This window comes from Garra rufa, chromosome 1, assembly GCF_049309525.1.
Source record: "Garra rufa chromosome 1, GarRuf1.0, whole genome shotgun sequence".
In the NCBI taxonomy this organism is placed as follows: domain Eukaryota; kingdom Metazoa; phylum Chordata; class Actinopteri; order Cypriniformes; family Cyprinidae; genus Garra; species Garra rufa.
Genome location: NC_133361.1, coordinates 72163865 through 72302130, shown reverse-complemented (window position 1 = coordinate 72302130; position 138266 = coordinate 72163865). Strand labels below are relative to the sequence as shown.

General features: G+C 45.8%; 1 long non-coding RNA gene, 41 other non-coding genes and 7 pseudogenes across 42 annotated transcripts; all 49 read left to right on the top strand.

Moving 5' to 3' along the window:
* Positions 1-34323: 34323 nt before the first annotated feature.
* LOC141347197 (U2 spliceosomal RNA) lies at positions 34324-34514 on the top strand. Its single transcript, XR_012357320.1, has one exon. It is a non-coding gene; the product is annotated as a U2 spliceosomal RNA (small nuclear RNA).
* A 366-nt stretch (positions 34515-34880) lies between these two features.
* LOC141347004 (U1 spliceosomal RNA) lies at positions 34881-35044 on the top strand. Its single transcript, XR_012357288.1, has one exon. It is a non-coding gene; the product is annotated as a U1 spliceosomal RNA (small nuclear RNA).
* Positions 35045-41525: 6481 nt separating this feature from the next.
* Positions 41526-41697, top strand: LOC141347256 (U2 spliceosomal RNA; annotated as a pseudogene).
* Positions 41698-42063: 366 nt separating this feature from the next.
* Positions 42064-42227, top strand: LOC141346996 (U1 spliceosomal RNA). The gene has a single exon (XR_012357285.1). It is a non-coding gene; the product is annotated as a U1 spliceosomal RNA (small nuclear RNA).
* A 951-nt stretch (positions 42228-43178) lies between these two features.
* On the top strand, positions 43179-43369 carry LOC141347190 (U2 spliceosomal RNA). The gene has a single exon (XR_012357319.1). It is a non-coding gene; the product is annotated as a U2 spliceosomal RNA (small nuclear RNA).
* A 366-nt stretch (positions 43370-43735) lies between these two features.
* On the top strand, positions 43736-43899 carry LOC141346989 (U1 spliceosomal RNA). Its single transcript, XR_012357283.1, has one exon. It is a non-coding gene; the product is annotated as a U1 spliceosomal RNA (small nuclear RNA).
* Positions 43900-44852: 953 nt separating this feature from the next.
* LOC141347183 (U2 spliceosomal RNA) lies at positions 44853-45043 on the top strand. The gene has a single exon (XR_012357318.1). It is a non-coding gene; the product is annotated as a U2 spliceosomal RNA (small nuclear RNA).
* A 366-nt stretch (positions 45044-45409) lies between these two features.
* Positions 45410-45573, top strand: LOC141346981 (U1 spliceosomal RNA). The gene has a single exon (XR_012357282.1). It is a non-coding gene; the product is annotated as a U1 spliceosomal RNA (small nuclear RNA).
* A 951-nt stretch (positions 45574-46524) lies between these two features.
* On the top strand, positions 46525-46715 carry LOC141347175 (U2 spliceosomal RNA). Its single transcript, XR_012357317.1, has one exon. It is a non-coding gene; the product is annotated as a U2 spliceosomal RNA (small nuclear RNA).
* A 366-nt stretch (positions 46716-47081) lies between these two features.
* LOC141346973 (U1 spliceosomal RNA) lies at positions 47082-47245 on the top strand. Its single transcript, XR_012357280.1, has one exon. It is a non-coding gene; the product is annotated as a U1 spliceosomal RNA (small nuclear RNA).
* A 951-nt stretch (positions 47246-48196) lies between these two features.
* Positions 48197-48387, top strand: LOC141347169 (U2 spliceosomal RNA). The gene has a single exon (XR_012357316.1). It is a non-coding gene; the product is annotated as a U2 spliceosomal RNA (small nuclear RNA).
* Positions 48388-48753: 366 nt separating this feature from the next.
* On the top strand, positions 48754-48917 carry LOC141346967 (U1 spliceosomal RNA). Its single transcript, XR_012357279.1, has one exon. It is a non-coding gene; the product is annotated as a U1 spliceosomal RNA (small nuclear RNA).
* Positions 48918-49870: 953 nt separating this feature from the next.
* Positions 49871-50061, top strand: LOC141347163 (U2 spliceosomal RNA). Its single transcript, XR_012357315.1, has one exon. It is a non-coding gene; the product is annotated as a U2 spliceosomal RNA (small nuclear RNA).
* Positions 50062-50427: 366 nt separating this feature from the next.
* On the top strand, positions 50428-50591 carry LOC141346961 (U1 spliceosomal RNA). The gene has a single exon (XR_012357278.1). It is a non-coding gene; the product is annotated as a U1 spliceosomal RNA (small nuclear RNA).
* Positions 50592-51542: 951 nt separating this feature from the next.
* On the top strand, positions 51543-51733 carry LOC141347156 (U2 spliceosomal RNA). The gene has a single exon (XR_012357314.1). It is a non-coding gene; the product is annotated as a U2 spliceosomal RNA (small nuclear RNA).
* A 366-nt stretch (positions 51734-52099) lies between these two features.
* On the top strand, positions 52100-52263 carry LOC141346953 (U1 spliceosomal RNA). Its single transcript, XR_012357277.1, has one exon. It is a non-coding gene; the product is annotated as a U1 spliceosomal RNA (small nuclear RNA).
* A 953-nt stretch (positions 52264-53216) lies between these two features.
* On the top strand, positions 53217-53407 carry LOC141347204 (U2 spliceosomal RNA). Its single transcript, XR_012357321.1, has one exon. It is a non-coding gene; the product is annotated as a U2 spliceosomal RNA (small nuclear RNA).
* A 366-nt stretch (positions 53408-53773) lies between these two features.
* On the top strand, positions 53774-53937 carry LOC141346948 (U1 spliceosomal RNA). The gene has a single exon (XR_012357276.1). It is a non-coding gene; the product is annotated as a U1 spliceosomal RNA (small nuclear RNA).
* Positions 53938-54888: 951 nt separating this feature from the next.
* Positions 54889-55079, top strand: LOC141347147 (U2 spliceosomal RNA). The gene has a single exon (XR_012357311.1). It is a non-coding gene; the product is annotated as a U2 spliceosomal RNA (small nuclear RNA).
* Positions 55080-55445: 366 nt separating this feature from the next.
* Positions 55446-55609, top strand: LOC141346937 (U1 spliceosomal RNA). Its single transcript, XR_012357274.1, has one exon. It is a non-coding gene; the product is annotated as a U1 spliceosomal RNA (small nuclear RNA).
* Positions 55610-56562: 953 nt separating this feature from the next.
* LOC141347140 (U2 spliceosomal RNA) lies at positions 56563-56753 on the top strand. Its single transcript, XR_012357310.1, has one exon. It is a non-coding gene; the product is annotated as a U2 spliceosomal RNA (small nuclear RNA).
* A 366-nt stretch (positions 56754-57119) lies between these two features.
* On the top strand, positions 57120-57283 carry LOC141346930 (U1 spliceosomal RNA). Its single transcript, XR_012357273.1, has one exon. It is a non-coding gene; the product is annotated as a U1 spliceosomal RNA (small nuclear RNA).
* A 953-nt stretch (positions 57284-58236) lies between these two features.
* On the top strand, positions 58237-58427 carry LOC141347136 (U2 spliceosomal RNA). The gene has a single exon (XR_012357309.1). It is a non-coding gene; the product is annotated as a U2 spliceosomal RNA (small nuclear RNA).
* A 366-nt stretch (positions 58428-58793) lies between these two features.
* On the top strand, positions 58794-58957 carry LOC141346923 (U1 spliceosomal RNA). Its single transcript, XR_012357272.1, has one exon. It is a non-coding gene; the product is annotated as a U1 spliceosomal RNA (small nuclear RNA).
* A 6479-nt stretch (positions 58958-65436) lies between these two features.
* On the top strand, positions 65437-65608 carry LOC141347252 (U2 spliceosomal RNA; annotated as a pseudogene).
* A 366-nt stretch (positions 65609-65974) lies between these two features.
* Positions 65975-66138, top strand: LOC141346917 (U1 spliceosomal RNA). Its single transcript, XR_012357271.1, has one exon. It is a non-coding gene; the product is annotated as a U1 spliceosomal RNA (small nuclear RNA).
* Positions 66139-67097: 959 nt separating this feature from the next.
* LOC141347109 (U2 spliceosomal RNA) lies at positions 67098-67288 on the top strand. The gene has a single exon (XR_012357305.1). It is a non-coding gene; the product is annotated as a U2 spliceosomal RNA (small nuclear RNA).
* A 368-nt stretch (positions 67289-67656) lies between these two features.
* On the top strand, positions 67657-67820 carry LOC141347033 (U1 spliceosomal RNA). Its single transcript, XR_012357293.1, has one exon. It is a non-coding gene; the product is annotated as a U1 spliceosomal RNA (small nuclear RNA).
* A 6497-nt stretch (positions 67821-74317) lies between these two features.
* LOC141347245 (U2 spliceosomal RNA) lies at positions 74318-74489 on the top strand (annotated as a pseudogene).
* Positions 74490-74857: 368 nt separating this feature from the next.
* Positions 74858-75021, top strand: LOC141346913 (U1 spliceosomal RNA). The gene has a single exon (XR_012357270.1). It is a non-coding gene; the product is annotated as a U1 spliceosomal RNA (small nuclear RNA).
* A 969-nt stretch (positions 75022-75990) lies between these two features.
* LOC141347131 (U2 spliceosomal RNA) lies at positions 75991-76181 on the top strand. Its single transcript, XR_012357308.1, has one exon. It is a non-coding gene; the product is annotated as a U2 spliceosomal RNA (small nuclear RNA).
* Positions 76182-76549: 368 nt separating this feature from the next.
* On the top strand, positions 76550-76713 carry LOC141347068 (U1 spliceosomal RNA). The gene has a single exon (XR_012357298.1). It is a non-coding gene; the product is annotated as a U1 spliceosomal RNA (small nuclear RNA).
* A 959-nt stretch (positions 76714-77672) lies between these two features.
* Positions 77673-77863, top strand: LOC141347103 (U2 spliceosomal RNA). Its single transcript, XR_012357304.1, has one exon. It is a non-coding gene; the product is annotated as a U2 spliceosomal RNA (small nuclear RNA).
* Positions 77864-78231: 368 nt separating this feature from the next.
* Positions 78232-78395, top strand: LOC141347028 (U1 spliceosomal RNA). Its single transcript, XR_012357292.1, has one exon. It is a non-coding gene; the product is annotated as a U1 spliceosomal RNA (small nuclear RNA).
* Positions 78396-84890: 6495 nt separating this feature from the next.
* Positions 84891-85062, top strand: LOC141347239 (U2 spliceosomal RNA; annotated as a pseudogene).
* A 368-nt stretch (positions 85063-85430) lies between these two features.
* Positions 85431-85594, top strand: LOC141346899 (U1 spliceosomal RNA). The gene has a single exon (XR_012357268.1). It is a non-coding gene; the product is annotated as a U1 spliceosomal RNA (small nuclear RNA).
* Positions 85595-86559: 965 nt separating this feature from the next.
* On the top strand, positions 86560-86750 carry LOC141347124 (U2 spliceosomal RNA). The gene has a single exon (XR_012357307.1). It is a non-coding gene; the product is annotated as a U2 spliceosomal RNA (small nuclear RNA).
* A 368-nt stretch (positions 86751-87118) lies between these two features.
* LOC141347061 (U1 spliceosomal RNA) lies at positions 87119-87282 on the top strand. The gene has a single exon (XR_012357297.1). It is a non-coding gene; the product is annotated as a U1 spliceosomal RNA (small nuclear RNA).
* A 959-nt stretch (positions 87283-88241) lies between these two features.
* On the top strand, positions 88242-88432 carry LOC141347097 (U2 spliceosomal RNA). Its single transcript, XR_012357303.1, has one exon. It is a non-coding gene; the product is annotated as a U2 spliceosomal RNA (small nuclear RNA).
* A 368-nt stretch (positions 88433-88800) lies between these two features.
* On the top strand, positions 88801-88964 carry LOC141347022 (U1 spliceosomal RNA). Its single transcript, XR_012357291.1, has one exon. It is a non-coding gene; the product is annotated as a U1 spliceosomal RNA (small nuclear RNA).
* Positions 88965-89923: 959 nt separating this feature from the next.
* On the top strand, positions 89924-90114 carry LOC141347116 (U2 spliceosomal RNA). Its single transcript, XR_012357306.1, has one exon. It is a non-coding gene; the product is annotated as a U2 spliceosomal RNA (small nuclear RNA).
* A 368-nt stretch (positions 90115-90482) lies between these two features.
* Positions 90483-90646, top strand: LOC141347055 (U1 spliceosomal RNA). The gene has a single exon (XR_012357296.1). It is a non-coding gene; the product is annotated as a U1 spliceosomal RNA (small nuclear RNA).
* Positions 90647-97127: 6481 nt separating this feature from the next.
* On the top strand, positions 97128-97299 carry LOC141347232 (U2 spliceosomal RNA; annotated as a pseudogene).
* A 368-nt stretch (positions 97300-97667) lies between these two features.
* On the top strand, positions 97668-97831 carry LOC141347009 (U1 spliceosomal RNA). The gene has a single exon (XR_012357289.1). It is a non-coding gene; the product is annotated as a U1 spliceosomal RNA (small nuclear RNA).
* Positions 97832-104322: 6491 nt separating this feature from the next.
* Positions 104323-104494, top strand: LOC141347217 (U2 spliceosomal RNA; annotated as a pseudogene).
* A 368-nt stretch (positions 104495-104862) lies between these two features.
* On the top strand, positions 104863-105026 carry LOC141346892 (U1 spliceosomal RNA). Its single transcript, XR_012357267.1, has one exon. It is a non-coding gene; the product is annotated as a U1 spliceosomal RNA (small nuclear RNA).
* An 8207-nt stretch (positions 105027-113233) lies between these two features.
* On the top strand, positions 113234-115304 carry LOC141339294 (uncharacterized). Its single transcript, XR_012355928.1, has 2 exons — positions 113234-114154; positions 114269-115304. It is a non-coding gene; the product is annotated as an uncharacterized lncRNA (long non-coding RNA).
* An 11877-nt stretch (positions 115305-127181) lies between these two features.
* LOC141347211 (U2 spliceosomal RNA) lies at positions 127182-127353 on the top strand (annotated as a pseudogene).
* A 360-nt stretch (positions 127354-127713) lies between these two features.
* On the top strand, positions 127714-127877 carry LOC141346884 (U1 spliceosomal RNA). The gene has a single exon (XR_012357266.1). It is a non-coding gene; the product is annotated as a U1 spliceosomal RNA (small nuclear RNA).
* Positions 127878-138266: the final 10389 nt, after the last annotated feature.

The following is a 138266-nucleotide window of genomic DNA, read 5'->3' as shown; positions in this document are numbered from 1 at the left end:
AGAGTGTATCCTAATGGCAATCCAGAAGCCGCTGTTAAGATGTATGCGATGCTCGACGACCAGAGCAATAGGTCACTAGTAAGATCAGAGTTTTTTGAGCTTTTTTGCATAAACAGTCAGGCTTCCCCTTATCTTCTGAAAACCTGCGCTGGAACTATCGAAGCTTCTGGAAGGAAGGCTGATGGATTTCAGATAGAGCCCGTTAAAGGTGATGTTAGATTGACATTACCTACTCTAATTGAGTGCAATCACATTCCAAATAACAGGGCAGAAATACCCACCCCAGAGGTTGCTCGAATCCATCCTCATCTTGAAAAAATAGCCTCTGAGATTCCAAAAATGGATAACAACGCCCAGATCCTCATGCTGTTGGGTCGTGATGCCCTGAGAGTCCATAAAGTAAGACGCCAGATAAATGGGCCTCATAATGCTCCTTTTGCGATTAAATCAGATTTAGGCTGGCTCATAGTTGGAGATGTATGCTTGGGTAATTCTCACAGGCCAACTGTGTTGAGTTACAAGACACATGTGCTGGACAATGGCAGAACCTCTTACTTTTCCCCATGTCAAAATCACATCAAAGTAAAAGACAGCTTCAATCTCACAGCTGAAGCACAAGGAATTCCTCATGTCTACAAGGAGGCATGTACAAACAAGGAAAATCACCTTGGCTGTTCAGTGTTCCAGCACACAAGGGACGACAACAAGCCCGCTTTATCTGTTGAAGATTGTCTCTTTATGGAGATTATGGACAACGAGTTTTTCAGAGATGACGACAATAGTTGGGTGGGTCCTCTTCCTTTCAGATACCCAAGACCATCACTTCCCAATAACAGGGAGCAGGCTGTCACCCGGCTCTATTCTCTCTGTCGTACTCTGCTGAAGAAACCAGAGATGAAACGGCAATTCACAGATTTTATGCAAAGGTTGTTTGAAAACGATCATGCCGAGCATGCCCCTCTTCTAAGTGGTGATCAGGAACGATGGTATTTACCATTCTTCGGGGTTTATCATCCCAAAAAAACCCAACCAAATTAGAGTGGTGTTTGACTCCAGTGCACAATATCAGGGTCTCTCACTGAACAGCGTTCTTTTGACAGGACCAGATTTAAACAACAACTTGTTAGGTGTCCTGATTCGATTCAGAAAGGAGCCTGTTGCTGTGACCGTCGATATTAAGCAGATGTTCCACTGTTTCACAGTGAAAGAAGATCACAGAGATTATTTGAGGTTCCTTTGGTTCCGTGATAATGATCTCGACAAGGATGTAATCGAATGCAGGATGAAAGTCCATGTATTCGGAAATAGTCCCTCCCCAGCAGTGGCAATCTACGGACTTCGCCGGGCTGCCAAAGAAGGAGAGCCTGTGCATGGAACTGACACATACAACTTTGTGAGGAGAGATTTCTATGTGGATGACGGTCTGAGATCATTCCCAACTGCCTTTGAAGCTATTGATCTTCTTCAGAGGACGCAAGCGTCTTTGGCAGAATCAAATCTAAGGCTTCACAAGATTATGTCAAACTGTCCGGTGGTGTTGGCAGCCTTTCCATCTGAAGACTGTGCAGAAGGTGTCAAAGATCTCGATTTAAAAGATGAAACCATCCCTGCTCAACGTAGTCTTGGCTTAAGCTGGAATATAGCTGCAGACACTTTTACATTCCACTCACCAGATAATAGCAAACCTCTGACTCGTCGTGGAATTCTCTCCACTGTTAACAGCTTGTATGACCCTTTAGGCTTTGCAGCACCTGTCACGATTCAGGGAAGATTTCTTTTGAGAGAGTTGTCAAAAGGAATAGATGGCTGGGATGAACCCCTCTCAGAAGAGAAATGCAGAGAGTGGGAAATGTGGAGGAATTCACTACAAGACCTGGAAAGAATTCATGTTCAAAGGACATACAGCCCGAAGTCACTCTCAAAGGCAAAATCTACAGAGCTGTGCATATTTTCAGATGCCTCCTTCAAGGCTATTGGAGCAGTAGCATACCTCAAGACTATCCATGAAGATGGACAGATTAACGTTGGTTTCGTTTTGGGTAAAGCTAAGCTGACACCTCCAGATGAGCCTACTATCCCTAGATTAGAGCTGTGCGCAGCTGTGTTGGTTGTTGAGCTCTCAGATTTAATCTTGGATGAGATTGATTTCAAACCAGACTCTGTAAAGTTTTTCTGCGACAGCAAGGTTGTGTTGGGTTACATACACAATGAAGGTAGGAGGTTTTACGTGTATGTCCATAATCGTGTCCAAAGAATCAGGCAGTCTTCGAAGGCTGAGCAATGGCATTATGTGCCTACCGAACAAAATCTGGCTGACTGTGCTTCTAGGTCTGTCCCAGCCTCTCTCCTTGCGAACTCCATGTGGCTATCAGGACCAGACTTTCTTTATAAATCTGCATCAAGCAACCTAACCTTGCAAGAGGCCTTTGAGCTGGTGAATCCAGAGACAGATTCTGAAGTTCGTCCTTTACTTCAAGTGAACACTGTTGCCACACGCGTAACTGAGAAACCACTTAAACCAGAACGGTTTGAACGTTTTTCTATGTGGAAATCTCTGTTGAGAGCAGTGACGTCCTTGATCCATACGGCACGTTCCTTTTGTTCTGTGTCTAGAGGACAAACATGTAAACATATAGGCTGGCATAAATGTGATCAACCCAACTCTCTGGATGAGTTGGTCCAGGCCAAAAGGGTCATCCTTCTCTCAGTCCAAAAGTCTGTCTATCCTGAAGAGTATAGTGCTCTCATGAGACATGCTGAAATCTCACAGAGCAGTCCCTTAATCAAGTTAAATCCTGTTCTGGGCGAAGATGGACTAATCAGAGTTGGTGGCCGTCTGACACATGCACCTGTGGTTAGTGAAGAGAGAAATCCTATTGTTTTACCTGGACGACATCATATCTCCACCTTACTGATTCGTCACTTCCATGAGCAGGTGAAGCACCAGGGCCGCCTTCTCACAGAAGGAGCTTTGCGCACCGCAGGATTCTGGCTAATTAATGGGAAAAGATCTATTAGCAGTGTCATACATAAGTGTGTTCTATGTAGAAAGCTGCGAGGGAATACAGAAACGCAAAAAATGGCTGACCTTCCAGTGGAGCGTCTCAGTCCATCCCCACCTTTCACTTATGTTGGTCTGGATGTATTTGGTCCTTTCTCAGTCTCAGCGCGGCGCACAAGAGGAGGGCACGCAGAAAGCAAACGCTGGGGAATTCTCTTTACTTGTATGTCCACACGAGCGGTTCACATAGAGATAATTGAATCCCTTGACACTTCCAGCTGTATTATTCAAAATATTTTTATTGATTTTCAATTTTCCAACAATCACAACCAACATATACAACATTGTTCTTAACTCACATATTTCACGCCAAAACACGAAACACAACTACAAACACATATACACCCACATCAGGGAGAGAAAATAATAAAAATAAATAAATAAATAAATAATAATAAAAAAAAAAAGAATAATAAAAAAAAAAAAAAAAAAAAAAAAAAAAAAAAAGGGGGGGGGGGGGGGTTAAGTCAATTCTGATCAATTATGGAAAAGTAGCCCATGATGACTCAATGTAAGATAAGAAGGGCTGCCAGACCCTATAGAACTTTCCAGAGGAGCCTCGAATAGTATACTTAAGATGCTCAAGTTTAAGATAAGACATCACCTCTAAAACCCAGTGTTTGTGAGATGGTGGCCTCGCCTTTTTCCAACTCAGAAGAATCAGGCGTCTAGCCAACAATGAGGAAAAGGCAATCATTTCTATCTGATTGGCTGATAAGTGTGTTTCTTCCGGCACTACACCGAAAATGGAAGTCAAGGGATTAGGGTCTATATCTTTATTAAATATAGATGAAAATGTTCTGAAGATGTCTATCCAAAAGCTTTTTAATCTGGGGCATCCCCAGAACATATGACTTAGGTCTGCTGGTTCCAAACCACATCTGGGGCAAGATGAGTCTGACCCCGGATACATTTTAGCCAGCTTGCTCCTAGACAAATGGAGCCTATGAAGCACCTTGAACTGTAAAAGTCCGTGTCTGATACATACAGAAGATGAGTGTATCAATTCTATTGCACACTGCCAGGCTGTATCTGATATCTCTATTCCCAGTTCCTCCTTCCATTGCCTCCTTATATGATCTAGAGATGGGGAGGCGGTTCTTTGAATAATCTCGTATAGAGTAGACATCATGCCCCTTTGAAAAGGGTCCATATTTAACAACTCATCTATCCAGCCCCCTTCTGGTTGGCTCAAGGAAGGAGAGAAGTGTTTTTTAATGAAGCTACGGACCTGTAAGTACCTAAAAAAATTAGACTGAGGGATCTCAAAGTCCGTTCTTAGCTGTTGAAATGAAACAAATATACCATCTTTAAAAAGGTCCTTAACACAAATAATTCCGTTTCTGGACCACAATTGAAATGCTGAATCTATAAGAGAAGGTGGAAACAAGGGATTCAACAGGATAGGAGCAGAAGGCAACGCTTGTTTACTATTGAAGTGAAGTCTGAACTGTGACCATATTCTGAGTGATCCACAGATAATTGGGTTATTCGTAGAATAGTGTTTGCTCACTGGGATTGGAGCACATAGCAGTGAACGTAAAGACACTGGATTACATGCATGTTGCTCCATCAGTAACCAAAGTGGAGATTCATCACTTGACATATCAGAAAGCCAGAATGTCAGTTTGTGCAGGTTGGCTGCCCAGTAGTAATATAAAAAATTTGGCATTGCCAATCCACCCTCTTCCTTCTTTCTTTCCAGATATTCTTTTCTTATACGAGGAATTTTCTTATCCCAAAGAAAAATGGAAATACAATTATTCAGATCCTTGAAAAATGATTTGGGAATAAAAACAGGCACAGCCTGAAATAAAAACAAGAATCTTGGTAGTATTGTCATTTTAATTGAGTTAATCTTCCCAGCCAAAGACAAAGGAAGGGTTGACCATCGTACCACGTCTCGCTTGGCTTTGTCCAGTGCTGTTTTGAAATTACTATTAAACAAATCCTTATATCTGCGTGTTACACTCACACCTAGATAGAGAAATTTATCGAAGCTTACTGAAAATGGAAAGGATTGGAAAGACATTTGTTGTGCACTTTCATTGATAGGGAAAAGAAGACTCTTTGCTACATTAATTTTGTATCCCGAAATATTTCCAAAATCTGAAATAATTGTAAGGGCCTTTGGTATAGAGGAATCTGGGTTAGACAGGAAGAGGAGTAGATCGTCTGCATAAAGCAACAATTTATGCTCATGTCCCTCCCTGAATATTCCGGGCAAGTCACCTGTGTTTCTTAACAGGATTGCGAGAGGCTCGATGGCAATATCAAAAAGCAAGGGGGACAGAGGGCAACCCTGCCTTGTCCCCCTAGAGAGTGGAAAGCACTTAGAAATTATGTTACTTGTTCGAATGGATGCTTGAGGCCTAGTATACAGAATTTTAATCCAAGAACAGAACACAGGGCCAAAGCCAAACTTTCTAAGTGTTGCGAGTAGATACCTATATTCAATCCTATCAAATGCTTTGTGGGCATCTAAGGATATTAAGATCTCTGGATTAATATTATTTTTGGGTGAGTAGATTACATTAAATAAGCGACGAAGATTGTAAGATAACTGCCTCCCAGCAATAAAACCAGTTTGATCTGGATGAATTATTTTCCTCATGACTGGCTCAATTCTGATTGCCAGCACTTTAGCTAGGATTTTATAATCACAGCAAAGTAAGCTGATCGGGCGATAAGATTCACACTTTAACGGATCCTTATCCTTTTTAAGAAGGACCGATATAACCGCCTGTGTCATGGATGGGGGGAGAGCATTTGAAACAAGGGCCTCCTCAAATACCTTACACAACAGAGGTGCTAATTTGGTAGAAAACTTCTTGTAAAACTCGGCTGGATAGCCGTCGGGGCCTGGCGCTTTTCCAGATTTTAATTTCTTAATTGCACTATCAATCTCAAAAATTGTTATATTGCCTTCTAAAGTACATTTATCTGAATCCCCGAGGGATGGAATTTCTAAGTTACTATAAAAATCCTCTATTCGTTCAGAATCGCTCACCTCAGAACTGTAAAGATTTTCGTAAAAAGATTTAAACTGGTCATTAATTTCCTGTTGATCAGTAATAATGTTGCCATCACTGTTTCTTATTTCAGTTATAAAACCCGCTGCTGCAGATTGTTTCAATTGATAACACAAAAACCTGCCGGCTCGTTCGCCATGTTCATAGTGAGTCTGGCGTGACCTCAAGTGAAGATCTTCTGCATGCTGACTGGACAGAGAATCAAATTCAGCTTGAAGCAGGAGTCTTTCTTTGTGCAGTTCTATGGAAGGCGACGTTGACTGCAGATGATCAATCGTATTTATTTTATTCATGATTTCTGTAATCCGTTTTGATTTATTTTTATTTGCACTTGCTTGATATGAAATAATTTGTCCCCTCAAATACGCCTTCAAAGTATCCCATAAAATGCTATAACTTATTTCTGGGGATTCATTTGTATCAAGAAAGAAATCAATTTGAGCATCTATGAATTTTACAAAATCGTCATCTGCCAAGAGTCTTGAGTTAAAACGCCATATACGTTTGGGGAGAACATTACCTGGGAAACAAAGCTTTAGTGATACTGGACTATGGTCTGAAATAACAATGCTGCCATACTCCACTTGCGACATTAAGGGGAGTAACTTTCTGTCCAGGAGAAAATAGTCAATCCTGGAATAAGTTTGATGTACTGGTGAATAAAAGGAAAACTGCTTGGATGATGGATACTTAAACCTCCAGGGGTCACTTACACCATATGTCTGGAGAAAGGAATTGATACACTGTGCTGACTTACTTCCTGTAATAGTTGTAGAACTAGAGCGGTCCAAAACTGGGTGTAGAACACAATTTAAATCACCTCCTAAAATTAAATTATATGTGTCTAAGCTAGGCAAAAGTGAAAAGAAGTCACTGAAAAATTGTACATTGTCCCAATTAGGTGCGTAAACATTGGCCAGGACCACGGGCATGTTAAAAAGTTTACCCTGAATTATTACATACCTGCCATTTTTATCCATCACAGTTGTCTCCTTAACAAACTGCACATTCTTATGTATAAGCACGGCAACTCCCCTGCTTTTACTATTAAAATTAGAATGGAATATCTGTGTAAAGCCTCTTCTGTGAAGTTTAGGATGGTCTTTGTTCAGCAGATGAGTCTCTTGCAAATACACTATATCGGATTTTAATTTATTAAGATGTGTGAAAACCTGATTTCTCTTTACTGGGTGATTTAGCCCCCGCACATTCCAACTGACAAGGCTCGTCTCTGCTCCACCTATGTTACTGAAGGTCATCGCAAATACTTCTCAGCTGTACTACCATAGGGCCTCTTCGATGAGAGAATGAAGAGAGAAGAAGAGAGGAGAAAAAGAAAAAAGAAAAAAAAAAAAAAAAAGGGGGGGGGAGGGGGGTGTAAGATACATGAACTTAACATTTATGAACACACACAGGGTATGACAACTAACAATACAAAAGCAACATAATATTAACTCCTTGCATATGAGCCCGCAAGCTCTTCCAGCTATTTCCACTCCTTAATAGCTTACCATGTGAGCCCTCACTTGGAACACATGTTATAGAGCTCTTGCAATTATTCAGCAACAAAGCTGCCCCAGAACTGGCGCAAACTAAACCTAAGAAATAATAATAATGAACATATTACAATGATGATCAAAAGAAGAACAGGGGAATCACATTATACTAAGTTAAACGTCATTCATACCAAACTTTCTTATTCAGTCTTTAGTAGCCTAGTGGCTGAAGATTACTGTCCATCTGCTGACCATTACCCAAGTGCTGAAATTAGGTGTTACCATAACAAAAATAATACGCAGACATTTAACTTAAATTTGAAGTCAGAGATTATGACAAACTTACATAATGTGATCCTGAATTTACACTACATACTCATCGTCCTGCTGCTCGACCAATCGCTAGCCGCTGGTATGTACGCGATCGTCACTTATCTTTGCACTTAAGGTACTTCAGGATGAAGTCTTTAGCTTTCACCGCGTCCTTGAAGCTGTTTTCCCGTCCGTCCTGTGTCGTGATTCGCAAGATCGCAGGGTATCTCAGTCCGAAACGAACCCCCTCACAACTGCGAAGTAAACTCCTTGCCTCGTTGAAAGCTGCTCGCTGCTTGCTCACTGCCTGGGTGAAGTCGGGAAGGATCCGTATTCGATCCCCGTGGGTTGTGGTGATTATCTTCATTTCTATGGCTTTTTTCAAGATGTCCTCTTTTTCAGAGAAATAATGACATCTCACCACAAAGGCGCGCGGCGGTTCGTTGTCGTTAATTGGTTTGCTGCGAAGAGTGCGATGAGCCCGGTCCAAAAGTGGAGCCTTCTCAAGGTTCAGGGCATCTTTCAGGAGGCCAGCTACAAACTCAGATATACGTTCACCGTGCTCTCGCCCCTCTTTAACTCCCGTAATGCGAAGATTTGAACGGCGAGACCTCGCCTCGAGATCTTCACTCCGTTCTCTCAGCATGGCCAGCTCCTTTTTCATGGCATTAAACTCCTTTTCCAATGTAGTGATAGAGTCCGAATAGCCTCCCAAGGCAGACTCCAGTCCGGTCACCCGCTCCTCCGCTGCTTCCACTCTGGCATTAACGTGCTCAATGGCGCTGCGTAGCTCGGTTCGGAGCTGATCAATTTGACTGCAAAGCTCATTCGATTGAGCAGCGGCCTTTTCTTCTATTTTTGAAATCAAATCCTCTTTTAATGAATTAATTGCTTGAAGAACCGCGCTGTTGTCACTCGCTGGGACCGTTTCTTTCTTCGAAGCCGAATTCAGTTCGGAGCTAGCATTAGCATGATGGCTAGCAGTTTCTACATCTCTGCGGCTACTCCGACTCTTGTTCATCTTGCTTCAAAAAGTCAATCTTTGTTCGAAACAGCAGGACTCCGACTATTAGGCACTTAATATCCAATAAAGGCCGATTTAGCAAGATAATGTTGATGATTAAGAGCGATATAAACGAAATTTTAAGTTCCTCGTGAGGAGCTCAGCAACTCTACGTCTTTACATGGCGCCGCTCCAACCGGACTCCCACTTCCAGCTGTATAAATGCAATGCGGAGATTCTTCGCCATTAGAGGGCCTGTGAAACAATTCCGATCAGACTGTGGAACTAACTTTGTTGCTGCAAGCAAAGAACTGGGGTTCTCCAAAATGGCGAAGGACCCAGAGATGCAAAAATATCTCACCAACTGCTCTTGCTCATGGGAATTCAATCCACCCCATGCTTCACACATGGGGGGAGCTTGGGAACGTTTGATAGGTGTAGTGAGGAGGATTTTGGATTCAATGTTGATGCAATATGGTTCTCGTCCCCTTTCACATGAGGTACTATGCACGTTCATGGCAGAAATTTCTGCAATACTTAATGCAAGGCCCTTAGTTCCAATCTCTTCAGACCCTGACTCACCTCTTATACTGACCCCTGCCATGCTCTTGACCCAGAAGGTTGGTGTTCCTCCATCTCCTGGAAACTTCTCAGGTGATGGCATGTTCAGACAACAGTGGAAGCAGGTGCAGTGTCTCGCTGACAATTTTTGGTACCGCTGAAGACGTGAATATCTTCCAACACTTCAAAATCGCCGCAAGTGGAATAGTACTCAACCAGACATCCAAGAAGGAGATCTTGTACTTTTAAAGGACAACCAGAGCCCTCGTAACAACTGGCCTATGGCTCTTGTGTCCAAAGTTTTTCCAAGTGCTGATGGGCGAGTACGCAAACTTCAGGTGAAAGTTTCTAAAAGTGGATCTGGAAAGGATACAACGTATCTCAGACCAATTACGGAGGTCGTTCTTCTGTTGGCTAAGGAGAGCTAAATTGAGAGTTAAATGAGACATCCTTAGAATGTCTGGCGGGGAGTGTTCTGCTCCAAGTTTATTATTATGAGTTACTTTGGCGACACCTAGAGGCAGTTCTACAAAAAGCGAGTTCAAAGTGGATCACATTACTCACGCAGACATTTATTCCTCGATCTTTGGATGCCATCCTTTGTTTTGTTTGTAAAAGCATCATCTGTAAGTTAATTCTAAGTTACATAATACTTGATTATATATGTGATAAGTTTCAAATAACTTTCAAAGCTTTCAGTTTATGTGATTCTAGTAATAGCCTTTAGCTGTTAGCCTAGCCTTTATTGGATATGGTGATGATTTCATTATACTCTGATAAAACAACTATACGAGTTAATATCTGTATTCATTGCTATTTTTAGTTATTTGATCATCTTATTTTTGCAAATTGATAACATCAGTATATCTGAGCATATGTAGACATATAAGTATCACAGCTATGTATATGCATAATCTTTAGTTATTGTATGATTATTTTGATTATTGTTTGTATGTTGTTTTTCTACAGTTTTACTCTTAATCCATAATGTACACCTCGCTGGCATCTTATTAAACGAGAAACTAAGATGAATCCTGACTCTTCGATACTTTATGGGTGGAGTTTGGCTGACTGTTGAATTGCATTCATACATGCGACGAGAACAGTACACACTTATTGAAGTGTTTAATTAGTAAACAGCCGTGATGGTGAAAACTTTGTATGATGTTGCTTTACTAACTGTATTTTAAATATAAAAACTTTTCATTCAGAATTTTTACCTCAGCATGCTGAGTTTTTTTGTGTTACGCTTTTTTATTTCTCCTGGAGAGGCATGCATGAGCCTCGCCTCAGCAGCGCAACCTTTTACTTTTTACTTTACTTTTTACTTAAATGTCTTAATTGAACTATGGCCTAATCCTGGCGTAGTCTACGCCCTCTCTGTGAAACCAGGTCTATATGTAATATAATCAGAATAATACTTTTTGTTGGTGATTACATAGTTATTTTTGTTTATTGATATTTTAATCAGGTTACTCTGGCGTTAATGAAGCGTAAATGTCAAGCGCTGGAGTCTATGTGCTGGGGCTCAGCCCTGGCCCAATTTAAACCCTGGCTAAGACCTAGAATCTGCTCCACCTAAATTTATGGTCAGAAGCTACTGGTCAGTGTTATTGAGTAAGACGACAAGAAGGCAAAATGAACCCCCCCCCCCCACTCCTTATTCTTTTTTCTTGACCATACGCACCACAAAATGTAATCTTATGTTTTTTGATAAATGACTACCTGACTTTTAATTTTGTCATTTCATTTGAATATGAATGTGTGAAATTTAGTCAGTCAGGTTTAAAATAGTGATCTATGACCTTGTATTCTGCTGAAAATGAAAGTTAACTTAACGTCTATTTGTTAATGAGGGATTTGTGGACACTTTCATGTTTTTCATTTTAAATCATAGTTTTTATATAGTTATTAGACCTTTGGGGTCAGAATTGCTTTTTTAATATAAATTACTTTTAATTTATTCTTTTTTTGTAATTGTTTATTTACTGTAAAACAAAGCCAGAAACAAAACTATATACAAGCCAGGGTTTGCCTTAAAAAATGGGGGGACATACCACAAATATCCACACCTCAAGTACCAGCTTTTAAAGATTACTTTCTTGGCTGCAGTTAGTGCTGTGTGAAATACTCTACGCTGATAAGCATTCATATTAAGATCAGAATCATCATTCAGCAAACAAATATTGGGATGTTTAACAATAGCCCTCTCATATATTTCTGTAACAATTAGAAAAACCTTATCCCAAAATTTACTAATGAGAGGACACTCAAAGAACTTGTGCATATAAGTCCCCACAGTATTTGTATTACACAATATACAAAAAGGAGAAGGCAAATGCTTCATTCTATGTAACACATACTGAGTTGCATAGGTCTTGTGAATCAATTTAAAGTGTATAAGTTGATGGGCAGGATTCTTGGACATTGCTGGAATACTTTCCCATATCCAGTCCCAGTTAGGTTTGTAGGGAGCCAGTTCCTTTTCCCATATTGTAGTGATGGGAAATGCACCGGAGCCATGATTAAGCAGAATGTTGTAAATGAATGACACTGCTCCACGTGTCTGAGAAAAATTCACACAGTCCATCAGTGGATGAGCATCCAGGTTACAGTTCCACGGTACTCCATGTGCTCGCATTGCACTTCTCAACCTCAAGTACAAAAAGTATGAATGTCCAGGAAGATTATAACATTCTTTCAAGTCCTGAAAGGACCTTAGACCCTGATCATTAAGAATGTCACCCAAAACAAATACAACTTGATCAGACCACGGCTTGAAAACAAAGTTTTTTTTTTCCCAGATTGAATATTATGATGATTCCAAATTGGAGACTCTTTTGTAAATTTGCTAGAACATCCCATAAATTTGCAGACATCGTACCAGATTTTGAGAGAGTTATTCACAATTTGATTGTCAAATTTTAAAGCTTTCTTAGATAAACCAGTAAATAACATATCTTGTAGTCTATGTGGAACTACAGTAGATGCTTCTATGTTACGCCAAGCAATCTCAGAGTTTACTTCCAACCAGGTCTTAAAAAAGCGTAGCCGACATGCCCAGAAATACAGTTGAAAATTAGGGAATGCCAAACCTCCTTCGGAAGGACTTCTCTGTTATATTTTAAGTTTAATTCTTGGGCGTTTGTTGTTCCAAATAAATTTAGTAATAATGGAGTTAATTTCTTTAAAAAAAGTTTTATAGGGAGAAAGAGGAATCATGGAAAATAAAAACAAAAGTCTAGGAAGCACATTCATTTTAATGATTGCGATCCTACCTTGCAAAGAAAGCAACAGCGCATCCCATCTCTCTAGATTTCGTCTAATATTATTTATTAAGGGACTATCATTTTACTTGACCACAGCCTGAAGTGAGGGAAGGATCTGAATTCCTAAATACGTGAATTCCTTCCTGACTGGAATTAAGGAGGACACAGATGCATTATCGCACGATGCAGACAATGGCATTAGTACTGATTTATCCCAATTAATTTTATAACCACTCACGTTACTAAAATCGTTGAATAAATACAGCAAATACAGCAAAATGTCGTCAGCAAAAAGAGAAATATGGTGTTTGAAATTGTTTATAGTGATAGGGGAAATTACACGGTCCTGACGAATTGGCTGTGATAGAGGCTCTAACGAGAGGGCAAACAACAAAGGTGGCCCTGTCTTTTACCTCTGCCCATCGAAAAAGCACTTGAGCAACTCATCCCTGTTGACACCTGTGCCAAAGAATTAGTATAGAGAGTTTGTACCATATGTATAAAATTAGGACCAAAACCAAGACACATTAAAACCGACCAAAGATATGTCCACTCAACTCGATCAAAGGCTTTCTCTGCATCTAGCGAGAGAATAGCATGTTGATTGTTAGTCGGACTGGGCGCATCTATAATATTCAGAAGACGTCGAACATTACCCATAGCACAGCGTCCCTTAAGAAATTCTGTTTGACATTTACATTTATTTATTTAGCAGACACTTTTATCCAAAGCGACTTACAATTGGGAATACAACAAGTGATTCATCCTAAGGAGGCAGATCAACATAGGAAGTGCTCAAAAATACCATATATCTCAGGCATTGCTAGATGAGTGCTGGATAGAAAGGGAAGATCAAAAAAGATTTTTTTTTTTTTATTGAGTCAAATAGTGTCGAAAAAGATGGGTTTTCAGCAGACGCTTGAAAGCTATTAAGGAGTGTGCATTCTGGATAGGGGTGGGTAGATCATTCCACCAGACAGGAACGTTGAATGAGAATGTTCTGGAAAGTGATTTCATGCCTCTCTGTGGTGGTACAATGTGGTGTCTTTCACTAGAGGATCTCAGACTTCTGGAGGGAGTGTAGATGCGTAGTAGTGAATGGAGGTAGGCAGGTGATGAGCCGGTGGCTGTCCTATATGCCAGCATCAGTGTCTTGAATTTGATGCGAGCTGTAACCGGTAGCCAGTGTAGTGATATGAAGAGAGGTGTGACATTGGCCTTTTTGGGCTCATTGAAGACCAGCCGTGCTGCCGCATTCTGAATCATTTGTAGAGGCCTGATTGTACATGCTGGAAGACCAGCTAAAAGAGCATTGCAGTAGTCCAGCCTGGAAATGACCAGGGCCTGGACGAGGAGTTGTGCAGCATGGTCTGTTAGGAAGGGCCTGATCTTTCTGATGTTGTGCAGTGCAAACCTGCAAGATCGAGCAGTTTTAGCTATGTGGTCTTTAAAAGTCAATTGGTCATCAAAGATTACTCCAAGATTTCTGGCTGAAGTCAATGGGGTAATTGTCGATGAACCTAACTGGATGGAGAAGTCATGTTGTAAAGTTGGAGTGGCAGGAAAGACAAGGAGCTCGGTCTTTGCTAGACTGAGCTGGAGATGGTGTTCCTTCATCCATGCAGAGATATCCGCCAGACAGCCTGAGATCCTTGCAGCTACTGATGGATCTTCTGGTTTGAATGAAAGATAGAGCTGTGTGTCATCAGCATAGCAATGGTAGGAGAAGCCATGTGCCTGTATGATGGGGCCCAGAGATGTAGTGTATATGGAGAAGAGGAGGGGGTCCAAGAACTGATCCCTGAGGAACCCCAGTGACTAGTTGATGAGTTTTGGATACCTCCCCTCCCCAGGCCACTCTGAAAGACCTACCAGAGAGGTAGGATTCGAACCGGCGAAGTGAAGTCCCTGTGATGCCCAGCGTTGGTGGACAGGAGGATCTGATGATTCACCGTGTCAAAAGCTGCAGATAGATCCAGCAAAATGAGTACTGATGATTTGGAATCAGCTTTAGCAGTCCGCAAGCCTTCAGTGACAGACAGTAGAGCAGTCTCAGTTGAATGGCCACTCCTGAAACCTGACTGGTTAGCATCCAATAGATTGTTCTGTGAGAGAAATAAAGAAAGCTGGTTGAAAACAGCTCTTTCCAATGTCTTTGCTATGAATGGAAGGAGAGAGACAGGTCTGTAGTTGTCGATGAGTGAAGTGTTCAGTGTAGGTTTTTTGAGCAGTAGGGTTACCCGGGCCTGCTTAAACGTAGTGGGGAAAGTGCCTGTGAGAAGAGATGTGTTGATGATGTGTGTAAGCGCCGGTAGGATTGTGGGAGAGATTTCTTGGAGAAGGTGTGAGGGGATAGGATCTAAAAGACATGTCGTTGGATGGCTGGAGAGGAGTAGTTTGGCTACTTCTGCCTCAGAGTAAGGACAGAAGGAGAAGAGGGGAGTTCCAGTCGTGGGTGTGGTCAACTGTAGTTCCTGTATGTTTGGAGCTGAGAACTTATTACTGATAGATGTAGTTTTGTCTGTAAAAAATGTGGCAAAGTCATCAGCTGTTATAGAAGTTGTGGGAGGTGGTGGAGGGGGGCAAAGCAGTGAATTAAAAGTTTTGAAAAGGTTGCGTGCATCCGGAGCATTGTTGATCTTGTTGTGGAAGTATGAAGATTTGGGAGTATGTACTTGGGAAGAGAAGGATGAGAGCAGAGACCGATACATACTCAGGTCAGATGGATCCTGAGATTTGTGCCATTTTCTCTCGGCTGCCCTAAGTTTGGACCAATGCTCTCGGAGAACATCGGATAACCAAGGGTTTGAAGGAGCAGCCCGTGCTGGCCTGGAGGAGAGAGGGCATATATCGTCTAGACAAGAGGTTAGAGTGGAGCACAAGGTGTCGATTGCTGCATTAGTATCCAGGGTTGGAGAGGGAAGGGAGGAAGATACTAAGGAAGAAAGGTGGGAGGGTGAGAGAGAGCGTAGGTTTCGTCTAAAAGTAACAGGTAGAGGTGTTGGGGGAGCACAAGTAGCAAGATGTAGGTTAAGGGTAATGAAGAAGTGGTCAGAGATGTGTAGGGGTTTGACTACAATGTTATCTGAAATACAATTTCGTGTGTAAATGAGATCAAGTTGGTTGCCAGATTCATGAGTGTATGTAGTGATGATGCGTTTTAGATCAAATGAAGCTAGGAGTGAATGGAAGTCTGCAGCATAGGGCTTGTCAAGGTGAATGTTGAAGTCCCCAAAGACTAAAAGTGGAGTGCCATCCTCTGGAAAAGAGGAAAGCAGTCCATCCAGCTCTTCTAAGAAGACGCCAAGTTGACTAGGTGGGCGGTAAATTACCACAACATGGATTTTGATAGGAGATATGATAGTGATTGTATGTGATTCAAATGAGTTATAGTTGCATAGAGGAGAATGGGTTGAGTATTTCCAGTTGTCAGAAATAAGAAGTCCCGTACCCCCACCCCTTCCAGTCTGACGAGGGGTGTGAGAGAAGGAGAATTTATTAGATAGAGCGGCTGGGGTTGCAGAGTCTTCTGGACGTATCCAGGTCTCAGTCAAACCTAGGATGCTCAGGCCAGATTGCAAAGAAAATGCCGAAATGAAGTCAGCTTTGTTGACAGCTGACTGACAGTTCCAAAGACCAACCGTGAAAGAGAAAGGTTCAGTGGAAGAGGTGTCGATAGGACGCAGGTTGGAAATATTGCGTCGACGTGTGCGTGTGATGTTAGTGCGGTGTGTGGAGAGCACCGGAATGAATTGGAAACACAAGATAGAGGAGGACAGAAAGAAGAGTGAAATAAAGGAAAGCAGTACTTAAGTGCGTTGTCGGTTTCGTTGCTCGGTGAAGTCGCTCAGGAAGGGAGCGATATCACAAACAAAAGTTTCCCTTGGCCATCGGCTCAGTATTTCAATTTGAATAAGAGCAATCAAAACTACTATTTAGAACGAAATCACCAGGAAACAAATAAACAGAAACAAATACTCTCTAGCAGCAACAAAATGCAAGTCAAAACGAATAAGTCAATAAATAGAAAACAAGGACGTGTTTATCTAGCAGCAACAAATGCAACAACCGCCTATTTAAAATACAGAATTTAAGTAGTCACTTACGCGCTGTCGTCCTGTCCGCGTCCTGTCCGCGCCAGAGGACTGCAACCTACTATAAGATCACTTATCTTATAGTAGGTTGCAGATCCAAGTTAAAAGTGTCCACCGGTGTATATACAGTCCATGAAAGTGATAATCCAAAAGGTGAGAAACTGGAATGGTAAATCCATAAAATAACTCCACACTCCAGTGTTTGGTCAATGACCCAGATTGTTTGCCATGCTCTCTCCTCTATACTGTTCAGTTCCTGATTCCTGTCATGTGACTGATCACATGACAGGCAGACCCATACTCATTTAAAGACATACACACATTAAAATGGTTAAGAGGAATAAAATGGCTAAGACAACATATAAAACCCTTAAAACTCAAATATATAGATATAAAACCATCTTAATATATATTGAGCGATACAAAATGTGTCCTTGTGTGACAGTTTCACAAATGTAGTCACATTAAAACAGATTCATCTGAAAAGAAAATTATTCTATGACATATACAGGAATATGATTTATTGAAGATATATAATAATAGCAATTTAACAACTTTAAGATGTCTGAAATGCACATCTACCCCCATTAATCACAAAAAGTATTCAATATAACAATTTGCAAGTGTATCTGTTTATTTCCTATAATAATATATTGGCTGAACATCTGGACATTTTAATCTTATTAGTAAATAGCAAATCTTATAAGTTAAGTAAATTGCACATTGTTCAGTTAGGCATTTTTTCCAACTTTGTTTTTCCATTTGTTCCTCTTTTAATAAAATCTTTAAAACTCTGTTAATGGGTTTCCCCAATGTTCCAGAATGTATAATTCTCTGCTTTAAAATTGTCAATTCAAATAAGCAAATAACTACTAGTCAGACGTTCGAATTTTGAAATGCATATATACGTCCAAGTGAGGTTGCGGTCAGATGTTCAGAAACTGTACCGGATTTGTTCGTAGACATAGGCTACATATATGATTTTGGAAGGACCTACGCAATATAGACACAGTGGTGTATTGGTGCCTGGAGTGGACGTAGCATCTGGGTATGCAGGGCATGCAGGTGCATATGGGCCCGGGCAGATTGGGGGCCCACCGAGCCAATAGGGAACTTTTATTTGAAACGAGGGAACGAATAAAGACTTGCACAGGCCCAGTCCTGGCTCGAGATGCTCAGGCCTAAGCCTTGCCCTTATCCGACAACTTATCAGAACATAGCCTGTGTTGCAGCCATTAAAATAGTTCAGTTTTGGATTAGTTTCTTTATTAAGTTAATTTAGAAATATGTTTGGAACACTTTTTTGTTGCATTTTTTTCTTAATAACAGTGGAAACATAAAATATGCCAACATTTTTGCTCATAAATGTAAGAGTAATACATCATTCGTAACTGCAAAAGGTCTACTTTTATTTATGTGCCCTCACAGTATCAACAAAACATTACGCTTTCGTAAAATAGCTGAAGAAAACAAACATGCGCTTTCTGCCGTCTCTGTCTTGAGGAGGGGCGCTTCACAAAAATTATCAGAAACTCAGCAAAAATTCACCTCACAGACATGATAAATATATCTATATAATGCTTTAAATTACTACTTCAAAACAAAATTATTAATGTAATAAAATCATGTTATATTGCATAAAGTTGGTGAAAATATTCTGCCTACTCTGCCCCCCCCCCCCCCCCAAAAGGTCTGTGGCATCCAACATGTCTTCATATTTAACATGAAAAACAGCAATAAAAACATAGGCTTCAACTCAGTTAACTGGCCGTTTTATGAGAGAATTTTTTTTTTGGTTTACATGCTGCTTGATCTGAGGTGCATATAGTTATCTCACTAATTAAAGAGTGTAAAAACACATTTATTGTTTGTATTTTTTAATAAAAATTTACACACAGCAAAAAGCCCAGTGTTAAACGAACTCTCCTGGGAATTTATTTTGAGTCCATACTCAAAAGTGTTAAAATGAACACCGAAGCAGTGTTAAAGTTAATGAGGTAATAAGTGATTAATTGAGTGATGATTGACCATTATTGAAGACACCTGATGTTAATAAGCAGAATCACCAAAGGAAAAGCAAATCAAATTTTGTAAGTCACATTATAGTGGTCAGTGTTTGTTTAGTTGGGCTCTTGGCCCACTTGGCTCTTATTATTTAAAATTTCGTCAGAGCGACGAGCGAATCCACTTGGCTCTGCGACAAACCGTTTGGGAGTTACAAGCGATGCCATACTCTCCATCTCTGCAGAGCCACCGCCCAGCGACGTTGCAGGCAGGGGTGGGTACTGCCATCGTATTTCAGGGCTCTGTTTCCGGCTTCCTCCCTGCCACCTCACAGTGTCATCGCTTTTCGGCCTTTCGGCTAAGATCAAGTGTCGTGGCAATGGAAACACCGAGAGGAGATGTGTCTTTGCTGGCCATGATGGTGAGGCTGAAAAATTCTTTAAGGATTTGAGTGCTTCAGGTTGCTATCTGGTCTGTGAAGGAAAATTTCAGGAGGGAATTTGTAGTTGTAGACATTTTGAAAGGAGTTTTTAATGTGGTAGCCTCATCATGTTCTGTCTGTAGGATTTTACAACGTTAGGATTCATGTACACAGCGAAATCCCTGGTATTAATTTAACACTCCCAGTGTTAATTGTGGACTCATATATACACTGGCTTCGGTGTTAAAGTTAACACTAAAGCAGTGTTAAAGTTAATGAGATAATTAGGTGATTAACGAAGTGATGATTGATCATTATTGAAGACACCTGATGTTAATAAGCAGAATCACCAAAGGAGAAAACCAACATTTTTAAGCAACCATTAGAGTGGTCAATGTTTGCATTAGTTGGGCTCTTAAATCTTTAATACTAGATTTTGTTTGTTGCTGTGTTTGATTTAAAACAGCCAGACATAAGCTCATGTCATCAGGTGATGATTATGTTTAAACATATTCATTGTTTGACATGAATCACCAACTGTCTAATCTGTTAGTTTTTTGTTTTGTTTATTGTTATACCCTTGACAATCCACAGAAGATCAAACACTTCCTATACTTTTTGGAAAGATTATTTTACAATCTGTTTTAGAAAAGTATGTTATATTGGCACACATAGACATCAAGAACCAGCCCATGAATCTCAACAATGGTGACAAATGGCATATTCAGATAAACAGATCAACTCTGAACTCTCAGAATTTATTCATGCCGCAATGCATGATGGGAGTCATGGATGAGTTCTGATTGGCTACAACACGCTTTTTGATGGTCATCGTTGTTGTGATGCTCACGCTGATTCTTCATGTCTGTGTGTCTAAATTAAAATAAACTCCTTTTTGATCATCTGCCTGATTATGCCAAACCTGATTGCTCTTTTGTTCACAGTTTCTTGTAGTCTGTAAGGAAACCCTATGGCAAATACTTAAGTCACTATATGATGATTATGTCGAACACAATCAATGCCACCTTATGACTTTTGCTCTTGGCTTGTCTGGCTGTTATAACTCAGTAATTGCAGCCAAACAAGCCCTAATATTGAAGATTTAAGGGTCAAGAGCCCAACTAATGCAAACATTGACCGCTATAATGGTTGCTTAAAAATGTTGGTTTTCTCCTTTGGTGATTCTGCTTATTAACATCAGGTGTCTTCAATAATGATCAATCATCACTTCGTTAATCACCTAATTATCTCATTAACTTTAACACTGCTTCAGTGTTAACTTCAACACTGCTTTAGTGTTAACTTTAACACCGAAGCCAGTGTATATATGAGTCCACAATTAACACTGGGAGTGTTAAATTAACACCGGGGATTTTGCTGTGTACCTTACTTTCTTCAAACTGACTGACTGTGCAGGCTTTTTAGAGTCTTGGGGCAGTAAAAAAGACAAGCTCTTGGAAGGACTTTGTTTGCACCCACTGTATGTTCAGGATTTCCTTCCTCTCACAATCCATCTTTACAATCCGTTCGTTGAGGATGGTGAGGTGGGGACCTTTCTCGAGAGGCACTGTGAGGCTGTGAAAGAAGGTGAGCATTGATTTGGGATCTGGACCGGGAAGAGGCGGTTTTTCGTGAAGCTCCAGGTGGATTCATCAGTCCCTGGAAGCCTAGTTCACCTGCCGGAGTCCTTTTCCATTTGACCTAACAGGGGCTTTCTTTATTACCCTGGGCAGCCCATGTATTGCAGGAGATGTGGAGGAGAACGACATGTTAAAACAGACTGTGAAGGTCAACATTGTCACTTTTTTGGGGTGGCAGACCACATTGCTTCGGCCTGCCCAGCACCAAAGCTCTGTAGTCTTTGTGGCAAGCCCGATCATCCTTACCGTACCTGCCCGTCAAGAAGCAAGTCATATGCAAGCATTTTGATGGAAGGAGATGATGTGCATGCAGACCTGGATGCCATTCTCAGTCTACCAGCAGAGGGGGAGAGGCAGCTTGGACAAACGTCAGGTTCAGATGATCAAGAGAGTAAGAGAGTATCAAGTCAGAAGTGCACTGGTGTGAAGGAGCAAACGGATGGAGCTGCGGGCAATCTGATAAATTTGTCCCTGGATGAAAAAGTGACTAAGGAAGGGGGTGGGAACAGCAGCTTATTCTGTATTCGGGATGGACAGATCTGGACTTCACAGAGGTTCTTTCTGGTGTGTTGAAAGGGGATGAGGAGCAGGCCGTCTCGGAGCCTGCAAGTGGACCAACCCACCAGTGAGAGGGAGTTCATAGTGGATCAAAAATGGAGATGGTAGCAAAGTTTGTTTCTGGGTCTAGCTGTCGCAGAGCCTGGAGTGATGCTAGTTACTCTATAATGGGGAAATATGCAAGTACAGCAAATTGGAGAACTCTGCGAGTCAGAAGTCTGTGGGGCAAGATTGTAAGGGGGTGGCGTGCTTTGAAGACAAGAAGAAAGAGGAAGGGGAGACAAGCGCTGGGTGGGGGGACAGCATGGATGAAGAAGAGGGAGGGGAAGAAATTATACCGGAATCAGGGGAATGAACTGAGGTGGATTTTAAAGAGGGTAAAGGGAGGAAGGAAGGAGATAATGTGAAAAAATTGATGGATATGATGAGTAAGGGGGTAAATGGGATGGGGAAGAATTATGGGTGATAAAGGCTTGTTTTTGGTGAAGGTTTAAACTTTTTTATGGGACAAATAAGAGTGGCAACGTTTAATGTAAGAGGACTGAAAAGGGCAGAACGCTGGACAGCTGTTTTCTTTTTTGTTAGAGATTTGTATTATGAGTTTTTTTTTTTACAAGAATTTGTTTCTTTAACCCACTTGGAGAATTAAAGATTTGGAGATGTTTTCAAAGGGATGGACCTTGGGACCTTCTTTTGGGGAGTGAGGAATGTGAGGGTATTGGTTTTATAGCAATTTATTTTATTCATGGGACTTTGTGATTGAGTCTGCCATTGTTGTCATCCCAGGGAGGGTATTGGTTGTGGACGTGAGATGGAGGGGGATAGCTTTTCGTTTTGTAAATGTTTATGCCCCAAGTAAATTGGGTGATAGAGAGGGGTTTTTGGATAGTTTGAAAGCAATTTTGTACACAGATAGACTGCTAGTCCTGGGAGGGGATTTGAATGTGTCTTTCGATAATCCTTCTGGAAAGGGAAGATCAAAAAAGAAAGGAGAATATATATATTTTTCAGCAGTCGCTTGAAAGCATCAGTGTCTTGAATTTGATGCGAGCTGCAACCGGTAGCCAGTGCAGGGATATAAAGAGAGGTGTGACATGGGTCCTTTTGGGCTTATTGAAGACCAGTCGTGCTGCCGCATTCTGAATCATTTGAAGAGGTCGGATTGTGCATGTTGGTAGACTGGCCAAAAGGGCATTGCAGTAATCCAGCCTAGAAATGACCAGGGCCTGGACGAGGAGTGCAGCAAACCTGCAAGATCGAGCAGTTTTAGCTATGTTGTCTTTAACCCTCTGGGGTCTGAGGGTGTTTTGGGGCCCTGAAGAAGTTTTGACATGCCCTGACATTTGTGCTTTTTCAGTATCTTAAAAACATATGAATGGTTAAAGTCAGATTACATTGTAATCAGCACATATTGGGCTACAATAATATGCAAGCAACATTAATGTGCATGTTTGTGTTTTTGAGAAAACTACGTTTATGCGTGGTTATTGAAAATCTAAAGTTTTGAAGTCACTGAAATAAGGCCATGAAGCACATACAGAACATTTGTCATCAAGACTGTTGATAATTGCATGTGGTAGGCTAGAATTTTTCAACCAAATGATGTGAAAATCATCTCGTTCACTCGTTCAGAGAAAACAATATACTGATGTAAATTTTATAAAACATCAGAATCAGAATCAGAATCAGAATGAGCTTTATTGCCAGGTATGTTTACACATACTAGGAATTTGTTTTAGTGACAGAAGCTCCACAGTGCTACAGAATGACAGCGACAAGACGATACATATTATAAAAAGAACAATATACAAGTACACAAGACAGACAATGTGCAAAAAATATCAAAGACATTTGAATGGAAGTAAGTATGTGCATTAAATAAATAACTGAAAAGTGAAATAAGAGTGTATAGTGTTGTATGTTCCACGATCAAGTGTTCATGAGATGGATTGCCTGAGGAAAGAAACATGTTTTGTGATCGAAAGGGATTATTCATAGGTGTGGCAATGACCCATGAATATTTAGCAATTTACACCTGAGAGACAAAAGAGCACTCCCTAATGGCCCCATCAATGACTGACTTCACTAGCAGGTAAGAAAACAATGTGAGAAGATTCAGAGAATGGAGTTTTAGATTATTTGTATTTTATTTACAACACTGTATAACCAAAACATACATAATGAAGGTCAAAGACACATTATTGAGCTCCCTCATCTAACCACACAGATGTGCACAGACTTTGTGGCATTTCTGAAAACTTTTTCTGAATTCTGTTCAACAAATTAAACAAGTAAATCTTACCTGCTATTTTGCGTGCACTTAAAAAAATACAAAAAATAGTCAAAAACTTATTTTACACTAGTATATCAGTGTAGTTGAACATCTGAAGTTTCTAGTGCTCTCAGAGGAAAACAGTTTGAAGGGACTCAAGGGAAAAAGGGCAGGATTCATCTTTTGAGCAGGTTTGAGATCACTACAAAAACGACAAAAACAAAACAAAACAAAAATCATATCAGGAGCATATGTCAGTATACAGTCATAGACTCTAGCATTTGTACTAATGTAAAAAAGGACATGTAATATCTGAGAAACTAATAATTATCGTTTAGCACTATATTACTAATAAACATGATGTAAACATACATTCAGTGTAAGCACTCATATTACTTTTACACCCTACTGTTATACAATAAAATAAATAAATAAATATGATTCTACTGTCATAAACATATCGTCATAAATGCATCTCACAGTCATAAACGCATCGTTTTCTAGAACATTAAAAATATCCTGGCATCGTGAGAGATGCAATGCAATCAAACGTACTTCATAATGTTTCATTTGAAAGAGTCAGGAATTTTAGTTTGGAATAAGTCTAACTAGTAAAATGTGAACACGTTTTGTCAAAGTAAATAACAGCGAAAGCTAGTACGAAAATGAAAGTAAGACTTACTCATGTAAATGTCTCCTCCTGCTGGGTTTGCGTCGCATCGCGTCATTCTTCTGTGCGTGGTACATACAAGTCTTATTCCTCACAGCATGTCTTCATTCAGAAACAAACTGTAACCAAGATGAACTTGAAAGGTCCTGTTGCTTTGTTTGTAGTGATGTGGGAGTTTCTTCACGTACAGATACTCCGGTCCTTGCCGCGCTTGTAGCACATGGCTAATTTAAATGCTAAAGGGATTTCGCTAGTGGGCGCGGTCACATTAAAAATAATTAGTTGCAACTGGATAGACTAGACATCTCCTTGGTTTAATATAGATTACTTTATCACAGAATATTTGTTTTCGATAAAGCTTACTTCGTTTAAAAGCATAAATCTCAAGCTTTCTGTAGATACCACTTTTCTGTTTGTGTGCTGAGTATTCACCGAGTTTGAATGATTTAAGTGACGCATTTCTAAAAGCAGTTCGCGGAGACAGAGAAAACAGAAATCACCCTGTTTGTTTTCTTTATTCTAAAAAAAAGCACAAATTTCTGCTGTTCTTGTGAGTGTGCACAAATAAAAGTACACACTTTACAGTTTCCAATGATGTATATCTCTAATTTGTATGACTGAAACCGACAGAGCATTTTTAGTGTCTTTTGCGCTGATCTAAAAAAAATGAGCTGGTATTGCCGGCGATACAGCCGTCCTCAGGGAGTTAAAAGTCAATTGGTCATCAAAGATAACGCCAAGATTTCTGGCTGAAGTCGATGGGGTAATTGGTGATGATCCTAACTGGATGGAGAAGTCATGTTGTAGAGTTGGAGTGGCAGGAAAGACAAGAAGCTCTGTTTTTGCCAGATTGAGCTGTAGGTGGTGTTCCTTCATCCATGCCGAGATATCCGCCAGGCAGCCTGAGATCCGCGCAGCTACCGATGGATCATCTGGTTTGAATGAAAGATAGAGCTGTGAATCACCAGCATAGCAATGCATGTGCATGTATGTTGGGACGCAGTGAGGTAGTGTATATGGAGAAGAGGAGGGGTCCAAGAAGTGATCCCTGAGGAACCCCAGTGACTAGCAGCAGAGCTGAGGATTTCGGGTTCAAAGCCGTGCTTCCCGTTTCCTGAGGTCTCCCATCCGGCATGCCCATCTGAGGTCTTGGAGTCTTTTTTTTTTTTTTGAGATCGGTTCTCGGCCTTTTGGCTAAGAAGTGTCTGGTCAGACGGCAGTGACAGCGATCGCCTCTTGCGGGACCTTTTGGGCCTGTGTGTGGCTTGTCACACAGTACCCCCATCCTTCAGGAGGTAAAGGACAAGCAGCTTTTATCTGGCGACAACCCGTTCTCTCTGGGAATCTTCTTGTTTTTAAGGTAAGGTGTTTTACTTATTTATTGTTGTATTTATTGTGTTTTTAGAGCTGTGGGTGCCTCCAGTCACATTCAGAGTCACATTTTGAAACAGAACAGGGGGACGAACCCACCCCACTGCAAGACAAGGGAAATGGAAAAGATGAAAAGTGTTCCTCCCTCAATACCGTTTCGGAGGTGAGCATGCCATCTAGTGGGAGTGAAATGGACTGCTCACTTCCTAACGTTCAAGAGCAGAAAAGACCTGCGGGATCTCCCCTACTTGAAACAGGGGACAAAAAGATTAGGGTAGTACATCAGCCAGATAGTTCTAGCTCAGAAGATCTGGACCGTATGTGGCCCCTAGAATCCCCAAATGAAGTCTCATTTCTGCATTTTAAGCTAAGAACATCATCATCATCAAAGGAGCTGCAAGAGGTTTCCTCTGTGGCTCCAGAGGCATTGAGCACTTGCCCCCCCGACCTCAGTTTTACTGAGGAAAAGGTAAGGCAAGTGCAACAAGAAATAACGTGATTTTAAATTGTGCCTTTGTAGTCTTTTAAAGTTTGTTTTCTTTTTATCTCATATCTTTTTAACCACACTGCTCATGGCCCTCATCATCTCTACCATCAATGTAAGAAGTGTGAGAGCACAGAGCATTTTGTCCTTTTTAAAAACTTTTAAGTCAGATTTGTTTTTATTGCAAGAGTGTTTTCTGCCCTTTTTAACCAGGTACAGAAGTTGGAAGAGCTCTAGTTGTCTGGACCCTCCATATGGAGTGGTTCAAATTTTGACAAAAACGACGGAGTTGCGGTTTTAATCAATAATCCTAACATCTTGGTGAAGGGCAGCACAGTGGTGAGGGAAGGGCGGGCACTTTTAGTAAATCTGACCTTTTTAGACAGGGATTTTAATGTTCTTATTGATTTTAAGGTTTTACGGAAAAAAATTAAAGATATGAGCTTTTAGAAGATTTGCAACCCCACATGTTAGGTAGAACTCCCCTAATAGTGGCAGGGCATTTTAACTGTGTTTTAACAAAAAAAAAAAAAGACAGGAAGAGGGTAGGAGAAGATTTTAAAGTAGACAAAACGTCGGTTAGAGATTAGAGATTTTAACCTAGTTGACTGTTTTAAAAATCTGCATCAAAGAGAGGAAGGCTTCACCTGGTTCAGTGGTGACTGCGCCAGAGCCTCTTGAATCGACTAAGTGTTTACAAGGGACTGCCCGCCGACTGATGCTACATTAACCCCCCTCTTTTTCTCAGATCACATGATGCTGTCTTGCACCCTTTCACTGCCCACTGGTGTGACGGTAGGGGGAGGGCTGTGGAAGCTGAACTGTTCCCTATTGGAAGAAGAGGATGTAGTTAAGGATGTAGTCCCCCTACCGTCACACCAGTGGGCAGTGAAAGGGTCAGCATCATGTGGTCAGAGAAAAAGAGGGGGGTTAATGAACAAAAGAAGAAAGGCACCAGGCCCTGACGGTGTGACAACAACCTGTCTGAAAACCTGTGCTGATCAGCTGGCCCCCATTTTCTCACAGATCTTCAATAGGTCTTTGGAGTTGTGTGAAGTCCCCGCCTGTCTGAAACGCTCAGAAATCATCCCCATTCCAAAGAAACCCAAAATGACAGGACTTAACGGCTACAGACCTGTGGCGCTAACATCTGTCGTCATGAAGTCGTTTGAAAAACTGGTTCTGGCTTATCTGAAGGACATCACCGGACCCTTACTGGACCCCCTGCAGTTTGCTTATTGAACAAACAGGTCTGTAGATGATGCAGTGAACATGAGTCTACATTTCATACTGCAGCATCTGGACAAATCAGGGACTTATGTGAGGATCCTGTTTGTGGACTTCAGTTCAGCCTTCAACACTATCATCCCAAACCTCCTCCTGCCCAAACTAACTCAGCTCTCTGTGCCCACGTCGGTCTGTCAGTGGATCAACAGCTTCCTGACAGACAGGCAGCAGCTAGTGAGGCTGGAAAATTCTCATCCAGTACCCGTACTATCAGCTCTGGCGCCCCTCAGGGTTGTGTCCTCTCCCCACTGCTCTTCTCCCTGTATATTAATGACTGTACCTCCAAAGACCCCTCTGTCAAGCTCCTGAAGTTTGCAGACGACACCACACTTATCGGCCTCATTCAGGACGGTGACGAGTCTGCTTACAGACAGGAGGTAAAAGAGCTGGCTGTCTGGTGCAGTCATAACAACCTGGAGCTCAACACACTCAAAACTGTGGAGATGATCATAGACTTCAGGAAAAAAAACCCTGCTCTCCCCCCACTCACCATCATGAACAGCACTGTAAACACAGTGGAGTCATTCAGGTTCCTTGGCAACACCATCTCACAGGACCTTAAGTGGGACATTCACATAGACTCCATTGCTAAAAAGGCCCAGCAGAGGCTGTACTTCCTCCGCCAGCTGAGGAAGCTCAACCTGCCACAGGAACTGCTGAAACAGTTTTACTCTGCCATTATTGAATCTGTCCTCTGCACTTCAATTACCATCTGGTTCAGCTCAGCTACCAATTCTGATCTCAGAAGACTACGTCGGGTAGTCCGGACTGCTGAACAAATCATTGGTACAACCCTCCCTACCCTTCAAGATCTGTACTTATCCAGAGTACAAAAAAGGGCTGCCAAAATTACTCTGGACCCCTCACATCCAGCACACTCGCTTTTTGAACTGTTACCATCCGGTTGGCGCTACAGAGCACTGAGCACTAGAACGACCAGACACCAAAACAGTTTCTTTCCTCAGGCAATCCATCTCATGAACACTTGATCGTGGAAAAAACAACACTATACACTCTTTATTAGTTATTTAAAGCACATACTTACTTCCATTCAAATGTCTTTGCTACTTTTGCACATTGTCTGTCTTGTATACTTGTATATTGTTCCTTTTATAATATGTATCGTCTTGTCACTGTCATTCTGTAGCACTGTGGAGCTTCTGTCACTAAAACAAATTCCAAGTATGTGTAAACATACCTGGCAATAAAGCTCATTCTGAATATAGGGAACAGTTCAGCCAATGGCAGACCCTCCAAGACTTGTATGATACACGTGCACAGTGGTGGGAGATGGTTAAGGACCGGACAAGACAGTTTTTTAAGAAGATAGGTAAACAAAAGAAACATAAAGAAAAGAGATGCATGATGGGGTTGCAAAAAAGACTACAAAGGTATTTTAATCTTTTTAATAATGGTTTTGATTTTAAAAATGAAGTGAAAGAGGTCGAAAATGAAATGTCAGTTTTAGCTAATATACAAAGTAAAGGGGTCATTTTAAGAAGTAAAGAAAGAGAAATAGAAGAAGGTGAAAAGTGCACTAGATATTTTTTTAAAAAGATTTTAAGTAGGGGTGGGAAGATAACCAGTGTAAAAACAGGAGGGAGGGAGTTAAAGACAACAAATTTTAGAGGGTGTGGAACATTTTTATGAGGGGCTATATAGTTTTAAAGAAGTGCACAATGACACCGTAAGGGAAGTTTTAAATTTTATAGATAAGAGGGTTGACAGTAAGAATGTGCTTTTATCCCAGGATTGGACAGTTTTAGAAATCCAAAAAGCTCTTAAAGGTTTTAAGAGGGGAATGTCCCCGGGAGCGGATGGACTTCCCCTAGAGTTTTATCTAACTTTTTGGGACATTTTAGCACATGATTTACTGACAATTTTTAAAGAGTTTGAGACCCTTGACAGACTTCCAGACAGTTTTAGAATAGGGATAGTTTCTTTACTGCACAAAAAAGGCTGAACTGGAGACCTATAACACTTTTAAATTTTGATTGTAAGCTTTTTAGCAAAGTTTTAGCGACACGCATGTCGACTGTTTTAGAGGACGTGATCCACGCGGATCAAGCTTGTGCTGTGCCTGGGAGAAAGATAACAGACAGCCTAGTTCTGATTAGAGATGCCTTCTGTTACGCGAGAGACAGAAATATTCGACTAGTAGTCCTAAATATAGATTTTGAAAAAGCATTTGATCGAGTCTTGCACCAGTATCTGCTTCAGGTACTGCAAAAAATTGGCTTTCCAGAGAGGTTTATAGCCTGGGTGGGACTGCTGTACAAAGGCCTAGTCAGCAAAATCCTTGTAAATGGGCATCTTTCCAAAGCTGTAAATAGGGCTGGGCGATTAATCGAAAAATAATCGAAATCGACATTCAGAACCTATAATCGATCAAATTTTTCCAGGTCGATTATTTCGATTACTTTCCCTTTAAAAACAGGGAGGCGCCAGAGTTCACAGAGGGGGGCGCGGGAGCTGATATGCTTAGAGGTAGAGACCTGCGCGTGACAGATTTTTCAGTCTGCACGGAAATATATGTTATTTCATCCCACTCCCGCCCGTGAGATTCATGTTTTGTCCCTCTCCCACCCGCAAAAGCCTGCATTGAAGTTACCTATACAGATTTTTTGAGTACATCGATCTTATTCTTAACAGAAAAGCAAGCATGGGCTGATGCGTACATGTATGGCAGAATGCGAGCAAACAACACTCCCTGCCTACAGTATCTCAGTTCATCACGATCTCATACAACTCTTATAACACAATGAATATATGCACAATGCATATTTAACAGTGTCTACACTTCGTGTGTTGCAATGAGTGGATTCGTGCGCACGCAATATTAAGCAGTGCGCAAGAACTTTTGAGCGAAGAGTGGATTCTAACTTAAGCCTTGCATTGCATTCCAGAAACTTCCTATTCTTGCACCTGTTAATCATTTTTAAGTTATATTAGTTGTTCGTGTTGCTTTTGTGTAATAGATGAATGACAATTTGTATGTTTTTAGATATTTAATGTTTATATATTTCTATTTTCCGGGAGTCCCTCCAATCATTTTATTCTCCCACATCCCGCACACACACGAGTTTCTACCCACTCGCGCATCAAGTTTTGTCCCGCGCCGCACTCTGTTTCTGTGCAGGTCTCTACTTTGAGGTCAAATAAAGATGTATAAAATGTTTCATTAATAATTTTATATAAAAATGTTTTTAAATCATATGCTTACAATGCCAATATAAGGCAATTTAAAAAAAAATAAAAAAAATAAACAAGTGTAATTGACAGTATTCTGACGATCCGGCGTTTCAATCTACAAATCACCAACGTTTACCATGGTTTTACTGTAGTAACACTGACAGTAACCATGGCATGGCAGAAAAGTTAAATATTCATATAGAATTTTATTATTAATAATGTGCTAAATATATTAAAGGAGTAATGGAAAATAATAATATTTTTGTTAGTCATTACAGTTGTTTGTTGTGCATTTGTAATTATACTGAATGTCTTTAGGATGCTGTTTTTCATTACAAATTCTTTACCGTGGTAGTAGTAATCTACAAATGTATGCAAATGTATGAAAGATGAGGCTGTTGTTATTTTTACAGATACTCACAGAAACAGCTGTCAACTCTGCTACTGTCAAATGTGCATTTCTAAAATCTAAAACTTGTGATATATATATATATATATATATATATATATATATATATATATATATATAATACATACAGGAGTAATTTTATTAAGAAGAGATACTGCTTATTTTCATTGAAACATTGAAAATAATTTATTTTGTTTCCAAAAGTGCAACTTATTTATTTTCACTAATTTAAGAAAAATGTGACTGTTCGTTTTAAGCAATGTGTGCTTTAATTTCAGTTGTTCAACACTGATGTTCAATAAATAATCATAGATAGTAGATAGAGTGTGTTTCCTTCAATTATTTTAAAATCAAGTAATGCACCCTTCATTCAAAAATCTCTCACTTGTAATATGTGAGCATATTTACTGTGCAAAACTTGTCAGTGAACTATGAGGGCAAAAAAAAAATATTATATAAATATTATATAAATATAATTAAATATAATTTTATTAATAAATAAAATAATCGTTCATTAATCGTAATCGAGTTAAAATGTTCAATTAATCGAGATTTTGATTTTAGGCCAAATCGCCCAGCCCTAGCTGTAAACATCCACAGCGTTGTCCGTCATGGTTGTCCTTTATCTCCTCTTCTGTATGTGGCTTGCATCGAGCCACTTGCACAGATCTTGAGAAGGGATAAATGGATCAGAGGATTAAACGTTCCTGGGACAGGTGGACTGACAGCGACCTGTATTTTATACATGGACGACGTAACTCTTTTAGCTACGGACGTTTTATCTATATGAAGAGCAATGGACTTGACTGACTGGTACGGTCGGGCCTCGGGCGCTAAGCTTAACAGAAACAAGTCCGAGGCCCAGCTCTTCAGGCCGTGGACGTGGATTTTAAAAAGACAAATTTGAAGATTTTAGGTGTAAAATTTGACAAAGAGTGAGGAGGACGGGACAACTGGACTGACATGTTAGGGAAAGTTAGGCAAAAACTGAGTTTTTGGGGATTCAGACAGATGACTTTGGAAGGCAAGGTTTTAATTTTTAAATCTGTGATTTTACCCCTGATTTTACTTGTCTGTTCTGTTTTTAGTCCACCCCAAAGATTCCTGGGAGAGCTGGAGAGGGCGGTGTTTTATTTTCAGTGGGGGTCCAAGTGGGAGCGCTTGAAGAGAACAATTGTGAAGAAAAGACCCCAAAATGGCGGAAAAGGCCTCCCAGACCCTCACCTGTTTTTAGGCAGCTATTTCACCGCCCTGCATTTTAAATATGCCATGACCCCATCCAAAGCAAACAAAACAGCTGCAATGACACGATTTTGGATGGGGTCTTACCTAAGAAGTCTAAAGATTTTGCCTGTAGATTTAAAATGCCCAGTGCCTTTTAACTTGCCCTATGAGTACAGTTTTATTAGAAAGTTTTTAAAGAGATACCTTTTAGAGAACCAAGATGTCCCCATTTTAACTAACAACAAGCATCTTGTCTCTCTTGTGCAGGACCGGGAACCGGGGAGTCCAGTTCCAGGCCTCACTTTAAGTGAGGCCAAAGAAGTTTGGAGGAACGCTGCTCACCCCGCACAAAGATTTATCGTGGATGGTGGCTCATGAGATCCTCCCGGTCAGAGCAGTTATGCACTCCAGAGGCATGGCCAAAAACCCGACATGTCCACGGTCCGGATGCAACTTCCCGGACACCGTGCGACATCTGCTCTGGGAGTGCGGTGCTGCGCGGGACCTGTGGGCCAAGACCGCCCCCTGTATTTCCCGTGCCTACCAGCAGGTGGGGCCCAGATAGGGTACCAGCTCACCATCTTTGGGGTGGGCCGGGGCTTGAAGGATTTGACAACACAGGAATTTACCTCGCTCTGGCTCACCCTCAATGTCATCAAGGATGCCATCTGGGCCACCAGAAATCTGCTGTTGGGGAAGCGCGTTACGATACCCCTCCATGCATGCGAGCTAAAAGGGTTCAAAGCCGTGCTTCCAGTTTCTTGAGGTCTCCCCTTCAGGCACGCCCATCTGAAATCTTGGAGTCTTCAAAAAACGAGATGGGGTAAAAACTCTGGGCTAATAAATAGAATATAAGAACTCTCAAACGACTTGATGTTACACGCTCCTGTGCAGCGGGCGGGGCTATGCACCTAAAAGTTGTTTGCGATCCGCCATTAAGCAAGAGAAGAAGAAGACGACGCTTGGCAGTTTGCAAGTTTCGCGCTCTCCCCTGGATTTGTTGGTTTGAAAAGGCAGATGTTTTTGTTGGGTTTTTGTCTCTTTTTTCGTTTGTTTGTTTGTTTGTTTTGTTGTGGTTTGGTCTTTATCTCTTTTTTTTCCTGGATGATCAATGGTTTAGAGAGTTGTTCAGAGTGAGGAGGTCTGTCACCTGGTGTGTGTGTGTGTGTGTGTGTGTGTGTGTTGTGCGTGAAAACAAAGTCACTCGCGGTCTTGAAAGATCGCCCCCTGGGGGGCGTTTCAGTTCAAATTTCTCACAGACCTCGCTTTTTGTTTGGACTAAGCGTTGCGTAGCTGTAGCTGTTTGCGTGTTTGTTTGGCTGTCCTTTTTGTATCCTTTTCCTATTTTTTTTGACCTTACAGCGCCACCAAGTGGCCAGTCGCAGCGCCCCTTTACACCTGACCACAGACCGAGCCCCTGCACAGGTGTGCCGATTTGGGTGAACCGATCTCATTCCTTGCGGGAGTTATAGCCATTTTAGCAAACTCGGCCACACGACCTTCCAACGTTTTGGGGTCCCCTCGCCAGGGTGAATGGAAATTTCCGGGTTTTTTGGATCATTATTGACAGTCAGACTCCAGGGAATCTTTCTGCACTGCTCCGGGTCGGACTGGGCCAAATGCCTAGCGCTGGTTTGCAAAAGTAGGTTTTCGACGAAATCCAAAATAGCCGAAAATTTCGTCAGTGCGACGAGCGAATCCGAGGCCTGCTTCTCGTCCGGCTCGAGCCAAGGATTCCGATGACACGAGGCACGTGGCTCTGCGACAAACCGTTTGGGAGTTACGAGCGATGCCGTACTCTCCATCGCTGCAGCGCCACCGCCCGGCCGATCGGGGCGAGGCTCGGTGACGTTGCGGGCGGGGGTGGGTACTGCCGTCCCCCGACGTTTCAGGGCTCTGCGACCGCCCGCGGCCGAGGTGGCCGCCGCTGTTTCCGGCTTCCTCCCCGCCGCCTCACAACGGCATCGCTTCTCGGCCTTTTGGCTAAGATCAAGTGTAGTATCTGTTCTTATCAGTTTAATATCTGATACGTCCCCTACCCGGGGACTGCATATTAAATTGATTTTTGGATCAGGGAGCTGGAGCCGGGGCTTGCTCCGTCCACTCCATGCATCGGCCTGGTATTGCAGTGTTTCCAGGAACGGTGCGCTTTCCCTATTTTTGTGTCTAATAGCAGAGCCGGTGACGTCGGGTTCAAAGCCGTGCTTCCCGTTTCTTGAGGTCTCCCCACCCGGCACGCCCATCTGAAGTCTTTGGAGTCTTCTGATAATGAGGTGGGGTAAAAACTCTGGGCTAATAAATAGAACACAAGAACGCTCAAACGACGTGATGTTACACACTTCTGTGCAGCGGGTGGCGCGATGCACCTAAAAGTTGTTTGCGATCCGCCATTAAGCAAGAGAAGAAGAAGACGCTTGGTCAACGCAGGGCACCCGCCCTTCCTTTGCTTGGGATGGGGGTCACCGTTGATAAGGATGGTAGACAGGGAAGCGGTTCCTCTGACAGGCGGCCTAAAGCTTCATACTTACCTGGCAGGGGAGACACCATGATCAAGAAGGTGGTTCACCCAGGGCGAGGCTCGTCCATTGCACTCCGGCCGTGCTGACCCCTGCGAATTCCCCAAATGTGGGAATCTCGACTGCATAATTTATGGTAGTGGGGGACTGCGTTCGCGCTCTCCCCTGGATTTGTTGGTTTGAAAAGGCAGATGTTTTTGTTGGGTTTTTGTCTCTTTTTTCGTTTGTTTGTTTGTTTTGCTGTGGTTTGGTCTTTATCTCTTTTTTTTCCTGGATGATCAATGGTTTAGAGAGTTGTTCAGAGTGAGGAGGTCTGTCACCTGGTGTGTGTGTGTGTGTTGTGCGTGAAAACAAAGTCACTCGCGGTCTTGAAAGATCGCCCCCTGGGGGGCGTCTCAGTTCAAATTTCTCACAGACCTCGCTTTTTGTTTGGACTAAGCGTTGCGTAGCTGTAGCTGTTTGCGTGTTTGTTTGGCTGTCCTTTTTGTATCCTTTTCCTATTTTTTTTGACCTTACAGCGCCACCAAGTGGCCAGTCGCAGCGCCCCTTTACACCTGACCACAGACCGAGCCCCTGCACAGGTGTGCCGATTTGGGTGAACCGATCTCATTCCTTGCGGGAGTTATAGCCATTTTAGCAAACTCGGCCACACGACCTTCCAACGTTTTGGGGTCCCCTCGCCAGGGTGAATGGAAATTTCCGGGTTTTTTGGATCATTATTGACAGTCAGACTCCAGGGAATCTTTCTGCACTGCTCCGGGTCGGACTGGGCCAAATGCCTAGCGCTGGTTTGCAAAAGTAGGTTTTCGACGAAATCCAAAATAGCCGAAAATTTCGTCAGTGCGACGAGCGAATCCGAGGCCTGCTTCTCGTCCGGCTCGAGCCAAGGATTCCGATGACACGAGGCACGTGGCTCTGCGACAAACCGTTTGGGAGTTACGAGCGATGCCGTACTCTCCATCGCTGCAGCGCCACCGCCCGGCCGATCGGGGCGAGGCTCGGTGACGTTGCGGGCGGGGGTGGGTACTGCCGTCCCCCGACGTTTCAGGGCTCTGCGACCGCCCGCGGCCGAGGTGGCCGCCGCTGTTTCCGGCTTCCTCCCCGCCGCCTCACAACGGCATCGCTTCTCGGCCTTTTGGCTAAGATCTAGTGTCTGGTCAAACGGCAGTGACAGCGATCGCCTCTTGCGGGACCTTACGGGCCTGTGTGTGGCTTGTCGCACAGCGCCCCTATCCTTCAGGAGGTAAAGGACAAGCAGCTTTTTACCTGGCGACGACCCGTTCTCTCGGGGAATCTTCTTGTTTTAAGGTAAGGTCTTTTTACTTATTTATTGTTGTATTTATTGTGTTTTTAGAGCTGTGGGTGCCTCCAACATGTCGGCTGCTCGTGCCGGCGTGAGGAGGCACCACAGCGTGCGTTTTAACTTTAAGAAAAAAGAGGATGGTGCTCTCCTGTCTATGTCCAGGTTGGACTTTTCTAGGAAGTACATCCAACAGCTACTAGAATTCAAGGCGGTTGATATTAATTGTTTGATGACTCTGCCCCAGAATCGTGGATTTGATGTAAGTTTTGCATCTGCTTCTTTGCTGAACACTTTCTGGTCTCGGTTTGAAATGTGTAAAGCCAATTTCTCCATGTTCACAGTGGAAAAACTGACTGACAATTCACTGAAAGTGGTGATTGTTAGGATGTTTAATGAAACTGTGAGTGGGGAGGACATAGCAGTGTGGTTGGCAAGATATTGCTCTGTTCGAGGACAACCAGTCAAGGTTTTAGATGAGGATGGCATCTGGAGCTGTGCGTGGAGAGTGCCCATCAAACAATGGGCAGCTCCCAACAGCTACCATGGCCTGAGTCACATACCTTCTATGATTGTGTTGGGTGAGAACAGAGGCTACATTCACTATCAAGGGATGCCCAAGCTTTGTCGCAAGTGTGGCAAACTTGGACATCTTGCTGAGGCATGTCAGGAAGTAGTGTGCAGGAAGTGCAGAGAAATTGGGCACACTTTTGAAGAGTGTCAAAATGGCAGAAAGTGCAACCTCTGTGGTGAATTAACCCATCTCTACAGAGATTGCCCAAAAAGTTTTGCCAACAAATTGAAAAGCAACAAAATGGCCGCCCCACCGGAACAGCAAACCAACGAGGAGGCGGGTCCTGAGGTTTTGGCGGGAGATTCAAATCTCCCGCCAACCTCAGGGATTGGACAGGAAGGAGGAAGTGGGGCGGCCACAGGGGCAGAGTCAAACGAACAGAGGGAGGAAGCCACTCCTCAACAAGAGGAAAATGGAGGAAAAATGGAGGAGGAACAGGACGAAACGGCTTCCTCCCTAAAAACCGTCTCGGAGGTTAGTGGGGAGGATAGTGGGAGTGAGACTGAATGTTCACTCCCAAATGCTCAAGTGCAAAAGAGACCCGCGGGATCTCCTTTGTTTGAAACAGAGGAGAAAAAAGCTAGGGCAGCACATCATCCTGATAGTTCTGACTCAGAAGGTCAGGAGCGCATGTGGCCCCTAGAGTCCCCAAATGAGGTGTCCTTTTTGCACTTCAGGCTAAGAACATCGTCACCAAAGGAGTTACAAGAGGGTCTCTCTGTAACACCTGAAGTGTCGAGCATTTTCCCGCCTGATCCCAGTTCATCTGGGAAAAGGAAAGGGAAAGTGAAACAAGTCACAACATGATTTTAATTGTATTTCTGTAGTCTTTTTTTGTGTTGTTTCTTTTAAATGTCTTATACCTCTGTTTTAACCATACTGCTCATGGCTCTCACCATCTCTACAATAAATGTGAGAAGCGTGAAGAGCAACACACGAGCACAGAGTGTTTTATCCTATTTAAAAGTTTTAAAGTCAGATGTGTTTTTATTACAAGAATGTGCTTTGCCTTTTTTATTGAGCTACAGGAAATGGGAGGAGCTTTGGACCCCCGGTTCATCTATCTGGAGTGGGTCCAATTTTAATAAAAACGACGGTGTTGCCATTTTAATTAACAACCCCAATATTTTGGTGAAGGGCAGCACTGTGGTGAGGGATGGGCGGGCAATTTTAGCAAATCTGACTTTTTTAGGCAAGGATTTTAACATTTTAAATGTGTATGGTTTTACTGAAAAAAATGAAAGGTATAAGCTTTTAGAGGACCTGCAGCCCCACATGCTAGGTAGGGCTCCCCTAGTGGTAGCAGGGGATTTTAATTGTGTTTTATCAAAAAAGGACAGGAAGAGGGTAGGGGAGGATTTTAAAGTTGATAAATCATCAGTTTTATTACAAAGTTTCCTCCGAGATTTTAGGTTAGTGGACTGTTTTAAAGCAATGCATCAGAGAGAGGAGGGCTTCACCTGGTTCAGTGGTGATGGCACCAGAGCCTCTCGCATCGACTATATTTTTACACGAGACTGCCCGCCAACTGATGCTACATTGACCCCCCTCTTCTTTTCCGATCACATAATGCTGTCGTGCACTCTTTCACTCCCCACTGGTGTGACTATAGGTGGAGGGCTGTGGAAGCTGAACTGCTCCCTTTTAGAAGATGAGGATGTAGTCAGAGAGTATAGGGAGCAGTTCAGCCAATGGCAGACCCTCCAAGACTTTTATGATTCACGAGCACAGTGGTGGGAAATGGTGAAGGAACGGACGAGACAGTATTTTAAGAAAATAGGTAGGGAAAAAAAGAAAAGGCGAACGCGGCGCATGATGGGGCTGCAAAAACGACTACAGAGGTATTTTAATCTTTTAAACAATGGTTTTGATTTTAATGAAGATATTAAAAAAGTCAAGGAAGAGATGTCAGTTTTATCCGAAGTAGAAAGTAAAAGTGTTATTTTAAGGAGCAGGGAAAAGGAGATAGAAGAAGGCGAAAAGTGTACCAGGTACTTTTTTAAAAAGATCATTTCACGGGGTGGGGCAATTACTGTTTTAAAAAGTCAAGGGAGGGAGTTTTGCACTAATCAGGACATTTTAAAGGAAACTGAATCTTTTTATCAAAATTTATATAATGAAAAAGAGGTACATGCCAATACAGTAGAAGAGGTCTTAAATTTTTTAGAAAGGAAAGTTGACAGTCAATGCACTATTTTATCCCAAGATTTTACCATTTTAGAAATGCAGATAGCTCTTAAAAGTTTTAAACGAGGAAAGTCCCCTGGAGTGGATGGACTTCCTCTAGAGTTTTATCTGACATTTTGGGATATTTTAGCACAGGACTTACTGACCGTTTTTAAAGAATTTGAGACTCTCGACAGACTTCCCGACAGCTTTAGAATAGGGATAGTTTCACTTTTGCATAAAAAAGGGGACAAGACTGACTTACGGAACTGGCGACCAATTACGCTTTTAAACTTTGATTGCAAACTTTTTAGCAAAATTTTATCAATGCGTATGTCGACCGTTTTAAAGGACGTTATCCACCCGGATCAAGCATGTGCTGTGCCCGGGAGGAAGATCACGGACAGCCTGATACTGATCAGAGACGCCATCTGTTACGCGAGAGACAGAAATATTCGGCTAGTAGTCCTAAATTTAGATTTTGAAAAAGCATTCGACCGAATCTCGCACCAGTTCCTTTTTAAGGTACTGGAAAAAATGGGGTTTCCAGGGAGGTTTATAGCCTGGGTGGGACTGCTATACAACCAATTGGTCAGCAGAATTATAGTTAATGGGCATTTATCCAAAAATGTGAATATCCACAGCGGTGTCCGGCAGGGGTGCCCATTATCTCCTCTCCTGTATGTGGTCTGTATTGAGCCACTGGCACAGATCTTGAGAAGGGACAAATGGATTAAAGGACTGGACCTACCTGGGACAGGTGGACTGACGGCGACCTGTGTTTTATACATGGACGACATAACTCTTTTATCCACGGACGTTTTATCTGTACGAAGAGCAATGGACTTGACTGACTGGTACGGTCGGGCCTCGGGCGCTAAGCTCAACAGGAACAAGTCCGAGGCCCAGCTCTTCGGGCCGTGGGGAGAAGTGGACACAGGTGGACTTGATTTGACTTTTAAAAACAATGATTTTAAAATTTTAGGAGTGAAATTCGACAGAGAGGGTGGAGGACGGGGAAACTGGACGGACATTTTAGGGAAAGTTAGGCAAAGACTAGGGTTTTGGGGACTACGACAGTTGACTTTTGAGGGTAAGGTTTTAATTTTTAAATCTGTGATTTTACCTCTCATTTTACTTGTCTCTTCTGTTTTTAGCCCACCACAAAAATTCCTGGTGAAGTTGGAGAGGGCGGTATTTTACTTCCTGTGGGGGTCCAAGTGGGAGCGCCTAAAGAGAGACGTAATTAAGAAGAAGACAGAAAACGGAGGGAAAGGCCTCCCAGACCCCCACCTGTTTTTAGGCAGTCGTTTTACCGCACTTCATATTCAATATGCAGTGACCCCATCCAGTGGAAACAAGACAGCGGCCATGACCCGATTCTGGATGGGGTCCTATCTAAGAACTTTAAAGATTTTACCTGTTGATTTAAAAACCCCAGTGTCTTTTAATTTGCCTAAGGAGTACTGTTTTATCAAGAAATTTTTAAAGAAGTTTGTTTTAGAGAATCAAGATGTCACCATTTTAACTAACCACAAGCATCTTGTCTCTCTTGTGCAGGACCGGGAACCGGTGAGTCCAGTTCCAGGCCTCACATTACGTGAGGCCAAAGAAGTTTGGAGGAACGCCTCTCACCCCGCTCTCCAGAACAGGCACAAAGACTTGTCGTGGATGGTGGCTCATGAGATCCTCCCGGTCAGGGCGGTTATGCACTCCAGAGGCATGGCCAATAATCCGACATGCCCACGGTCCGGATGCAACTCCCCGGAGACCGTGCGGCATCTGCTCTGGGAGTGCGGCGCTGCGCGGGCCCTGTGGGCCAAGACCGGCCCCCTGTATTTCCCGTGCCTACCAGCAGGTGGGGCCCAGATAGGGTACCAGCTCGCCATCCTTGGGGTGGGCCGGGGCTTGAAGGATTTGACAGCACAGGACTTTACCTCGCTCTGGCTCACCCTTAACGTCATCAAGGATGCCATCTGGGCCACCAGAAATCTGCTGGTGGGGAAGCGCGTTACGGTACCCCTCCATGCATGCGAGCTAAAGGTAACATCAATGCTGCAGGGGTACCGGACGACGATATTCGGACGAGGGGGCCGGGGTCGCACACAAAGGGTCCCGGCCGCCACCGTCCCTGGCTGCCCGTAGATGCACCCTCACCACTCTGGCTACGGGAACAGCGGGCCAGCGGGCCGGAGGAGAGGGGATCTCCGCTGAGCCCAGGCAATAACATCGCACTGGCCTGTTCTGGGGAGTGGGGTGATGACATGCTTGATAAGGACTCACCCCCGGTTTTGCACAAGAGATGACTTTTAAAGTCTTTTAATTGGTGTTTTTATTGTGTTTTGTTGTATAAGATGCTTGTGGTCATTTTAAATCTGTATTTTATGTTTTAACACTCACACATTTTAACACACACAACAACATGGACTTTTAAAACAAGCTAACACAATGGTTTTAAAAGATTATTTTGTTTTGGTTTTTATCAATGATTGTATTTCCTTTTAAACCATGTGTATTTATTCTATTTATTCATGCTTGTTTTTAAAAAATGTGTATTAAAAGAAAAAAATGTATGTGTGAAATAATTGTTTGAAAATGGTGACAATAAAACATTTTCGAAAGAAAAAATCTGTTCTTATCAGTTTAATATCTGATACGTCCCCTACCCGGGGACTGCATATTAAATTGATTTTTGGATCAGGGAGCTGGAGCCGGGGCTTGCTCCGTCCACTCCATGCATCGGCCTGGTATTGCAGTGTTTCCAGGAACGGTGCGCTTTCCCTATTTTTGTGTCTAATAGCAGAGCCGGTGACGTCGGGTTCAAAGCCGTGCTTCCCGTTTCTTGAGGTCTCCCCACCCGGCACGCCCATCTGAAGTCTTTGGAGTCTTCTGATAATGAGGTGGGGTAAAAACTCTGGGCTAATAAATAGAACACAAGAACGCTCAAACGACGTGATGTTACACACTTCTGTGCAGCGGGTGGCGCGATGCACCTAAAAGTTGTTTGCGATCCGCCATTAAGCAAGAGAAGAAGAAGACGCTTGGTCAACGCAGGGCACCCGCCCTTCCTTTGCTTGGGATGGGGGTCACCGTTGATAAGGATGGTAGACAGGGAAGCGGTTCCTCTGACAGGCGGCCTAAAGCTTCATACTTACCTGGCAGGGGAGACACCATGATCAAGAAGGTGGTTCACCCAGGGCGAGGCTCGTCCATTGCACTCCGGCCGTGCTGACCCCTGCGAATTCCCCAAATGTGGGAATCTCGACTGCATAATTTATGGTAGTGGGGGACTGCGTTCGCGCTCTCCCCTGGATTTGTTGGTTTGAAAAGGCAGATGTTTTTGTTGGGTTTTTGTCTCTTTTTTCGTTTGTTTGTTTGTTTTGCTGTGGTTTGGTCTTTATCTCTTTTTTTTCCTGGATGATCAATGGTTTAGAGAGTTGTTCAGAGTGAGGAGGTCTGTCACCTGGTGTGTGTGTGTGTGTTGTGCGTGAAAACAAAGTCACTCGCGGTCTTGAAAGATCGCCCCCTGGGGGGCGTTTCAGTTCAAATTTCTCACAGACCTCGCTTTTTGTTTGGACTAAGCGTTGCGTAGCTGTAGCTGTTTGCGTGTTTGTTTGGCTGTCCTTTTTGTATCCTTTTCCTATTTTTTTTGACCTTACAGCGCCACCAAGTGGCCAGTCGCAGCGCCCCTTTACACCTGACCACAGACCGAGCCCCTGCACAGGTGTGCCGATTTGGGTGAACCGATCTCATTCCTTGCGGGAGTTATAGCCATTTTAGCAAACTCGGCCACACGACCTTCCAACGTTTTGGGGTCCCCTCGCCAGGGTGAATGGAAATTTCCGGGTTTTTTGGATCATTATTGACAGTCAGACTCCAGGGAATCTTTCTGCACTGCTCCGGGTCGGACTGGGCCAAATGCCTAGCGCTGGTTTGCAAAAGTAGGTTTTCGACGAAATCCAAAATAGCCGAAAATTTCGTCAGTGCGACGAGCGAATCCGAGGCCTGCTTCTCGTCCGGCTCGAGCCAAGGATTCCGATGACACGAGGCACGTGGCTCTGCGACAAACCGTTTGGGAGTTACGAGCGATGCCGTACTCTCCATCGCTGCAGCGCCACCGCCCGGCCGATCGGGGCGAGGCTCGGTGACGTTGCGGGCGGGGGTGGGTACTGCCGTCCCCCGACGTTTCAGGGCTCTGCGACCGCCCGCGGCCGAGGTGGCCGCCGCTGTTTCCGGCTTCCTCCCCGCCGCCTCACAACGGCATCGCTTCTCGGCCTTTTGGCTAAGATCAAGTGTAGTATCTGTTCTTATCAGTTTAATATCTGATACGTCCCCTACCCGGGGACTGCATATTAAATTGATTTTTGGATCAGGGAGCTGGAGCCGGGGCTTGCTCCGTCCACTCCATGCATCGGCCTGGTATTGCAGTGTTTCCAGGAACGGTGCGCTTTCCCTATTTTTGTGTCTAATAGCAGAGCCGGTGACGTCGGGTTCAAAGCCGTGCTTCCCGTTTCTTGAGGTCTCCCCACCCGGCACGCCCATCTGAAGTCTTTGGAGTCTTCTGATAATGAGGTGGGGTAAAAACTCTGGGCTAATAAATAGAACACAAGAACGCTCAAACGACGTGATGTTACACACTTCTGTGCAGCGGGTGGCGCGATGCACCTAAAAGTTGTTTGCGATCCGCCATTAAGCAAGAGAAGAAGAAGACGCTTGGTCAACGCAGGGCACCCGCCCTTCCTTTGCTTGGGATGGGGGTCACCGTTGATAAGGATGGTAGACAGGGAAGCGGTTCCTCTGACAGGCGGCCTAAAGCTTCATACTTACCTGGCAGGGGAGACACCATGATCAAGAAGGTGGTTCACCCAGGGCGAGGCTCGTCCATTGCACTCCGGCCGTGCTGACCCCTGCGAATTCCCCAAATGTGGGAATCTCGACTGCATAATTTATGGTAGTGGGGGACTGCGTTCGCGCTCTCCCCTGGATTTGTTGGTTTGAAAAGGCAGATGTTTTTGTTGGGTTTTTGTCTCTTTTTTCGTTTGTTTGTTTGTTTTGCTGTGGTTTGGTCTTTATCTCTTTTTTTTCCTGGATGATCAATGGTTTAGAGAGTTGTTCAGAGTGAGGAGGTCTGTCACCTGGTGTGTGTGTGTGTGTGTTGTGCGTGAAAACAAAGTCACTCGCGGTCTTGAAAGATCGCCCCCTGGGGGGCGTTTCAGTTCAAATTTCTCACAGACCTCGCTTTTTGTTTGGACTAAGCGTTGCGTAGCTGTAGCTGTTTGCGTGTTTGTTTGGCTGTCCTTTTTGTATCCTTTTCCTATTTTTTTTGACCTTACAGCGCCACCAAGTGGCCAGTCGCAGCGCCCCTTTACACCTGACCACAGACCGAGCCCCTGCACAGGTGTGCCGATTTGGGTGAACCGATCTCATTCCTTGCGGGAGTTATAGCCATTTTAGCAAACTCGGCCACACGACCTTCCAACGTTTTGGGGTCCCCTCGCCAGGGTGAATGGAAATTTCCGGGTTTTTTGGATCATTATTGACAGTCAGACTCCAGGGAATCTTTCTGCACTGCTCCGGGTCGGACTGGGCCAAATGCCTAGCGCTGGTTTGCAAAAGTAGGTTTTCGACGAAATCCAAAATAGCCGAAAATTTCGTCAGTGCGACGAGCGAATCCGAGGCCTGCTTCTCGTCCGGCTCGAGCCAAGGATTCCGATGACACGAGGCACGTGGCTCTGCGACAAACCGTTTGGGAGTTACGAGCGATGCCGTACTCTCCATCGCTGCAGCGCCACCGCCCGGCCGATCGGGGCGAGGCTCGGTGACGTTGCGGGCGGGGGTGGGTACTGCCGTCCCCCGACGTTTCAGGGCTCTGCGACCGCCCGCGGCCGAGGTGGCCGCCGCTGTTTCCGGCTTCCTCCCCGCCGCCTCACAACGGCATCGCTTCTCGGCCTTTTGGCTAAGATCAAGTGTAGTATCTGTTCTTATCAGTTTAATATCTGATACGTCCCCTACCCGGGGACTGCATATTAAATTGATTTTTGGATCAGGGAGCTGGAGCCGGGGCTTGCTCCGTCCACTCCATGCATCGGCCTGGTATTGCAGTGTTTCCAGGAACGGTGCGCTTTCCCTATTTTTGTGTCTAATAGCAGAGCCGGTGACGTCGGGTTCAAAGCCGTGCTTCCCGTTTCTTGAGGTCTCCCCACCCGGCACGCCCATCTGAAGTCTTTGGAGTCTTCTGATAATGAGGTGGGGTAAAAACTCTGGGCTAATAAATAGAACACAAGAACGCTCAAACGACGTGATGTTACACACTTCTGTGCAGCGGGTGGCGCGATGCACCTAAAAGTTGTTTGCGATCCGCCATTAAGCAAGAGAAGAAGAAGACGCTTGGTCAACGCAGGGCACCCGCCCTTCCTTTGCTTGGGATGGGGGTCACCGTTGATAAGGATGGTAGACAGGGAAGCGGTTCCTCTGACAGGCGGCCTAAAGCTTCATACTTACCTGGCAGGGGAGACACCATGATCAAGAAGGTGGTTCACCCAGGGCGAGGCTCGTCCATTGCACTCCGGCCGTGCTGACCCCTGCGAATTCCCCAAATGTGGGAATCTCGACTGCATAATTTATGGTAGTGGGGGACTGCGTTCGCGCTCTCCCCTGGATTTGTTGGTTTGAAAAGGCAGATGTTTTTGTTGGGTTTTTGTCTCTTTTTTCGTTTGTTTGTTTGTTTTGCTGTGGTTTGGTCTTTATCTCTTTTTTTTCCTGGATGATCAATGGTTTAGAGAGTTGTTCAGAGTGAGGAGGTCTGTCACCTGGTGTGTGTGTGTGTGTTGTGCGTGAAAACAAAGTCACTCGCGGTCTTGAAAGATCGCCCCCTGGGGGGCGTTTCAGTTCAAATTTCTCACAGACCTCGCTTTTTGTTTGGACTAAGCGTTGCGTAGCTGTAGCTGTTTGCGTGTTTGTTTGGCTGTCCTTTTTGTATCCTTTTCCTATTTTTTTTGACCTTACAGCGCCACCAAGTGGCCAGTCGCAGCGCCCCTTTACACCTGACCACAGACCGAGCCCCTGCACAGGTGTGCCGATTTGGGTGAACCGATCTCATTCCTTGCGGGAGTTATAGCCATTTTAGCAAACTCGGCCACACGACCTTCCAACGTTTTGGGGTCCCCTCGCCAGGGTGAATGGAAATTTCCGGGTTTTTTGGATCATTATTGACAGTCAGACTCCAGGGAATCTTTCTGCACTGCTCCGGGTCGGACTGGGCCAAATGCCTAGCGCTGGTTTGCAAAAGTAGGTTTTCGACGAAATCCAAAATAGCCGAAAATTTCGTCAGTGCGACGAGCGAATCCGAGGCCTGCTTCTCGTCCGGCTCGAGCCAAGGATTCCGATGACACGAGGCACGTGGCTCTGCGACAAACCGTTTGGGAGTTACGAGCGATGCCGTACTCTCCATCGCTGCAGCGCCACCGCCCGGCCGATCGGGGCGAGGCTCGGTGACGTTGCGGGCGGGGGTGGGTACTGCCGTCCCCCGACGTTTCAGGGCTCTGCGACCGCCCGCGGCCGAGGTGGCCGCCGCTGTTTCCGGCTTCCTCCCCGCCGCCTCACAACGGCATCGCTTCTCGGCCTTTTGGCTAAGATCAAGTGTAGTATCTGTTCTTATCAGTTTAATATCTGATACGTCCCCTACCCGGGGACTGCATATTAAATTGATTTTTGGATCAGGGAGCTGGAGCCGGGGCTTGCTCCGTCCACTCCATGCATCGGCCTGGTATTGCAGTGTTTCCAGGAACGGTGCGCTTTCCCTATTTTTGTGTCTAATAGCAGAGCCGGTGACGTCGGGTTCAAAGCCGTGCTTCCCGTTTCTTGAGGTCTCCCCACCCGGCACGCCCATCTGAAGTCTTTGGAGTCTTCTGATAATGAGGTGGGGTAAAAACTCTGGGCTAATAAATAGAACACAAGAACGCTCAAACGACGTGATGTTACACACTTCTGTGCAGCGGGTGGCGCGATGCACCTAAAAGTTGTTTGCGATCCGCCATTAAGCAAGAGAAGAAGAAGACGCTTGGTCAACGCAGGGCACCCGCCCTTCCTTTGCTTGGGATGGGGGTCACCGTTGATAAGGATGGTAGACAGGGAAGCGGTTCCTCTGACAGGCGGCCTAAAGCTTCATACTTACCTGGCAGGGGAGACACCATGATCAAGAAGGTGGTTCACCCAGGGCGAGGCTCGTCCATTGCACTCCGGCCGTGCTGACCCCTGCGAATTCCCCAAATGTGGGAATCTCGACTGCATAATTTATGGTAGTGGGGGACTGCGTTCGCGCTCTCCCCTGGATTTGTTGGTTTGAAAAGGCAGATGTTTTTGTTGGGTTTTTGTCTCTTTTTTCGTTTGTTTGTTTGTTTTGCTGTGGTTTGGTCTTTATCTCTTTTTTTTCCTGGATGATCAATGGTTTAGAGAGTTGTTCAGAGTGAGGAGGTCTGTCACCTGGTGTGTGTGTGTGTGTTGTGCGTGAAAACAAAGTCACTCGCGGTCTTGAAAGATCGCCCCCTGGGGGGCGTTTCAGTTCAAATTTCTCACAGACCTCGCTTTTTGTTTGGACTAAGCGTTGCGTAGCTGTAGCTGTTTGCGTGTTTGTTTGGCTGTCCTTTTTGTATCCTTTTCCTATTTTTTTTGACCTTACAGCGCCACCAAGTGGCCAGTCGCAGCGCCCCTTTACACCTGACCACAGACCGAGCCCCTGCACAGGTGTGCCGATTTGGGTGAACCGATCTCATTCCTTGCGGGAGTTATAGCCATTTTAGCAAACTCGGCCACACGACCTTCCAACGTTTTGGGGTCCCCTCGCCAGGGTGAATGGAAATTTCCGGGTTTTTTGGATCATTATTGACAGTCAGACTCCAGGGAATCTTTCTGCACTGCTCCGGGTCGGACTGGGCCAAATGCCTAGCGCTGGTTTGCAAAAGTAGGTTTTCGACGAAATCCAAAATAGCCGAAAATTTCGTCAGTGCGACGAGCGAATCCGAGGCCTGCTTCTCGTCCGGCTCGAGCCAAGGATTCCGATGACACGAGGCACGTGGCTCTGCGACAAACCGTTTGGGAGTTACGAGCGATGCCGTACTCTCCATCGCTGCAGCGCCACCGCCCGGCCGATCGGGGCGAGGCTCGGTGACGTTGCGGGCGGGGGTGGGTACTGCCGTCCCCCGACGTTTCAGGGCTCTGCGACCGCCCGCGGCCGAGGTGGCCGCCGCTGTTTCCGGCTTCCTCCCCGCCGCCTCACAACGGCATCGCTTCTCGGCCTTTTGGCTAAGATCAAGTGTAGTATCTGTTCTTATCAGTTTAATATCTGATACGTCCCCTACCCGGGGACTGCATATTAAATTGATTTTTGGATCAGGGAGCTGGAGCCGGGGCTTGCTCCGTCCACTCCATGCATCGGCCTGGTATTGCAGTGTTTCCAGGAACGGTGCGCTTTCCCTATTTTTGTGTCTAATAGCAGAGCCGGTGACGTCGGGTTCAAAGCCGTGCTTCCCGTTTCTTGAGGTCTCCCCACCCGGCACGCCCATCTGAAGTCTTTGGAGTCTTCTGATAATGAGGTGGGGTAAAAACTCTGGGCTAATAAATAGAACACAAGAACGCTCAAACGACGTGATGTTACACACTTCTGTGCAGCGGGTGGCGCGATGCACCTAAAAGTTGTTTGCGATCCGCCATTAAGCAAGAGAAGAAGAAGACGCTTGGTCAACGCAGGGCACCCGCCCTTCCTTTGCTTGGGATGGGGGTCACCGTTGATAAGGATGGTAGACAGGGAAGCGGTTCCTCTGACAGGCGGCCTAAAGCTTCATACTTACCTGGCAGGGGAGACACCATGATCAAGAAGGTGGTTCACCCAGGGCGAGGCTCGTCCATTGCACTCCGGCCGTGCTGACCCCTGCGAATTCCCCAAATGTGGGAATCTCGACTGCATAATTTATGGTAGTGGGGGACTGCGTTCGCGCTCTCCCCTGGATTTGTTGGTTTGAAAAGGCAGATGTTTTTGTTGGGTTTTTGTCTCTTTTTTCGTTTGTTTGTTTGTTTTGCTGTGGTTTGGTCTTTATCTCTTTTTTTTCCTGGATGATCAATGGTTTAGAGAGTTGTTCAGAGTGAGGAGGTCTGTCACCTGGTGTGTGTGTGTGTGTGTTGTGCGTGAAAACAAAGTCACTCGCGGTCTTGAAAGATCGCCCCCTGGGGGGCGTTTCAGTTCAAATTTCTCACAGACCTCGCTTTTTGTTTGGACTAAGCGTTGCGTAGCTGTAGCTGTTTGCGTGTTTGTTTGGCTGTCCTTTTTGTATCCTTTTCCTATTTTTTTTGACCTTACAGCGCCACCAAGTGGCCAGTCGCAGCGCCCCTTTACACCTGACCACAGACCGAGCCCCTGCACAGGTGTGCCGATTTGGGTGAACCGATCTCATTCCTTGCGGGAGTTATAGCCATTTTAGCAAACTCGGCCACACGACCTTCCAACGTTTTGGGGTCCCCTCGCCAGGGTGAATGGAAATTTCCGGGTTTTTTGGATCATTATTGACAGTCAGACTCCAGGGAATCTTTCTGCACTGCTCCGGGTCGGACTGGGCCAAATGCCTAGCGCTGGTTTGCAAAAGTAGGTTTTCGACGAAATCCAAAATAGCCGAAAATTTCGTCAGTGCGACGAGCGAATCCGAGGCCTGCTTCTCGTCCGGCTCGAGCCAAGGATTCCGATGACACGAGGCACGTGGCTCTGCGACAAACCGTTTGGGAGTTACGAGCGATGCCGTACTCTCCATCGCTGCAGCGCCACCGCCCGGCCGATCGGGGCGAGGCTCGGTGACGTTGCGGGCGGGGGTGGGTACTGCCGTCCCCCGACGTTTCAGGGCTCTGCGACCGCCCGCGGCCGAGGTGGCCGCCGCTGTTTCCGGCTTCCTCCCCGCCGCCTCACAACGGCATCGCTTCTCGGCCTTTTGGCTAAGATCAAGTGTAGTATCTGTTCTTATCAGTTTAATATCTGATACGTCCCCTACCCGGGGACTGCATATTAAATTGATTTTTGGATCAGGGAGCTGGAGCCGGGGCTTGCTCCGTCCACTCCATGCATCGGCCTGGTATTGCAGTGTTTCCAGGAACGGTGCGCTTTCCCTATTTTTGTGTCTAATAGCAGAGCCGGTGACGTCGGGTTCAAAGCCGTGCTTCCCGTTTCTTGAGGTCTCCCCACCCGGCACGCCCATCTGAAGTCTTTGGAGTCTTCTGATAATGAGGTGGGGTAAAAACTCTGGGCTAATAAATAGAACACAAGAACGCTCAAACGACGTGATGTTACACACTTCTGTGCAGCGGGTGGCGCGATGCACCTAAAAGTTGTTTGCGATCCGCCATTAAGCAAGAGAAGAAGAAGACGCTTGGTCAACGCAGGGCACCCGCCCTTCCTTTGCTTGGGATGGGGGTCACCGTTGATAAGGATGGTAGACAGGGAAGCGGTTCCTCTGACAGGCGGCCTAAAGCTTCATACTTACCTGGCAGGGGAGACACCATGATCAAGAAGGTGGTTCACCCAGGGCGAGGCTCGTCCATTGCACTCCGGCCGTGCTGACCCCTGCGAATTCCCCAAATGTGGGAATCTCGACTGCATAATTTATGGTAGTGGGGGACTGCGTTCGCGCTCTCCCCTGGATTTGTTGGTTTGAAAAGGCAGATGTTTTTGTTGGGTTTTTGTCTCTTTTTTCGTTTGTTTGTTTGTTTTGCTGTGGTTTGGTCTTTATCTCTTTTTTTTCCTGGATGATCAATGGTTTAGAGAGTTGTTCAGAGTGAGGAGGTCTGTCACCTGGTGTGTGTGTGTGTGTTGTGCGTGAAAACAAAGTCACTCGCGGTCTTGAAAGATCGCCCCCTGGGGGGCGTTTCAGTTCAAATTTCTCACAGACCTCGCTTTTTGTTTGGACTAAGCGTTGCGTAGCTGTAGCTGTTTGCGTGTTTGTTTGGCTGTCCTTTTTGTATCCTTTTCCTATTTTTTTTGACCTTACAGCGCCACCAAGTGGCCAGTCGCAGCGCCCCTTTACACCTGACCACAGACCGAGCCCCTGCACAGGTGTGCCGATTTGGGTGAACCGATCTCATTCCTTGCGGGAGTTATAGCCATTTTAGCAAACTCGGCCACACGACCTTCGAACGTTTTGGGGTCCCCTCGCCAGGGTGAATGGAAATTTCCGGGTTTTTTGGATCATTATTGACAGTCAGACTCCAGGGAATCTTTCTGCACTGCTCCGGGTCGGACTGGGCCAAATGCCTAGCGCTGGTTTGCAAAAGTAGGTTTTCGACGAAATCCAAAATAGCCGAAAATTTCGTCAGTGCGACGAGCGAATCCGAGGCCTGCTTCTCGTCCGGCTCGAGCCAAGGATTCCGATGACACGAGGCACGTGGCTCTGCGACAAACCGTTTGGGAGTTACGAGCGATGCCGTACTCTCCATCGCTGCAGCGCCACCGCCCGGCCGATCGGGGCGAGGCTCGGTGACGTTGCGGGCGGGGGTGGGTACTGCCGTCCCCCGACGTTTCAGGGCTCTGCGACCGCCCGCGGCCGAGGTGGCCGCCGCTGTTTCCGGCTTCCTCCCCGCCGCCTCACAACGGCATCGCTTCTCGGCCTTTTGGCTAAGATCAAGTGTAGTATCTGTTCTTATCAGTTTAATATCTGATACGTCCCCTACCCGGGGACTGCATATTAAATTGATTTTTGGATCAGGGAGCTGGAGCCGGGGCTTGCTCCGTCCACTCCATGCATCGGCCTGGTATTGCAGTGTTTCCAGGAACGGTGCGCTTTCCCTATTTTTGTGTCTAATAGCAGAGCCGGTGACGTCGGGTTCAAAGCCGTGCTTCCCGTTTCTTGAGGTCTCCCCACCCGGCACGCCCATCTGAAGTCTTTGGAGTCTTCTGATAATGAGGTGGGGTAAAAACTCTGGGCTAATAAATAGAACACAAGAACGCTCAAACGACGTGATGTTACACACTTCTGTGCAGCGGGTGGCGCGATGCACCTAAAAGTTGTTTGCGATCCGCCATTAAGCAAGAGAAGAAGAAGACGCTTGGTCAACGCAGGGCACCCGCCCTTCCTTTGCTTGGGATGGGGGTCACCGTTGATAAGGATGGTAGACAGGGAAGCGGTTCCTCTGACAGGCGGCCTAAAGCTTCATACTTACCTGGCAGGGGAGACACCATGATCAAGAAGGTGGTTCACCCAGGGCGAGGCTCGTCCATTGCACTCCGGCCGTGCTGACCCCTGCGAATTCCCCAAATGTGGGAATCTCGACTGCATAATTTATGGTAGTGGGGGACTGCGTTCGCGCTCTCCCCTGGATTTGTTGGTTTGAAAAGGCAGATGTTTTTGTTGGGTTTTTGTCTCTTTTTTCGTTTGTTTGTTTGTTTTGCTGTGGTTTGGTCTTTATCTCTTTTTTTTCCTGGATGATCAATGGTTTAGAGAGTTGTTCAGAGTGAGGAGGTCTGTCACCTGGTGTGTGTGTGTGTGTGTTGTGCGTGAAAACAAAGTCACTCGCGGTCTTGAAAGATCGCCCCCTGGGGGGCGTTTCAGTTCAAATTTCTCACAGACCTCGCTTTTTGTTTGGACTAAGCGTTGCGTAGCTGTAGCTGTTTGCGTGTTTGTTTGGCTGTCCTTTTTGTATCCTTTTCCTATTTTTTTTTACCTTACAGCGCCACCAAGTGGCCAGTCGCAGCGCCCCTTTACACCTGACCACAGACCGAGCCCCTGCACAGGTGTGCCGATTTGGGTGAACCGATCTCATTCCTTGCGGGAGTTATAGCCATTTTAGCAAACTCGGCCACACGACCTTCCAACGTTTTGGGGTCCCCTCGCCAGGGTGAATGGAAATTTCCGGGTTTTTTGGATCATTATTGACAGTCAGACTCCAGGGAATCTTTCTGCACTGCTCCGGGTCGGACTGGGCCAAATGCCTAGCGCTGGTTTGCAAAAGTAGGTTTTCGACGAAATCCAAAATAGCCGAAAATTTCGTCAGTGCGACGAGCGAATCCGAGGCCTGCTTCTCGTCCGGCTCGAGCCAAGGATTCCGATGACACGAGGCACGTGGCTCTGCGACAAACCGTTTGGGAGTTACGAGCGATGCCGTACTCTCCATCGCTGCAGCGCCACCGCCCGGCCGATCGGGGCGAGGCTCGGTGACGTTGCGGGCGGGGGTGGGTACTGCCGTCCCCCGACGTTTCAGGGCTCTGCGACCGCCCGCGGCCGAGGTGGCCGCCGCTGTTTCCGGCTTCCTCCCCGCCGCCTCACAACGGCATCGCTTCTCGGCCTTTTGGCTAAGATCAAGTGTAGTATCTGTTCTTATCAGTTTAATATCTGATACGTCCCCTACCCGGGGACTGCATATTAAATCGATTTTTGGATCAGGGAGCTGGAGCCGGGGCTTGCTCCGTCCACTCCATGCATCGGCCTGGTATTGCAGTGTTTCCAGGAACGGTGCGCTTTCCCTATTTTTGTGTCTAATAGCAGAGCCGGTGACGTCGGGTTCAAAGCCGTGCTTCCCGTTTCTTGAGGTCTCCCCACCCGGCACGCCCATCTGAAGTCTTTGGAGTCTTCTGATAATGAGGTGGGGTAAAAACTCTGGGCTAATAAATAGAACACAAGAACGCTCAAACGACGTGATGTTACACACTTCTGTGCAGCGGGTGGCGCGATGCACCTAAAAGTTGTTTGCGATCCGCCATTAAGCAAGAGAAGAAGAAGACGCTTGGTCAACGCAGGGCACCCGCCCTTCCTTTGCTTGGGATGGGGGTCACCGTTGATAAGGATGGTAGACAGGGAAGCGGTTCCTCTGACAGGCGGCCTAAAGCTTCATACTTACCTGGCAGGGGAGACACCATGATCAAGAAGGTGGTTCACCCAGGGCGAGGCTCGTCCATTGCACTCCGGCCGTGCTGACCCCTGCGAATTCCCCAAATGTGGGAATCTCGACTGCATAATTTATGGTAGTGGGGGACTGCGTTCGCGCTCTCCCCTGGATTTGTTGGTTTGAAAAGGCAGATGTTTTTGTTGGGTTTTTGTCTCTTTTTTCGTTTGTTTGTTTGTTTTGCTGTGGTTTGGTCTTTATCTCTTTTTTTTCCTGGATGATCAATGGTTTAGAGAGTTGTTCAGAGTGAGGAGGTCTGTCACCTGGTGTGTGTGTGTGTGTTGTGCGTGAAAACAAAGTCACTCGCGGTCTTGAAAGATCGCCCCCTGGGGGGCGTTTCAGTTCAAATTTCTCACAGACCTCGCTTTTTGTTTGGACTAAGCGTTGCGTAGCTGTAGCTGTTTGCGTGTTTGTTTGGCTGTCCTTTTTGTATCCTTTTCCTATTTTTTTTGACCTTACAGCGCCACCAAGTGGCCAGTCGCAGCGCCCCTTTACACCTGACCACAGACCGAGCCCCTGCACAGGTGTGCCGATTTGGGTGAACCGATCTCATTCCTTGCGGGAGTTATAGCCATTTTAGCAAACTCGGCCACACGACCTTCCAACGTTTTGGGGTCCCCTCGCCAGGGTGAATGGAAATTTCCGGGTTTTTTGGATCATTATTGACAGTCAGACTCCAGGGAATCTTTCTGCACTGCTCCGGGTCGGACTGGGCCAAATGCCTAGCGCTGGTTTGCAAAAGTAGGTTTTCGACGAAATCCAAAATAGCCGAAAATTTCGTCAGTGCGACGAGCGAATCCGAGGCCTGCTTCTCGTCCGGCTCGAGCCAAGGATTCCGATGACACGAGGCACGTGGCTCTGCGACAAACCGTTTGGGAGTTACGAGCGATGCCGTACTCTCCATCGCTGCAGCGCCACCGCCCGGCCGATCGGGGCGAGGCTCGGTGACGTTGCGGGCGGGGGTGGGTACTGCCGTCCCCCGACGTTTCAGGGCTCTGCGACCGCCCGCGGCCGAGGTGGCCGCCGCTGTTTCCGGCTTCCTCCCCGCCGCCTCACAACGGCATCGCTTCTCGGCCTTTTGGCTAAGATCAAGTGTAGTATCTGTTCTTATCAGTTTAATATCTGATACGTCCCCTACCCGGGGACTGCATATTAAATTGATTTTTGGATCAGGGAGCTGGAGCCGGGGCTTGCTCCGTCCACTCCATGCATCGGCCTGGTATTGCAGTGTTTCCAGGAACGGTGCGCTTTCCCTATTTTTGTGTCTAATAGCAGAGCCGGTGACGTCGGGTTCAAAGCCGTGCTTCCCGTTTCTTGAGGTCTCCCCACCCGGCACGCCCATCTGAAGTCTTTGGAGTCTTCTGATAATGAGGTGGGGTAAAAACTCTGGGCTAATAAATAGAACACAAGAACGCTCAAACGACGTGATGTTACACACTTCTGTGCAGCGGGTGGCGCGATGCACCTAAAAGTTGTTTGCGATCCGCCATTAAGCAAGAGAAGAAGAAGACGCTTGGTCAACGCAGGGCACCCGCCCTTCCTTTGCTTGGGATGGGGGTCACCGTTGATAAGGATGGTAGACAGGGAAGCGGTTCCTCTGACAGGCGGCCTAAAGCTTCATACTTACCTGGCAGGGGAGACACCATGATCAAGAAGGTGGTTCACCCAGGGCGAGGCTCGTCCATTGCACTCCGGCCGTGCTGACCCCTGCGAATTCCCCAAATGTGGGAATCTCGACTGCATAATTTATGGTAGTGGGGGACTGCGTTCGCGCTCTCCCCTGGATTTGTTGGTTTGAAAAGGCAGATGTTTTTGTTGGGTTTTTGTCTCTTTTTTCGTTTGTTTGTTTGTTTTGCTGTGGTTTGGTCTTTATCTCTTTTTTTTCCTGGATGATCAATGGTTTAGAGAGTTGTTCAGAGTGAGGAGGTCTGTCACCTGGTGTGTGTGTGTGTGTGTTGTGCGTGAAAACAAAGTCACTCGCGGTCTTGAAAGATCGCCCCCTGGGGGGCGTTTCAGTTCAAATTTCTCACAGACCTCGCTTTTTGTTTGGACTAAGCGTTGCGTAGCTGTAGCTGTTTGCGTGTTTGTTTGGCTGTCCTTTTTGTATCCTTTTCCTATTTTTTTTGACCTTACAGCGCCACCAAGTGGCCAGTCGCAGCGCCCCTTTACACCTGACCACAGACCGAGCCCCTGCACAGGTGTGCCGATTTGGGTGAACCGATCTCATTCCTTGCGGGAGTTATAGCCATTTTAGCAAACTCGGCCACACGACCTTCCAACGTTTTGGGGTCCCCTCGCCAGGGTGAATGGAAATTTCCGGGTTTTTTGGATCATTATTGACAGTCAGACTCCAGGGAATCTTTCTGCACTGCTCCGGGTCGGACTGGGCCAAATGCCTAGCGCTGGTTTGCAAAAGTAGGTTTTCGACGAAATCCAAAATAGCCGAAAATTTCGTCAGTGCGACGAGCGAATCCGAGGCCTGCTTCTCGTCCGGCTCGAGCCAAGGATTCCGATGACACGAGGCACGTGGCTCTGCGACAAACCGTTTGGGAGTTACGAGCGATGCCGTACTCTCCATCGCTGCAGCGCCACCGCCCGGCCGATCGGGGCGAGGCTCGGTGACGTTGCGGGCGGGGGTGGGTACTGCCGTCCCCCGACGTTTCAGGGCTCTGCGACCGCCCGCGGCCGAGGTGGCCGCCGCTGTTTCCGGCTTCCTCCCCGCCGCCTCACAACGGCATCGCTTCTCGGCCTTTTGGCTAAGATCAAGTGTAGTATCTGTTCTTATCAGTTTAATATCTGATACGTCCCCTACCCGGGGACTGCATATTAAATTGATTTTTGGATCAGGGAGCTGGAGCCGGGGCTTGCTCCGTCCACTCCATGCATCGGCCTGGTATTGCAGTGTTTCCAGGAACGGTGCGCTTTCCCTATTTTTGTGTCTAATAGCAGAGCCGGTGACGTCGGGTTCAAAGCCGTGCTTCCCGTTTCTTGAGGTCTCCCCACCCGGCACGCCCATCTGAAGTCTTTGGAGTCTTCTGATAATGAGGTGGGGTAAAAACTCTGGGCTAATAAATAGAACACAAGAACGCTCAAACGACGTGATGTTACACACTTCTGTGCAGCGGGTGGCGCGATGCACCTAAAAGTTGTTTGCGATCCGCCATTAAGCAAGAGAAGAAGAAGACGCTTGGTCAACGCAGGGCACCCGCCCTTCCTTTGCTTGGGATGGGGGTCACCGTTGATAAGGATGGTAGACAGGGAAGCGGTTCCTCTGACAGGCGGCCTAAAGCTTCATACTTACCTGGCAGGGGAGACACCATGATCAAGAAGGTGGTTCACCCAGGGCGAGGCTCGTCCATTGCACTCCGGCCGTGCTGACCCCTGCGAATTCCCCAAATGTGGGAATCTCGACTGCATAATTTATGGTAGTGGGGGACTGCGTTCGCGCTCTCCCCTGGATTTGTTGGTTTGAAAAGGCAGATGTTTTTGTTGGGTTTTTGTCTCTTTTTTCGTTTGTTTGTTTGTTTTGCTGTGGTTTGGTCTTTATCTCTTTTTTTTCCTGGATGATCAATGGTTTAGAGAGTTGTTCAGAGTGAGGAGGTCTGTCACCTGGTGTGTGTGTGTGTGTGTTGTGCGTGAAAACAAAGTCACTCGCGGTCTTGAAAGATCGCCCCCTGGGGGGCGTTTCAGTTCAAATTTCTCACAGACCTCGCTTTTTGTTTGGACTAAGCGTTGCGTAGCTGTAGCTGTTTGCGTGTTTGTTTGGCTGTCCTTTTTGTATCCTTTTCCTATTTTTTTTGACCTTACAGCGCCACCAAGTGGCCAGTCGCAGCGCCCCTTTACACCTGACCACAGACCGAGCCCCTGCACAGGTGTGCCGATTTGGGTGAACCGATCTCATCCCTTGCGGGAGTTATAGCCATTTTAGCAAACTCGGCCACACGACCTTCCAACGTTTTGGGGTCCCCTCGCCAGGGTGAATGGAAATTTCCGGGTTTTTTGGATCATTATTGACAGTCAGACTCCAGGGAATCTTTCTGCACTGCTCCGGGTCGGACTGGGCCAAATGCCTAGCGCTGGTTTGCAAAAGTAGGTTTTCGACGAAATCCAAAATAGCCGAAAATTTCGTCAGTGCGACGAGCGAATCCGAGGCCTGCTTCTCGTCCGGCTCGAGCCAAGGATTCCGATGACACGAGGCACGTGGCTCTGCGACAAACCGTTTGGGAGTTACGAGCGATGCCGTACTCTCCATCGCTGCAGCGCCACCGCCCGGCCGATCGGGGCGAGGCTCGGTGACGTTGCGGGCGGGGGTGGGTACTGCCGTCCCCCGACGTTTCAGGGCTCTGCGACCGCCCGCGGCCGAGGTGGCCGCCGCTGTTTCCGGCTTCCTCCCCGCCGCCTCACAACGGCATCGCTTCTCGGCCTTTTGGCTAAGATCAAGTGTAGTATCTGTTCTTATCAGTTTAATATCTGATACGTCCCCTACCCGGGGACTGCATATTAAATTGATTTTTGGATCAGGGAGCTGGAGCCGGGGCTTGCTCCGTCCACTCCATGCATCGGCCTGGTATTGCAGTGTTTCCAGGAACGGTGCGCTTTCCCTATTTTTGTGTCTAATAGCAGAGCCGGTGACGTCGGGTTCAAAGCCGTGCTTCCCGTTTCTTGAGGTCTCCCCACCCGGCACGCCCATCTGAAGTCTTTGGAGTCTTCTGATAATGAGGTGGGGTAAAAACTCTGGGCTAATAAATAGAACACAAGAACGCTCAAACGACGTGATGTTACACACTTCTGTGCAGCGGGTGGCGCGATGCACCTAAAAGTTGTTTGCGATCCGCCATTAAGCAAGAGAAGAAGAAGACGCTTGGTCAACGCAGGGCACCCGCCCTTCCTTTGCTTGGGATGGGGGTCACCGTTGATAAGGATGGTAGACAGGGAAGCGGTTCCTCTGACAGGCGGCCTAAAGCTTCATACTTACCTGGCAGGGGAGACACCATGATCAAGAAGGTGGTTCACCCAGGGCGAGGCTCGTCCATTGCACTCCGGCCGTGCTGACCCCTGCGAATTCCCCAAATGTGGGAATCTCGACTGCATAATTTATGGTAGTGGGGGACTGCGTTCGCGCTCTCCCCTGGATTTGTTGGTTTGAAAAGGCAGATGTTTTTGTTGGGTTTTTGTCTCTTTTTTCGTTTGTTTGTTTGTTTTGCTGTGGTTTGGTCTTTATCTCTTTTTTTTCCTGGATGATTAATGGTTTAGAGAGTTGTTCAGAGTGAGGAGGTCTGTCACCTGGTGTGTGTGTGTGTTGTGCGTGAAAACAAAGTCACTCGCAGTCTTGAAAGATCGCCCCCTGGGGGGCGTTTCAGTTCAAATTTCTCACAGACCTCGCTTTTTGTTTGGACTAAGCGTTGCGTAGCTGTAGCTGTTTGCGTGTTTGTTTGGCTGTCCTTTTTGTATCCTTTTCCTATTTTTTTTGACCTTACAGCGCCACCAAGTGGCCAGTCGCAGCGCCCCTTTACACCTGACCACAGACCGAGCCCCTGCACAGGTGTGCCGATTTGGGTGAACCGATCTCATCCCTTGCGGGAGTTATAGCCATTTTAGCAAACTCGGCCACACGACCTTCCAACGTTTTGGGGTCCCCTCGCCAGGGTGAATGGAAATTTCCGGGTTTTTTGGATCATTATTGACAGTCAGACTCCAGGGAATCTTTCTGCACTGCTCCGGGTCGGACTGGGCCAAATGCCTAGCGCTGGTTTGCAAAAGTAGGTTTTCGACGAAATCCAAAATAGCCGAAAATTTCGTCAGTGCGACGAGCGAATCCGAGGCCTGCTTCTCGTCCGGCTCGAGCCAAGGATTCCGATGACACGAGGCACGTGGCTCTGCGACAAACCGTTTGGGAGTTACGAGCGATGCCGTACTCTCCATCGCTGCAGCGCCACCGCCCGGCCGATCGGGGCGAGGCTCGGTGACGTTGCGGGCGGGGGTGGGTACCGCCGTCCCCCGACGTTTCAGGGCTCTGCGACCGCCCGCGGCCGAGGTGGCCGCCGCTGTTTCCGGCTTCCTCCCCGCCGCCTCACAACGGCATCGCTTCTCGGCCTTTTGGCTAAGATCTAGTGTCTGGTCAAACGGCAGTGACAGCGATCGCCTCTTGCGGGACCTTACGGGCCTGTGTGTGGCTTGTCGCACAGCGCCCCTATCCTTCAGGAGGTAAAGGACAAGCAGCTTTTTACCTGGCGACGACCCGTTCTCTCGGGGAATCTTCTTGTTTTAAGGTAAGGTCTTTTTACTTATTTATTGTTGTATTTATTGTGTTTTTAGAGCTGTGGGTGCCTCCAACATGTCGGCTGCTCGTGCCGGCGTGAGGAGGCACCACAGCGTGCGTTTTAACTTTAAGAAAAAAGAGGATGGTGCTCTCCTGTCTATGTCCAGGTTGGACTTTTCTAGGAAGTACATCCAACAGCTACTAGAATTCAAGGCGGTTGATATTAATTGTTTGATGACTCTGCCCCAGAATCGTGGATTTGATGTAAGTTTTGCATCTGCTTCTTTGCTGAACACTTTCTGGTCTCGGTTTGAAATGTGTAAAGCCAATTTCTCCATGTTCACAGTGGAAAAACTGACTGACAATTCACTGAAAGTGGTGATTGTTAGGATGTTTAATGAAACTGTGAGTGGGGAGGACATAGCAGTGTGGTTGGCAAGATATTGCTCTGTTCGAGGACAACCAGTCAAGGTTTTAGATGAGGATGGCATCTGGAGCTGTGCGTGGAGAGTGCCCATCAAACAATGGGCAGCTCCCAACAGCTACCATGGCCTGAGTCACATACCTTCTATGATTGTGTTGGGTGAGAACAGAGGCTACATTCACTATCAAGGGATGCCCAAGCTTTGTCGCAAGTGTGGCAAACTTGGACATCTTGCTGAGGCATGTCAGGAAGTAGTGTGCAGGAAGTGCAGAGAAATTGGGCACACTTTTGAAGAGTGTCAAAATGGCAGAAAGTGCAACCTCTGTGGTGAATTAACCCATCTCTACAGAGATTGCCCAAAAAGTTTTGCCAACAAATTGAAAAGCAACAAAATGGCCGCCCCACCGGAACAGCAAACCAACGAGGAGGCGGGTCCTGAGGTTTTGGCGGGAGATTCAAATCTCCCGCCAACCTCAGGGATTGGACAGGAAGGAGGAAGTGGGGCGGCCACAGGGGCAGAGTCAAACGAACAGAGGGAGGAAGCCACTCCTCAACAAGAGGAAAATGGAGGAAAAATGGAGGAGGAACAGGACGAAACGGCTTCCTCCCTAAAAACCGTCTCGGAGGTTAGTGGGGAGGATAGTGGGAGTGAGACTGAATGTTCACTCCCAAATGCTCAAGTGCAAAAGAGACCCGCGGGATCTCCTTTGTTTGAAACAGAGGAGAAAAAAGCTAGGGCAGCACATCATCCTGATAGTTCTGACTCAGAAGGTCAGGAGCGCATGTGGCCCCTAGAGTCCCCAAATGAGGTGTCCTTTTTGCACTTCAGGCTAAGAACATCGTCACCAAAGGAGTTACAAGAGGGTCTCTCTGTAACACCTGAAGTGTCGAGCATTTTCCCGCCTGATCCCAGTTCATCTGGGAAAAGGAAAGGGAAAGTGAAACAAGTCACAACATGATTTTAATTGTATTTCTGTAGTCTTTTTTTGTGTTGTTTCTTTTAAATGTCTTATACCTCTGTTTTAACCATACTGCTCATGGCTCTCACCATCTCTACAATAAATGTGAGAAGCGTGAAGAGCAACACACGAGCACAGAGTGTTTTATCCTATTTAAAAGTTTTAAAGTCAGATGTGTTTTTATTACAAGAATGTGCTTTGCCTTTTTTATTGAGCTACAGGAAATGGGAGGAGCTTTGGACCCCCGGTTCATCTATCTGGAGTGGGTCCAATTTTAATAAAAACGACGGTGTTGCCATTTTAATTAACAACCCCAATATTTTGGTGAAGGGCAGCACTGTGGTGAGGGATGGGCGGGCAATTTTAGCAAATCTGACTTTTTTAGGCAAGGATTTTAACATTTTAAATGTGTATGGTTTTACTGAAAAAAATGAAAGGTATAAGCTTTTAGAGGACCTGCAGCCCCACATGCTAGGTAGGGCTCCCCTAGTGGTAGCAGGGGATTTTAATTGTGTTTTATCAAAAAAGGACAGGAAGAGGGTAGGGGAGGATTTTAAAGTTGATAAATCATCAGTTTTATTACAAAGTTTCCTCCGAGATTTTAGGTTAGTGGACTGTTTTAAAGCAATGCATCAGAGAGAGGAGGGCTTCACCTGGTTCAGTGGTGATGGCACCAGAGCCTCTCGCATCGACTATATTTTTACACGAGACTGCCCGCCAACTGATGCTACATTGACCCCCCTCTTCTTTTCCGATCACATAATGCTGTCGTGCACTCTTTCACTCCCCACTGGTGTGACTATAGGTGGAGGGCTGTGGAAGCTGAACTGCTCCCTTTTAGAAGATGAGGATGTAGTCAGAGAGTATAGGGAGCAGTTCAGCCAATGGCAGACCCTCCAAGACTTTTATGATTCACGAGCACAGTGGTGGGAAATGGTGAAGGAACGGACGAGACAGTATTTTAAGAAAATAGGTAGGGAAAAAAAGAAAAGGCGAACGCGGCGCATGATGGGGCTGCAAAAACGACTACAGAGGTATTTTAATCTTTTAAACAATGGTTTTGATTTTAATGAAGATATTAAAAAAGTCAAGGAAGAGATGTCAGTTTTATCCGAAGTAGAAAGTAAAAGTGTTATTTTAAGGAGCAGGGAAAAGGAGATAGAAGAAGGCGAAAAGTGTACCAGGTACTTTTTTAAAAAGATCATTTCACGGGGTGGGGCAATTACTGTTTTAAAAAGTCAAGGGAGGGAGTTTTGCACTAATCAGGACATTTTAAAGGAAACTGAATCTTTTTATCAAAATTTATATAATGAAAAAGAGGTACATGCCAATACAGTAGAAGAGGTCTTAAATTTTTTAGAAAGGAAAGTTGACAGTCAATGCACTATTTTATCCCAAGATTTTACCATTTTAGAAATGCAGATAGCTCTTAAAAGTTTTAAACGAGGAAAGTCCCCTGGAGTGGATGGACTTCCTCTAGAGTTTTATCTGACATTTTGGGATATTTTAGCACAGGACTTACTGACCGTTTTTAAAGAATTTGAGACTCTCGACAGACTTCCCGACAGCTTTAGAATAGGGATAGTTTCACTTTTGCATAAAAAAGGGGACAAGACTGACTTACGGAACTGGCGACCAATTACGCTTTTAAACTTTGATTGCAAACTTTTTAGCAAAATTTTATCAATGCGTATGTCGACCGTTTTAAAGGACGTTATCCACCCGGATCAAGCATGTGCTGTGCCCGGGAGGAAGATCACGGACAGCCTGATACTGATCAGAGACGCCATCTGTTACGCGAGAGACAGAAATATTCGGCTAGTAGTCCTAAATTTAGATTTTGAAAAAGCATTCGACCGAATCTCGCACCAGTTCCTTTTTAAGGTACTGGAAAAAATGGGGTTTCCAGGGAGGTTTATAGCCTGGGTGGGACTGCTATACAACCAATTGGTCAGCAGAATTATAGTTAATGGGCATTTATCCAAAAATGTGAATATCCACAGCGGTGTCCGGCAGGGGTGCCCATTATCTCCTCTCCTGTATGTGGTTTGTATTGAGCCACTGGCACAGATCTTGAGAAGGGACAAATGGATTAAAGGACTGGACCTACCTGGGACAGGTGGACTGACGGCGACCTGTGTTTTATACATGGACGACATAACTCTTTTATCCACGGACGTTTTATCTGTACGAAGAGCAATGGACTTGACTGACTGGTACGGTCGGGCCTCGGGCGCTAAGCTCAACAGGAACAAGTCCGAGGCCCAGCTCTTCGGGCCGTGGGGAGAAGTGGACACAGGTGGACTTGATTTGACTTTTAAAAACAATGATTTTAAAATTTTAGGAGTGAAATTCGACAGAGAGGGTGGAGGACGGGGAAACTGGACGGACATTTTAGGGAAAGTTAGGCAAAGACTAGGGTTTTGGGGACTACGACAGTTGACTTTTGAGGGTAAGGTTTTAATTTTTAAATCTGTGATTTTACCTCTCATTTTACTTGTCTCTTCTGTTTTTAGCCCACCACAAAAATTCCTGGTGAAGTTGGAGAGGGCGGTATTTTACTTCCTGTGGGGGTCCAAGTGGGAGCGCCTAAAGAGAGACGTAATTAAGAAGAAGACAGAAAACGGAGGGAAAGGCCTCCCAGACCCCCACCTGTTTTTAGGCAGTCGTTTTACCGCACTTCATATTCAATATGCAGTGACCCCATCCAGTGGAAACAAGACAGCGGCCATGACCCGATTCTGGATGGGGTCCTATCTAAGAACTTTAAAGATTTTACCTGTTGATTTAAAAACCCCAGTGTCTTTTAATTTGCCTAAGGAGTACTGTTTTATCAAGAAATTTTTAAAGAAGTTTGTTTTAGAGAATCAAGATGTCACCATTTTAACTAACCACAAGCATCTTGTCTCTCTTGTGCAGGACCGGGAACCGGTGAGTCCAGTTCCAGGCCTCACATTACGTGAGGCCAAAGAAGTTTGGAGGAACGCCTCTCACCCCGCTCTCCAGAACAGGCACAAAGACTTGTCGTGGATGGTGGCTCATGAGATCCTCCCGGTCAGGGCGGTTATGCACTCCAGAGGCATGGCCAATAATCCGACATGCCCACGGTCCGGATGCAACTCCCCGGAGACCGTGCGGCATCTGCTCTGGGAGTGCGGCGCTGCGCGGGCCCTGTGGGCCAAGACCGGCCCCCTGTATTTCCCGTGCCTACCAGCAGGTGGGGCCCAGATAGGGTACCAGCTCGCCATCCTTGGGGTGGGCCGGGGCTTGAAGGATTTGACAGCACAGGACTTTACCTCGCTCTGGCTCACCCTTAACGTCATCAAGGATGCCATCTGGGCCACCAGAAATCTGCTGGTGGGGAAGCGCGTTACGGTACCCCTCCATGCATGCGAGCTAAAGGTAACATCAATGCTGCAGGGGTACCGGACGACGATATTCGGACGAGGGGGCCGGGGTCGCACACAAAGGGTCCCGGCCGCCACCGTCCCTGGCTGCCCGTAGATGCACCCTCACCACTCTGGCTACGGGAACAGCGGGCCAGCGGGCCGGAGGAGAGGGGATCTCCGCTGAGCCCAGGCAATAACATCGCACTGGCCTGTTCTGGGGAGTGGGGTGATGACATGCTTGATAAGGACTCACCCCCGGTTTTGCACAAGAGATGACTTTTAAAGTCTTTTAATTGGTGTTTTTATTGTGTTTTGTTGTATAAGATGCTTGTGGTCATTTTAAATCTGTATTTTATGTTTTAACACTCACACATTTTAACACACACAACAACATGGACTTTTAAAACAAGCTAACACAATGGTTTTAAAAGATTATTTTGTTTTGGTTTTTATCAATGATTGTATTTCCTTTTAAACCATGTGTATTTATTCTATTTATTCATGCTTGTTTTTAAAAAATGTGTATTAAAAGAAAAAAATGTATGTGTGAAATAATTGTTTGAAAATGGTGACAATAAAACATTTTCGAAAGAAAAAATCTGTTCTTATCAGTTTAATATCTGATACGTCCCCTACCCGGGGACTGCATATTAAATTGATTTTTGGATCAGGGAGCTGGAGCCGGGGCTTGCTCCGTCCACTCCATGCATCGGCCTGGTATTGCAGTGTTTCCAGGAACGGTGCGCTTTCCCTATTTTTGTGTCTAATAGCAGAGCCGGTGACGTCGGGTTCAAAGCCGTGCTTCCCGTTTCTTGAGGTCTCCCCACCCGGCACGCCCATCTGAGGTCTTTGGAGTCTTCTGATAATGAGGTGGGGTAAAAACTCTGGGCTAATAAATAGAACACAAGAACGCTCAAACGACGTGATGTTACATACTTCTGTGCAGCGGGTGGCGCCATGCACCTAAAAGTTGTTTGCGATCCGCCATTAAGCAAGAGAAGAAGAAGACGCTTGGTCAACGCAGGGCACCCGCCCTTCCTTTGCTTGGGATGGGGGTCACCGTTGATAAGGATGGTAGACAGGGAAGCGGTTCCTCTGACAGGCGGCCTAAAGCTTCATACTTACCTGGCAGGGGAGACACCATGATCAAGAAGGTGGTTCACCCAGGGCGAGGCTCGTCCATTGCACTCCGGCCGTGCTGACCCCTGCGAATTCCCCAAATGTGGGAATCTCGACTGCATAATTTATGGTAGTGGGGGACTGCGTTCGCGCTCTCCCCTGGATTTGTTGGTTTGAAAAGGCAGATGTTTTTGTTGGGTTTTCGTCTCTTTTTTCGTTTGTTTGTTTGTTTGTTTGTTTTGCTGTGGTTTGGTCTTTATCTCTTTTTTTTCCTGGATGATCAATGGTTTAGAGAGTTGTTCAGAGTGAGGAGGTCTGTCACCTGGTGTGTGTGTGTGTGTTGTGCGTGAAAACAAAGTCACTCGCGGTCTTGAAAGATCGCCCCCTGGGGAGCGTTTCAGTTCAAATTTCTCACAGACCTCGCTTTTTGTTTGGACTAAGCGTTGCGTAGCTGTAGCTGTTTGCGTGTTTGTTTGGCTGTCCTTTTTGTATCCTTTTCCTATTTTTTTTGACCTTACAGCGCCACCAAGTGGCCAGTCGCAGCGCCCCTTTACACCTGACCACAGACCGAGCCCCTGCACAGGTGTGCCGATTTGGGTGAACCGATCTCATCCCTTGCGGGAGTTATAGCCATTTTAGCAAACTCGGCCACACGACCTTCCAACGTTTTGGGGTCCCCTCGCCAGGGTGAATGGAAATTTCCGGGTTTTTTGGATCATTATTGACAGTCAGAATCCAGGGAATCTTTCTGCACTGCTCCGGGTCGGACTGGGCCAAATGCCTAGCGCTGGTTTGCAAAAGTAGGTTTTCGACGAAATCCAAAATAGCCGAAAATTTCGTAAGTGCGACGAGCGAATCCGAGGCCTGCTTCTCGTCCGGCTCGAGCCAAGGATTCCGATGACACGAGGCACGTGGCTCTGCGACAAACCGTTTGGGAGTTACGAGCGATGCCGTACTCTCCATCGCTGCAGCGCCACCGCCCGGCCGATCGGGGCGAGGCTCGGTGACGTTGCGGGCGGGGGTGGGTACTGCCGTCCCCCGACGTTTCAGGGCTCTGCGACCGCCCGCGGCCGAGGTGGCCGCCGCTGTTTCCGGCTTCCTCCCCGCCGCCTCACAACGGCATCGCTTCTCGGCCTTTTGGCTAAGATCAAGTGTAGTATCTGTTCTTATCAGTTTAATATCTGATACGTCCCCTACCCGGGGACTGCATATTAAATTGATTTTTGGATCAGGGAGCTGGAGCCGGGGCTTGCTCCATCCACTCCATGCATCGGCCTGGTATTGCAGTGTTTCCAGGAACGGTGCGCTTTCCCTATTTTTGTGTCTAACAGCAGAGCCGGTGACGTCGGGTTCAAAGCCGTGCTTCCCGTTTCTTGAGGTCTCCCCACCCGGCACGCCCATCTGAGGTCTTGGAGTCTTCTGATAATGAGGTGGGGTAAAAACTCTGGGCTAATAAATAGAATACAAGAACGCTCAAACGGCGTGATGTTACACGCTTCTGTGCAGCGGGTGGCGCCATGCACCTAAAAGTTGTTTGCGATCCGCCATTAAGCAAGAGAAGAAGAAGAAGACGCTTGGTCAACGCAGGGCACCCGCCCTTCCTTTGCTTGGGATGGGGGTCACCGTTGATAAGGATGGTAGACAGGGAAGCGGTTCCTCTGACAGGCGGCCTAAAGCTTCATACTTACCTGGCAGGGGAGACACCATGATCAAGAAGGTGGTTCACCCAGGGCGAGGCTCGTCCATTGCACTCCGGCTGTGCTGACCCCTGCGAATTCCCCAAATGTGGGAATCTCGACTGCATAATTTATGGTAGTGGGGGACTGCGTTCGCGCTCTCCCCTGGATTTGTTGGTTTGAAAAGGCAGATGTTTTTGTTGGGTTTTTGTCTCTTTTTTCGTTTGTTTGTTTGTTTTGTTGTGGTTTGGTCTTTATCTCTTTTTTTTCCTGGATGATCAATGGTTTAGAGAGTTGTTCAGAGTGAGGAGGTCTGTCACCTGGTGTGTGTGTGTGTGTGTGTGTGTGTGTGTGTGTTGTGCGTGAAAACAAAGTCACTCGCGGTCTTGAAAGATCGCCCCCTGGGGAGCGTTTCAGTTCAAATTTCTCACAGACCTCGCTTTTTGTTTGGACTAAGCGTTGCGTAGCTGTAGCTGTTTGCGTGTTTGTTTGGCTGTCCTTTTTGTATCCTTTTCCTATTTTTTTTGACCTTACAGCGCCACCAAGTGGCCAGTCGCAGCGCCCCTTTACACCTGACCACAGACCGAGCCCCTGCACAGGTGTGCCGATTTGGGTGAACCGATCTCATCCCTTGCGGGAGTTATAGCCATTTTAGCAAACTCGGCCACACGACCTTCCAACGTCCCCTCGCCAGGGGTCCCCTCGCCAGGGTGAATGGAAATTTCCGGGTTTTTTGGATCATTATTGACAGTCAGAATCCAGGGAATCTTTCTGCACTGCTCCGGGTCGGACTGGGCCAAATGCCTAGCGCTGGTTTGCAAAAGTAGGTTTTCGACGAAATCCAAAATAGCCGAAAATTTCGTAAGTGCGACGAGCGAATCCGAGGCCTGCTTCTCGTCCGGCTCGAGCCAAGGATTCCGATGACACGAGGCACGTGGCTCTGCGACAAACCGTTTGGGAGTTACGAGCGATGCCGTACTCTCCATCGCTGCAGCGCCACCGCCCGGCCGATCGGGGCGAGGCTCGGTGACGTTGCGGGCGGGGGTGGGTACTGCCGTCCCCCGACGTTTCAGGGCTCTGCGACCGCCCGCGGCCGAGGTGGCCGCCGCTGTTTCCGGCTTCCTCCCCGCCGCCTCACAACGGCATCGCTTCTCGGCCTTTTGGCTAAGATCTAGTGTCTGGTCAAACGGCAGTGACAGCGATCGCCTCTTGCGGGACCTTACGGGCCTGTGTGTGGCTTGTCGCACAGCGCCCCTATCCTTCAGGAGGTAAAGGACAAGCAGCTTTTTACCTGGCGACGACCCGTTCTCTCGGGGAATCTTCTTGTTTTAAGGTAAGGTCTTTTTACTTATTTATTGTTGTATTTATTGTGTTTTTAGAGCTGTGGGTGCCTCCAACATGTCGGCTGCTCGTGCCGGCGTGAGGAGGCACCACAGCGTGCGTTTTAACTTTAAGAAAAAAGAGGATGGTACTCTCCTGTCTATGTCCAGGTTGGACTTTTCTAGGAAGTACATCCAACAGCTACTAGAATTCAAGGCGGTTGATATTAATTGTTTGATGACTCTGCCCCAGAATCGTGGATTTGATGTAAGTTTTGCATCTGCTTCCTTGCTGAACACTTTCTGGTCTCGGTTTGAAATGTGTAAAGCCAATTTCTCCATGTTCACAGTGGAAAAACTGACTGACAATTCACTGAAAGTGGTGATTGTTAGGATGTTTAATGAAACTGTGAGTGGGGAGGACATAGCAGTGTGGTTGGCAAGATATTGCTCTGTTCGAGGACAACCAGTCAAGGTTTTAGATGAGGATGGCATCTGGAGCTGTGCGTGGAGAGTGCCCATCAAACAATGGGCAGATCCCAACAGCTACCATGGCCTGAGTCACATACCTTCTATGATTGTGTTGGGTGAGAACAGAGGCTACATTCACTATCAAGGGATGCCCAAGCTTTGTCGCAAGTGTGGCAAACTTGGACATCTTGCTGAGGCATGTCAGGAAGTAGTGTGCAGGAAGTGCAGAGAAATTGGGCACACTTTTGAAGAGTGTCAAAATGGCAGAAAGTGCAACCTCTGTGGTGAATTAACCCATCTCTACAGAGATTGCCCAAAAAGTTTTGCCAACAAATTGAAAAGCAACAAAATGGCCGCCCCACCGGAACAGCAAACCAACGAGGAGGCGGGTCCTGAGGTTTTGGCGGGAGATTCAAATCTCCCGCCAACCTCAGGGATTGGACAGGAAGGAGGAAGTGGGGCGGCCACAGGGGCAGAGTCAAACGAACAGAGGGAGGAAGCCACTCCTCAACAAGAGGAAAATGGAGGAAAAATGGAGGAGGAAGAGGACGAAACGGCTTCCTCCCTAAAAACCGTCTCGGAGGTTAGTGGGGAGGATAGTGGGAGTGAGACTGAATGTTCACTCCCAAATGCTCAAGTGCAAAAGAGACCCGCGGGATCTCCTTTGTTTGAAACAGAGGAGAAAAAAGCTAGGGCAGCACATCATCCTGATAGTTCTGACTCAGAAGGTCAGGAGCGCATGTGGCCCCTAGAGTCCCCAAATGAGGTGTCCTTTTTGCACTTCAGGCTAAGAACATCGTCACCAAAGGAGTTACAAGAGGGTCTCTCTGTAACACCTGAAGTGTCGAGCATTTTCCCGCCTGATCCCAGTTCATCTGGGAAAAGGAAAGGGAAAGTGAAACAAGTCATAACATGATTTTAATTGTATTTCTGTAGTCTTTTTTTGTGTTGTTTCTTTTAAATGTCTTATACCTCTGTTTTAACCATACTGCTCATGGCTCTCACCATCTCTACAATAAATGTGAGAAGCGTGAAGAGCAACACACGAGCACAGAGTGTTTTATCCTATTTAAAAGTTTTAAAGTCAGATGTGTTTTTATTACAAGAATGTGCTTTGCCTTTTTTATTGAGCTACAGGAAATGGGAGGAGCTTTGGACCCCCGGTTCATCTATCTGGAGTGGGTCCAATTTTAATAAAAACGACGGTGTTGCCATTTTAATTAACAACCCCAATATTTTGGTGAAGGGCAGCACTGTGGTGAGGGATGGGCGGGCAATTTTAGCAAATCTGACTTTTTTAGGCAAGGATTTTAACATTTTAAATGTGTATGGTTTTACTGAAAAAAATGAAAGGTATAAGCTTTTAGAGGACCTGCAGCCCCACATGCTAGGTAGGGCTCCCCTAGTGGTAGCAGGGGATTTTAATTGTGTTTTATCAAAAAAGGACAGGAAGAGGGTAGGGGAGGATTTTAAAGTTGATAAATCATCAGTTTTATTACAAAGTTTCCTCCGAGATTTTAGGTTAGTGGACTGTTTTAAAGCAATGCATCAGAGAGAGGAGGGCTTCACCTGGTTCAGTGGTGATGGCACCAGAGCCTCTCGCATCGACTATATTTTTACACGAGACTGCCCGCCAACTGATGCTACATTGACCCCCCTCTTCTTTTCCGATCACATAATGCTGTCGTGCACTCTTTCACTCCCCACTGGTGTGACTATAGGTGGAGGGCTGTGGAAGCTGAACTGCTCCCTTTTAGAAGATGAGGATGTAGTCAGAGAGTATAGGGAGCAGTTCAGCCAATGGCAGACCCTCCAAGACTTTTATGATTCACGAGCACAGTGGTGGGAAATGGTGAAGGAACGGACGAGACAGTATTTTAAGAAAATAGGTAGGGAAAAAAAGAAAAGGCGAACGCGGCGCATGATGGGGCTGCAAAAACGACTACAGAGGTATTTTAATCTTTTAAACAATGGTTTTGATTTTAATGAAGATATTAAAAAAGTCAAGGAAGAGATGTCAGTTTTATCCGAAGTAGAAAGTAAAAGTGTTATTTTAAGGAGCAGGGAAAAGGAGATAGAAGAAGGCGAAAAGTGTACCAGGTACTTTTTTAAAAAGATCATTTCACGGGGTGGGGCAATTACCGTTTTAAAAAGTCAAGGGAGGGAGTTTTGCACTAATCAGGACATTTTAAAGGAAACTGAATCTTTTTATCAAAATTTATATAATGAAAAAGAGGTACATGCCAATACAGTAGAAGAGGTCTTAAATTTTTTAGAAAGGAAAGTTGACAGTCAATGCACTATTTTATCCCAATATTTTACCATTTTAGAAATGCAGATAGCTCTTAAAAGTTTTAAACGAGGAAAGTCCCCTGGAGTGGATGGACTTCCTCTAGAGTTTTATCTGACATTTTGGGATATTTTAGCACAGGACTTACTGACCGTTTTTAAAGAATTTGAGACTCTGGATAGACTTCCTGACAGCTTTAGAATAGGGATAGTTTCACTTTTACATAAAAAAGGGGACAAGACTGACTTACGGAACTGGCGACCAATTACGCTTTTAAACTTTGACCTCAAACTTTTTAGCAAAATTTTATCTATGCGTATGTCGACTGTTTTAAAGGACGTTATCCACCCGGATCAAGCATGTGCTGTGCCCGGGAGGAAGATCACGGACAGCCTGATACTGATCAGAGACGCCATCTGTTACGCGAGAGACAGGAATATTCGGCTAGTAGTCCTAAATTTAGATTTTGAAAAGGCATTCGACCGCATCTCGCACCAGTTCCTTTTTAAGGTACTGGAAAAAATGGGGTTTCCAGGGAGGTTTATAGCCTGGGTGGGACTGCTATACAGCCATCTGGTCAGCAGAAATGTAGTTAATGGGCATTTATCCAAAAATGTGAATATCCACAGCGGCGTCCGACAGGGGTGCCCATTATCTCCTCTCCTGTATGTGGTTTGTATTGAGCCACTGGCACAGATCTTGAGAAGGGACAAATGGATTAAAGGACTGGACCTACCTGGGACAGGAGGACTGACGGCGACCTGTGTTTTATACATGGACGACGTAACTCTTTTATCCACGGACGTTTTATCTATACGAAGAGCAATGGACTTGACTGACTGGTACGGTCGGGCCTCGGGCGCTAAGCTTAACAGGAACAAGTCCGAGGCCCAGCTCTTCGGGCCGTGGGGAGAAGTGGACACAGGTGGACTTGATTTGGCTTTTAAAAACAATGATTTTAAAATTTTAGGAGTGAAATTCGACAGAGAGGGTGGAGGACGGGGAAACTGGATGGACATTTTAGGGAAAGTTAGGCAAAGACTAGGGTTTTGGGGACTACGACAGTTGACTTTTGAGGGTAAGGTTTTAATTTTTAAATCTGTGATTTTACCTCTCATTTTACTTGTCTCTTCTGTTTTTAGCCCACCACGAAAATTCCTGGTGAAGTTGGAGAGGGCGGTATTTTACTTCCTGTGGGGGTCCAAGTGGGAGCGCCTAAAGAGAGACGTAATTAAGAAGAAGACAGAAAACGGAGGGAAAGGCCTCCCAGACCCCCACCTGTTTTTAGGCAGTCGTTTTACCGCACTTCATATTCAATATGCAGTGACCCCATCCAGTGGAAATAAGACAGCGGCCATGACCCGATTCTGGATGGGGTCCTATTTAAGAACATTGAAGATTTTACCTGTAGATTTAAAAACCCCAGTGTCTTTTAATTTGCCTAAAGAGTACTGTTTTATCAAGAAATTTTTAAAGAAGTTTGTTTTAGAGAATCAAGATGTCACCATTTTAACTAACCACAAGCATCTTGTCTCTCTTGTGCAGGACCGGGAACCGGTGAGTCCAGTTCCAGGCCTCACATTACGTGAGGCCAAAGAAGTTTGGAGGAACGCCTCTCACCCCGCTCTCCAGAACAGGCACAAAGACTTGTCGTGGATGGTGGCTCATGAGATCCTCCCGGTCAGGGCGGTTATGCACTCCAGAGGCATGGCCAATAATCCGACATGCCCACGGTCCGGATGCAACTTCCCGGAGACCGTGCGGCATCTGCTCTGGGAGTGCGGCGCTGCGCGGGACCTGTGGGCCAAGACCGGCCCCCTGTATTTCCCGTGCCTACCAGCAGGTGGGGCCCAGATAGGGTACCAGCTCGCCATCCTTGGGGTGGGCCGGGGCTTGAAGGATTTGACAGCACAGGACTTTACCTCGCTCTGGCTCACCCTTAACGTCATCAAGGATGCCATCTGGGCCACCAGAAATCTGCTGGTGGGGAAGCGCGTTACGGTGCCCCTCCATGCATGCGAGCTAAAGGTAACATCAATGCTGCAGGGGTACCGGGCGACGATATTCGGACGAGGGGGCCGGGGTCGCACGGAAGGGGTCCCGGCCGCCACCGACCCTGGCCGCCCGTAGATGCACCCTCACCACTCTGGCTACGGGAACAGCGGGCCAGCGGGCCGGAGGAGAGGGGATCTCCGCTGAGCCCAGGCAATAACATCGCACTGGCCTGTTCTGGGGAGTGGGGTGATGACAATGCTTGATAAGGACTCACCCCCGGTTTTACACAAGAGATGACTTTTAAGGACTTTTAATTGGTGGTTTTATTGTGTTTTTATTGTATAAGATGCTTGTGGTCATTTTAAATCTGTATTTTATTTTTTAACACACACCTTTTAACACACACAACGATATGGACTTTTAAAACAAGCAAACACAATGGTTTTAAAAGCATATTCTGTTTTTATCAAAAGTGTATTTTCCTTTTAAACCATGTGTATTTATTCTATTTATTCATGCTTGTTTTTAAAAATGTGTATTAAAAGAAAAATGTATGTGTGAAATAATTGTTTGAAAATGGTGACAATAAAACATTTTCGAAAGAAAAAATCTGTTCTTATCAGTTTAATATCTGATACGTCCCCTACCCGGGGACTGCATATTAAATTGATTTTTGGATCAGGGAGCTGGAGCCGGGGCTTGCTCCGTCCACTCCATGCATCGGCCTGGTATTGCAGTGTTTCCAGGAACGGTGCGCTTTCCCTATTTTTGTGTCTAACAGCAGAGCCGGTGACGTCGGGTTCAAAGCCGTGCTTCCCGTTTCTTGAGGTCTCCCCACCCGGCACGCCCATCTGAGGTCTTGGAGTCTTCTGATAATGAGGTGGGGTAAAAACTCTGGGCTAATAAATAGAATACAAGAACGCTCAAACGGCGTGATGTTACACGCTTCTGTGCAGCGGGTGGCGCCATGCACCTAAAAGTTGTTTGCGATCCGCCATTAAGCAAGAGAAGAAGAAGAAGACGCTTGGTCAACGCAGGGCACCCGCCCTTCCTTTCCTTGGGATGGGGGTCACCGTTGATAAGGATGGTAGACAGGGAAGCGGTTCCTCTGACAGGCGGCCTAAAGCTTCATACTTACCTGGCAGGGGAGACACCATGATCAAGAAGGTGGTTCACCCAGGGCGAGGCTCGTCCATTGCACTCCGGCCGTGCTGACCCCTGCGAATTCCCCAAATGTGGGAATCTCGACTGCATAATTTATGGTAGTGGGGGACTGCGTTCGCGCTCTCCCCTGGATTTGTTGGTTTGAAAAGGCAGATGTTTTTGTTGGGTTTTTGTCTCTTTTTTCGTTTGTTTGTTTGTTTTGTTGTGGTTTGGTCTTTATCTCTTTTTTTTCCTGGATGATCAATGGTTTAGAGAGTTGTTCAGAGTGAGGAGGTCTGTCACCTGGTGTGTGTGTGTGTGTGTGTGTGTGTGTGTGTGTTGTGCGTGAAAACAAAGTCACTCGCGGTCTTGAAAGATCGCCCCCTGGGGGGCGTTTCAGTTCAAATTTCTCACAGACCTCGCTTTTTGTTTGGACTAAGCGTTGCTTAGCTGTAGCTGTTTGCGTGTTTGTTTGGCTGTCCTTTTTGTATCCTTTTCCTATTTTTTTTGACCTTACAGCGCCACCAAGTGGCCAGTCGCAGCGCCCCTTTACACCTGACCACAGACCGAGCCCCTGCACAGGTGTGCCGATTTGGGTGAACCGATCTCATCCCTTGCGGGAGTTATAGCCATTTTAGCAAACTCGGCCACACGACCTTCCAACGTTTTGGGGTCCCCTCGCCAGGGTGAATGGAAATTTCCGGGGTTTTTGGATCATTATTGACAGTCAGAATCCAGGGAATCTTTCTGCACTGCTCCGGGTCGGACTGGGCCAAATGCCTAGCGCTGGTTTGCAAAAGTAGGTTTTCGACGAAATCCAAAATAGCCGAAAATTTCGTAAGTGCGACGAGCGAATCCGAGGCCTGCTTCTCGTCCGGCTCGAGCCAAGGATTCCGATGACACGAGGCACGTGGCTCTGCGACAAACCGTTTGGGAGTTACGAGCGATGCCGTACTCTCCATCGCTGCAGCGCCACCGCCCGGCCGATCGGGGCGAGGCTCGGTGACGTTGCGGGCGGGGGTGGGTACTGCCGTCCCCCGACGTTTCAGGGCTCTGCGACCGCCCGCGGCCGAGGTGGCCGCCGCTGTTTCCGGCTTCCTCCCCGCCGCCTCACAACGGCATCGCTTCTCGGCCTTTTGGCTAAGATCAAGTGTAGTATCTGTTCTTATCAGTTTAATATCTGATACGTCCCCTACCCGGGGACTGCATATTAAATTGATTTTTGGATCAGGGAGCTGGAGCCGGGGCTTGCTCCGTCCACTCCATGCATCGGCCTGGTATTGCAGTGTTTCCAGGAACGGTGCGCTTTCCCTATTTTTGTGTCTAACAGCAGAGCCGGTGACGTCGGGTTCAAAGCCCTGCTTCCCGTTTCTTGAGGTCTCCCCACCCGGCACGCCCATCTGAGGTCTTGGAGTCTTCTGATAATGAGGTGGGGTAAAAACTCTGGGCTAATAAATAGAATACAAGAACGCTCAAACGGCGTGATGTTACACGCTTCTGTGCAGCGGGTGGCGCCATGCACCTAAAAGTTGTTTGCGATCCGCCATTAAGCAAGAGAAGAAGAAGAAGACGCTTGGTCAACGCAGGGCACCCGCCCTTCCTTTGCTTGGGATGGGGGTCACCGTTGATAAGGATGGTAGACAGGGAAGCGGTTCCTCTGACAGGCGGCCTAAAGCTTCATACTTACCTGGCAGGGGAGACACCATGATCAAGAAGGTGGTTCACAAAGGGCGAGGCTCGTCCATTGCACTCCGGCTGTGCTGACCCCTGCGAATTCCCCAAATGTGGGAATCTCGACTGCATAATTTATGGTAGTGGGGGACTGCGTTCGCGCTCTCCCCTGGATTTGTTGGTTTGAAAAGGCAGATGTTTTTGTTGGGTTTTTGTCTCTTTTTTCGTTTGTTTGTTTGTTTTGTTGTGGTTTGGTCTTTATCTCTTTTTTTTCCTGGATGATCAATGGTTTAGAGAGTTGTTCAGAGTGAGGAGGTCTGTCACCTGGTGTGTGTGTGTGTGTGTGTGTGTTGTGCGTGAAAACAAAGTCACTCGCGGTCTTGAAAGATCGCCCCCTGGGGAGCGTTTCAGTTCAAATTTCTCACAGACCTCGCTTTTTGTTTGGACTAAGCGTTGCGTAGCTGTAGCTGTTTGCGTGTTTGTTTGGCTGTCCTTTTTGTATCCTTTTCCTATTTTTTTTGACCTTACAGCGCCACCAAGTGGCCAGTCGCAGCGCCCCTTTACACCTGACCACAGACCGAGCCCCTGCACAGGTGTGCCGATTTGGGTGAACCGATCTCATCCCTTGCGGGAGTTATAGCCATTTTAGCAAACTCGGCCACACGACCTTCCAACGTTTTGGGGTCCCCTCGCCAGGGTGAATGGAAATTTCCGGGTTTTTTGGATCATTATTGACAGTCAGAATCCAGGGAATCTTTCTGCACTGCTCCGGGTCGGACTGGGCCAAATGCCTAGCGCTGGTTTGCAAAAGTAGGTTTTCGACGAAATCCAAAATAGCCGAAAATTTCGTAAGTGCGACGAGCGAATCCGAGGCCTGCTTCTCGTCCGGCTCGAGCCAAGGATTCCGATGACACGAGGCACGTGGCTCTGCGACAAACCGTTTGGGAGTTACGAGCGATGCCGTACTCTCCATCGCTGCAGCGCCACCGCCCGGCCGATCGGGGCGAGGCTCGGTGACGTTGCGGGCGGGGGTGGGTACTGCCGTCCCCCGACGTTTCAGGGCTCTGCGACCGCCCGCGGCCGAGGTGGCCGCCGCTGTTTCCGGCTTCCTCCCCGCCGCCTCACAACGGCATCGCTTCTCGGCCTTTTGGCTAAGATCAAGTGTAGTATCTGTTCTTATCAGTTTAATATCTGATACGTCCCCTACCCGGGGACTGCATATTAAATTGATTTTTGGATCAGGGAGCTGGAGCCGGGGCTTGCTCCATCCACTCCATGCATCGGCCTGGTATTGCAGTGTTTCCAGGAACGGTGCGCTTTCCCTATTTTTGTGTCTAACAGCAGAGCCGGTGACGTCGGGTTCAAAGCCGTGCTTCCCGTTTCTTGAGGTCTCCCCACCCGGCACGCCCATCTGAGGTCTTGGAGTCTTCTGATAATGAGGTGGGGTAAAAACTCTGGGCTAATAAATAGAATACAAGAACGCTCAAACGGCGTGATGTTACACGCTTCTGTGCAGCGGGTGGCGCCATGCACCTAAAAGTTGTTTGCGATCCGCCATTAAGCAAGAGAAGAAGAAGAAGACGCTTGGTCAACGCAGGGCACCCGCCCTTCCTTTGCTTGGGATGGGGGTCACCGTTGATAAGGATGGTAGACAGGGAAGCGGTTCCTCTGACAGGCGGCCTAAAGCTTCATACTTACCTGGCAGGGGAGACACCATGATCAAGAAGGTGGTTCACCCAGGGCGAGGCTCGTCCATTGCACTCCGGCTGTGCTGACCCCTGCGAATTCCCCAAATGTGGGAATCTCGACTGCATAATTTATGGTAGTGGGGGACTGCGTTCGCGCTCTCCCCTGGATTTGTTGGTTTGAAAAGGCAGATGTTTTTGTTGGGTTTTTGTCTCTTTTTTCGTTTGTTTGTTTGTTTTGTTGTGGTTTGGTCTTTATCTCTTTTTTTTCCTGGATGATCAATGGTTTAGAGAGTTGTTCAGAGTGAGGAGGTCTGTCACCTGGTGTGTGTGTGTGTGTGTGTGTGTGTGTGTGTTGTGCGTGAAAACAAAGTCACTCGCGGTCTTGAAAGATCGCCCCCTGGGGAGCGTTTCAGTTCAAATTTCTCACAGACCTCGCTTTTTGTTTGGACTAAGCGTTGCGTAGCTGTAGCTGTTTGCGTGTTTGTTTGGCTGTCCTTTTTGTATCCTTTTCCTATTTTTTTTGACCTTACAGCGCCACCAAGTGGCCAGTCGCAGCGCCCCTTTACACCTGACCACAGACCGAGCCCCTGCACAGGTGTGCCGATTTGGGTGAACCGATCTCATCCCTTGCGGGAGTTATAGCCATTTTAGCAAACTCGGCCACACGACCTTCCAACGTCCCCTCGCCAGGGGTCCCCTCGCCAGGGTGAATGGAAATTTCCGGGTTTTTTGGATCATTATTGACAGTCAGAATCCAGGGAATCTTTCTGCACTGCTCCGGGTCGGACTGGGCCAAATGCCTAGCGCTGGTTTGCAAAAGTAGGTTTTCGACGAAATCCAAAATAGCCGAAAATTTCGTAAGTGCGACGAGCGAATCCGAGGCCTGCTTCTCGTCCGGCTCGAGCCAAGGATTCCGATGACACGAGGCACGTGGCTCTGCGACAAACCGTTTGGGAGTTACGAGCGATGCCGTACTCTCCATCGCTGCAGCGCCACCGCCCGGCCGATCGGGGCGAGGCTCGGTGACGTTGCGGGCGGGGGTGGGTACTGCCGTCCCCCGACGTTTCAGGGCTCTGCGACCGCCCGCGGCCGAGGTGGCCGCCGCTGTTTCCGGCTTCCTCCCCGCCGCCTCACAACGGCATCGCTTCTCGGCCTTTTGGCTAAGATCTAGTGTCTGGTCAAACGGCAGTGACAGCGATCGCCTCTTGCGGGACCTTACGGGCCTGTGTGTGGCTTGTCGCACAGCGCCCCTATCCTTCAGGAGGTAAAGGACAAGCAGCTTTTTACCTGGCGACGACCCGTTCTCTCGGGGAATCTTCTTGTTTTAAGGTAAGGTCTTTTTACTTATTTATTGTTGTATTTATTGTGTTTTTAGAGCTGTGGGTGCCTCCAACATGTCGGCTGCTCGTGCCGGCGTGAGGAGGCACCACAGCGTGCGTTTTAACTTTAAGAAAAAAGAGGATGGTACTCTCCTGTCTATGTCCAGGTTGGACTTTTCTAGGAAGTACATCCAACAGCTACTAGAATTCAAGGCGGTTGATATTAATTGTTTGATGACTCTGCCCCAGAATCGTGGATTTGATGTAAGTTTTGCATCTGCTTCCTTGCTGAACACTTTCTGGTCTCGGTTTGAAATGTGTAAAGCCAATTTCTCCATGTTCACAGTGGAAAAACTGACTGACAATTCACTGAAAGTGGTGATTGTTAGGATGTTTAATGAAACTGTGAGTGGGGAGGACATAGCAGTGTGGTTGGCAAGATATTGCTCTGTTCGAGGACAACCAGTCAAGGTTTTAGATGAGGATGGCATCTGGAGCTGTGCGTGGAGAGTGCCCATCAAACAATGGGCAGATCCCAACAGCTACCATGGCCTGAGTCACATACCTTCTATGATTGTGTTGGGTGAGAACAGAGGCTACATTCACTATCAAGGGATGCCCAAGCTTTCTCGCAAGTGTGGCAAACTTGGACATCTTGCTGAGGCATGTCAGGAAGTAGTGTGCAGGAAGTGCAGAGAAATTGGGCACACTTTTGAAGAGTGTCAAAATGGCAGAAAGTGCAACCTCTGTGGTGAATTAACCCATCTCTACAGAGATTGCCCAAAAAGTTTTGCCAACAAATTGAAAAGCAACAAAATGGCCGCCCCACCGGAACAGCAAACCAACGAGGAGGCGGGTCCTGAGGTTTTGGCGGGAGATTCAAATCTCCCGCCAACCTCAGGGATTGGACAGGAAGGAGGAAGTGGGGCGGCCACAGGGGCAGAGTCAAACGAACAGAGGGAGGAAGCCACTCCTCAACAAGAGGAAAATGGAGGAAAAATGGAGGAGGAAGAGGACGAAACGGCTTCCTCCCTAAAAACCGTCTCGGAGGTTAGTGGGGAGGATAGTGGGAGTGAGACTGAATGTTCACTCCCAAATGCTCAAGTGCAAAAGAGACCCGCGGGATCTCCTTTGTTTGAAACAGAGGAGAAAAAAGCTAGGGCAGCACATCATCCTGATAGTTCTGACTCAGAAGGTCAGGAGCGCATGTGGCCCCTAGAGTCCCCAAATGAGGTGTCCTTTTTGCACTTCAGGCTAAGAACATCGTCACCAAAGGAGTTACAAGAGGGTCTCTCTGTAACACCTGAAGTGTCGAGCATTTTCCCGCCTGATCCCAGTTCATCTGGGAAAAGGAAAGGGAAAGTGAAACAAGTCATAACATGATTTTAATTGTATTTCTGTAGTCTTTTTTTGTGTTGTTTCTTTTAAATGTCTTATACCTCTGTTTTAACCATACTGCTCATGGCTCTCACCATCTCTACAATAAATGTGAGAAGCGTGAAGAGCAACACACGAGCACAGAGTGTTTTATCCTATTTAAAAGTTTTAAAGTCAGATGTGTTTTTATTACAAGAATGTGCTTTGCCTTTTTTATTGAGCTACAGGAAATGGGAGGAGCTTTGGACCCCCGGTTCATCTATCTGGAGTGGGTCCAATTTTAATAAAAACGACGGTGTTGCCATTTTAATTAACAACCCCAATATTTTGGTGAAGGGCAGCACTGTGGTGAGGGATGGGCGGGCAATTTTAGCAAATCTGACTTTTTTAGGCAAGGATTTTAACATTTTAAATGTGTATGGTTTTACTGAAAAAAATGAAAGGTATAAGCTTTTAGAGGACCTGCAGCCCCACATGCTAGGTAGGGCTCCCCTAGTGGTAGCAGGGGATTTTAATTGTGTTTTATCAAAAAAGGACAGGAAGAGGGTAGGGGAGGATTTTAAAGTTGATAAATCATCAGTTTTATTACAAAGTTTCCTCCGAGATTTTAGGTTAGTGGACTGTTTTAAAGCAATGCATCAGAGAGAGGAGGGCTTCACCTGGTTCAGTGGTGATGGCACCAGAGCCTCTCGCATCGACTATATTTTTACACGAGACTGCCCGCCAACTGATGCTACATTGACCCCCCTCTTCTTTTCCGATCACATAATGCTGTCGTGCACTCTTTCACTCCCCACTGGTGTGACTATAGGTGGAGGGCTGTGGAAGCTGAACTGCTCCCTTTTAGAAGATGAGGATGTAGTCAGAGAGTATAGGGAGCAGTTCAGCCAATGGCAGACCCTCCAAGACTTTTATGATTCACGAGCACAGTGGTGGGAAATGGTGAAGGAACGGACGAGACAGTATTTTAAGAAAATAGGTAGGGAAAAAAAGAAAAGGCGAACGCGGCGCATGATGGGGCTGCAAAAACGACTACAGAGGTATTTTAATCTTTTAAACAATGGTTTTGATTTTAATGAAGATATTAAAAAAGTCAAGGAAGAGATGTCAGTTTTATCCGAAGTAGAAAGTAAAAGTGTTATTTTAAGGAGCAGGGAAAAGGAGATAGAAGAAGGCGAAAAGTGTACCAGGTACTTTTTTAAAAAGATCATTTCACGGGGTGGGGCAATTACTGTTTTAAAAAGTCAAGGGAGGGAGTTTTGCACTAATCAGGACATTTTAAAGGAAACTGAATCTTTTTATCAAAATTTATATAATGAAAAAGAGGTACATGCCAATACAGTAGAAGAGGTCTTAAATTTTTTAGAAAGGAAAGTTGACAGTCAATGCACTATTTTATCCCAATATTTTACCATTTTAGAAATGCAGATAGCTCTTAAAAGTTTTAAACGAGGAAAGTCCCCTGGAGTGGATGGACTTCCTCTAGAGTTTTATCTGACATTTTGGGATATTTTAGCACAGGACTTACTGACCGTTTTTAAAGAATTTGAGACTCTGGATAGACTTCCTGACAGCTTTAGAATAGGGATAGTTTCACTTTTACATAAAAAAGGGGACAAGACTGACTTACGGAACTGGCGACCAATTACGCTTTTAAACTTTGACCTCAAACTTTTTAGCAAAATTTTATCTATGCGTATGTCGACTGTTTTAAAGGACGTTATCCACCCGGATCAAGCATGTGCTGTGCCCGGGAGGAAGATCACGGACAGCCTGATACTGATCAGAGACGCCATCTGTTACGCGAGAGACAGGAATATTCGGCTAGTAGTCCTAAATTTAGATTTTGAAAAGGCATTCGACCGCATCTCGCACCAGTTCCTTTTTAAGGTACTGGAAAAAATGGGGTTTCCAGGGAGGTTTATAGCCTGGGTGGGACTGCTATACAGCCATCTGGTCAGCAGAAATGTAGTTAATGGGCATTTATCCAAAAATGTGAATATCCACAGCGGCGTCCGACAGGGGTGCCCATTATCTCCTCTCCTGTATGTGGTTTGTATTGAGCCACTGGCACAGATCTTGAGAAGGGACAAATGGATTAAAGGACTGGACCTACCTGGGACAGGAGGACTGACGGCGACCTGTGTTTTATACATGGACGACGTAACTCTTTTATCCACGGACGTTTTATCTATACGAAGAGCAATGGACTTGACTGACTGGTACGGTCGGGCCTCGGGCGCTAAGCTTAACAGGAACAAGTCCGAGGCCCAGCTCTTCGGGCCGTGGGGAGAAGTGGACACAGGTGGACTTGATTTGGCTTTTAAAAACAATGATTTTAAAATTTTAGGAGTGAAATTCGACAGAGAGGGTGGAGGACGGGGAAACTGGATGGACATTTTAGGGAAAGTTAGGCAAAGACTAGGGTTTTGGGGACTACGACAGTTGACTTTTGAGGGTAAGGTTTTAATTTTTAAATCTGTGATTTTACCTCTCATTTTACTTGTCTCTTCTGTTTTTAGCCCACCACGAAAATTCCTGGTGAAGTTGGAGAGGGCGGTATTTTACTTCCTGTGGGGGTCCAAGTGGGAGCGCCTAAAGAGAGACGTAATTAAGAAGAAGACAGAAAACGGAGGGAAAGGCCTCCCAGACCCCCACCTGTTTTTAGGCAGTCGTTTTACCGCACTTCATATTCAATATGCAGTGACCCCATCCAGTGGAAATAAGACAGCGGCCATGACCCGATTCTGGATGGGGTCCTATTTAAGAACATTGAAGATTTTACCTGTAGATTTAAAAACCCCAGTGTCTTTTAATTTGCCTAAAGAGTACTGTTTTATCAAGAAATTTTTAAAGAAGTTTGTTTTAGAGAATCAAGATGTCACCATTTTAACTAACCACAAGCATCTTGTCTCTCTTGTGCAGGACCGGGAACCGGTGAGTCCAGTTCCAGGCCTCACATTACGTGAGGCCAAAGAAGTTTGGAGGAACGCCTCTCACCCCGCTCTCCAGAACAGGCACAAAGACTTGTCGTGGATGGTGGCTCATGAGATCCTCCCGGTCAGGGCGGTTATGCACTCCAGAGGCATGGCCAATAATCCGACATGCCCACGGTCCGGATGCAACTTCCCGGAGACCGTGCGGCATCTGCTCTGGGAGTGCGGCGCTGCGCGGGACCTGTGGGCCAAGACCGGCCCCCTGTATTTCCCGTGCCTACCAGCAGGTGGGGCCCAGATAGGGTACCAGCTCGCCATCCTTGGGGTGGGCCGGGGCTTGAAGGATTTGACAGCACAGGACTTTACCTCGCTCTGGCTCACCCTTAACGTCATCAAGGATGCCATCTGGGCCACCAGAAATCTGCTGGTGGGGAAGCGCGTTACGGTGCCCCTCCATGCATGCGAGCTAAAGGTAACATCAATGCTGCAGGGGTACCGGGCGACGATATTCGGACGAGGGGGCCGGGGTCGCACGGAAGGGGTCCCGGCCGCCACCGACCCTGGCCGCCCGTAGATGCACCCTCACCACTCTGGCTACGGGAACAGCGGGCCAGCGGGCCGGAGGAGAGGGGATCTCCGCTGAGCCCAGGCAATAACATCGCACTGGCCTGTTCTGGGGAGTGGGGTGATGACAATGCTTGATAAGGACTCACCCCCGGTTTTACACAAGAGATGACTTTTAAGGACTTTTAATTGGTGGTTTTATTGTGTTTTTATTGTATAAGATGCTTGTGGTCATTTTAAATCTGTATTTTATTTTTTAACACACACCTTTTAACACACACAACGATATGGACTTTTAAAACAAGCAAACACAATGGTTTTAAAAGCATATTCTGTTTTTATCAAAAGTGTATTTTCCTTTTAAACCATGTGTATTTATTCTATTTATTCATGCTTGTTTTTAAAAATGTGTATTAAAAGAAAAATGTATGTGTGAAATAATTGTTTGAAAATGGTGACAATAAAACATTTTCGAAAGAAAAAATCTGTTCTTATCAGTTTAATATCTGATACGTCCCCTACCCGGGGACTGCATATTAAATTGATTTTTGGATCAGGGAGCTGGAGCCGGGGCTTGCTCCGTCCACTCCATGCATCGGCCTGGTATTGCAGTGTTTCCAGGAACGGTGCGCTTTCCCTATTTTTGTGTCTAACAGCAGAGCCGGTGACGTCGGGTTCAAAGCCGTGCTTCCCGTTTCTTGAGGTCTCCCCACCCGGCACGCCCATCTGAGGTCTTGGAGTCTTCTGATAATGAGGTGGGGTAAAAACTCTGGGCTAATAAATAGAATACAAGAACGCTCAAACGGCGTGATGTTACACGCTTCTGTGCAGCGGGTGGCGCCATGCACCTAAAAGTTGTTTGCGATCCGCCATTAAGCAAGAGAAGAAGAAGAAGACGCTTGGTCAACGCAGGGCACCCGCCCTTCCTTTCCTTGGGATGGGGGTCACCGTTGATAAGGATGGTAGACAGGGAAGCGGTTCCTCTGACAGGCGGCCTAAAGCTTCATACTTACCTGGCAGGGGAGACACCATGATCAAGAAGGTGGTTCACCCAGGGCGAGGCTCGTCCATTGCACTCCGGCCGTGCTGACCCCTGCGAATTCCCCAAATGTGGGAATCTCGACTGCATAATTTATGGTAGTGGGGGACTGCGTTCGCGCTCTCCCCTGGATTTGTTGGTTTGAAAAGGCAGATGTTTTTGTTGGGTTTTTGTCTCTTTTTTCGTTTGTTTGTTTGTTTTGTTGTGGTTTGGTCTTTATCTCTTTTTTTTCCTGGATGATCAATGGTTTAGAGAGTTGTTCAGAGTGAGGAGGTCTGTCACCTGGTGTGTGTGTGTGTGTGTGTGTGTGTGTGTTGTGCGTGAAAACAAAGTCACTCGCGGTCTTGAAAGATCGCCCCCTGGGGGGCGTTTCAGTTCAAATTTCTCACAGACCTCGCTTTTTGTTTGGACTAAGCGTTGCTTAGCTGTAGCTGTTTGCGTGTTTGTTTGGCTGTCCTTTTTGTATCCTTTTCCTATTTTTTTTGACCTTACAGCGCCACCAAGTGGCCAGTCGCAGCGCCCCTTTACACCTGACCACAGACCGAGCCCCTGCACAGGTGTGCCGATTTGGGTGAACCGATCTCATCCCTTGCGGGAGTTATAGCCATTTTAGCAAACTCGGCCACACGACCTTCCAACGTTTTGGGGTCCCCTCGCCAGGGTGAATGGAAATTTCCGGGGTTTTTGGATCATTATTGACAGTCAGAATCCAGGGAATCTTTCTGCACTGCTCCGGGTCGGACTGGGCCAAATGCCTAGTGCTGGTTTGCAAAAGTAGGTTTTCGACGAAATCCAAAATAGCCGAAAATTTCGTAAGTGCGACGAGCGAATCCGAGGCCTGCTTCTCGTCCGGCTCGAGCCAAGGATTCCGATGACACGAGGCACGTGGCTCTGCGACAAACCGTTTGGGAGTTACGAGCGATGCCGTACTCTCCATCGCTGCAGCGCCACCGCCCGGCCGATCGGGGCGAGGCTCGGTGACGTTGCGGGCGGGGGTGGGTACTGCCGTCCCCCGACGTTTCAGGGCTCTGCGACCGCCCGCGGCCGAGGTGGCCGCCGCTGTTTCCGGCTTCCTCCCCGCCGCCTCACAACGGCATCGCTTCTCGGCCTTTTGGCTAAGATCAAGTGTAGTATCTGTTCTTATCAGTTTAATATCTGATACGTCCCCTACCCGGGGACTGCATATTAAATTGATTTTTGGATCAGGGAGCTGGAGCCGGGGCTTGCTCCGTCCACTCCATGCATCGGCCTGGTATTGCAGTGTTTCCAGGAACGGTGCGCTTTCCCTATTTTTGTGTCTAACAGCAGAGCCGGTGACGTCGGGTTCAAAGCCCTGCTTCCCGTTTCTTGAGGTCTCCCCACCCGGCACGCCCATCTGAGGTCTTGGAGTCTTCTGATAATGAGGTGGGGTAAAAACTCTGGGCTAATAAATAGAATACAAGAACGCTCAAACGGCGTGATGTTACACGCTTCTGTGCAGCGGGTGGCGCCATGCACCTAAAAGTTGTTTGCGATCCGCCATTAAGCAAGAGAAGAAGAAGAAGACGCTTGGTCAACGCAGGGCACCCGCCCTTCCTTTGCTTGGGATGGGGGTCACCGTTGATAAGGATGGTAGACAGGGAAGCGGTTCCTCTGACAGGCGGCCTAAAGCTTCATACTTACCTGGCAGGGGAGACACCATGATCAAGAAGGTGGTTCACAAAGGGCGAGGCTCGTCCATTGCACTCCGGCTGTGCTGACCCCTGCGAATTCCCCAAATGTGGGAATCTCGACTGCATAATTTATGGTAGTGGGGGACTGCGTTCGCGCTCTCCCCTGGATTTGTTGGTTTGAAAAGGCAGATGTTTTTGTTGGGTTTTTGTCTCTTTTTTCGTTTGTTTGTTTGTTTTGTTGTGGTTTGGTCTTTATCTCTTTTTTTTCCTGGATGATCAATGGTTTAGAGAGTTGTTCAGAGTGAGGAGGTCTGTCACCTGGTGTGTGTGTGTGTGTGTGTGTGTTGTGCGTGAAAACAAAGTCACTCGCGGTCTTGAAAGATCGCCCCCTGGGGAGCGTTTCAGTTCAAATTTCTCACAGACCTCGCTTTTTGTTTGGACTAAGCGTTGCGTAGCTGTAGCTGTTTGCGTGTTTGTTTGGCTGTCCTTTTTGTATCCTTTTCCTATTTTTTTTGACCTTACAGCGCCACCAAGTGGCCAGTCGCAGCGCCCCTTTACACCTGACCACAGACCGAGCCCCTGCACAGGTGTGCCGATTTGGGTGAACCGATCTCATCCCTTGCGGGAGTTATAGCCATTTTAGCAAACTCGGCCACACGACCTTCCAACGTTTTGGGGTCCCCTCGCCAGGGTGAATGGAAATTTCCGGGTTTTTTGGATCATTATTGACAGTCAGAATCCAGGGAATCTTTCTGCACTGCTCCGGGTCGGACTGGGCCAAATGCCTAGCGCTGGTTTGCAAAAGTAGGTTTTCGACGAAATCCAAAATAGCCGAAAATTTCGTAAGTGCGACGAGCGAATCCGAGGCCTGCTTCTCGTCCGGCTCGAGCCAAGGATTCCGATGACACGAGGCACGTGGCTCTGCGACAAACCGTTTGGGAGTTACGAGCGATGCCGTACTCTCCATCGCTGCAGCGCCACCGCCCGGCCGATCGGGGCGAGGCTCGGTGACGTTGCGGGCGGGGGTGGGTACTGCCGTCCCCCGACGTTTCAGGGCTCTGCGACCGCCCGCGGCCGAGGTGGCCGCCGCTGTTTCCGGCTTCCTCCCCGCCGCCTCACAACGGCATCGCTTCTCGGCCTTTTGGCTAAGATCAAGTGTAGTATCTGTTCTTATCAGTTTAATATCTGATACGTCCCCTACCCGGGGACTGCATATTAAATTGATTTTTGGATCAGGGAGCTGGAGCCGGGGCTTGCTCCATCCACTCCATGCATCGGCCTGGTATTGCAGTGTTTCCAGGAACGGTGCGCTTTCCCTATTTTTGTGTCTAACAGCAGAGCCGGTGACGTCGGGTTCAAAGCCGTGCTTCCCGTTTCTTGAGGTCTCCCCACCCGGCACGCCCATCTGAGGTCTTGGAGTCTTCTGATAATGAGGTGGGGTAAAAACTCTGGGCTAATAAATAGAATACAAGAACGCTCAAACGGCGTGATGTTACACGCTTCTGTGCAGCGGGTGGCGCCATGCACCTAAAAGTTGTTTGCGATCCGCCATTAAGCAAGAGAAGAAGAAGAAGACGCTTGGTCAACGCAGGGCACCCGCCCTTCCTTTGCTTGGGATGGGGGTCACCGTTGATAAGGATGGTAGACAGGGAAGCGGTTCCTCTGACAGGCGGCCTAAAGCTTCATACTTACCTGGCAGGGGAGACACCATGATCAAGAAGGTGGTTCACCCAGGGCGAGGCTCGTCCATTGCACTCCGGCTGTGCTGACCCCTGCGAATTCCCCAAATGTGGGAATCTCGACTGCATAATTTATGGTAGTGGGGGACTGCGTTCGCGCTCTCCCCTGGATTTGTTGGTTTGAAAAGGCAGATGTTTTTGTTGGGTTTTTGTCTCTTTTTTCGTTTGTTTGTTTGTTTTGTTGTGGTTTGGTCTTTATCTCTTTTTTTTCCTGGATGATCAATGGTTTAGAGAGTTGTTCAGAGTGAGGAGGTCTGTCACCTGGTGTGTGTGTGTGTGTGTGTGTGTTGTGCGTGAAAACAAAGTCACTCGCGGTCTTGAAAGATCGCCCCCTGGGGAGCGTTTCAGTTCAAATTTCTCACAGACCTCGCTTTTTGTTTGGACTAAGCGTTGCGTAGCTGTAGCTGTTTGCGTGTTTGTTTGGCTGTCCTTTTTGTATCCTTTTCCTATTTTTTTTGACCTTACAGCGCCACCAAGTGGCCAGTCGCAGCGCCCCTTTACACCTGACCACAGACCGAGCCCCTGCACAGGTGTGCCGATTTGGGTGAACCGATCTCATCCCTTGCGGGAGTTATAGCCATTTTAGCAAACTCGGCCACACGACCTTCCAACGTTTTGGGGTCCCCTCGCCAGGGTGAATGGAAATTTCCGGGTTTTTTGGATCATTATTGACAGTCAGAATCCAGGGAATCTTTCTGCACTGCTCCGGGTCGGACTGGGCCAAATGCCTAGCGCTGGTTTGCAAAAGTAGGTTTTCGACGAAATCCAAAATAGCCGAAAATTTCGTAAGTGCGACGAGCGAATCCGAGGCCTGCTTCTCGTCCGGCTCGAGCCAAGGATTCCGATGACACGAGGCACGTGGCTCTGCGACAAACCGTTTGGGAGTTACGAGCGATGCCGTACTCTCCATCGCTGCAGCGCCACCGCCCGGCCGATCGGGGCGAGGCTCGGTGACGTTGCGGGCGGGGGTGGGTACTGCCGTCCCCCGACGTTTCAGGGCTCTGCGACCGCCCGCGGCCGAGGTGGCCGCCGCTGTTTCCGGCTTCCTCCCCGCCGCCTCACAACGGCATCGCTTCTCGGCCTTTTGGCTAAGATCAAGTGTAGTATCTGTTCTTATCAGTTTAATATCTGATACGTCCCCTACCCGGGGACTGCATATTAAATTGATTTTTGGATCAGGGAGCTGGAGCCGGGGCTTGCTCCGTCCACTCCATGCATCGGCCTGGTATTGCAGTGTTTCCAGGAACGGTGCGCTTTCCCTATTTTTGTGTCTAACAGCAGAGCCGGTGACGTCGGGTTCAAAGCCCTGCTTCCCGTTTCTTGAGGTCTCCCCACCCGGCACGCCCATCTGAGGTCTTGGAGTCTTCTGATAATGAGGTGGGGTAAAAACTCTGGGCTAATAAATAGAATACAAGAACGCTCAAACGGCGTGATGTTACACGCTTCTGTGCAGCGGGTGGCGCCATGCACCTAAAAGTTGTTTGCGATCCGCCATTAAGCAAGAGAAGAAGAAGAAGACGCTTGGTCAACGCAGGGCACCCGCCCTTCCTTTGCTTGGGATGGGGGTCACCGTTGATAAGGATGGTAGACAGGGAAGCGGTTCCTCTGACAGGCGGCCTAAAGCTTCATACTTACCTGGCAGGGGAGACACCATGATCAAGAAGGTGGTTCACAAAGGGCGAGGCTCGTCCATTGCACTCCGGCTGTGCTGACCCCTGCGAATTCCCCAAATGTGGGAATCTCGACTGCATAATTTATGGTAGTGGGGGACTGCGTTCGCGCTCTCCCCTGGATTTGTTGGTTTGAAAAGGCAGATGTTTTTGTTGGGTTTTTGTCTCTTTTTTCGTTTGTTTGTTTGTTTTGTTGTGGTTTGGTCTTTATCTCTTTTTTTTCCTGGATGATCAATGGTTTAGAGAGTTGTTCAGAGTGAGGAGGTCTGTCACCTGGTGTGTGTGTGTGTGTGTGTGTGTTGTGCGTGAAAACAAAGTCACTCGCGGTCTTGAAAGATCGCCCCCTGGGGAGCGTTTCAGTTCAAATTTCTCACAGACCTCGCTTTTTGTTTGGACTAAGCGTTGCGTAGCTGTAGCTGTTTGCGTGTTTGTTTGGCTGTCCTTTTTGTATCCTTTTCCTATTTTTTTTGACCTTACAGCGCCACCAAGTGGCCAGTCGCAGCGCCCCTTTACACCTGACCACAGACCGAGCCCCTGCACAGGTGTGCCGATTTGGGTGAACCGATCTCATCCCTTGCGGGAGTTATAGCCATTTTAGCAAACTCGGCCACACGACCTTCCAACGTTTTGGGGTCCCCTCGCCAGGGTGAATGGAAATTTCCGGGTTTTTTGGATCATTATTGACAGTCAGAATCCAGGGAATCTTTCTGCACTGCTCCGGGTCGGACTGGGCCAAATGCCTAGCGCTGGTTTGCAAAAGTAGGTTTTCGACGAAATCCAAAATAGCCGAAAATTTCGTAAGTGCGACGAGCGAATCCGAGGCCTGCTTCTCGTCCGGCTCGAGCCAAGGATTCCGATGACACGAGGCACGTGGCTCTGCGACAAACCGTTTGGGAGTTACGAGCGATGCCGTACTCTCCATCGCTGCAGCGCCACCGCCCGGCCGATCGGGGCGAGGCTCGGTGACGTTGCGGGCGGGGGTGGGTACTGCCGTCCCCCGACGTTTCAGGGCTCTGCGACCGCCCGCGGCCGAGGTGGCCGCCGCTGTTTCCGGCTTCCTCCCCGCCGCCTCACAACGGCATCGCTTCTCGGCCTTTTGGCTAAGATCTAGTGTCTGGTCAAACGGCAGTGACAGCGATCGCCTCTTGCGGGACCTTACGGGCCTGTGTGTGGCTTGTCGCACAGCGCCCCTATCCTTCAGGAGGTAAAGGACAAGCAGCTTTTTACCTGGCGACGACCCGTTCTCTCGGGGAATCTTCTTGTTTTAAGGTAAGGTCTTTTTACTTATTTATTGTTGTATTTATTGTGTTTTTAGAGCTGTGGGTGCCTCCAACATGTCGGCTGCTCGTGCCGGCGTGAGGAGGCACCACAGCGTGCGTTTTTTATTCAGGGAAGTTGAGGGGAAGCTCCTGGGGATGTCAAGATTAGACTTCTCCAGGAAGCTGATCCAAAAAACTTTAAATTTTAAACCAAATGATTTGAATTGTATTGTGACTCTGCCCCTGAACAAAGGATTCGATGTTAGCTTTAGAGCTGCTTCCCATCTTAGTGATTTTTGGCAAAGGTTTGAGATGTTCAAAGCCCAGTTCTCCATGTTTACTGTGGAAAAACTGACTGACAACACAATTAAAACTGTGATTGTCAGGATGTTCAATGAAACAGTGACTGGAGAAGATATTTGTGTATGGTTGGGGAGATTTTGCACTGTTCGAGGCCAGCCAGTCAAAGTGCTAGATGAGGACGGCATTTGGACATGCTCCTGGCGAATTCCCATCAAACAATGGGAAGACGCCGGGGGCTACCAAGGCCTGAGACATCTGCCTTCAATGATTGTGTTGGGAGAAAACAGAGGCTACATTCACTACCAGGGAATGCCCAAACTTTGTAGAAAGTGTGGCAAGTTTGGACATCTAGCCGAAGCGTGCCAGGAAACTGTATGTGGGAAATGTAAAGAAATTGGTCATAGTTTTGAAGAATGCACCAATGGCAGGCGGTGTAATCTTTGTGGAGACTCAAACCATCTCTACAGAGATTGCCCAAAAAGCTTCGCCAACAAGCTTAAAGCTAACAAAATGGCCGCCCCACAACCACAGCAAACAAAGGAACAAAGGGAGGAGGAGGCGGTCCTTGAGGTTTCGGCGGGAAATTCAAAATCCCAGCCAACCTCAAGGATTGGGCAGGAGGCAGGAAGTGGGGCGGCTACAGGGGCGGAGTCACATTTTGAAACGGAACAGGGGGTGGAACCCACCCCACTGCAAGACAAGGAAAATGAACAAGATGAAACGTGTTCCTCCCTCAATACCGTTTCGGAGGTGAGCATGCCATCTAGTGGGAGTGAAACGGACTGCTCACTTCCTAATGCTCAAGTGCAGAAAAGACCTGCGGGATCTCCCCTACTCGAAACAGGGGAGAAAAAGATTAGGGTAGCACATCGGCCAGATAGTTCTAGCTCAGAAGATCTGGACCGTATGTGGCCCCTAGAATCCCCAAATGAGGTCTCATTCCTGCATTTTAAGCTAAGAACATCATCGCCAAAGGAGCTGCAAGAGCGTTCCTCTGTAGCTCCAGAGGTGTCAAGCACTTGCCCCCCCGACCTCAGTTTTACTGAGGAAAAGGTAAGGCAAGTGCAACAAGAAATAACTTGATTTTAATTGTGCCTTTGTAGTCTTTTAATGTTTGTTTTCCTTTTATCTCATATCTTTTTAACCACACTGCTCATGGCCCTCACCATCTCTACCATCAATGTAAGAAGTGTGAGGTCCACTCTCAGAGCACAGAGCATTTTGTCCTTTTTAAAAACTTTTAAGTCAGATTTGTTTTTATTGCAAGAGTGTTCTCTGCCCTTTTTAACCAGGTACAAGAAGTTGGAGGAGCTCTGGCCATCTGGACCCTCCATATGGAGTGGTTCAAATTTTAATAAAAACGATGGAGTTGCGGTTTTAATTAATAATCCTAACATCTTGGTGAAGGGCAGCACAGTGGTGAGGGAAGGGCGGGCACTTTTAGCAAATCTGACCTTTTTAGACAGGGATTTTAATGTTCTTAATGTATATGGTTTTACGGAAAAAAATAAAAGATATGAGCTTTTAGAAGATTTGCAACCCCACATGTTAGGTAGAACTCCCCTAATAGTGGCAGGGGATTTTAACTGTGTTTTAACTAAGAAAGACAGGAAGAGGGTAGGAGAAGATTTTAAAGTAGACAAAACGTCGGTTTTATTGCAGGCTTTAGTTAGAGATTTTAACCTAGTCGACTGTTTTAAAAATCTGCATCAAAGAGAGGAGGGCTTCACCTGGTTCAGTGGTGACTGCACCAGAGCCTCTCGAATCGACTATGTTTTTACAAGGGACTGCCCGCCGACCGATGCTACATTAACCCCCCTCTTTTTCTCAGATCACATGATGCTGTCTTGCACCCTTTCACTGCCCACTGGTGTGACGGTAGGGGGAGGGCTGTGGAAGCTGAACTGTTCCCTATTGGAAGAAGAGGATGTAGTTAAGGAATATAGGGAACAGTTCAGCCAATGGCAGACCCTCCAAGACATGTATGACACACGTGCACAGTGGTGGGAGATGGTTAAGGACCGGACGAGACAGTTTTTTAAGAAGGTAGGCAAACAAAAGAAGCATAAAGAAAAGAGACGCATGATGGGGTTGCAAAAAAGACTACAAAGGTATTTTAATCTTTTAAATAATGGTTTTGATTTTAAAAATGAAGTGAAAGAGGTCAAAAATGAAATGTCAGTTTTAGCTAATATAAAAAGTAAAGGGGTCATTTTAAGAAGTAAAGAAAGAGAAACAGAAGAAGGTGAAAAGTGCACTAGATACTTTTTTAAAAAGATTTTAAGTAGGGGTGGGAAGTTAACCACTGTAAAATCAGGAGGGAGGGAATTAAAAACAACAAAAGAAATTTTAGAGGGTGTGGAACATTTTTATGAGGGGCTTTATAGTTTTAAAGAAGTGCACAATGACACCGTAATGGAAGTTTTAAATTTTTTAGACAAGAGGGTGGACAGTAAAAACGTGCTTTTATCCCAGGAGTTGACCATTTTAGAAATCCAAAAAGCTCTTAAAGGTTTTAAGAGGGGGAAGTCCCCGGGAGCGGATGGACTTCCCCTAGAGTTTTATCTAACTTTTTGGGACATTTTAGCACATGACTTACTGACAATTTTTAAAGAGTTTGAGACCCTTGACAGACTTCCAGACAGTTTCAGAATAGGGATAGTTTCTTTACTCCACAAAAAAGGCGACCGGACTGACTTAAAGAACTGGAGACCCATAACACTTTTAAATTTGGATTGTAAGATTTTTAGCAAAGTTTTAGCGACACGTATGTCGACTGTTTTAGAGGACGTGATCCACCCGGATCAAGCTTGTGCTGTGCCAGGGAGAAAGATAACAGACAGCCTAGTGCTGATTAGAGATGCCATCTGTTACGCGAGAGACAGAAACATTCGACTAGTAGTTCTAAATTTAGATTTTGAGAAAGCATTTGATCGAGTCTCGCACCAGTATCTGCTTCAGGTACTGCAAAAAATGGGTTTTCCAAAGAGGTTTATAGCCTGGGTGGGACTGCTGTACAAAGACCTAGTCAGCAAAATCCTTGTAAATGGGCATCTGTCAAAAGCTGTAAACATCCACAGCGGTGTCCGTCAGGGTTGTCCTTTATCTCCTCTTTTGTATGTGGCTTGTATCGAACCACTGGCACAGATCTTGAGAAGGGATAAATGGATCAGAGGATTAGACGTTCCTGGGACAGGTGGACTGACGGCGACCTGTGTTTTATACATGGACGACGTAACTCTTTTAGCCACGGACATTTTATCTATACGAAGAGCAATGGACTTGACTGACTGGTACGGTCGGGCCTCGGGCGCCAAGCTCAACAGGAACAAGTCCGAGGCCCAGCTCTTCGGGCCGTGGGACGGAGTTGACACAGGGGGACTGGACGTAGATTTTAAAGAGACAAATTTTAAGATTTTAGGTGTAAATTTTGATAAAGAGGGAGGTGGACGGGACAACTGGACTGACATGTTAGGGAAAGTCAGGCAAAAACTGGGTTTTTGGGGACTAAGACAGATGACTTTGGAAGGCAAGGTTTTAATTTTTAAATCTGTGATTTTACCCCTGATTTTACTTGTCTGTTCTGTTTTTAGTCCACCACGAAGGTTCCTGGCTCAGTTGGAGAGGGCGGTGTTTTACTTTCTGTGGGGGTCCAAGTGGGAGCGCTTGAAGAGGAAAATCGTGAAGAAAAGACCAGAGAATGGCGGAAAAGGCCTCCCAGACCCTCACCTGTTTTTAGGCAGCCATTTCACCGCCCTGCATTTTAAATATGCCATGACCCCATCCAAAGAAAACAAAACAGCTGCCATGACACGCTTTTGGATGGGGTCTTACCTAAGGACGCTAAAGATTTTACCCATTGATTTAAGAAGCCCAGTGTCTTTTAACTTGTCCAAAGAACACAGTTTTATCAAAAAGTTTTTAAAAAGATATGTTTTAGAGCATGAAGATGTCACCATTTTAACTAACCACAGGCATCTTGTCTCTCTTGTGCAGGACCGGGAATCGGTGAGTCCAGTTCCAGGCCTCACTTTACGTGAGGCAAAACAAGTTTGGAGGAACGCCTCTCACCCCGCTCTCCAGAACAGGCACAAGGACTTATCGTGGATGGTGGCTCATGAGATCCTCCCGGTCAGGGCGGTTATGCACTCCAGAGGCATGGCCAAAAATCCGATATGCCCACGGTCCGGATGCAACTCCCCGGAGACCGTGCGGCATCTGCTCTGGGAGTGCGGCGCTGCGCGGGACCTGTGGGCCAAGACCGGCCCCCTGTATTTCCCGTGCCTACCAGCAGGTGGGGCTCAGATAGGGTACCAGCTCGCCATCCTTGGGGTGGGCCGGGGCTTGAAGGATTTGACAGCACAGGAATTTTCCTCGCTCTGGCTCACCCTCAACGTCATCAAGGATGCCATCTGGGCCACCAGAAATCTGCTGGTGGGGAAGCGCGTTACGGTACCCCTCCATGCATGCGAGCTAAAGGTAACATCAATGCTGCAGGGGTACCGGGCGACGATATTCGGACGAGGGGGCCGGGGTCGCACGGGAAGGGTCCCGGCCGCCACCGTCCCTGGCCGCCCGTAGATGCACCCTCACCACTCTGGCTACGGGAACAGCGGGCCAGCGGGCCGGAGGAGAGGGGATCTCCGCTGAGCCCAGGAAATAACACCTCACTGGCCTGTTCTGAGGAGTGGGGTGATGACTTACTTGATAAGGACTCACCCCCGGTTTTACACAAGAGATGACTTTTAAGGACTTTTAATTTTGTGTTTTTATTGTGTTTTATTGCATAAGACGCCTGTGGTTATTTTAAATCTGTATTTTATTTTTTAACACACACATTTTACCACACACAACGACATGGACTTTTAAAACAAGCAAACACAATGGTTTTAAAAGATTATTTTGTTTTGGTTTTTATCAATGATTGTATTTCCTTTTAAACCATGTGTATTTATTCTATTTATTCATGCTTGTTTTTAAAATGTGTATTAAAAGAAAAATGTATGTGTGAAATAAATGTTTGAAAATGGTGACAATAAAACATTTTCGAAAGAAAAAATCTGTTCTTATCAGTTTAATATCTGATACGTCCCCTACCCGGGGACTGCATATTAAATTGATTTTTGGATCAGGGAGCTGGAGCCGGGGCTTGCTCCATCCACTCCATGCATCGGCCTGGTATTGCAGTGTTTCCAGGAACGGTGCGCTTTCCCTATTTTTGTGTCTAACAGCAGAGCCGGTGACGTCGGGTTCAAAGCCGTGCTTCCCGTTTCTTGAGGTCTCCCCACCCGGCACGCCCATCTGAGGTCTTGGAGTCTTCTGATAATGAGGTGGGGTAAAAACTCTGGGCTAATAAATAGAATACAAGAACGCTCAAACGGCGTGATGTTACACGCTTCTGTGCAGCGGGTGGCGCCATGCACCTAAAAGTTGTTTGCGATCCGCCATTAAGCAAGAGAAGAAGAAGAAGACGCTTGGTCAACGCAGGGCACCCGCCCTTCCTTTGCTTGGGATGGGGGTCACCGTTGATAAGGATGGTAGACAGGGAAGCGGTTCCTCTGACAGGCGGCCTAAAGCTTCATACTTACCTGGCAGGGGAGACACCATGATCAAGAAGGTGGTTCACCCAGGGCGAGGCTCGTCCATTGCACTCCGGCTGTGCTGACCCCTGCGAATTCCCCAAATGTGGGAATCTCGACTGCATAATTTATGGTAGTGGGGGACTGCGTTCGCGCTCTCCCCTGGATTTGTTGGTTTGAAAAGGCAGATGTTTTTGTTGGGTTTTTGTCTCTTTTTTCGTTTGTTTGTTTGTTTTGTTGTGGTTTGGTCTTTATCTCTTTTTTTTCCTGGATGATCAATGGTTTAGAGAGTTGTTCAGAGTGAGGAGGTCTGTCACCTGGTGTGTGTGTGTGTGTGTGTGTGTTGTGCGTGAAAACAAAGTCACTCGCGGTCTTGAAAGATCGCCCCCTGGGGAGCGTTTCAGTTCAAATTTCTCACAGACCTCGCTTTTTGTTTGGACTAAGCGTTGCGTAGCTGTAGCTGTTTGCGTGTTTGTTTGGCTGTCCTTTTTGTATCCTTTTCCTATTTTTTTTGACCTTACAGCGCCACCAAGTGGCCAGTCGCAGCGCCCCTTTACACCTGACCACAGACCGAGCCCCTGCACAGGTGTGCCGATTTGGGTGAACCGATCTCATCCCTTGCGGGAGTTATAGCCATTTTAGCAAACTCGGCCACACGACCTTCCAACGTCCCCTCGCCAGGGGTCCCCTCGCCAGGGTGAATGGAAATTTCCGGGTTTTTTGGATCATTATTGACAGTCAGAATCCAGGGAATCTTTCTGCACTGCTCCGGGTCGGACTGGGCCAAATGCCTAGCGCTGGTTTGCAAAAGTAGGTTTTCGACGAAATCCAAAATAGCCGAAAATTTCGTAAGTGCGACGAGCGAATCCGAGGCCTGCTTCTCGTCCGGCTCGAGCCAAGGATTCCGATGACACGAGGCACGTGGCTCTGCGACAAACCGTTTGGGAGTTACGAGCGATGCCGTACTCTCCATCGCTGCAGCGCCACCGCCCGGCCGATCGGGGCGAGGCTCGGTGACGTTGCGGGCGGGGGTGGGTACTGCCGTCCCCCGACGTTTCAGGGCTCTGCGACCGCCCGCGGCCGAGGTGGCCGCCGCTGTTTCCGGCTTCCTCCCCGCCGCCTCACAACGGCATCGCTTCTCGGCCTTTTGGCTAAGATCTAGTGTCTGGTCAAACGGCAGTGACAGCGATCGCCTCTTGCGGGACCTTACGGGCCTGTGTGTGGCTTGTCGCACAGCGCCCCTATCCTTCAGGAGGTAAAGGACAAGCAGCTTTTTACCTGGCGACGACCCGTTCTCTCGGGGAATCTTCTTGTTTTAAGGTAAGGTCTTTTTACTTATTTATTGTTGTATTTATTGTGTTTTTAGAGCTGTGGGTGCCTCCAACATGTCGGCTGCTCGTGCCGGCGTGAGGAGGCACCACAGCGTGCGTTTTAACTTTAAGAAAAAAGAGGATGGTACTCTCCTGTCTATGTCCAGGTTGGACTTTTCTAGGAAGTACATCCAACAGCTACTAGAATTCAAGGCGGTTGATATTAATTGTTTGATGACTCTGCCCCAGAATCGTGGATTTGATGTAAGTTTTGCATCTGCTTCCTTGCTGAACACTTTCTGGTCTCGGTTTGAAATGTGTAAAGCCAATTTCTCCATGTTCACAGTGGAAAAACTGACTGACAATTCACTGAAAGTGGTGATTGTTAGGATGTTTAATGAAACTGTGAGTGGGGAGGACATAGCAGTGTGGTTGGCAAGATATTGCTCTGTTCGAGGACAACCAGTCAAGGTTTTAGATGAGGATGGCATCTGGAGCTGTGCGTGGAGAGTGCCCATCAAACAATGGGCAGATCCCAACAGCTACCATGGCCTGAGTCACATACCTTCTATGATTGTGTTGGGTGAGAACAGAGGCTACATTCACTATCAAGGGATGCCCAAGCTTTCTCGCAAGTGTGGCAAACTTGGACATCTTGCTGAGGCATGTCAGGAAGTAGTGTGCAGGAAGTGCAGAGAAATTGGGCACACTTTTGAAGAGTGTCAAAATGGCAGAAAGTGCAACCTCTGTGGTGAATTAACCCATCTCTACAGAGATTGCCCAAAAAGTTTTGCCAACAAATTGAAAAGCAACAAAATGGCCGCCCCACCGGAACAGCAAACCAACGAGGAGGCGGGTCCTGAGGTTTTGGCGGGAGATTCAAATCTCCCGCCAACCTCAGGGATTGGACAGGAAGGAGGAAGTGGGGCGGCCACAGGGGCAGAGTCAAACGAACAGAGGGAGGAAGCCACTCCTCAACAAGAGGAAAATGGAGGAAAAATGGAGGAGGAAGAGGACGAAACGGCTTCCTCCCTAAAAACCGTCTCGGAGGTTAGTGGGGAGGATAGTGGGAGTGAGACTCAATGTTCACTCCCAAATGCTCAAGTGCAAAAGAGACCCGCGGGATCTCCTTTGTTTGAAACAGAGGAGAAAAAAGCTAGGGCAGCACATCATCCTGATAGTTCTGACTCAGAAGGTCAGGAGCGCATGTGGCCCCTAGAGTCCCCAAATGAGGTGTCCTTTTTGCACTTCAGGCTAAGAACATCGTCACCAAAGGAGTTACAAGAGGGTCTCTCTGTAACACCTGAAGTGTCGAGCATTTTCCCGCCTGATCCCAGTTCATCTGGGAAAAGGAAAGGGAAAGTGAAACAAGTCATAACATGATTTTAATTGTATTTCTGTAGTCTTTTTTTGTGTTGTTTCTTTTAAATGTCTTATACCTCTGTTTTAACCATACTGCTCATGGCTCTCACCATCTCTACAATAAATGTGAGAAGCGTGAAGAGCAACACACGAGCACAGAGTGTTTTATCCTATTTAAAAGTTTTAAAGTCAGATGTGTTTTTATTACAAGAATGTGCTTTGCCTTTTTTATTGAGCTACAGGAAATGGGAGGAGCTTTGGACCCCCGGTTCATCTATCTGGAGTGGGTCCAATTTTAATAAAAACGACGGTGTTGCCATTTTAATTAACAACCCCAATATTTTGGTGAAGGGCAGCACTGTGGTGAGGGATGGGCGGGCAATTTTAGCAAATCTGACTTTTTTAGGCAAGGATTTTAACATTTTAAATGTGTATGGTTTTACTGAAAAAAATGAAAGGTATAAGCTTTTAGAGGACCTGCAGCCCCACATGCTAGGTAGGGCTCCCCTAGTGGTAGCAGGGGATTTTAATTGTGTTTTATCAAAAAAGGACAGGAAGAGGGTAGGGGAGGATTTTAAAGTTGATAAATCATCAGTTTTATTACAAAGTTTCCTCCGAGATTTTAGGTTAGTGGACTGTTTTAAAGCAATGCATCAGAGAGAGGAGGGCTTCACCTGGTTCAGTAGTGATGGCACCAGAGCCTCTCGCATCGACTATATTTTTACACGAGACTGCCCGCCAACTGATGCTACATTGACCCCCCTCTTCTTTTCCGATCACATAATGCTGTCGTGCACTCTTTCACTCCCCACTGGTGTGACTATAGGTGGAGGGCTGTGGAAGCTGAACTGCTCCCTTTTAGAAGATGAGGATGTAGTCAGAGAGTATAGGGAGCAGTTCAGCCAATGGCAGACCCTCCAAGACTTTTATGATTCACGAGCACAGTGGTGGGAAATGGTGAAGGAACGGACGAGACAGTATTTTAAGAAAATAGGTAGGGAAAAAAAGAAAAGGCGAACGCGGCGCATGATGGGGCTGCAAAAACGACTACAGAGGTATTTTAATCTTTTAAACAATGGTTTTGATTTTAATGAAGATATTAAAAAAGTCAAGGAAGAGATGTCAGTTTTATCCGAAGTAGAAAGTAAAAGTGTTATTTTAAGGAGCAGGGAAAAGGAGATAGAAGAAGGCGAAAAGTGTACCAGGTACTTTTTTAAAAAGATCATTTCACGGGGTGGGGCAATTACTGTTTTAAAAAGTCAAGGGAGGGAGTTTTGCACTAATCAGGACATTTTAAAGGAAACTGAATCTTTTTATCAAAATTTATATAATGAAAAAGAGGTACATGCCAATACAGTAGAAGAGGTCTTAAATTTTTTAGAAAGGAAAGTTGACAGTCAATGCACTATTTTATCCCAAGATTTTACCATTTTAGAAATGCAGATAGCTCTTAAAAGTTTTAAACGAGGAAAGTCCCCTGGAGTGGATGGACTTCCTCTAGAGTTTTATCTGACATTTTGGGATATTTTAGCACAGGACTTACTGACCGTTTTTAAAGAATTTGAGACTCTCGACAGACTTCCCGACAGCTTTAGAATAGGGATAGTTTCACTTTTGCATAAAAAAGGGGACAAGACTGACTTACGGAACTGGCGACCAATTACGCTTTTAAACTTTGATTGCAAACTTTTTAGCAAAATTTTATCAATGCGTATGTCGACCGTTTTAAAGGACGTTATCCACCCGGATCAAGCATGTGCTGTGCCCGGGAGGAAGATCACGGACAGCCTGATACTGATCAGAGACGCCATCTGTTACGCGAGAGACAGAAATATTCGGCTAGTAGTCCTAAATTTAGATTTTGAAAAAGCATTCGACCGAATCTCGCACCAGTTCCTTTTTAAGGTACTGGAAAAAATGGGGTTTCCAGGGAGGTTTATAGCCTGGGTGGGACTGCTATACAACCAACTGGTCAGCAGAATTATAGTTAATGGGCATTTATCCAAAAATGTGAATATCCACAGCGGTGTCCGGCAGGGGTGCCCATTATCTCCTCTCCTGTATGTGGTTTGTATTGAGCCACTGGCACAGATCTTGAGAAGGGACAAATGGATTAAAGGACTGGACCTACCTGGGACAGGTGGACTGACGGCGACCTGTGTTTTATACATGGACGACATAACTCTTTTATCCACGGACGTTTTATCTGTACGAAGAGCAATGGACTTGACTGACTGGTACGGTCGGGCCTCGGGCGCTAAGCTCAACAGGAACAAGTCCGAGGCCCAGCTCTTCGGGCCGTGGGGAGAAGTGGACACAGGTGGACTTGATTTGACTTTTAAAAACAATGATTTTAAAATTTTAGGAGTGAAATTCGACAGAGAGGGTGGAGGACGGGGAAACTGGACGGACATTTTAGGGAAAGTTAGGCAAAGACTAGGGTTTTGGGGACTACGACAGTTGACTTTTGAGGGTAAGGTTTTAATTTTTAAATCTGTGATTTTACCTCTCATTTTACTTGTCTCTTCTGTTTTTAGCCCACCACAAAAATTCCTGGTGAAGTTGGAGAGGGCGGTATTTTACTTCCTGTGGGGGTCCAAGTGGGAGCGCCTAAAGAGAGACGTAATTAAGAAGAAGACAGAAAACGGAGGGAAAGGCCTCCCAGACCCCCACCTGTTTTTAGGCAGTCGTTTTACCGCACTTCATATTCAATATGCAGTGACCCCATCCAGTGGAAACAAGACAGCGGCCATGACCCGATTCTGGATGGGGTCCTATCTAAGAACTTTAAAGATTTTACCTGTTGATTTAAAAACCCCAGTGTCTTTTAATTTGCCTAAGGAGTACTGTTTTATCAAGAAATTTTTAAAGAAGTTTGTTTTAGAGAATCAAGATGTCACCATTTTAACTAACCACAGGCATCTTGCCTCTCTTGTGCAGGACCGGGAACCGGTGAGTCCAGTTCCAGGCCTCACATTACGTGAGGCCAAAGAAGTTTGGAGGAACGCCTCTCACCCCGCTCTCCAGAACAGGCACAAAGACTTGTCGTGGATGGTGGCTCATGAGATCCTCCCGGTCAGGGCGGTTATGCACTCCAGAGGCATGGCCAATAATCCGACATGCCCACGGTCCGGATGCAACTCCCCGGAGACCGTGCGGCATCTGCTCTGGGAGTGCGGCGCTGCGCGGGACCTGTGGGCCAAGACCGGCCCCCTGTATTTCCCGTGCCTACCAGCAGGTGGGGCCCAGATAGGGTACCAGCTCGCCATCCTTGGGGTGGGCCGGGGCTTGAAGGATTTGACAGCACAGGACTTTACCTCGCTCTGGCTCACCCTTAACGTCATCAAGGATGCCATCTGGGCCACCAGAAATCTGCTGGTGGGGAAGCGCGTTACGGTGCCCCTCCATGCATGCGAGCTAAAGGTAACATCAATGCTGCAGGGGTACCGGGCGACGATATTCGGACGAGGGGGCCGGGGTCGCACGGAAGGGGTCCCGGCCGCCACCGACCCTGGCCGCCCGTAGATGCACCCTCACCACTCTGGCTACGGGAACAGCGGGCCAGCGGGCCGGAGGAGAGGGGATCTCCGCTGAGCCCAGGAAATAACACCTCACTGGCCTGTTCTGAGGAGTGGGGTGATGACTTACTTGATAAGGACTCACCCCCGGTTTTACACAAGAGATGACTTTTAAGGACTTTTAATTTTGTGTTTTTATTGTGTTTTATTGCATAAGATGCTTGTGGTTATTTTAAATCTGTATTTTATTTTTTAACACACACACATTTTACCACACACAACGACATGGACTTTTAAAACAAGCAAACACAATGGTTTTAAAAGATTATTTTGTTTTGGTTTTTATCAATGATTGTATTTCCTTTTAAACCATGTGTATTTATTCTATTTATTCATGCTTGTTTTTAAAATGTGTATTAAAAAAAAAATGTATGTGTGAAATAATTGTTTGAAAATGGTGACAATAAAACATTTTCGAAAGAAAATCTGTTCTTATCAGTTTAATATCTGATACGTCCCCTACCCGGGGACTGCATATTAAATTGATTTTTTGACCAGGGAGTTGGAGCCGGGGCTTGCTCCGTCCACTCCATGCATCGGCCTGGTATTGCAGTGTTTCCAGGAACGGTGCGCTTTCCCTATTTTTGTGTCTAATAGCAGAGCCGGTGACGTCGGGTTCAAAGCCGTGCTTCCCGTTTCTTGAGGTCTCCCCACCCGGCACGCCCATCTGAGGTCTTGGAGTCTTCTGATAATGAGGTGGGGTAAAAACTCTGGGCTAATAAATAGAATACAAGAACGCTCAAACGGCGTGATGTTACACGCTTCTGTGCAGCGGGTGGTGCCATGCACCTAAAAGTTGTTTGCGATCCGCCATTAAGCAAGAGAAGAAGAAGAAGACGCTTGGTCAACGCAGGGCACCCGCCCTTTCTTTGCTTGGGATGGGGGTCACCGTTGATAAGGATGGTAGACAGGGAAGCGGTTCCTCTGACAGGCGGCCTAAAGCTTCATACTTACCTGGCAGGGGAGACACCATGATCAAGAAGGTGGTTCACCCAGGGCGAGGCTCGTCCATTGCACTCCGGCCGTGCTGACCCCTGCGAATTCCCCAAATGTGGGAATCTCGACTGCATAATTTATGGTAGTGGGGGACTGCGTTCGCGCTCTCCCCTGGATTTGTTGGTTTGAAAAGGCAGATGTTTTTGTTGGGTTTTTGTCTCTTTTTTCGTTTGTTTGTTTGTTTTGTTGTGGTTTGGTCTTTATCTCTTTTTTTTCCTGGATGATCAATGGTTTAGAGAGTTGTTCAGAGTGAGGAGGTCTGTCACCTGGTGTGTGTGTGTGTGTGTGTGTTGTGCGTGAAAACAAAGTCACTCGCGGTCTTGAAAGATCGCCCCCTGGGGGGCGTTTCAGTTCAAATTTCTCACAGACCTCGCTTTTTGTTTGGACTAAGCGTTGCGTAGCTGTAGCTGTTTGCGTGTTTGTTTGGCTGTCCTTTTTGTATCCTTTTCCTATTTTTTTGGACCTTACAGCGCCACCAAGTGGCCAGTCGCAGCGCCCCTTTACACCTGACCACAGACCGAGCCCCTGCACAGGTGTGCCGATTTGGGTGAACCGATCTCATCCCTTGCGGGAGTTATAGCCATTTTAGCAAACTCGGCCACACGACCTTCCAACGTTTTGGGGTCCCCTCGCCAGGGTGAATGGAAATTTCCGGGTTTTTTGGATCATTATTGACAGTCAGACTCTGGTCAAGATCTAGTGTCTGGTCAAACGGCAGTGACAGCGATCGCCTCTTGCGGGACCTTTCGGGCCTGTGTGTGGCTTGTCACACAGCGCCCCTATCCTTCAGGAGGTAAAGGACAAGCAGCTTTTTACCTGGCGACGACCCGTTCTCTCGGGGAATCTTCTTGTTTTAAGGTAAGGTCTTTTTACTTATTTATTGTTGTATTTATTGTGTTTTTAGAGCTGTGGGTGCCTCCATCATGTCGGCTGCTCGTGCCGGCGTGCGGAGGCACCACAGCGTGCGTTTTTTATTCGGGGAAGCTCCTGGGGATGTCAAGATTAGACTTCTCCAGGAAGCTGATCCAAAAAACTTTAAATTTTAAACCAAATGATTTGAATTGTATTGTGACTCTGCCCCTGAACAAAGGATTCGATGTTAGCTTTAGAGCTGCTTCCCATCTTAGTGATTTTTGGCAAAGGTTTGAGATGTTCAAAGCCCAGTTCTCCATGTTTACTGTGGAAAAACTGACTGACAACACAATTAAAACTGTGATTGTCAGGATGTTCAATGAAACAGTGACTGGAGAAGATATTTGTGTATGGTTGGGGAGATTTTGCACTGTTCGAGGCCAGCCAGTCAAAGTGCTAGATGAGGACGGCGTTTGGACATGCTCCTGGCGAATTCCCATCAAACAATGGGAAGACGCCGGGGGCTACCAAGGCCTGAGACATCTGCCTTCAATGATTGTGTTGGGAGAAAACAGAGGCTACATTCACTACCAGGAAATGCCCAAACTTTGTAGAAAGTGTGGCAAGTTTGGACATCTAGCCGAAGCGTGCCAGGAAACTGTATGTGGGAAATGTAAAGAAATTGGTCATAGTTTTGAAGAATGCACCAATGGCAGGCGGTGTAATCTTTGTGGAGACTCAAACCATCTCTACAGAGATTGCCCAAAAAGCTTCGCCAACAAGCTTAAAGCTAACAAAATGGCCGCCCCACAACCACAGCAAACAAAGGAACAAAGGGAGGAGGAGGCGGTCCTTGAGGTTTCGGCGGGAAATTCAAAATCCCAGCCAACCTCAAGGATTGGGCAGGAGGCAGGAAGTGGGGCGGCTACAGGGGCGGAGTCACATTTTGAAACGGAACAGGGGGTGGAACCCACCCCACTGCAAGACAAGGAAAATGAAAAAGATGAAACGTGTTCCTCCCTCAACACCGTTTCGGAGGTGAGCATGCCATCTAGTGGGAGTGAAACGGACTGCTCACTTCCTAATGCTCAAGTGCATAAAAGACCTGCGGGATCTCCTCTACTCGAAACAGGGGAGAAAAAGATTAGGGTAGCACATCGGCCAGATAGTTCTAGCTCAGAAGATCTGGACCGTATGTGGCCCCTAGAATCCCCAAATGAGGTCTCATTCCTGCATTTTAAGCTAAGAACATCATCGCCAAAGGAGCTGCAAGAGCGTTCCTCTGTAGCTCCAGAGGTGTCAAGCACTTGCCCCCCCGACCTCAGTTTTACTGAGGAAAAGGTAAGGCAAGTGCAACAAGAAATAACTTGATTTTAATTGTGCCTTTGTAGTCTTTTAATGTTTGTTTTCCTTTTATCTCATATCTTTTTAACCACACTGCTCATGGCCCTCACCATCTCTACCATCAATGTAAGAAGTGTGAGGTCCACTCTCAGAGCACAGAGCATTTTGTCCTTTTTAAAAACTTTTAAGTCAGATTTGTTTTTATTGCAAGAGTGTTCTCTGCCCTTTTTAACCAGGTACAAGAAGTTGGAGGAGCTCTGGCCATCTGGACCCTCCATATGGAGTGGTTCAAATTTTAATAAAAATGATGGAGTTGCGGTTTTAATTAATAATCCTAACATCTTGGTGAAGGGCAGCACAGTGGTGAGGGAAGGGCGGGCACTTTTAGCAAATCTGACCTTTTTAGACAGGGATTTTAATGTTCTTAATGTATATGGTTTTACGGAAAAAAATAAAAGATACGAGCTTTTAGAAGATTTGCAACCCCACATGTTAGGTAGAACTCCCCTAATAGTGGCAGGGGATTTTAACTGTGTTTTAACTAAGAAAGACAGGAAGAGGGTAGGAGAAGATTTTAAAGTAGACAAAACGGCGGTTTTATTGCAGGCTTTAGTTAGAGATTTTAACCTAGTCGACTGTTTTAAAAATTTGCATCAAAGAGAGGAGGGCTTCACACCTGGTTCAGTGGTGACTGCACCAGAGCCTCTCGAATCGACTATGTTTTTACAAGGGACTGCCCGCCGACCGATGCTACATTAACCCCCCTCTTTTTCTCAGATCACATGATGCTGTCTTGCACCCTTTCACTGCCCACTGGTGTGACGGTAGGGGGAGGGCTGTGGAAGCTGAACTGTTCCCTATTGGAAGAAGAGGATGTAGTTAAGGAATATAGGGAACAGTTCAGCCAATGGCAGACCCTCCAAGACATGTATGACACACGTGCACAGTGGTGGGAGATGGTTAAGGACCGGACGAGACAGTTTTTTAAGAAGGTAGGTAAACAAAAGAAGCATAAAGAAAAGAGACGCATGATGGGGTTGCAAAAAAGACTACAAAGGTATTTTAATCTTTTAAATAATGGTTTTGATTTTAAAAATGAAGTGAAAGAGGTCAAAAATGAAATGTCAGTTTTAGCTAATATACAAAGTAAAGGGGTCATTTTAAGAAGTAAAGAAAGAGGAATAGAAGAAGGTGAAAAGTACACTAGATATTTTTTAAAAAGATTTTAAGTAGGGGTGGGAAGATAACCAGGAGGTAAAAACAACAAAAGAAATTTTAGAGGGTGTGGAACATTTTTATGAGGGGCTTTATAGTTTTAAAGAAGTGCACAATGACACCGTAATGGAAGTTTTAAATTTTTTAGACAAGAGGGTGGACAGTAAAAACGTGCTTTTATCCCAGGAGTTGACCATTTTAGAAATCCAAAAAGCTCTTAAAGGTTTTAAGAGGGGGAAGTCCCCGGGAGCGGATGGACTTCCCCTAGAGTTTTATATAACTTTTTGGGACATTTTAGCACATGACTTACTGACAATTTTTAAAGAGTTTGAGACCCTTGACAGACTTCCAGACAGTTTCAGAATAGGGATAGTTTCTTTACTCCACAAAAAAGGCGACCGGACTGACTTAAAGAACTGGAGACCCATAACACTTTTAAATTTTGATTGTAAGATTTTTAGCAAAGTTTTAGCGACACGTATGTCGACTGTTTTAGAGGACGTGATCCACCCGGATCAAGCTTGTGCTGTGCCAGGGAGAAAGATAACAGACAGCCTAGTGCTGATTAGAGATGCCATCTGTTACGCGAGAGACAGAAACATTCGACTAGTAGTCCTAAATTTAGATTTTGGAAAAGCATTTGATCGAGTCTCGCACCAGTATCTGCTTCAGGTACTGCAAAAAATGGGTTTTCCAGAGAGGTTTATAGCCTGGGTGGGACTGCTGTACAAAGACCTAGTCAGCAAAATCCTTGTAAATGGGCATTTGTCTAAAGCTGTAAACATCCACAGCGGTGTCCGTCAGGGTTGTCCTTTATCTCCTCTTTTGTATGTGGCTTGTATCGAACCACTGGCACAGATCTTGAGAAGGGATAAATGGATCAGAGGATTAGACGTTCCTGGGACAGGTGGACTGACGGCGACCTGTGTTTTATACATGGACGACGTAACTCTTTTAGCCACGGACGTTTTATCTACAGATCTGGCCATTTAAAATGCGCGCGGGAAGTAAAGTGGTCTCGCGTGACGCCGGTGTATTCCAAGGGAACACGGAAAATACAATGACATAGGAAAGACATGATCAGTAGGGGGCAGTCATGTAACGCACTGAACTGAAGCGGCAGCAAACATCGCTCTAAGCCCGAATAACTCGTTTGTACGGTGACCTGGAGGGGACATCTTCTTCGGACATTATTCGTTTATATTCGTTAATTTTCCTATCATTTCGATCTCATATATATATATCCATTTATATATATATCCATTCCATTTGTAAATCGTTTATGGTCACACACGGGCATTAATACAATCATAAAGGCAAAACTTTATTGGCATAATTGTCGTTTACAATATTTGCTAAATATATGGCAAATAGGATATACAGAACGTTATTTAGGTTAAGCGATTCACAATAAACAAAAAAGTAGATAGCTCTAAATCACTTTATTATTAATAGGCTATTATTATTTTAATATCTATTAGGGCTATTTATTTTTAACACCTGACAATTATGCCAATAAAATTTTTGATTGTATTTCTCCCCGTGTGTGACGATAAATTAGCATGTTTTCATTTACAAATGAAACTACGTGAATGATGCATTCCTCAGTAAAACAGTTTAGTAATTATATAGTCTAGTCTATTAATTAGACGAAACAAAATAAAATATGTTCAATTCAACCTTTAAACTACATTCCAGTAAAATTCAGTCATATAGCATATGTCAAGCATTTACAGTATCATTTACATGAACGTTAAGTAAAGAGAGCAAAATTAAGGGTGGGGGAAACGAATATAAACGAAACTAAAAATATATACAATAATAACTGGCTAATAGTAATAATATTACTAATAGTAATAATAATGATAATGATAATAATATTAATACCAACACGGAAAAAAATACTATCAGTTAATATAAGGAATGTAGGCCTATTTCACTGTGTGACGATAAATTATTTCCAAATGAAACTACGTGAATAATTCACTCTTCAATGATTTGTATATTAATTGCAATTTGCAATTGTGTTAAGTGCACTTTTGGGAAAGGCACGTGAAACAATAACGAACGTTCACAAAATGACTCGTAGAAAACGCTTTTAAGCACTAAAATTAATCGAAACGCAGCCCAGAATGTTATGTAAAGAGATCAAAATGAAGTTGAAAATAATGAATATAAACGAATAATACGGAAAAAAAAGAGGATCAGTTAATGGACAAGACTGTGTGTGATGCATGAAATGTTTCTTGTAGGGCTTTTTAATTTGAAGTACATGTAATATTTATTCATGATACACTTGTGAATGCTGTCTAAATCGCGCACAGACAGCATTGGCATATACAGCAACGCCTATATAATTATGTAATATTGTATTAATTTCTATAACAATTAATATAATAATTTCTTAACTCAAAATGAAATATTAATAAACCTATCTCTGATAATCCCGGGTTACTATGCTCACTCAGGTTTATTTATGCATTAAACTCGTGTTTATGCATTTTTATCAGTATTATCAGTATTATTTTATGTTTTTGATAACAGCAGATTCTGAACAACAACGTTAAAAAAGCTTATTTATTCAAGTGATCATTAATGTACATTTTATTTTCATTTTACAGTTTTGCCAATGCTTAGACATTTTTAAACAACTTTATACATCGTTACATTCCAGTATGTCCACCCTGATGTTTCACCACAGCCGGAAGAACTTTAAACAGTCTGTTTATGTACTTGTTGCATGCCACTGCTGTAAGTTCCTCAAACCAGAATTTATTTATGGCATCAATTAAGTCAGACTTTGTAGTTGGTTTTGCTACTTTTCGAATATAATCTTTCAGAGCATGCCACACCATTTCAATGGGATTCATGTCGGGGGATTCGGCGGGAGTCTTCACCCAGTTTATACCCTGTTCAGCAATGAGTCTGCCTGCAGCAGTGTGCTTCGGGTCATTGTCCTGGAAAAAACGGTGATGTGCTCCGAAGTTTTCCCTAATGTATGGGGCAGCAGTTTCTGTTACAATAGCATTTTCAAAGAAAGACCGGTCCATTATGCCTTCGAAGATTGCAATCGGTCCCGGACCCAGTCTGGATATTGCTCCCCAAACATGAACTTTTAGCGGGTGCTTTGGCTTTGGTTTAGACACGTGTCTCCCACTCCTACGAAATGACATGGTGGCAAAGCGGTCCAAAGCCACTGTTGTTTCATCAGTGAAAATGACATCGTGAAATGACTCCTTCTCAGCAATCCATTTTTGGGCTTGTTGGAGACGTAACTCTTTATTTTTGTCTCTGATCATGGGACAATGTTGAGTTTTCCCATACTTCCACCCAAGCTTTTGCCTTATCCTCCGAATGGATCGCTCGCTTATTTCCACTCCGCTGTCACGCCATAGCTGTTTTTTCACGGAACATGACACCAGTTCATCATTCTGATGAGTGATATTCTCTATGGATAGGACAATGTCTCTAAAATCAAGGGCAAAACAGAAAATAGTTAAACATTTGACAGTTTATGCATAACCACCACTTAGCATTAACCGGTATTTAGGCCAGTGTTTGTGTTCGCGTCATGCAGTGGGTAACTTACTCCGTTATTTTGCGAGGATTACGTTTGTGTGATGATCTTTCTTTGTAGTGTCTCCGGATAGTGCTCAATGTAGCGTGTACACCAATGGATTTCAGATGTCGGGATATTTCTTGAGTAGAACTTCCAGCAGACCTCATCACCCTGATGTCTTGGGAATGCAGCTTGCTGATTTTGGTCATTGTGAGATGACTTTACAGATGGATGGACTGTATATATTCGTACAGTGTGTCAGGGGTGTGGACACTAATGTTTTGTGATAAGAGGGTGTATCATAGGTGGAGCGTGTGAGGAAAGCTTTCCCCTTTTCCCTGGCATGCATTTGAATGCTGAATCCGCAATTAAACCGAATGCTACACAGTTGGACCCCCCCAAAAACAGTCTCAATAATATGTTGATTACAAGGCAAAACAGGCAGCATTCACCCCCCATCCCCATTCGGCTATTCATAAACATTTCGCTCTTTATACTGCCGCTGATCGCCTCATTAACTGCTACTTTTAAAATAACTGAAAAAAACAAATAGTTCCCACTTCCCTTTGTGTCGAAATTGACACGGCTCATGGCTAGTGTTTGCATATTTCTTTCTATTGTGCAACCAGATTAGTGTTATATACTGTGCTGATAGTTCTGATCATTTTTTTTTTTTTATCGGACAATGCAACCTGAACTTTAAATTCAAAGTAGCCTAAAATAGCTGGATCTGCCAGTCTCAACTCCCGTTTACTCCACCGCCATCTAACAGCATTTTCACACCAGTGATACTAAATATTCTTGCAAACTGTCTAAACTTCAATATACAGTACATGAAGACACTAGAGGTTTTGCGATGTACACTGCATGAAAAAGGGGGTTTTCGTCAGTTAACGACACTGTGAATTGTCGCAGAAGTTTCAGGTTAATGGCTGTTCACAGGAATGCGCAGTTAGCACAGATAATTGTAGGGAACTGCCAAAAATTGATGTGGAAGGCTTAGCACCTGACACCCCCCATGATTCATGTCACCTTGGCCTCGGTGTAGCTTTTATATGTAAATGATTACTGGAGCTATACAAATGCAAACCAGGGGAAGGGGGGTGGCTTGAGACTCACTGATCTAGAGCTGGCTAACTGTAGCCTTCTTTGACTCAACTACACATAACACCGCGACATGCAATAAAATTATATTTTTCATGTGAAACAGTTTTTTAAACAGATATCATTTAATATTTTTAAAGTGTATATTAACATTTGTGTGTACACATTTTGTTCTATATTTTGTTCTTGAACTATATTTTCTCTATTTTCATCCATCTATCTATCTATCTATCTATCTATCTATCTATCTATCTATCTATCTATATACACGCACGCACGCACACAGATGAAAATATATAGAAAATATAGTTGTTGGTATATCGATATTTTCAAGACAAATATAACAACAACTACATTTTCTTTTCATTAATGAAAGCCAAGTCAGGCCAAGCAAATTACAGAACAAAATATATTTTTATTGTATACAATTTACAAATAGTAAAGCAAATGATCACTTAAAAAATATTAGAACATTTTAGACCTCAACCACTGTACATAGTGGCATGACTATAGTCACTTTTTCTGTTGTTGTACTTAATTGCACCGTGGATGTATTTGACACACATCGTCCAGCAATGCGCTCAACAGGGAGAAATGATGCATTGTATTGTTATCGCCATTGTAAGCAGCGAATAAAATCTAAACAGTGACGTAAAAATGAAAGCAGCAAGCAAATTACAAGAAAGCAGAACGTCTTCATCTATATGTTTTGGATTCCGCGCTTTGATTCATGACCTAGTCTGTGATTGGACAAATCGTCGACGTCACGTTCATGAACTCGTCCGTGATTGGACAAATCGACCACGTCACGTTCATGCCGCCCATGCCGTTTTACGGTCTTTTAAATCGGCTGCAAGTGAGCAACTGATAAAATAGACCTATTAACAAATTGTCACTGTGTGCATTTGTATTAACTGTGCGAGAAAGAAATGGAGGCCACAGCATTTTATTCAAAAAGGAGCGCTCCCACTTGTAGTAGCAAGCGAAAGGTATGTAGTCTATAATGTATTTTGGCCTAACGCTGCCTTAAATTTTTTGGTACATTCAGATGTTTGTTGTGTGCTAACCATCATACATATTGTCTCAATAGCATTCTGGCAAGGAGAACAAGCAGAGTCCACAGACCAAAAATAAAACAGGGACTACCCGGCTTGTAAAAAAGAAATCGGTGGGTATTTGATAAGTTATTTTTATGTAAGCAGCCCCATGTGCAGCAGCTTCATATGCCTATCTGCGGTGTGAACATCATATTCAAAACTAATTTTAATGCTACCATCTACAGGCTGTTCTAATTGAACGTAGATGTCCTGCTGCAGTCACTGTTTCCAAGGAACAGATGTCTGAATTCACAAGAAGGCTTCTGAATTTAGAGGCACGGATTGGTTTGTTGGAGGCGCGTTTCAGTGAGAAAACTCATCCTTCGACAGCGGATCAATCCACATCCACAGACATTTCTGCCAATGTTCCTTCAACGTCGGCGGATACTCCAATGGACTGCCAACAGCCTTTTGAGATGTGGTCATCTCCTCAGTCTGCTCGCGAAGACCATTCGCTGTCAGCGCACCTGGTTGATGCTGATTTCGGTGTTCCTGCTGCAGCCTCTACACCACTGACTGTCCGGACGCTCAACCTACAAACCAGCCCAGATCATTCGTTAGCGGGCTCAACATCAGAAGGATTAACCAACAACCCAGTGGTGACGAATCCGATGCTCCATAATGAAAATTCGCCGAATCAAGATTATTCACGGGTTTCTCCTTCCATCATGACATCATTCCATTTGAGATTGCCTGAAACACCAACAAACACCTCCCATTCTCATCACCATCATCGTATTCGCCGGTCTCTCATGCAGGGAGTAATCCTTCCAGATGTACTTTTAAATCATGTTTCAGTAGAGACCGAGAATAAACTGTATCTGGAATCAACAGGACCAGACGGGAAACCAAGGGCAGATCGTTTCGCTGTTCTTTTGTTTAAAAGGTTAATTCCCCTCAACCTTTATCAGAACTGGGCAGGTTCTGTTAACTTTGACGGCTCCAGGGGGAAAAATGCACTACCCAACAACCTTCGTCAAGCACTTTCAGATGCTGTTGGTCGGAGATTCAACCCCGCAGTTCGTGACTGGAAGCTGATAAGAGACAGACTTAACGAACTTCTCCGAAATAGAAGAACAACTTTTCCACTTTTTTAAAAATTAAAAAGTAAAAAAATATATATGTTTAAAAACTTGCAGAACTCACTGGAGCACTTGTGATACTGAACAATTGTATCCATTGTCAGTCACATAATAAAAGCCTTATTGTTTTGAAAAATGATCCTTCTGTTTATTTGTTGACATTATTTTTAATATTAGGATTATAATACTAGGGTATAGTACTTACATTGACATTAGGCCAAATCTAAATGGTTCCCTTTCCTTTTATGTATTAAAAAAAAAAAAAAAACTTCATGGGCAGCGCGACATCATAATGTACAGTGTTACCGGTCTCAAACAGGGAAGGATGAGAAAACGTAACTGTAAAATAGAATGAGACAAACACAGATTAGAATCTGCAGCGTTCTGGCACTTTCTTTAATGGTCTTGCTCTTTTGCCAGAACGCAATTTCCTCCTCATTCTAGCGTAATACGCCACCTACAGGCATCTTGAAGAACACACTTAAATTCATAAAACTTTAGAACACATTTTCAAAGAGTCTCTTATAGAATAAAACTGAAGTTGAGCAAACAACCAAAACAATTAATATTCTTGGGGGTGCCTACTATTATAATAGTCTTTTCTTTCACTATTACCTTTCCAGTCTGTCACACTCTCCCATACTTTTTTTCTTGATGACTCCTGACATCAATACTAAGACGGTCTATCTTCTCTTAGTCATCTAACAAGTCCAGATAGGTACTGGTTGCCACCACGGAACTGCATTAACTACTGGATAAGTCATTTGAGTTCTCGGAATCATGTAAGTCTGGACTGCATTCAAATGACTTTGACTGTAAGTCGGTTGACCTAGAATGTCATAAGTCAATATTTCTTTTGGCTTTGCTTGTCTTTTTGATCTTCTTATGTTTTCTTGTTCCACTTCGTCAACACTCTCGCATTGTTCGTTTTGCTTTACAGGTACTTCTTGGCTTGACGGCAGTAATTCTTCTGGACACCGGTCGACGATATCCTCTTCCAAATCCTGCTCCTCACCTTCTGTATTGCCTTCTTGTATTGCAACAGGTTTCAACAATGGTGCTGCAGAAGGATAGAACTCTCTCGCGATTGGCCTTAACTGAGATCTCTTTTCAGCCTGGCGGTTTTGTGATAGGTCAACATTTCCTTGATTGCCTATAGTCACTGGTAAGTAGGGATAGTACCATTTTTCCTCATCTGAGTTTTCCTCCTCCTGATCCCCACTCAACTCTGTTTCTTTCCTCTGTTTAACTTGTCTTTTCTTTACAGGTACCTTTGGAGTGTGATCTTCAATGGGTAAGTCATTTACTGGTAGTAAAAGGTTTCTGTGTAATACTCGAATTGTCTTTTTTCCCGTTTCAGGTTGAATCCGATACACAGGTCCCTCTTTGATTCTCTCTACCACTCTGTGCACTGTTTTTTCCCAATACGGACGAAGCTTCCCTGGACCACCTCTCTCTGATAGATTCCGTACTAGGACCCGATCACCTGGCTGGAGAGGTAATCCTTTCACCTTTCTGTCATAGTACTTCTTTCCTTTCGTGGAAGATTTTTGGCTATTTTCAGATGCAATTTTATAAGCTTCTTGCATTCTGGATGCCCATTTCTGCGCAAATGTCACATGACTTTCTGTTTCTTTTTCTGACTTTAGGTTAAACATTAGGTCAATTGGTAACCTGGGAGATCTTCCATACAGCAGAAAGAAAGGTGAGTATCCAGTGGCTTCGTGTCTGGTACAATTATACACATGAACCAGATGTGGAAGGTGTTCTTTCCAGTCAAACTTTTTCTCTTCCTCCAGAGTGCGAAGCATCTGCAACAAGGTACGGTTTAGTCTTTCGACTGGGTTACCCTGTGGGTGATAAGGGGTAGTCCTTGAATGAGAGATCCCAGCCAGTTGTTGCAGTGTCTGGAATAGATTATTTTCAAATTCCCTTCCTTGATCGTGGTGTAGTCTCTCTGGATATCCGAAGCGTGGTATAAAATCCTGAAAAATCTTCTCTGCTGCCGTTTTCCCTGATTTATTCTTGGTTGGGTATGCTTGTGCAAAGCGTGTGAAATGATCCACAAGCACAAGTATGTATTCGTATCCTCCTTTGCTTTGCTCTAAATGAAAATAATCAATAGAGATCAATTCAAAGGGTGAACTTGTGGTAATCGAACCCATAGGTGCTCTCTCTGGAACATTTGGACGCTTGTTTTTGATACGGTTGCACTTTCTGATCACATATTCTTCAATTTCGTCCTGCATAAAGGGCCAATAAAATCTATCACGTGCTAAATGGGTGACCTTATCAGCTCCAATGTGACCCATGTTGTCATGGAGGTTCTTTAAGACCACTGGCTTCAGCTTTTCAGGTAGGACCAGCTGTTTTCGATTACCAGAGTGTCGGTACAGAATTCCTTCCTCTACTATTAACTTGTTCCATTCTTGTACCAGACGCCTGGTTGCTTTGGACATAGTTTTCTTTTCTTTGTTGTTTGGGGTCCAGTTACTTTCCTTAAGCTTGATCACTTCCTTAATACACTCATCGTCCTGTTGCGAAGCTCTGACATCCTCCTGAGTCTTTAGGGATAACATCCGCCCTTTCAGCATTTCCTTTTCCACATCACTCGCAGAGCGAAGGGTCAGTGAGGCCACCCACGGTACCTCTTCTTCAACAACAGCCTTACTCCCTTGCCACATCGCTGACACAACCTCGGCTGGCACAGCTTCAGTGTAATCACTCAGGTGGTCTGTGAGATGGAGAGGATACCGTGACAGTGTATCTGCATCTGAGTTCTGTTTACCTGGTCTATACTTAATATCAAAATGGAAATCGGACAACTCGCCGACCCAGCGATGACCTACGGCATTTAATCTGGCAGTACTCAAAACGTAAGTTAACGGATTGTTGTCCGTGTACACTGTAAATGTGGGGGCATAATACAAGTAATCTCTGAATTTGTCACAGATCGCCCACTTGAGAGCTAGAAACTCAAGTTTACCAGAATGTAAATGGTAATTGCGCTCTGCTGGAGTCAGAGTTCTTGAGCCAAATCCAATAACACGAAGTTTACCTGCTTGCAGCTGGTAAAGTACAGCACCTAAGCCCTCATTTGATGCGTCGGTGTGCAACACAAACGGTAAGTCAAAATCAGGGAATGCCAGAATTGGAGGACTGGTAAGCATCTCTATGAATTTTGACAGAACAGCCCGATGTTCAGTTGTCCACTGAATAGGAGTTTTCGATGGCATTTGTGCTTTGGTCCCCTTCCTTGTCTTCTGTCTACTTTGGCTATTCTTTGCTACTTTCAGAGCAGTCTCTTCCTTGGGGTTCTGCAGGAGCTCATACAGCGGCTTCGCTAACCTTGAGAAATCCTGGATGAAGGATCGATAGTAACTTAAGAACCCTAACAGAGTTCTAACTACCCCCACTGTTTTTGGTTCCTTCTTTTTCAGTTGCAATACAGCCTCGAGGTCCTTTGGATCAATCTCAATGCCTTCTCCAGACACCATTCTCCCTAGGTATCTGATCTGCCTTTTAAAAAGTTCACATTTATTAGGTCTGAGCTTGATGCCATACTCCCGCATTCTGCAGAGCACTTGTCTAAGGTCATCGACATGCTCGTGAAAGGTTTTCGAGTAGCAGAGCACATCATCAAGGTATGGTGAACAACATTTGTCTCTAATATTCTCTAGGACACCCTCCATGCACCTCTGGAAGGCTGCTGGAGCATTTGTTAACCCAAACGGGATACGCTTCCACTCGTAGAGCCCCCAGGGGGTGCTAAAAGCAGTCATGTGTCTAGAGTCCTCAGCCACGAATCCTTGATGATAAGCACTGCCCTGGTCAAGAATTGAAAACCATGTAAATCCTCCAAGGCTGTCCAGTAAATCTTGTATCCTCGGTAGTGGATGTCTATCAGGAATAGTCTTACGATTCAACTCTCTGAAGTCAACACATAGCCGTAAGCTACCATCCTTCTTCCGGACACAGACAACTGGTGATGAGTACGCGGAGGAGGATTTCTTTATCCAGCCATGGTCAAGGAGATTTTGGACATGCTCTTTAACTTCCTTGTATAGGGGTTTCGGAATTGAATTATAGCATTTCTGAACGGGAGTGTCATCTTTGAGATTAATCTTCAATTTCAGATTTGGGATACATCCAATATCTCCATCAGAATGAGCAAAAACATCAGATTCGTCATATAGCATCTGTCTAACTATCTCCTGCTCTTGTTCTGAAAGGTGTTCTAAATCGACAGGTGGGTGCCACTTAACTGTTTTGTTGGCAGGTAACTGATTCGCATCATCCACCTGGCTCAACTGATTCGCATGAACCACATTTTCCTTCTGGTCGTTTTCTCTTCCAACACCCCCAGGAGTAAAGGGTAGGATTTCGGATACAGATGTGATGGTACCCAACACTGTCCTTGCGGGGAGGTAAATATCATGTTGAGTGGAATTCATAACAGGAATCTTCACAACTTTAGATACACCTTTTGGCACATCTACCACAGCTGGAAATAGTTCAAGACCATCTTGGACTGGCCGTTCCGGGAGAGGTTCAAATGGCATGACTCCTCCATCAGGCCAACCTCTAACTCTGCACTTGACTTTGCAAAGTTCACCTCTTTTAATCGTGAGTCCTTTCTTCCCTACTTTTACCACATGACTGTCTGATATTTTCTCTGAATCTGTTAATTGAACGACAACATTGACAATTTTGTTAGCTATACTCTGTCTTACATTCATAGCTTCACTCAGCAGAATGGCCAGATTTTCAGTGCTGTTTGGCTGATCACAGTTTACTCTGATCAATTCTTCGATGACATTAAATCCAAGAAGCGGATTGTCATTACAGCAGTTGCTTACCAGCATTGGTACATGAATGGCAAGGTCTTCGTGTCCATAATTTTTAAGTTCAAGGAGTACTTCAATCCATCCAACAAATGGAATGACAGAGCCATTGGCGGCAGTAATGTGAAGCTGGGTGTCGGAAAGTAGGTCTTCTATAGGCTTAATGGACACATTCGGAAGGAACTTTTCTATCCATGTCTTTCCTACCATGCTTACTTGAGCCCCTGTGTCCAAGAGCATTTCCGTAAGAACACCATTTAACCAACAAGATAGCATACATTTTCTGCCAATCAGTTGTGCTGCTCGTTGTTTTGATGACTGATGCTTTGTCCTAATTGGATTTGCTGTATTGTGAGTAGGAACACAGTTTACCTTAACATGGGACGGACTGTTCGAAGTGGTCACTGGTTGTCCCGCACCAGTGACCGTCTCTCGTTTCCCACCTTTGTTCCCTTCTTTAGGCAGCCAACTGCTCTGTGTCCTGCCTGGCCACATCGGAAGCAGTGGCAGCAGTCCTGATTTCCTAACTGGACACAGTGCTCACATCTGCGCTTGCTTTCAGGTTTGTCTGGAACTTTAACGTTTGCTGATGGCACAGCAGTTTGGCTTTGAACCGTAGCAGTAGGACTTAGCATCTTTTCAAGATTTTTAGTGAGAGCAGAGACCTGAGCTGTCAGTTCCATTAAAGCAGTGCGATTTGCTCTAACTTCTCCCTCAACTCTCTTTTGAAACGTCTCATAGCCTGTCTCACTGTCCTCTTGTGACTGGGTAGCATTAACAGTCAAGACCTTGTGTTTGTGTATAGTGCTTAGACGTTTCTGTCTCTCTGTTTCTTCATTCGCTGATTTGGTGACCTGCTCTAAGATAAAGTCATCAGTCACTGTTAAGTCAGAGATGTAAGGCTTAATGTCCAGTCTGATATTACAATTTTTCTCATTAAGCCCCTGATACAGTGTATGGAGGAAAACACCCTGCACCAGTCTTTTGTCATAGTTAAACTCTGAACCACCATGTTGTGAGGCGGACAGAACTTTCTGTTTTAACCCCAGTAGTCTATAGACAAACTGCTGTGGGTTTTCTTTATCTTGCTGCTTAGCAGTGCTGAGCTCCTGAAACAGTTCAGTACTGCTTCGTTCTCTCATATGTGATTTCAAAAACCGTTTCAGTTCTGCAACTGTGAGATCTTCTTTGTTGGTCAGCATGTCTTTAAAGTTACCTGGTTTGATCATTCTTAACACTGTGCGTAAGATTTCAGATTCAGAGAATTTTTCTTTTACACCCTCATCAATTTGTTTACATACACTGCTGTAACTCATGTCTGACCCAGAATCTGAAATTACACCACCATGCATTTTGAATTCTCGACGGGGCAATAATGCAGCGACATCAGTCAGTCTGACCAACCCAGAAACTTGTTCTGCTACTGATGACCCACAACTAACCTCTTTGTCATTGTTCGCAGTGTCCATGTCTGATTTACTTTCCGTGCTGGATTTAAGTTCATCAATCTTGTCTCTGATGGTAAGCAAACAAGACATACCTAAATCTTCAAGCTTTTTCAGCTGATCGCTTTTCATGTAGTCCACGATGAATTCAAAAAGTTCAGGTTCATTGGTACCAGTCACTTCTGGAACTGCTTTGTCTCTTTCATCTTCCAGTGTTGAAGCGAGTCTATACAGCTGTTCTTCACTGAGCAGATGAAGCTGTCTTTGGATGTCCCATTGCAAAGCACGAAGAGGAGCCGAAGACGCCATCTCACCAGAACCACCGAAGACTTGCACTCACAAGGTAGACAAAACTCACAGCATTCCTTGTAGCTCAATCCAGAAGGTCACACTGGTTCCACACGTCATCAGTCGCGAAGCTGATACCAAGATCCTGATCCCGGACGAGCCCCCAAAATGTTACCGGTCTCAAACAGGGAAGGATGAGAAAACGTAACTGTAAAATAGAATGAGACAAACACAGATTAGAATCTGCAGCGTTCTGGCACTTTCTTTTAATGGTCTTGCTCTTTTTTTTCTCTTCTTGCAATTAACAGGCAAGTATAACACTTTTGCATTCACAACTGTTAGCAATGTTCCTTTACAGGTCATGCTTTGAACAATTCACAGCATTTCAATTCAAATTTGCTTCAGTAAATGTAATACATTTGGAACAACACAACAACTTATCTTTGATTGTACCTTTTTCAGTGCAAATAAACACCTGAATACAACAAACACTTGTCTTGTGTCTTACTGTTCACTTTGTCTATTTTAGATCTAGTGAAATTCTATACAAGAGAAATCAGAATCACTACAAGGCGGCAACACACTCCTGTTGATGGATTAAACAATTAATGAGGATCAACAGTTAATACAGATGACATTTTCAACCCTTCTGAGTGTACATTTTAGAGAAAACCACCATTTTGTGTTTCAAGTTTTCACATAACCAACATGGAGTGGGTAAACTCAATATAACCCATCGTCCAGCTCAACCTGGATAAATCTATAAAGATTACACAAGGAATCTAGTAAGATTGTTTTTTTCACATTTTACTTATAGTACACCTTTTTTTTTAACCGTATCATGAATTTTAAACTCTGTTTACATAACGTGCAATCACATCGGCTGAACCGAAAACAAAGTAATCCTTTTAAAACTCTACAATCAATTTTTCTGTACAAACATCATCTTTGAACATTTATGGACTTCTTATGTTTCAGAATTAATGTGTTTTGGTCTTTAAAACCGATTTTACATACCTGTAAAATAGAATGAGACAAACACAGATTAGAATCTGCAGCGTTCTGGCACTTTCTTTAATGGTCTTGCTCTTTTGCCAGAACGCAATTTCCTCCTCATTCTAGCGTAATACGCCACCTACAGGCATCTTGAAGAACACACTTAAATTCATAAAACTTTAGAACACATTTTCAAAGAGTCTCTTATAGAATAAAACTGAAGTTGAGCAAACAACCAAAACAATTAATATTCTTGGGGGTGCCTACTATTATAATAGTCTTTTCTTTCACTATTACCTTTCCAGTCTGTCACAACAGCACAAAAAGAAATAAAAGAAAATACTACTACTACTCACAATAATACATCAAATAATTTTTTTACACTCTAAACTATAGTTTATATTTCTCCTCTTGCACAAATCAATAAAATCAAGTGTATCTAAAATTGTATAAATGGTATGAAAAAGACGAGCTACCTCTCAAACATGTAAATCTTCATTTGCTGTGGCTTTAAAATATTGAATTTTATAATGTATTTTGTAATTTTGTACTTGCTATTTATTGTTATTTTTTAATTAATTATTTTGATTGCTCAGTGTTTGCGCGCCCTGTAATAAATTGTTTAGTCGGCATATAACACAGCATGTGATGGAGTGCCTCGTCTTATTAGTTTTTGTTAATAAATGCTATATAAGCTAGTTTTATTTTATTTTTGTTATGCTGTTTAATTAAAAATAACAAATCCATCTTTTAAGAATTTGTTTTAATCTTAAAATTGATAGGTGTAGCCAATATGTAAGCAAAACCAAGATCATGAATTCAAAAGTAAAAGTGAAAAGCATCCTAGACATTACAATAGCGGAAATCCCGTTCACAAAATTAAAATAAGTAGGCCTACTAACAAATATGCACAAAAGGGGGTTGAATGTTAAATACGTTTCCATAAAACAATACATTATGATAACAGACAAACTATTTATCAGCAATGAGCTTTGATTAAGCCCATGTTGAAGAAATAAATAAATAAATAAAAATGAAACTAAAGCGCGACCAACTGAGAGCGTTATGCCGCGTTCCAGGCAACCCGTTACCCGTGTTTTTCCAAACTTCTACCAGTGAAAGTGCACTGGAACGGCAGTTAAAACCGTGAATTCCCACCCGTGAACTCGTACCAGATCGACGCACTCCCAGTTCCCAGTTCTGACATGACTTAGCCCAAGAAACAACAATAAAGGGGTGCGGTGTTTATGCAAGTGGCACACGGTGGAAAAATAGAGTAATATTTAGGACAATTTAACGTTGCAATCAAATTATTAATACTATAAAAATAATAAATTCTTGGCGTGACTTGCCTGGAACGCTACAAAGTTCTTTGAAGACGTGATTTACGAGCTCAAAAACCTGCCTGGAGCGCAGCATTAGTGTGTATCCTGTCACAAAATATGGCGAAAAGTCCTACACAAGGGGAATAGTGTGATTAAGGTGTGTACATGTCTTCCATAATGCGACTAAAATAGGAATACTCCACCTGTCTTAATTCGATTTGTGTTTACTCAAATTATGACTTTAGTCGGATTAAATTAATCAAAAATATCAGTTTACATGGTTGCTTCTTAATCAGAGTATTTAATCGCGTTAAAATCGGAATATTGTTGTCCATGTAAACGTACTCACTGTCGAGTATAAAACTTTTTTCGCAGTACATCCATTATATTTCCATGTTACACTTTTAAGACGTATAGCCCTGCATTTTAGTCCGTCAAAGATCAAATGCGGGCTAAAATTATGTTTTAACATTCAGTGGTGATTAAAAAAAAACTTGCAGCGCTGGTGGAAACACGGTCCTGTCAGCAGCATTGAGCGCACGTTCAGCACAGCTTGGAAGGGTTCCTTGTTTAAAGCTTGCCACAAAACACTGGAACAAGTAAATACCTTGACTGTCAAATAGTAAGGAGATATTTTAATTATTTATTTAGAAACTACTGTTTTCTGAGTCAGTGATGATGCAGTTAACAGTCCTCCTCAAATCCTCGTTTTTTTTTCGTTAAGTAGTAATTTAAGTCTTTCTACATATTTATTTATCATGTCTGACAAAAAATAGTGGTTACATATTTTCCACTGAAAAAAATGTAACTGATCGAGCTTGATCCTTCATGTCCTAAAAATGTGTTTTGCACTCTCCGCACAAACGATTGGCACCTAATAGCACACATTTATATCTCTTAGTATTTAAATCTTTTGTTTTACATCTATGGATTTTATTTTAGCCAATTCGTGATTTGAGAAGGCAAATTGAAACACAGAGTAGGTCAACTCACTGTCTGCCGCTTGGTCTTTAAGAAACAAAAAGCTTACGTTTAACGAACAAAAATGCTCCAAACTTTTTTTTTTTCTAAATTACCTTAATAAAAAAGAAACGAAATTATAAATACTTTGCCGTTACATACAGAATGAATTACAGACGTAAATTCTGTCCAAATATTCCTCTTTGTGCAGGGTTTGGCTACAGAATGTTGTTCCTTGCGCCACCTGGTGGATATTATATGAAGTGCAACCACGTTGTAAAAAAATCTAAAAAAGCCGCTGCGGCAGGACGCGTGGCCACGCGTGCCGAATTGCAGGCTGCCGCGTGAAAATAGACGCATTTTTAATGGCCAGATCTGTATACGAAGAGCAATGGACCTGACTGACTGGTACGGTCGGGCCTCGGGCGCCAAGCTTAACAGAAACAAGTCCGAGGCCCAGCTCTTCGGGCCGTGGGACGGAGTCGACACAGGGGGACTGGACGTAGTTTTTAAAGAGACAAATTTTAAGATTTTAGGTGTAAAATTTGACAAAGAGGGAGGTGGAAGGGACAACTGGACCGACATGCTAGGGAAAGTTAGGCAAAAACTGGGTTTTTGGGGACTAAGACAGATGACTTTTGAAGGCAAGGTTTTAATTTTTAAATCTGTGATTTTACCACTGATTTTACTTGTCTGTTCTGTTTTTAGTCCACCACGAAGGTTCCTGGCACAGTTGGAGAGGGCGGTGTTTTACTTTCTGTGGGGGTCCAAGTGGGAGTGCTTGAGGAGAAAAATTGTGAAGAGAAGACCGGAGAATGGTGGAAAAGGCCTCCCAGACCCTCACCTGTTTTTAGGGAGCTACTTCACCGCCCTGCATTTTAGATATGCCATGACCCCATCCAAAGAAAACAAAACTGCTGCAATGACACGATTTTGGATGGGGTCTTACCTAAGGAGCTTAAAGATTTTACCCGTAGATTTAAAATGCCCAGTGTCTTTTAACTTGCCCTACGAATACAGTTTTATCAAAAAGTTTTTAAAGAGATACCTTTTAGAGCAGCAAGATGTCACCATTTTAACTAACCACAAGCATCTTGTCTCTCTTGTGCAGGACCGGGAACCGGTGAGTCCAGTTCCAGGCCTCACATTACGTGAGGCCAAAGAAGTTTGGAGGAACGCTGCTCACCCCGCTCTCCAGAACAGGCACAAAGACTTGTCGTGGATGGTGGCTCATGAGATCCTCCCGGTCAGGGCGGTTATGCACTCCAGAGGCATGGCCAGAAATCCGATATGCCCACGGTCCGGATGCAACTCCCCGGAGACCGTGCGGCATCTGCTCTGGGAGTGCGGCGCTGCGCGGGACCTGTGGGCCAAGACCGGCCCCCTGTATTTCCCGTGCCTATCGGCAGGTGGGGCCCAGATAGGGTACCAGCTCGCCATCCTTGGGGTGGGCCGGGGCTTGAAGGACTTGACAGCACAGGAATTTACCTCGCTCTGGCTCACCCTTAACGTCATCAAGGATGCCATCTGGGCCACCAGAAATCTGCTGGTGGGGAAGCGCGTTACGGTACCCCTCCATGCATGCGAGCTAAAGGTAACATCAATGCTGCAGGGGTACCGGGCGACGATATTCGGACGAGGGGGCCGGGGTCGCACCGGGAGGGTCCCGGCCGCCACCGTCCCTGGCCGCCCGTAGATGCACCCTCACCACTCTGGCTACGGGAACAGCGGGCCAGCGGGCCGGAGGAGAGGGGATCTCCGCTGAGCCCAGGCAACAACATCGCACTGGCCTGTTCTGGGGAGTGGGGTGATGACATGCTTGATAAGGACTCACCCCCGGTTTTGCACAAGAGATGACTTTTAAAGTCTTTTAATTGGTGTTTTTATTGTGTTTTGTGGTATAAGATGCTTGTGGTCATTTTAAATCTGTATTTTATGTTTTAACACTCACACATTTTAACACACACAACAACATGGACTTTTAAAACAAGCTAACACAATGGTTTTAAAAGATTATTTTGTTTTGGTTTTTATCAATGATTGTATTTCCTTTTAAACCATGTGTATTTATTCTATTTATTCATGCTTGTTTTTAAAAAATGTGTATTAAAAGAAAAATGTATGTGTGAAATAATTGTTTGAAAATGGTGACAATAAAACATTTTCGAAAGAAAAAATCTGTTCTTATCAGTTTAATATCTGATACGTCCCCTACCCGGGGACTTCATATTAAATTGATTTTTGGATCAGGGAGCTGGAGCCGGGGCTTGCTCCGTCCACTCCATGCATCGGCCTGGTATTGCAGTGTTTCCAGGAACGGTGCGCTTTCCCTATTTTTGTGTCTAACAGCAGAGCCGGTGACGTCGGGTTCAAAGCCGTGCTTCCCGTTTCTTGCCACCCGGCACGCCCATCTGAGGTCTTGGAGTCTTCTGATAATGAGGTGGGGTAAAAACTCTGGGCTAATAAATAGAATACAAGAACGCTCAAACGGCGTGATGTTACACACTTCTGTGCAGCGGGTGGCGCCATGCACCTAAAAGTTGTTTGCGATCCGCCATTAAGCAAGAGAAGAAGAAGAAGACGCTTGGTCAACGCAGGGCACCCGCCCTTCCTTTGCTTGGGATGGGGGTCACCGTTGATAAGGATGGTAGACAGGGAAGCGGTTCCTCTGACAGGCGGCCTAAAGCTTCATACTTACCTGGCAGGGGAGACACCATGATCAAGAAGGTGGTTCACCCAGGGCGAGGCTCGTCCATTGCACTCCGGCCGTGCTGACCCCTGCGAATTCCCCAAATGTGGGAATCTCGACTGCATAATTTATGGTAGTGGGGGACTGCGTTCGCGCTCTCCCCTGGATTTGTTGGTTTGAAAAGGCAGATGTTTTTGTTGGGTTTTTGTCTCTTTTTTTGTTTGTTTGTTTTGTTGTGGTTTGGTCTTTATCTCTTTTTTTTTCCTGGATGATCAATGGTTTAGAGAGTTGTTCAGAGTGAGGAGGTCTGTCACCTGGTGTGTGTGTGTGTGTGTGTGTGTGTTGTGCGTGAAAACAAAGTCACTCGCGGTCTTGAAAGATCGCCCCCTGGGGGGCGTTTCAGTTCAAATTTCTCACAGACCTCGCTTTTCAAGTGGATTGGACTAAGCGTTGCGTAGCTGTAGCTGTTTGCATGTTTGTTTGGCTGTCCTTTTTGTATCCTTTTCCTATTTTTTTTGACCTTACAGCGCCACCAAGTGGCCAGTCGCAGCGCCCCTTTACACCTGACCACAGACCGAGCCCCTGCACAGGTGTGCCGATTTGGGTGAACCGATCTCATTCCTTGCGGGAGTTATAGCCATTTTAGCAAACTCGGCCACACGACCTTCCAACGTTTTGGGGTCCCCTCGCCAGGGTGAATGGAAATTTCCGGGTTTTTTGGATCATTATTGACAGTCAGACTCCAGGGAATCTTTCTGCACTGCTCCGGGTCGGACTGTGCCAAATGCCTAGCGCTGGTTTGCAAAAGTAGGTTTTCGACGAAATCCAAAATAGCCGAAAATTTCGTCAGTGCGACGAGCGAATCCGAGGCCTGCTTCTCGTCCGGCTCGAGCCAAGGATTCCGATGACACGAGGCACGTGGCTCTGCGACAAACCGTTTGGGAGTTACGAGCGATGCCTTTACTCTCCATCGCTGCAGCGCCACCGCCCGGCCGATCGGGGCGAGGCTCGGTGACGTTGCGGGCGGGGGTGGGTACTGCCGTCCCCCGACGTTTCAGGGCTCTGCGACCGCCCGCGGCCGAGGTGGCCGCCGCTGTTTCCGGCTTCCTCCCCGCCGCCTCACAACGGCATCGCTTCTCGGCCTTTTGGCTAAGATCTAGTGTCTGGTCAAACGGCAGTGACAGCGATCGCCTCTTGCGGGTCCTTTCGGGCCTGTGTGTGGCTTGTCACACAGCGCCCCTATCCTTCAGGAGGTAAAGGACAAGCAGCTTTTTACCTGGCGACGACCCGTTCTCTCGGGGAATCTTCTTGTTTTAAGGTAAGGTCTTTTTATTTATTGTTGTATTTATTGTGTTTTTAGAGCTGTGGGTGCCTCCATCATGTCGGCTGCTCGTGCCGGCGTGCGGAGGCACCACAGCGTGCGTTTTTTATTCGGGGAAGCTCCTGGGGATGTCAAGATTAGACTTCTCCAGGAAGCTGATCCAAAAAACTTTAAATTTTAAACCAAATGATTTGAATTGTATTGTGACTCTGCCCCTGAACAAAGGATTCGATGTTAGCTTTAGAGCTGCTTCCCATCTTAGTGATTTTTGGCAAAGGTTTGAGATGTTCAAAGCCCAGTTCTCCATGTTTACTGTGGAAAAACTGACTGACAACACAATTAAAACTGTGATTGTCAGGATGTTCAATGAAACAGTGACTGGAGAAGATATTTGTGTATGGTTGGGGAGATTTTGCACTGTTCGAGGCCAGCCAGTCAAAGTGCTAGATGAGGACGGCGTTTGGACATGCTCCTGGCGAATTCCCATCAAACAATGGGAAGACGCCGGGGGCTACCAAGGCCTGAGACATCTGCCTTCAATGATTGTGTTGGGAGAAAACAGAGGCTACATTCACTACCAGGAAATGCCCAAACTTTGTAGAAAGTGTGGCAAGTTTGGACATCTAGCCGAAGCGTGCCAGGAAACTGTATGTGGGAAATGTAAAGAAATTGGTCATAGTTTTGAAGAATGCACCAATGGCAGGCGGTGTAATCTTTGTGGAGACTCAAACCATCTCTACAGAGATTGCCCAAAAAGCTTCGCCAACAAGCTTAAAGCTAACAAAATGGCCGCCCCACAACCACAGCAAACAAAGGAACAAAGGGAGGAGGAGGCGGTCCTTGAGGTTTCGGCGGGAAATTCAAAATCCCAGCCAACCTCAAGGATTGGGCAGGAGGCAGGAAGTGGGGCGGCTACAGGGGCGGAGTCACATTTTGAAACGGAACAGGGGGTGGAACCCACCCCACTGCAAGACAAGGAAAATGAAAAAGATGAAACGTGTTCCTCCCTCAACACCGTTTCGGAGGTGAGCATGCCATCTAGTGGGAGTGAAACGGACTGCTCACTTCCTAATGCTCAAGTGCAGAAAAGACCTGCGGGATCTCCTCTACTCGAAACAGGGGAGAAAAAGATTAGGGTAGCACATCGGCCAGATAGTTCTAGCTCAGAAGATCTGGACCGTATGTGGCCCCTAGAATCCCCAAATGAGGTCTCATTCCTGCATTTTAAGCTAAGAACATCATCGCCAAAGGAGCTGCAAGAGCGTTCCTCTGTAGCTCCAGAGGTGTCAAGCACTTGCCCCCCCGACCTCAGTTTTACTGAGGAAAAGGTAAGGCAAGTGCAACAAGAAATAACTTGATTTTAATTGTGCCTTTGTAGTCTTTTAATGTTTGTTTTCCTTTTATCTCATATCTTTTTAACCACACTGCTCATGGCCCTCACCATCTCTACCATCAATGTAAGAAGTGTGAGGTCCACTCTCAGAGCACAGAGCATTTTGTCCTTTTTAAAAACTTTTAAGTCAGATTTGTTTTTATTGCAAGAGTGTTCTCTGCCCTTTTTAACCAGGTACAAGAAGTTGGAGGAGCTCTGGCCATCTGGACCCTCCATATGGAGTGGTTCAAATTTTAATAAAAATGATGGAGTTGCGGTTTTAATTAATAATCCTAACATCTTGGTGAAGGGCAGCACAGTGGTGAGGGAAGGGCGGGCACTTTTAGCAAATCTGACCTTTTTAGACAGGGATTTTAATGTTCTTAATGTATATGGTTTTACGGAAAAAAATAAAAGATACGAGCTTTTAGAAGATTTGCAACCCCACATGTTAGGTAGAACTCCCCTAATAGTGGCAGGGGATTTTAACTGTGTTTTAACTAAGAAAGACAGGAAGAGGGTAGGAGAAGATTTTAAAGTAGACAAAACGGCGGTTTTATTGCAGGCTTTAGTTAGAGATTTTAACCTAGTCGACTGTTTTAAAAATTTGCATCAAAGAGAGGAGGGCTTCACACCTGGTTCAGTGGTGACTGCACCAGAGCCTCTCGAATCGACTATGTTTTTACAAGGGACTGCCCGCCGACCGATGCTACATTAACCCCCCTCTTTTTCTCAGATCACATGATGCTGTCTTGCACCCTTTCACTGCCCACTGGTGTGACGGTAGGGGGAGGGCTGTGGAAGCTGAACTGTTCCCTATTGGAAGAAGAGGATGTAGTTAAGGAATATAGGGAACAGTTCAGCCAATGGCAGACCCTCCAAGACATGTATGACACACGTGCACAGTGGTGGGAGATGGTTAAGGACCGGACGAGACAGTTTTTTAAGAAGGTAGGTAAACAAAAGAAGCATAAAGAAAAGAGACGCATGATGGGGTTGCAAAAAAGACTACAAAGGTATTTTAATCTTTTAAATAATGGTTTTGATTTTAAAAATGAAGTGAAAGAGGTCAAAAATGAAATGTCAGTTTTAGCTAATATACAAAGTAAAGGGGTCATTTTAAGAAGTAAAGAAAGAGGAATAGAAGAAGGTGAAAAGTACACTAGATATTTTTTAAAAAGATTTTAAGTAGGGGTGGGAAGATAACCAGGAGGTAAAAACAACAAAAGAAATTTTAGAGGGTGTGGAACATTTTTATGAGGGGCTTTATAGTTTTAAAGAAGTGCACAATGACACCGTAATGGAAGTTTTAAATTTTTTAGACAAGAGGGTGGACAGTAAAAACGTGCTTTTATCCCAGGAGTTGACCATTTTAGAAATCCAAAAAGCTCTTAAAGGTTTTAAGAGGGGGAAGTCCCCGGGAGCGGATGGACTTCCCCTAGAGTTTTATATAACTTTTTGGGACATTTTAGCACATGACTTACTGACAATTTTTAAAGAGTTTGAGACCCTTGACAGACTTCCAGACAGTTTCAGAATAGGGATAGTTTCTTTACTCCACAAAAAAGGCGACCGGACTGACTTAAAGAACTGGAGACCCATAACACTTTTAAATTTTGATTGTAAGATTTTTAGCAAAGTTTTAGCGACACGTATGTCGACTGTTTTAGAGGACGTGATCCACCCGGATCAAGCTTGTGCTGTGCCAGGGAGAAAGATAACAGACAGCCTAGTGCTGATTAGAGATGCCATCTGTTACGCGAGAGACAGAAACATTCGACTAGTAGTCCTAAATTTAGATTTTGGAAAAGCATTTGATCGAGTCTCGCACCAGTATCTGCTTCAGGTACTGCAAAAAATGGGTTTTCCAGAGAGGTTTATAGCCTGGGTGGGACTGCTGTACAAAGACCTAGTCAGCAAAATCCTTGTAAATGGGCATTTGTCTAAAGCTGTAAACATCCACAGCGGTGTCCGTCAGGGTTGTCCTTTATCTCCTCTTTTGTATGTGGCTTGTATCGAACCACTGGCACAGATCTTGAGAAGGGATAAATGGATCAGAGGATTAGACGTTCCTGGGACAGGTGGACTGACGGCGACCTGTGTTTTATACATGGACGACGTAACTCTTTTAGCCACGGACGTTTTATCTATACGAAGAGCAATGGACCTGACTGACTGGTACGGTCGGGCCTCGGGCGCCAAGCTTAACAGAAACAAGTCCGAGGCCCAGCTCTTCGGGCCGTGGGACGGAGTCGACACAGGGGGACTGGACGTAGTTTTTAAAGAGACAAATTTTAAGATTTTAGGTGTAAAATTTGACAAAGAGGGAGGTGGAAGGGACAACTGGACCGACATGCTAGGGAAAGTTAGGCAAAAACTGGGGGTCCCCTCGCCAGGGTGAATGGAAATTTCCGGGGTTTTTTTGGATCATTATTGACAGTCAGACTCCAGGGAATCTTTCTGCACTGCTCCGGGTCGGACTGGGCCAAATGCCTTGCACTGGATAGCAAAAGTAGGTTTTCGACAAAATGCGACGAGCCAATCCGAGGCCTGCCTCTCGTCCGGCTCGAGCCAAGGATTCCGATGACACAAGGCACGTTCCCCGATGTGTCAGGGCTCTGCGACCAACCGCCGAGGTGGCCGTTGCTGTTTCCGGCTTCCTCTCTGCCGCCTCACAAGTCATCGCTTCTCGGCCTTTTGGCTAAGATCAAGTGGTCTGGTCGGACGGAAGAGACAGCGATCGCCTCTTGTAGGACCGTTTGGCCTGTGTGCTGCTTGTCACACAGAACCCCCATTCTTCAGGAGGTAAAGGACAAGCGGCTTTTACTCGTCGACGACCCGTTTCTCGGGGAATCTACTTGGTTTTAAGGTAAGATTTTAACTTATTTATTGTTTTAACTTAGTGGTTGTTGTTTTTTTAGCAGCAACGTGCTGCACAGCGTGCGTTTTAACTTCAAGAAAAAAGAGGATGGTACTCTCCTGACTATGTCCATGTTGGACTTCTCTAGGAAGTACATCCAACAGTTGCTTGAATTCAAGGCGGTGGAAATTAACTGTTTGATGACTCTGCTTCCTTGCTAAATACTTTCTGGTCTCGTTTTGAAATATGTAAAGCCAACTTCTCCATGTTCACAGTGGAAAAACTGACTGATAATTCACTAAAAGTTGTGATTGTTAGGATGTTTAATGAAACTGTGAGTGGGGAGGAAATAGCAATGTGGTTGGCAAGATATTGCTCTGTCCGAGGACAACCAGTCAAGGTCTTGGATGAGGATGGCATCTGGAGCTGTGCGTGGAGAGTGCCCATCAAGCAATGGGCAGATCCCAACAGCTACCATGGCCTGAGTCACATACCTTCTATGATTGTGTTGGGTGAGAACAGAGGCTACCATTCACTATCAAGGGATGCCCAAGCTTTGTCGCAAGTGTGGCAAACTTGGTCATCTTGCTGAGGCATGTCAGGAAGTAGTGTGTAGGAAGTGCAGAGAAATTGGGCACACTTTTGAAGAGTGCCAAAATGGTAGAAAGTGCAATCTCTGTGGTGAACTAACCCATCTCTACAGAGATTGCCCAAAAAGTTTTGCCAACAAATTGAAAAGCAACAAAATGGCCACCCCACCGGAACAGCAAGCCAACGAGGAGGTGGGTCCTGAGGTTTTGGCGGGAGATTCAGGAAGAGGAGGAAACGGCTTCCTCCCTAAAAATCGTCTCGGAGGTTAGTGGGGGGGGGGGTAGTGGGAGTGAAACTGATTGTTCACTCCCAAATGCTCAAGTGCAAAAAAGACCCGGGGGATCTCCTATGTTTGAAACAGAGGAGAAAAAAAAGCTAGGGCAGCACATCGACTTGATAGTTCGGATTCAGAAGATCAAGAACGCATGTGGCCCCTAGAGTCTCCTAATGAGGTGTCCTTTTTGCACTTCAAGCTGAGAACATCATCACCAAAGGAGCTACAAGAGGGTCTCTCTGTAGCACCTGAGGTGTCAAGCACTTTCCCACCTGATCCCAGTTCCTCTGGGAAAGGGAAAGTGAAACAAGACACAACATGATTTTAATTGTATTTTTGTAGTCTTTCATTGTCTTCTGTTTTTAAACGACTTGTACCTTTTAACCATACTGCTCATGGCTCTCACCATGTCTACCCTTAATGTGAGAAGCGTGAAGAGAAATATACGAGCACAGAGTGTTATATCCTATTTAAAATCTTTTAAGTCAGATATGTTTTTATTACAAGAATGTCTCACCTTTTTATTGAATTATAGGAATTGGGAAGGAATGTGGATCCCAAGGCCTTCCATTTGGAATGGGTCCAATTTTAACAAAAACGACTGTGTTGCCATTTTAATAAACAATCCCAATATCTTGGTGAAGGGCAGCACTGTGGTGAGGGATGGGCGGGCAATTTTAGCAAATCTGACTTTTTTAGGTAAGGATTTTAATGTTTTAAACGTGTATGGTTTTACAGAGAAAAACGACAGGTATAAGCTTTTAGAAGACCTGCAACCCCACATGCTAGGTAGGGCTCCCCTAGTGGTAGCAGGGGATTTTAATTGTTTTATCAAAAACAGACAGGAAGACCGTAGGTGATGATTTTAAGGTTGATAAGACATCGGTTTTATTACAAAGTTTAGTCCGAGATTAAGTTAGTTGACTGTTTTAAAAAAATGCATCAAAGAGAGGAGGGCTTCACCTGGTTCAGTGTTGATGGTACCAAAGCCTCTCGAATCGACTACCTTTTTACAAGAGACTGCCCGCCAACCGATGCTACATTGATCCCACTCTTCTTTTCAGATCACTTAATGCTATCTTTCACCCTTTCACTCCCCACTGGTGTGATTGTAGGTGGATGGCTGTGGAAACTGAACTGTTCCCTTTTAGAGGATGAGGAGGTAGTCAGTGAATACAGGGAGCAGTTCAGCCAATGGCAGACCCTCCAAGACTTTTACGACTCACGTGCACAGTGGTGGGACATGGTAAAGGACAAGAAAACATAAAAAGAACAGGGAAAAGAGACGCATGATGGGGTTGCAAAAAAGACTACAAAGATATTTTAATCTTTTAAACAATTGTGTTGATTTTAGTAAAGAGATTATAGAGGTTAAAAAAGAGATGTCAGTTCTATCCAATATCCAAAGTAAAGGCGTTATTTTAAGAAGTAAAGAAAGTAGAAATAGAGGAAGGTGAAAAGTGTACACAATATTTTAAAAAAAAGATAATAACAAAGGGAGGGGCAATATCCAGGGTTAAGGTAGGAGGGAGGGAGGTAACAACAACAGAAGAGATTTTAAAGAATGTAGAACACTTTTATGAGGACTTGTATAGTAAAAAAGATGTACACCATGAAGGAAGTTTTAAATTTTTTAGACAAGAAAATTAATAGACAAAATAAGCTTTTATCCCAAGATTTTACCATTTTAGAAACGTATAAAGCTCTTAAAGGTTTTAAAAGGGGGAGGTCCCCAGGAGCAGATGGACTCCCCCTAGAGTTTTATCTTGCTTTTTGGGATATTTTAGCACACGAGTTATTGGCTGTTATTAACGACTTCGAGACGCTTGACAGACTGCCAGACAGTTTTAGGATAGGGATAGTGTCATTACTGTACAAAAAAGAGGACAGGACTGACCTTAAAAACTGGAGACCCATTACACTTTTAAATGTGGACTTTAAGATTTTTAGCAAACTTTTAGCAATACGCATGTCGACTGCTTTAGAGGACGTGATCCACCCAGATCAAGCGTGCGCTGTGCCTGGAAGAAAGATAACAGACAGCGTAGTGCTGATTAGAGACGCCATCTGTTATGCGAGAGACAGAAATTTTCGGCTAACAGTCTTAAATTTAGATTTTGAAAAAGCATTTGACAGAGTCTCGCACCAGTTCCTTTTTCAGGTACTGCAAAAAATGGGTTTTCCAGAAAGGTTTATAGCCTGGGTGGGACTGCTGTACAAGGGCCTAGTCAGCAAAATTCTTGTAAATGGGCATCTTTCCCATGCTGTGAATATACACAGCGGTGTCCGTCAGGGATGTCCTTTATCTCCTCTTTTGTATGTGGCCTGCATCGAGCCACTGGCACAGATCTTGAGAAGGGTTAAATGGATCAGAGGACTAGACGTTCCTGGGAGGGGTGAACTGACAGCGACCTGTGTTTTATACATGGACGATGTAACTCTTTTAGCTACGGACGTTTTATCTATACGAAGAGGGCGCCAAGCTGAACAGAAGCAAGAGACCAGCAAATGGTGGAAAAGGCCTCCCAGACCCCCACCTGTTTTTAGGCAGCCGTTTCACCGCCCTGCATTTTAAATATGCCACGACCCCATCCAAAGAAAACAAAACAGCTGCTATGACCCGATTTTGGATGGGGTCGTACCTAAGGACTCTGAAGATTTTACCAGTGGATTTTAAATGCCCAGTGTCTTTTAACTTGCCCTATGAGTACAGTTTTATTAAAAAGTTTTTAAAGAGATACCTTTTAGAGAACCAAGATGTCACCATTTTAACTAACCACAAGCATCTTGGCTCTCTTGTGCAGGACCGGGAACCGGTGAGTCCAGTTCCAGGCCTCACATTACATGAGGCCAAAGAAGTTTGGAGGAACGCTGCTTACCCCGCTCTCCAGAACAGGCACAAAGACTTGTCATGGATGGTGGCTCATGAGATCCTCCCGGTCAGGGCGGTTATGCACTCCAGAGGCATGGCCAAAAACCCGATATGTCCACGGTCCGGATGCAACTTCCCGGAGACCGTGCGGCATCTACTCTGGCGGCGCTGCGCGGGACCTGTGGGCCAAGACTGGCCCCCTGTATTTCCCGTGCCTACCTGCAGGTGGGGCCCAGATAGGGTACCAGCTCGCCATCCTTGGGGTGGGCCGGGGCTTGAAGGATTTGACAGCACAGGAATTTACCTCGCTCTGGCTCACCCAAGTAATGGGGAAAGGGAGGGGGAGAAAAGGTTTAGAGCGAAAAGGGAGCATGTGAAGGTTTTTGTGGGCTTTTCTGCATTTTCGTTTTTTTTCCTTTTTCTTTTTCTTCTAAAAGAGTTTTTTGTCTAAATGCCGTGGTTAAAGGTGGCCACACTGAATGCAAGAGGACTAAAGATGATACAAAGAAGGACTGCAATTTTCCTGTCTTTAAAAATGTCATCTTTGGATGTTTGTTTTCTGCAGGAATGCCATTTGAAGAATAAAAAGATATCTCTGTTTTTTCTGCGGGATGGGAAATGGGGCCCTCCTTTCGGGTGTGGGAAACGTTAATGCAGATGGTGTGGGTATTTTATTTTTTTCTTGGGATTTTGTTATTGAGTCTGCCATCGTCGTCATCCTAGGGAGGGTAGTAGTTGTAGACACGAGGTGGAGGGGGATAGCTTTTCGCTTTGTCAATGTTTATGCCCCAAGTAAACTGGGCGATAGAGAGGGGTTCTTGGAAAGTTTGAGTGCAAGTCTATACACAAATAGACTGCTAGTGCTGGGAGGGGATTTTTAATGTGTCTTTGGACGACACTTCTGGTAGGACGCTGGCTCAATTGGTGACAGGTTTCTCACTGTGCGATTCCTTTTGGGGGGCGGGAGGGAGGGTACCCACCTCCACTTGGCGGAACTGTAGGCAGGCGGCAGCACGGTTGGATTATCTTTTCTTGCCGTCATATGTAAAGGTGTCTAATTATACTCAAGTTCCTATGTGGTGTTCGGACCACTGTCTGGTGGGGGTATGGGTGGGGATGGGAGGTGAGAGGCGGGGGAAGGGGTGTGGAAATTCAATACCTCCTTCCTGGAGGACAAGGTTTTTTGTATAGCACTTTTTAATTTGGTAGCGGGTTGGAAAAATCTGCAAGGGTTATTTCTGTCAGGAGGGGAGTGGTGGGAGGG